Source organism: Canis lupus, chromosome 24 (genome assembly GCF_048164855.1).
Source record: "Canis lupus baileyi chromosome 24, mCanLup2.hap1, whole genome shotgun sequence".
NCBI classification, from domain to species: domain Eukaryota; kingdom Metazoa; phylum Chordata; class Mammalia; order Carnivora; family Canidae; genus Canis; species Canis lupus.
In genome coordinates, this window is record NC_132861.1 from 49,351,132 (window position 1) to 49,495,310 (window position 144,179).

The window sequence follows — 144,179 nt, forward strand, 5'->3', positions numbered from 1 at the left end:
CCAAGTGGCTGCACAGGGCTGGCAGGGCTGGGGCGGGATGCAGGCAGGCGTGGCTGGATGGGACCCTGGGTGGGCAGCATTGGCTTCGCTCACACCTAGGTTCTCTGCTACCACCTAATGTACAAGATGTCATGCAAAACCCATTTGCTTGCCTTGTGTGTCATGCGGTACAAATCAAATCCAGTCCTTGACTGGGTATGCGTTTCACATCTTTGAAACCATTATTCATAGTATCACGACCCGTATGTCGGTCGGAAAGGGATCAATACAAGATTTGGACACTGTTTTGTTTCCATGGACCCAGGAGTGCTCGATCCAGCTCCAGGTGACCGTGAAAGTCTCGAATTGTCATCCGTATGATAGTGACAGCTCTTCAAGAAGGCTCGCTCTGCGGGAAATAGAGAGGAACAGAGGGTGGAAGGACATTGCTTATTTTTACTTTTTTAATCTGCTGCAAAGTCGAGCATATTTGCCTGCTGAGAGTGAAGAGCATGGAGAGAGGGAAAGTGGAAGATGCAGGAACACGGGAGGAGGGCACAGAGCTCCAGGCACAAGCTTCTTGCTCAGAGGCTGTCAGGCTTCCTTGTTTTGTTCTAATGCTGACATTCAGAAGAACGAGACCTTTGTCGGAACAATGCCTTATTTCTCAGATTTACACATGGAAGTGTGTGGTTAACAGTGTAGCTGCAACCCTGATGAAAGATATTTTAACTCTGAATCCATCATTCATCAGTTTGATTGATTGACGAATAGATCTAATTCTTTCCACAAATGGTTTTAGGTGATTTTTCACAACATGGCTGTGCGAACCAGGAAAAAAATAATAATGCGTTAGGACGGGGGCACCAAGCTTGGGAGCGGAGCTCAGGATGGCAGAAGTGTGGGGGTCGAAGGCAGCGTGTAGGAAGACAGACAACTGACATGGGACCCCCGGTATTCCCCACACCAAAGCTGAGATGCAAATTTGGCTCTCACGGTCCTGATGGCCAGAGCACAAACAGAAACGTCTATCTGTTATCAGATTCCAGTGTTCACGAAGAGAAAACACACGAGTCCTTCCTCCAGGGAAGCAAATTTCTCCTGGTGTTTGTGAGAGTGTGTGCACACATGTGCATGGGTATCTGCATATGTGTGCCATGTGGGCATGTGTGCGCATGCATGGGCATATGTGTGTGTGAGCTGTGGGCATGCATGTGTGCATGGGCATGGGCATGCATGTGTGACCTTGCATGCATGGATGTATGCATGTGAGATATGTGCATGTGTGTGCATGTGTGTGCATGCATGGGCAAGTGTGTGTGTATGTGTGCGATGTGGGCATGCATGTGCACACATGTGTGACCCGTGCATGAATGGGTGTGTGCGTGTGAGATATGTGCACGTGTGTGTGTGTGCATGGACATGTGTGTGTGAGATATGGGCATGCATATGTGCATGGGCATGTGTGACCTGTGCATGCATGGGTGTGTGCATGTGAGGTATGTATACGTGTGTATGCATGTGTGTGCATGAATGGGCATGTGTGTGTGCATGCACGGGTGGGTGTGTATGTGTGTGAGATGTGGGTATGCATGTGCACACATGTGTGACCTGTGCATGCATGGATGTGTGTGTGAGATATGTGCACATGTGTGCATGTGTGTGCATGCATGGCATGTGTGTGTGAGATGTGGGCATGCATATGTGCATGGGCATGTGCAACCTATGCATGCATGGGTGTGTGCATGTGAGATATGTGCACGTGTGTATGTGTGTGTGCATGCATGGGTGCGTGTGTGTGATGTGGACATACATGTGCATGCATGTGTGACCTGTGCATGCATATGGGTGTGTGCGTGTGAGATATGTGCACGTGTATGTGTGCATGGGTGTGTGCGTATGTGTGCTGTGGCATGCATGTGTGAGTGCACATATGTGCATGCGTGCATGTGTGTGACACCATCTTTCATATGGACTTTGTAAGTCATATGGTGCACGATGTCTTCAGTCACTCAAGGCTCTTTCTTGGGTCATCAATACATGCATGTGAAGAGTCTAGCAAAGTGCCGCCCTGACGGAGAAGGAAGCAAGGTAATGCAGGCTGTACTTCATGTGGAACATTCTAGAACCTGTGGAGGACTGTGCCTCTCCAACATTTTTCAGTGGAAGCTTGGGTAAGAGTTGCTCCGGGGATGGATGGTTGCCTTTGAAAAAGGCACCAAAGTTCTTTGTGTTATTGACTGAGGTTGGACCCAGTTACCTCAGAGAGCTTATTAGATCGTCACATTGCACGTAAATTTTTGGCTCTGAGAACCCAAACCTAAATTCTCTCCTATGGGAGATTAGGAATACTTAAGGAACCAGTGGGTTTCCCAAAGTTTATCCCATACAGAACATTGGAGAAGTAACTTTAGCCGGAAATTTTTTGAGGTAGACTCCTCACCGTGACCAAGGGGCAAAAAAAATCCTCCATTGTATTCCCGTAGAACATCAGTTTTGATTCCATCTGATTTCTCAGTGAAATCAACAAGAAGAAATTATTTGCAATTTGTACCCTGAGAGAGCCACACGTGATGGCAATTTTTACAGAACATCTGCCGGAACGAGGATTTTAGTTTGAGACAAGCTGATATCACACTGTAATCTCTGGCAATAATTACCCAGCAGGACTGGTTTCATGACCGAGATTACTCCCAGCTCTTGCCCTGAGTTTCCGGGCAGGAGGATGGACAACCGGTGCCGCCAGAAGCATCCCAATTAGAAAGGGGGTGGGTGGGTCCAATGGTATTGCTCTATGCCATTTGGAATTACGGTTTGATTTGCCAAGAGACTCGGCGCCAGCAGTGGTGTTTAGATGCAGATCCCACATAAACATGAACCCTGGAATCCACGCTGCCTATCCTGCGGCCTGGCTGGGTCCTCCGTCGGAGGCCGGGGCAGGTCAATGGGAGCCATCAGCATTGTTTCGTTGATTAAGAATTCTTCAGGGGTGCCTGGGTGGCTCAGTTGGTTAAGCACCTGCCTTCGGCTCAGGTTGATCTCAGGATCCTGGGAGCGAGCCCCACATTGGGCCCCCACTCAATGGGGAGCTTGCTTCTCCCCCTCCCTCTGGCCCTCCCACCTGCTCGTTCTCTCTCTCTCTCTCTTTCAAGAAAATAACAAAAATCTTTAAAGCATAAAATAATTTTTCAAAAGGTGTTCAGGAGTGCAGCCAGGCTCAGAACCGCGGGAACTTTGCTGAAAACCTTGCCATCTTGACCAACCGTCTGAACGTGAGCTTCTTCGTCCCCGTGTCTTTGCGATGAACGAGCTTGCAGCCAATCTGTGCCAAAGAGCTCATTGCCTTGTGTAGCACTCACCCCAGAGCAAATTTTAGTAGTTACGCCTCATTCCTTCGTCTTCTCCCTTTCACATCGCCTTGAAAAACAGCGAACGATCTCAGTCTTTTCAGAGAGAATAATTGCCCATGATTTTGGAAGAAAGCAGGTTTTGTGCCAAATTTAGAAGCTCACATGACTGCCTTGTGCAGGGCAGCTGCGTACACTACCAGGCTTATCCAGAAGCTGGGCCCACGGTGATGCCTGCAGCTCACTTTCAATAGTGTTCCTACCTGTTACCAAGGTTGAGTCCTATCCAACCCCCCTCAACTACATTAGGTGAGACCTTGGCAAAGAAGCCACCCCTGACGTGCCTGTGCTTAGGGCCCCGGGGCCCAGGTTATTCACGTGTGGAGCACGGGGCTCGCCCTGCCTGCATGCACCATCCCTCATGCTGGCCATGACCCTCGTGCTAGGTTACGAGCCAATTGTGATGCCTCAAAAGGGTATGTCAGAGTCTCAACCCCAGGACCTGAGGATGTGATCTTATTTGGAAATCGGGTCTTTACAGAGGCTATCGATTTCCAATGAGGTCTTTAGGCTGGGCTCTGATCTGATCTAACTGGTGTCCTCATTAAAAAGGGACATTTGGACACAGAGACAGGACTGTGTGAAGAGCCACAGGGAGAAGGCCACGTGGAGATTGCAATGAGGCTGCCACAGGCCAGGAATGCCTGGGGCCGCCAGGGGCAGGAGGGTTCTTTCCCCTCCAGATCCCACAGGCAGCAGGGCCCTCCCTGAACCGTGACAGGATAACTTTCTGTCGCTCTGAGGCTTACAGTTGTGATATTTTGTTTTGGCAGCCGTAGGAAACGGATACACTAAGCAATAACATCATCCTCATGTTGCTGGAGGAGGAAGCTGAGAGTAAGGATCATCTCCGAGCTCACGTCACTGGGTGGTATGGAATGGGCTTGAGGATGATGTTTCCGTAGAGTTTCTTAGTTTCTCGCTGCCTCCCATCCCCTGCACGGGGATGTGGCCTCCTGACGACAGCCGCTGAGGGTACCCACAGCCCCGCTTTGGGAGGGCAGAGATGCAAACACAGCAGCCCACGTACCTTGCATTGCTGCGCAAAATCTACTTTCTTTGTGCTTCACCATTTATTCTGTGCACAGACTCAAAGGTTATGAACCATCAGAATGGGCACGACTATAAATGATGAAAGCCTTTCCTGGAGACTTTGGCCTCCGATTTCTGCCTATATATATAGCAATTAAAAGGATGCACTTAGCCCCCGCCTTTGGAGGATGTGGCCAGAGCCAGCAGGTGCTTCACTTTAGAGATGAGAGGAAGAGCCCCCTTGCAGAGCCGAGGGGATAACTCAGCCCGAGGGGCTCAGGAATCCGAGGGTGGCATCTCGACATTTAGCTTTGAGTAAAAGATTGCGAGAGCAAGGTAACTTGTCAGCATCTCTCCTGATTACAGCCCAGAATAGGCCGAGTTCAGGTGCTCAAGGAACCTGATTCCAGGCGGTGGGGCAGGGCTCCTCGCAGGAGATCAGCGTTGTATGAAGTGGCGGAGCACGCTCCAGCACTATCGTATTTCCGGCAGCTTCTTGATCACGGCAACCATCTGCATAATGCAGGCCCTCTTAATCCATATTTCAGTAATTGTAACCATAGATCACAGAAATTCATTCACATGGCACATGAGATAAGAGATGAAGGAACCGCTTTATGCATGCAAATCAAAACCGCTTGTATTCCTGAATATAATGACGGGGGGAAAAAAGTGAGTTTCCAGATGTGCTAGAGAGAGATTTTCAAGTCGTACAGTCACTCTGTAACAGTTTCTGATGAGTTTTTCAGAGATGAAATATGCCTTTGATTAGGGAAGGTTTTTTTCCCTTTTTGATAAGTCCTGTGTGCGTTGGGGTACTCATTTAGTCATGGTGTCCTATGCAAAATGAAAGGATAAAACCTTCACTTTGATTTATGATCATGGTTATTAATTTCTGATGCAGCTTTTTGGTTTGGATTATTTGGGGGTGGAGGGATTTGGCAACATATATGAGAAGCCTGGGAGATTTACTGGCATAAACATCACAGCAGAGGTCTAGCCGTAAATAACAGAACTTCTAAAAAGAAATATTAAATCTCACATTATTAGTAGGTATAGGAAGAAACTTTAAAATGCGAAAAATAAGTTGATACAGACTAGGCTTTCTGCACAGGTTGCTTCCGAAGGGAACCTCTGCAGCGGGACCAGACGTGCTTTTTGTCTGTTTGCTTTGCTTCTCCGAAGAACTATGATTCCAAACCACTCAGTGGGATGGGGGTGCCTCCCGAGTCCTGGTGCAATCAGCAGACTAAGACCGTACCTGTGGTTGATTTTGCTAATGACTGGGGGTCACAGGATATGACTCTGAGAGGTTATGTTCCGTTCCCTCACGCACGAATGCACAGTGATGAGCTGGCGATGCCAACATTCCAACTCTGGGAACATGCTGAATTCAGATAACCTTGAGTCTGGAGGCACCAGGTGATGTCTTGTTCTCAGCTTGGGCAAACAGCCTCGGGGGCGGGGGTGAGGGTGTCAAGCTGGCCTGCCAGGCCCTGCGCATGGGGAGTGAGGGGCGCCGGGAGCCTGGCGTAGCCCGGGCAGGGCCTGCTGCCCTCACAAGGCCTGCTCGTCGCAGGGGAGGCGGCTGCTGTCGGGGCCTGGGATGTGCTGGCCTGGGGTCTCTGGGCACAGCGGGGACTCCAAGGACGTTCCATGAGCGCCTGGAGAGCAGGTCTGGGCTCTAGGGGTGGGTTTGGTTGGCTGTACGTGGGCACGTGCTTGAGAGACAGGATCCAGAACCTTGAGTGAGGCCCGGGTAGACCTGGCATGGAGGCCGAGAAGCAAGACGTCAAGCAGGGGGCAAGAGGAGCCTTGGCAGGTGGTGGCGCCATGGGGCGGGAGGGAGAGAGGATTTGAGATTTTCTTCCAAACACCAAGAGTTGAAGGACGCAGAGAGCCAGAGCTGCAGAGGCCCGTGTCCCCTCTCCCTCGGGTGTTTGTGGAAAAGCAGTAGCGCTTCTGGAGAAATGGGACACGCTGCGGTAGAATTGTGCTGGGCGCCCGGAGCCTCTCCCTCAGCCTCCACTCTGCCCCCGGGGGGTGCCATGGTCCCCCCGCCGTCCCCCACCGCCTTGCTCTTGGGCCATGACAGGCTGCAGAGCCTTTGCCCCCTGCCCAGCCTGTCGCAAAAAGCGTGCCTGCCTGGGATCTCTCATCTGAGATTTTCTAGAAAGCTGGCAGGTGGGATCGTCTTCTATCAGCCATAACCCAGAATGGGGCCGGGAAGGGGGTGGAGGGGGGCCACGAGGTGTAGAAGCCTGAGATGCTCCTGAGAATCTGCCCGAGGTGCATCCGAGGAAGGAGGTCTGAGAACGCAGAGCAAAGGTGCAGAAGGACCTCCAGGGGAAAGCAAACCCGGGAGGCGGCCGGCTCCTCATTTTACCGTAGATCCTCTTCCGAGGCCATGGCCACGAGGGGGGCCCATCTCTGGTTTCCCTCTGCCAGGGTTTAAATCACCGCCCCCAGCCCACGGCCACCCCCGACGCTCGGTCAGCCCCCCGAGTGGGCAAGCCCTGGGCCACCACCCTCCCCGCAAAGCCGGCCAGCTCGGGCCCATGCAGGCCATTTCTGCCAAGCAGAGGAACAGACCTCTTTCTCCCCCTGAAGTGCTAGTTAGGAGTCGATCTTCCAGTGGGAAAGAAAAATTTAGGAGCAGGGAAATAAACGTTTAACCATCTCAAGCAATTAATCATAAAATTACCTCTTATTCCCTCCCAATTCCCACCTAAGTAAATTAAACTAAAAGAAACAACTGGCTCAAGTGACAACTAAAATTTAGACGAACCAGATTTTTAATGAGTTTCTCAAATGAGCAGAGGAGTGATAGCAATCATCATTCAGTCCAAATTGCTAGGCTGGGACCCAACTTCGAACCCCCGAGGCTGGTGCCTTTGAGCAGTCGCACATGCCCACATGAGAAAATACATATATTTAGACGATTCTTTTGGATTTTTTTTTTTTAAGTATGAGGCATATTCCATTTGGGATTCTTCGCAGTAATTAAGATTTGTGGAAGGGTGAATTTTAGAAATAGGAGCCCTTCAAATGTTTTGTTGGCAGTGTGGGGAAAGGATATTTGCAGATGACTGTGTGATGAAACAGAATTACGAGCTCCTGGAGGGGAGGCCGCTCCTTCGAGAGCCGTCTAATGCATTATCATAAAGCCCTGGGGAGAGTCTTCTGGATTGTTCCTTAACAGCAAGCACACACAAGCCAGACAAGTCGTTTGTGCAGAAAGGTCAAGGGTGTCAGGGAATCGTCTCCAGGCGAGCAAAGCTGCACGGGGTGGCCCCTGCTCTGGCCTCACGTGGTGCCTCTGGCCGCCTTCCCAGCCGCCTGCCAACGGGCTGACACCAGATTCAAGGAAGAGTTCCATTTTCTTAATTCCAGCACCTTGGCTTCCCATCTCCACGCTCATGGGTAACTGAGGGCGTAAGAGGAGCTCTCAGGTTCTCTGCCTTTCCCCCTCTCCTCGGATTCCATCCAACCAGGGTCGTGAAGCCCCCCTGGGACGCATGAAGTGCCGACGGCATCTCTGATAGAACCATCCAGCCCATCTGTGCTCGGACAGACTCCTGTCATCTCTCTGGAGCCCGGCGAGGCTTTACTGTCCACCCACTTGGTCTCCGCGAGCGCAAAGGCCTCCTGGTCCTCACCGTGGAATGGCCTCCCCGAGGCTGGGGTTCTCAGGAAGCCTGCTTTCATGGGGAAGGGGATTGCCTCCCCAGAATGCCCCCCCCACCCCAGGACCTGAGGCTCTGCTGCAGATGAAAGTCTGGCCTTGTTGGCACCTGTCAGGGGCGCGTGCACGGAGCATCTGAAGCAGATTCAACTTGGCACGCAGGTGCTTTGCTCCTAAGGATAGTTTGAATATACGGGGTTTGGGAAATTGTGCCAAAACCACAAAATGAATCAGCTCTCTCTGATGAAATCATCTGATCTTCTTCCTCAGGAACATGCCAGGAGGTGAGGGAAATGTGTAATGAAATCGGTGGCTTTTGAGGCACCTGATTTGACAATGGCGCTGTAGCAAACTGTGTGTCGAGGACGTTCGGAGATGCCCTCTCCAAGAATAGCTACCCGGCTCTGCCCTTTTTCTATGATATAACCATGACCTTCAAGTTATGACGGATCCTGTTGCATCTCAGGAATGTGATGTGGTATAATTAGAATGTGCGGTCTGGGCAGAGGTGCGCACAGAAGGGGTTGCGCCAGAAACGAGTCAGAGGTGCAGGGAAGTAGGTGCAGCAGATGCGGGGCTTGGGGAGGGCAGGGGCATGGTGCCTGCAGGGCACTGTGGCAAAGGGCCCTCCTTCGGGTTGAGTGAGTGTCAAGATGTGTGGACAAATCCCAAGACTGAGCCCTCATGGAAGCTCGGGTGTTCTGGATTGCCCACATCTGTCATCTGGGCTGGGACGGGTCCTGGGGGCAGGGGTGGCCATGGCTCGGGGGCCAGCCGAGGACTGCAGGCAAGAAGCAGGGTCTGGCATCCACTGGGAAGCCAAGACCTGTCTCTGGATCTGAGCCTGAGCGCTCGGCCAGGTCACAGGGCGGGAGGCCAGGTCACAGACACGTGTGCAAAGAGGTAGCCGCCATAGGCTCAAGGTGGAGACCTCCTCCCGGGTGAGAGCATTTAACTCCACTTCACTCTCGTGTCTCCTACTCCCCTGTTCTGTATTTTTGTAGAAAAAGACGCAGTGAGAGATTGTCAAGTGCTTTGATACAGACATTTAACTCGGACCCATTCCCATGGTCTAAGCTACTGATTCTCTTCTTTATTCTTTTTTTTTTTTTTTTTTTTTTTTAAGGAAGTTCTTGCAGAAGAACATCTTCTTAGCAGACTGACAGTGGTGTTGAACAACACTCATCCACTCCATCATCTGGTCTAAATGCTTCTGTTCCCATGTGACAGGACAAAACCAAGATGTGGAATCCTCCGCACAGAGAGAGCACGATTTCAAAAATTACACATCTAAACAAGCTGGTAGGAAATGTAGACGAATGCCAACAGTTAGTGGTCGGTGCCAGACCTCGTAGGTGATTTCCTTTCCTTTCCTTTCCTTTCCTTTCCTTTCCTTTCCTTTCCTTTCCTTTCCTTTCCTTTCCTTTCCTTTCCTTTCCTTTCCTTCCCTTTTTTTTTTCCCTTTGGTTTTGGTTTGTTGAAAATTTCCACACACAAAGGATTTGTTCTGCTTTTATAGTGAAAAAATAAATCACTATTAAAACCAAGCTAAACCAAACCAGCGATCATGAACATCACTGGGAGGTCAGGCCATGGCCTCCCTGGGCAGATGGGTACGTCGAGAGGAATTCCCTCAGTGGTGGGCTGCTGGCGGGCACTGTGCTTGGAAGAATTCTCCTTGGAAGAGTGGGGAGGCCAGTCCCGTGAGTGTGTGTCCTCGTCTGAAAGTCTCCACTTTTGAGTCTTGCCTCCGACACCTTCGCTTTCACACAGATGCTGGGAACAAGTGGTCGGATCAAAAGACCCTTCCTTCTGTAAGTAGCTGTTCTGTCCCATTCTCGCCTTACAAAATCGTAGAAACTCACCAAGCCATGGAGTGTGAGATTATCCATTTCAACCACTTCGTGTTACAAATGAGGCTGCACAAGGATATTAAGCAGCGTCCTTCAGATTACAAGAGGGTTTGGACTGGGAAAATGCATTTACTTCTGTTTACAGTTGGCTTCTCCACATCCATCACTTCCACGCTCATTCATTTTGCCATTTTTGCGGGACAGACGGTGGAATATTTCATCAGGAAATAGGACGTATCCACTCATGTACAGTCATTAGGAATTAAACCGCAAATGCCATTCCCCAAATTAATTTGGTTTATACTTAAATGGAGAAAGTGCCTGCCTGGGGCTTCATTTTTCACTGCAAGAAGAGATCTGGCTCCTTCCCTGTGCAGCCTGGGAGGCCTGGGGTGGGGAGCAGAGGACCAGGGAGAGGCTGCTGGGGAGGTGTCAGGGTGGGGGTGCCTGAGCTGGGGCCTGGGGATCCGATGGAGCACATGCTGGGGGTGAGGAACCCTCGTTAGGATTTGGGACATGAATACAGAGGAAGAGAGGCATCTGGCAGGGGTGCATGGGGTGAAGGGGAAGGGTCAGCAGAGCGCTGGGTGCAGGGATCACTGTCGGGGAAACACTTCAAGGACTTCCTGCCTTCAGCTTTCATACTTTTCTCCATTTGCCTCCATGACTCTGAGTCCCTGTCTCTTCTCCCCGCTTGTCTCATCCCTCTCCCATCCTCCTCATCCTCCTGCCTTCTCACAACTCAGGGGCTCTCCAAGGGCTCTTCCTTCCACAGGTTCAAGCCCAGCCCTTGGGGGCCGGGCTCTGAGTCATGTTCCCTGTCCAGTCTCTGATACCAACCATCACGTGTCACCTCCAAGTCCAGTGTGTTCCAATCCTGCTGGTGAAGCAAGCACCAGGGCGTGCACCATTGTCAGAGCTAGCTAGTTGGAAAGGGTGAGGAGGCCGAGGCGGATGTGGAGGAGGGAAGCTGGTCAGAGTTCCACAGAAAACAGAAGTGCTCTTGCAGTGAGATGAGTCCCAGAAGAGGCTCATTTGCAAGGGGCAGCCGAGAGTCATCAGAGCTAGTGGCAGCTGACCTGGTGCCTTCATTGGCCTGAGGGGAGGAGGGGTGGAGAGTAACCACAGCTTGGAGGGAGCACAGGTGTGGAGTCTCTGAGAGGTCCCCCTTGGAGCTGGATAGATGCCCCACTGGAAGGGCAGGAGCCACATTCCACACATGTCTCCAGGACCTTCAGACTGGAAGTGCTTTGAGCAGCCAGGGTGAAGACTCAGCTGTCTGGAGATGGTAGGGACCTTTGCTTGAGGAACAGGGATGGCTTGTGGGTGGTGACCTCACTGAGGACGAGGAGGGAGCCAAGGGGATAATGCTTAACTTCCCTTCCTCCTTTCCTCCCTCTCTCTGATGTCCAACTTTGGCCAAATCCAAGCAGAGCTCACACGTGGGCGTCCAGCTGGTGTGTATCCCAGGAACCACGAGGGAAGAAAACACCTTGGACCCAGTCACAAAGCTCAAGATGGTCCCCTAAGTACAGCTGGTGTTTTCTTCTCTGAAAACCCAGCTGGCATCAGCTCTGCTCCTGCCCCAGAGGCCAGCCTGCTTGTGCTACCTGCATCCTCTTGGCAGCATCACTGAGCAGCTTGTTTCAAACTTCTCCGGGGCCAGTGCAATTCTCCCAGAGACCTGCCTAGATGTGAGCCCAGATCTGGGAGCTGATTCAGAAGCTGAAGACTCGCTGCCTGTTTCTGAATCCTCCCAGAGCTCTGCCTCCAAGGGCACTAGGCTCATGGGAGAAAGTGTCTATCCTTTTGTTCACACAAGCTTGCTGTGGCCTTGCCATATGTGGGCAGTGTCTCTGCATTCACTGGTAGCAATGTTGACTGTGAAAATGGGCGAGAGAATTCCCTGACAGACACACCAAGTGGCCCTCCCAGTGCAGGGCTCCTTACTGATTGCTTACTGTGCACAAAATACTGAGGACCTATGACTTTCTAAGTAGCCCTCCACACCATCCCTCACCAAAAAAAAAAAAAAAAAGGCAATTTGGATAAAAGATATGTGGGCTCTGAGATATGACAGGAAAACTGAAAAAAAATTGAGATTAATAAATGTTTACAAATCTATAAAAATGCCTGGTCATGACTAATCAGCTCAAGTCATAGAATTTTGGTAACATATTTAAACTTTTTAATGATGTGCTATGGAGGGACCATCACAGTATAAGTGTCCTGAGCCCTCAAAGGTCTTACAGAGCTCAGTGCAAGCACTCGGCAGTTACAGAGCTTGAGCTGCAGACTGGCCGTATGTTTCATTACTGAGGCCTGGAAAACACGATGTGAATACAGCACATACACCTGTCATGGGAAATCAATGCTGATCAAGTCATTAGGAAGCTGAGAAGAGATATTTAGTTGCTATGAATGCCACACAACATTTGTAGCCTTTCAATCTCATGAAATCCTATTTTTTTGTTCTCTAAATATATGCCGGTTGGTGGTCTCAATTCCTGTTTCCCTGAAGTTGCTTTTCCTAGAGATTTGGCCAAATTTGTTTTCTTTAGATTCTGATTCAGCATGTCTGTGTCTAAGGGCTTGACAAGTCCTAAGCTGTGCAAGGAGCTGGAGCAAGTTGTGTTGGAGATGGAGGTAAGGCTGAAGAGTTTGTTGGGGGCAATGGCTGTGACAGCTAAGGGGAGAGAGCAGGATGGAGCAGTCAGGGGTGAGAGGGTGGGCACACCAGGCTGTGGCGCAGACCTGACTGTCTCTGCTCCCCACTCAGGATGAAGTGCTGGAGCAAACACCTAAGAGAGGAGCCCTGTGTTGGGTGGAAAAACCAAGCCCTTGCATGGCCTTGCTGGTCTTTGGCTGGAGGCCACCTAAAGAGTAACATGAGCTTGCCTTAAAGGTGAGGTAGACCCCAAAGGAGCTCACAGCTGGAAGTCTCAGACAAACACATGCCCCCACCCCCCAGCCTGGCAGCGAATCCTTTCTAGAAGTTTCGTCCTAGTGGCACTTCTCTATGTCAGCAACCACTTCCTCTGAACCTTGATGAAATCCTGCTTTGTTGGCCGCCATATTAATTGATGAGAAGCAGACGTTCACAGATGGAGGATCACATTCAGGAAGTTAAGACACCCACATCTGGAACCAGACTCTGGCCAGGGGATCTCCTGACCCTACTTACTACTTTTATTCTTGCTGGAGCTTCCTTGTGAGGGACTTTTCCACGCTGACCTTGTCCGAAAGCCACAGATCTCTTTCTGCTTGAGACCTGATAAGCCCCAAGGGTTCTTCAAGATAGGGTCTCACTTCCAGAAAGCAGCGGCCTCCGCAGGCAGGAGATGGTGGTGCGCCGCGGGGTGGGGCGCGGGGCTGGCGCCGTCCCTCCAGGAGGCTGGTGACTTGAAGAAGCCAGGCCTGCCAGCCGCACATGCGTAGTTTGATGGGTCCGGGCCAGGGTGACTGTCACAGAATGATTAGTATCCAGAACTATGCTCCCTGGGATCGGTGTTTATGCCATAATTTTCAACTCAGTGGATGGTCTTTGGTTCCCATAGTTGTGGAGAACTTTTCTGATTATGAATTATTATGAAGTGGTATTTTCAAAACTTCACTCTAAAAATAATGGATTTGGAATGGTTCAGAGCAAGCTTCTAAATATTTCAACACCGCCTTGCATCTTTGTTTCAACTTTTGCCTACTCAGGCTGAAATTGCTTAAGATTTATGAATCTGGTAAAAGAATGCGCTAGTGTTAAAATCTCTATAGAAAAAAAAAACCACCCTAAAAATAGCATTAATTTGCACAATTTGGTAATTATACCATGAAGCATTGCAGAAGATTAAAATGATCTCATCAAGGCAATCAAAGGATTTCATGACTGGAAGGGCATAGATTTTCCAGAGTGATTTCAGAAACACATGTCCTGATACGTCAAACTCCTTCTCTTTCTGCAACAGTCTCAACTGTTGAGGCCGGTGACCCGCAGCCCATTGTGAAGCTTACAACTTATGAAAAATTTAAAGCACATGAAGCAGGAAGGAAAATACAAAAGTCCGCTTTTCCTCGTGTCTTAACCACCACACATCGGTTGTGAAGTCGAGAAAAAAAGTCTTGTTTTGCTTTCTGACAAGTGACCCTATTTTATGGCATTTTATCTCCTTTCCAGGCAGGGATACTATGACCGGACCCTCCCTATCATATCTTTGAGTCTCAATCCCCCTCGAAGTCAGAGAGGTAACTATGGGGAAAAGACTCATGGCTGCAGCTTGTTCTGTCATCCTAGCAGGCAGGGGGAACGTCCGTGAGGCTACACGTTGATCCCCAGAAGTGCCACCGAAGTGTCGCTGCCCACTTCTGAGGGCTCAGACAGGAAAGCTGGTGTGAGAGGAACTTTTTCAGAGTTGATTTTGGCCAAGGGCAAACAAAAAGCTCATTTCTCTTTCCAGCACAGAAGGTAGTCTATCAAAAGAAAGTTATTTGTGTCAGAATCGTTCCATTGGAGATGAACTGTGTGTTATTAGGTTCCTTTAGTCAGTAAAAAAGTGAGTATTTATGGCATGTTGTAGTTCACAGCCCTAATAATCCCTTACTATTGAGTGTGTATTTGCGCGTGCACGTGCGTGTGTGTCTTTTTTACCTATACCACTTGCCACCTCTGACTCTAAATTTCTCCACACTGTAGGAAGGAATTGGCAGGAACAAAAGTGTATACTTTCCTGTGGTTGTGGAAACCGATGACCACAAATAGGCCATCACCAAGAGGGTGATATAAAATAAAATACATGTATTCTCTCATAGTTCTGGAAGCTGGAGGTCAGAAATCTAGGTGTTGAAAGGCCATGTCCTGTCCGAAGGCTCAGGGAAGCCTCCTTCGCTGTCTCTCCCAGCTTCGGGCCGTTCCTGGTGATCCCTGGGGTCCCTGGGCTCGTAGATGCGGCCCCCGCGCCACGTCTGCCTACATCGTCACGTGGCCTCCTTCTCTGCGAGCTGGGCTCCTCTGTGTCTCCGTCCAAAATTTCCCTTCCCGTAAGGACACCAGTTGCTGGGGCCCACCCTGATCCAGGATAACTTCATCTGAACTTGATTGTGTTGACAGAGACTCGATTGCCAAATAAGGTCACACTCGTAAGTACCCAGGGGTTAGCGCCTGAACAGACCTTTCTGGGGGATACAGTTCAACCACCCACAGCAAAAGGACAAGCATAGAATTAAAAGGTGGACAGATTGGGAGCCTCCGTAGCAGCTGGGGCTTCAGCTCGTGGCCCTTCCTGATTCACTGACGGGGCCGCCGCTTTGCTCTCACATGGGGTCGTGAGCCATGCGCAGACATGGTGGGGGACAGGTGTCCTGACCGGTTAGCAGTGTGTCCAGACGTGCTGTGGACATGGGAGAGGGGATGGCAGCCTGTGTGCAGCTGACCTGCCAACCTGGTGCATTGTTTCTTGGCTAAGCTATTCACTTACGAGTGTTACACACCGTATTCATGAAGTGAACCAGGATCTCAATCCCCACATTCCAAGCCAAGCTCTTGACTTAAATCTGATTTTACCCCAGCTCCCAACAAAGAGTCGTGATGTTGTGCAAACGATGACTCACCTAGCCAGTGCCCCCGGGATTCGTAGGGCCATGGAGAGGCATCCATAGAAAGAGCAATTTTCAAAACAAGATGTGTGCTTTCTGAAATCACATCATAAATCCTTGACCGGGATGCTAAGAAATTTAAAAGTTTCATGGAAGGGAAAACAGAATTGTCTTTCCTTTACTCTTACACATTACCTTATGCTCCATGGTTAATAAGAAGCCCTGACAAAGGAAGAAATGTTATGTCACTTGTCCCTTAATTTTGTGAGTCTTGTTCATAGATTTCACCTCTAATCATGCGAATATAAGATGAAACTTCTAGAATATCAGGGTCATTGTATTTGTCTGCTCAGCCTGTTGTCACAAGGTGCCACAGACGTGGGGGGTGACACCACAGAAATGTATTTGTGGCACTTCTGGGGGCTGGAAGCGCGAGGTCAGGCTGGGAGGATGGATTTCTTCTGTGGCCTTTCCCCTTGGTGGTCTTCTCGTTGCACCCTCGCGTGCTCTTTGCTGCGTGCGTGCGTCCACGAATGTCTCTTCCTCCTTATAAAGGATGCCAGGCCCATTGCATCCGGGCCCCAGCATTATGACTTCATGTGACCTTAATTATCTCTTTGAAGGCCCTGTCTCCAAAGAGCAGTGCATTCTGACGTCCTGAGCGTTAGAGCTTCTATCCAGGGATTTGAGGGGGACACAGTTCAGCTCATAACAGTTTCAGAGGACCTTGCAGACAAAACTAGGCAGCTACTCTTTTCTAGAAGACTGTGCATTTTGCAATTAGTTGAGTGAAGCAAGTCTCTGGTAGCAGATTGAAATTTTCTGTTTCAGGGGCTTAACAGATGGAGGTTGCTTTCTCCTTATGTCACCTGGTCAGTGAGGGTTAATGGGAGGTCACTTGAGACCCTGGCTGATGGAGTCTTCCAGAGTGGTGTCTGCACCTTAGGGAACGTGAGTCCCTGTGTGGCCGTGGCAAGGACAGCACGTAGACAAGTCATGCTCACATGTCCCTGGACGTGACACATGGCTCTTCTGGCCACTTAGCCCCAGGGCCTGGGAAATGTGGGGAGGTACGATCACTGAACACAGGCCCCTGTGCTACAGCCTGATAGGGCAGGAGAATCTAAACCTTTGCTCTAGGTCATGATGAACCCAAGTCATATTTTGCTCTCTATAATCTGTCTGTGGTGGGAGGGATAAAAAAAATGAATGAAACATAAAAAGAAAAATATTTGTGTGTTAAAAACTCCCAAAGTGTTGTCATAGTGCATTTTATTCTGTGATTTGTCTTCCCAACAGCACTGAATAAAAGGCTCCCTTGTGAGCTACCCAGGATATAGCAACAAGACTCAACTCCAGACTTCAAGGAGCTCTCAGTCTAGAGTTAAGAAAGCCAAGAATGTGGCCAGAACTATCCAGATGAATGTAGAAGTCACTCTAGGTAGAGGGAAGCTGCTGATGGCTTTCTGGGAAGACGTCTGGGTAGATGCCTAACACTTGTGGGCAGGTAAGGGCATGTGCTCTCAGCAAAGACGACAGGTGTATGTGTGAGCTGTGTGTGTGTCTATGTCCTATCACCCAATTCCAAGGTGGGGATAGGGGCTTCCCAGGGCACCAAAAAGGTCTCTGATGCCAGCTGGGTGTCCTGTGATTCAACTCAATCTGATACGATCTACTCAGAGACAGCATCAGATCCCAGAGGATAGGGCTCAGTCCTACAAACTGCCATTTGCATCAGATACTCATTGCAGGTCCAGGTCACCTGCGCCTCTGACCTACTCACTATAGGTCAGAACTTCCTACAACCCTCTCCTTGGGTTCAATTAATTTGCTAGAACAGCTCACAGGAGTCAAGAAGCCTATTTATTCACTAGATTGTCAGGTTATTATAAAGGATATTAAAGGAAACAGATCATCAAGATGAAGAGAAACCCAGGATGAGACCCCAGACAAAGAACTTTATGTCTCTGTGGAGTTTGGGGCCCAGCTCAGGGGTATGTGGAAGCATCTGGTTCCCCAGCCTGGAAGCTCTCCCCATCTTGACCTTTTGGGATTTTATGGAAGCCTTATTACATGCGGATGATTGAGTAAATCATTGACCATTGGTCATGAATTCAACCTCCAGATCCTCACCCCTCCCAGGGAAATCAGGGGTGAGAAGGGGACCTGAAAGTTCTAGCTCTCCATCCCTGGTTAGTTCCCCTGGCAAACATTCTCCCCCATAGTTACAGGATTTCCAAAAGTCACCTCATTAAAATAAATTCATTCCTGGTGGAAAGGGACTTGTTATGAATAATGAGACACCCATTCACCTTACGGCTCTGAATGGATTTCAGGAAGTGGGGACACAAGACCAAATATTATAGCAAAATATGTTCCCATTGCTCTCATTGTCCAGGAAATTCCAAGGGTTTGGGGAGCTGTGAGCCAGGAATCTGCGGGAAGACCAAGATATGTATTTATTATAAATCATAACAAGACAGTACGTGTGAGAGTGAGACCGAGTGTGTCTGCGTGTGCTGGTGTGGGCGTCCCCTACTCCGGGCCCTGTGGAGCTGGACCCCTCCTTCCACCCCTGCACGTCCATCCGCACCTGCATGGCCATCCTGGGCTCCTGGGCCATCTATGAAGGTGAGAGGAAACAAGAGGGCAAGTGCAGGGGGATCAGGATTCCAGACATGACTTCAGTAGAGTTGCAGCTGATTGGTTTCATCTCTGTCTCCACCCCACACCTCCCTCTCTCTTCCTCTAACTCCCTTAAAAACACCGTATTGAGGTAAATTGAAACAGAATTGTGTAATTGTTTTTTTGGGTTCCTTCTGAGGTTAAGCCAGATGTAGTAGTTGTTGGGACTCATCTTCCTAAATTAAAAGAGCATCTGAGGAAATAGAATCCTTATATGACTCTGTCCTACCTCGTAACAGCTACACAGAGAATAAACCCACTGTTGTTCATTTGTTCCTTCTAGCTCTAAAAACTGAATTCCAGATTTCGGAATAGCTAATACAATTATTTAAGTAATGAGGTAAAAACATATAAACACACAAAACCCCAGCTGGGCCCAGGATTCCTCTTAAGGAACTACTTTCCTTGAAGGGTTATATGAGGATTAAACGAATAGAGGATGTGAAACAATGCCCATATGGCCAGTCTGTATTCGGTGTGGGCTGTTGTTTGGGGAGCTTGCCCCACATGGCCAGAAGAGGAGGGGGGACGTGAGCAAGAGGAAAAGAATGAGTGAGGGGGGGAAGGCAGGTCTGGAAGGGAGGCAAGAGGACATCATGGGTTTGGGGTAACCCAGCAACATTCTAGAAAACCGGCGTAAGCAGTTCATCTGGACTTCGGTGTGTTGAAATCATTAAATTCTGTCCCCTGTTTCTCATTTTCCACCCAACTGTTGTGAACATTGGTAAAAACCAGGCTAGGCCTCCAGATACTTTGGGTGAATGGTTTTCTTGATTTGTGTCACCTGTTCAGTGATGTAGGAATCGGGGTACGTATTTATAAAGGAAGAGCTGATTATATTATGTATTATAAAGGAAGAACTGTGCAGTTTTGAGGAGGACTTTGAACTTCCACAGACCATGGCATTGGACGTCATCCATTATTCCTGGATCTCATGGCATCGTGTTTGGATTACACTTCTGTGCCCATGTGAGTATGTTGCTGAATTGAAAAGTTCTCAGGACAGAGACAATGCCCAATATATCTGACACTTCACCAAGTGCAGGCTGTGCGGATGGCTCTCAGGAACGACGGGATCATGTGCTGCCGTCGGGTGGCTGGGGCAAGCGCCAGTGGAACTGGTGGAGCTGTCCCGGGCTCTGTCTCCCCAGTTTACTTCCCCCATCAAAGGCTAGAGATTCATGTTCATGTAAAATGCTGGGAAAAATTAGTAACAATTTTGAGATTAACCTAAGGCATCCCACTTCACAATCACATCGAACCTATTAGAGCATTTGGTATCAATCATATACAAAGTATTTGCTATATTTTAAATGTGTGCCCATTTTAAAGAGCAAAGGGAAAAACCGTCTTGATTAAAATGATCTCAATGATTAATAACTAATAAACACATCCTTAATCATGTTCTTTAACAAGGAATGCCAAGGAGCAAAAGTCTAGGGCGAAAGACATGCACATTTTAAAACTCTGGATATTTATTGCTAATTTGTCTGCCATAAAAGTTGCACCAATTTATACTTTTGTATTGGGGTCAGGGAGGAGCGGGTATCTTCCTACTGTGCAAATTCACATGGTTCCCTCCTTACTGGGAAGTTAAAAATTTTTTTCATGTGACCGTTATTCTTTTGCGCTGATTTTATATGAATTTCCTCCTCAAGAGTTTAACAATTTTTCAGTTAGTGTGTTCATATGTTTAACTTTTTAAAAATTTGCCGTTTATGGTTTGTACTCCATCTTATTTTATTTTTTTTTCGAACTCTATCTTAAAGAGTTTCTGACATGGCTTATTTTTTTAAAGTTTAAAAAATAAAAATAAATTCACAAAATAAAAATAAGACCAAGCATCACGTAAAAGGAGAGAAAAACCAAAAAAGCAAATAGGCATAATATACCTAAAATGTTGACTATAATGGAGCATTTAGACCTGGCCTTCCTGATGGACAATGTAGACAGGGATTAGCAACATTTTCCTGGAAAAACATAGCAGTCCTTCAAACAGAGCAAGTGAATTATCCTATTTAAACCTAAAGGAAAAAAAAAAAAACTAAAGGAGTTTATCACAGGAATGTGTTAGGAGGTTTTGAAAATGTCTTCGGAAGAAGCTATTAGACCCTCGCAGTTATCGTCAAGTAATTCTGTGGTTGTACATATGAAAAGAGTTACTAAAAGCATTGAGCCCATTGCCTCCTGGGATTGGGGATCTGGAGACCATTTGAATACAGCAAGCAAAATAAAGGGTACTGGCAACAATAAAACCATCAACTTTTAGTCTTCTCGTGTAAAGACAGTAAATAAGATAAAATAATAGAAATAGTCATCACTTACCGTAATAATAATTTCAATACTGAGACCGTTTGATCACTCCTCCCTTATAAATTTGACTGGGAGACTCATAGGGGCATAAAGCAGAGACAGTTCCCAATCCCGCGCTCACACATACTCCGGTCCCTCGTGTTTTCATTCAGCTGTGCACTCAACAGCATCCCTTTTGCAGACTGGCGCCAATCTATGCGCCTGAGTGAGAAACCCTAGTACTTGGGAAGCTGAGGCCAAAAAAACCCCGAATCTGTTCCCCAGGATTACCCAGCTAATGAAGAGCAAAGCTGAGGTGAAGGTTCCAGACCCCTGACTTGGGGCCTCCAAAGCAGGAATCTTCAGATTGCTAAGGGAGATGCAAAGAATCAAAAGTATGAACTTTGGGACACAGTCGCTGAAAAGATGAGGAGGGTGGGTTCCAGAGTCCGGGGTGGAGGCTAGGAAGGACGGACGTGGGGAGCCCTGCAGGTATGGGGTGCAGCACTAGGCTGCAGTAACTGACGGGTCCTGGGGGGTGCCAGGAGCCTGCATAGCGACTGGAGGTCATGGGACAGCTGAAGAGCAGGACCTCGCAGGCCCAGGGGAGCTCCTCTCTGCAGTGACCCCTGAGCCCTGCAGCTCCCTCAGCTGCTGCAGCTGCTCTAGGAGCCCCAGAGAGAGATGACCTTGTGGTCTCCGCACTCTGCAGGGCTTCAGCATGGGGGAGGGACACTCGCCGTGGTCTCAGGCCCCACAGGTGGCTCTGCGGCCCCCCACGAAGGGACTGCCGGCCCGGGGGCAGCACCTGCTAGTAGGGCTGGGATCACCCTCCCACCTGCTCTCAGGCTGGGAGCAGCTGCCTGGGGGTGGCACTTCCTTCCCCCCTGAAGCCTTGTCCCTTCTATTTGATTTGAAAATCCATCCTACCACCTGCAGCAGCACGGTCACCCATCCCACCACCCTCATGTGGAGATCTGGGGATTTGAGTTCACCACAGCACATCAGGGGAGCCCCGAGCTCTGGGAGGCATAGCAGCGGTCAGCCTCTTCCAGGAAGGGGAAACACCACCCATGCTTTCTCCTTGAACCTAAGGTCCCATGGGTAACTGCTTAGTTGGCCATTCTACTCTATTAACACTTTCCCTGGAAACCGTGTGTCTTCTTAGGTGATCACTCAGGGGTTCAAGGAGGAGAAGCAGTTAATCCCTGGGTGGTGGTATACCTCGGAGGGGTCCCTGGGTGGAGGTGTCCCTCGGAGGGGTCACTGGGTGGAGGTATCCCTTGGAGGGGTCACTGGGGGGAGGTGACCCTCGGAGGGGTCATTGGGTGGAGGTGTCCCTCGGAGGGGTCACTGGGGGGAGGTATCCCTTGGAGGGGTCACACTTCAGAGCTGGCTGCAGGTCAACGGGCCTGGCTGCGTGATGGCACCTGCTCCACATGTGGGGCTGCAGAGGGTTGGGGTGGGGACCAGGATCACTGTGCTGGCAGCAAACTAAAAACCTCTGCCCCAAAGGACAAACAGGGAAAATGCATTCGTTTGAAATGGCCGTGGCGTCGTTCTGCAGAGGAAAGCAGAGCAAGAGCAGAGCAATGCAGGCCTCGGGCCGGGGTCTCCCCGGTGCTATGCAGAGGGGCTCAACAGATCAACCCCCCGACAGGAACAGCTCACGGCGGTGACTGAGGCAGAGAGTCTCGGGCCTGGGAAAGACCAGGTTAGAACATTCTAATACAGGAATGTTCCAGTTTCAAGTGCCGATGCCAAATACAGCCCCCAGTAGAAGTCTATGGTTCGCTACGCAGTGTAAGGATCATTTTTCTCAAAAAGTAAACGATCCTGGAGGATGCTTACCTTCTTCATCTGATTTTTCAGAAGAAGCGGCTGTGCAGGGAAGGTCGCAAGAGAATGTGAGTCGAGGCCGAATTCGTAGCCTAGAGAGGGCCTTACATGCGTGCCAGCCCCTCTTGCCCTGCTTCAAATCCTCTTTCTGCTCAGGGTGGAGCCAGGAAGACCCGGCTACCTGCAGCGTTCAGGGAGACGTGACAATGTTCGCACTGAGCTTCTGCACCTGCAAGCGCTGCTCCCTTAGCCAGGAGGATGGATTTGTCCTCCTGGGGCATCCGCCAGGATTGGCATCTGCTCAGTGTGCTTTGTAAGAGCTTTTCCTTAAAAAGTAGAGTTTATATCAGCCTATGCTCACCTGAATTCATCTGTCCTGAAACGTTTGCAACTAAATTAATAAAGATTTTTTTTTTTTTTTTTTACCTAGTCGCCCTGCTTCTTGGAGTTGATCAATAATTAGCAATCTGTGATTTGAGTCAGGAGGTGCTGTGAGTGAAGCAGTTCGCAGTCTCACAATTTCTATAAACCATCAGCTGGAAACAACCTGGATGTCCAACCGGGGACTCTCCTGGCTTGTGTGGTGTATCCAGGAAGATATGGGAAAAAGGTGTGGCCTCCCGGCAGCCAGTGTCCAGTCTCATGGCCTGACAAGCACCCCTTCTTCCACAAAGACACAGCCCCAGTCGGGACGCCTGGCTTGGCAAGTTCCAGGGAAGCAGAATTCCTCTCTCGTGTGCACCTTCACTGGGTGCTGTCGTGTAGTGAACAACCTGTATAACTGCGCCTGGAAATCCTGTCCAACAATAGAGACACAAGTATTAGGGTAAATTCCTGGGGCAGAATATTACATAGCTATGAAGAATCAGGTCATAGGTGGATGTTTATTGAGAAAAACAATGCTTTTAAGGTCAACACTGCAAAATAAAGCAGCAGACCACGAAGAGTGTAAAATGTAATTAGAAACACCACCACCACCTTGGAGAAAGACAGAAAAAGGCATAAACTAAAATTGTAATCCTAGGAGATGAATTTTTCCCTAGCAATCTCATATCTTAAAGTTTCTGCATGTATAACTTTGTAATTAAAACAAAAGTAGGCCCGTTCTCATGGCTCACAGTAGCTACGTCCTACAAAGCATCACAAACGCCGAATCAGAGGATCCGGAGCCCATGATCCCAGAGGACACACAGGGCTGGGCTCCCGGGAGGCTCCATCACAGCACTGGTACCAGCTGGTCAATATGTAACCTCGTTTTATGTGCCGTTTCTGGACAAAGACATTTTAATTTATATCTCTTATCCATAATAATTACATGCAGTCCTTATTGATAATAAAACACTGACCAAGAGGGTTTAAGCTCTTCACAACCGTGGGTAACGCAACCATAAATTTCTCTGGCTGGCTGCCTCACACAACGCTCTCGCAACCACATTTTCTCAGCTCAGTCAGCATCTCCCACATCCGAAAGTCTCGCAGCTCTTCCACCTTTCGCGGCTCTTCCACCTTCCACATGCATTTCCCCCTGAACACATCACAGCTTCCTGGCGTGTTAGGAACACGGACAGCACTTCGGAGCTACGCATGGGGACTGTTTTCAACAGTGAAATCACCAACGAGAGCACGAAAAAGCAAAAACGTGGCACTCGATAGACCACGAGAGGGACACTTGCCCACAGCTGAGGGCTGGGACCTGGGGTGGAGCATCCCTGGGTCCTCCTCAGCTGGGAACTGGGGCTTTCTGCAGTTCTAAGTTTCTGCCGCTCCGTGCACGTCCACAAATGACCGCAGAACACCGTGCATATTGATTTTGGAGTTACAAATAAATTCTATTGAGAAAGTGACTTTGCAAACAGGAAATCAGCGAGTGAAGAGGTTCAACAGAATTAAAAGCTAACAACTCATCATTGTAATCAAGTGAAGTCATTCCGATGACATTTCAGGTCTTCCAGATAAATCATGTGGATCTGAATTCGCTAAATTCCCGTTTTCTGAACACAGGGCTAGCCTGCCGTCCACTAGGGAATCATAACCCATAAAATTTAATGACATTTAATATGTTTTATGTTAGAGAGCAGTAATTTGCAATCAAAATCATTATGTCTAGGTTTTATTTTCCTGCGTGGAATTTTATGCATAAAGCAACGAATCGAAGCAAGATGTGCTGAAATCCATGTGCGGCCCTGGTGACAGAGGGGGGCCTCTGGCAAGAAGGGCAGGGTTGCTTTGGGGAGTTCCACACTTGGGAGGGATCCTATTTCACTTCTTGGCTGGAGCCCCACCCAGCACCTGGGAAAATAGACCCCCTCCACCCCACCAGGCAGCCCTGCCTGCCAGCGCTGCTTCAGAAAGAGATTTAATTGAATTAATAGAAAGCAACATCAATAAACATTAGCTCAGTGAGGCTCTCGTGGTGACTCCAGGGCCGCAGGCTCAAGCTGTTGCGGAACACACCCTCTGTCTTGGCAGAGGTCCCCGACTTGGTACCTCTCTTGTGTGGCCCTCTGGAAACCTCCACCACTGCCCGGGAGGCAGGGACCGGGGATACCTCCAGCCCACCCTCTGCTCTGTAGTCATCCCCTCCTTGTAAGGGAAAGCACTGCTCCCCGTGGCACTGGGCCCGGGCCTGGGTGGGACTGGGGTTGGGCCGGGGTACCCATCAGCGAGCACAGCCTTCCCCTCTTCAGCCTTCCTCCCCCGGGGTGCTTGCGTTGTCTGCATTTAGGAAGGGCTGACAAAATGGGGAGTCGTCAGCCACACCCCAGGTGGAGAGACGAAGGTAACAACAGTTGTGAGCAGAATGGCTCTTGCAGATCCTGCACTGGTCGTCACAAGAGGAGAGGCCACTGTAGTTGGGCAGGTTGGGTGATGAGAGAAAGAACAGGTTTCACCAGGTTATCTGCTCCCGAGGGGACAGCAGGGACGTGGTGGGGATTCTCCGCAGGACCAGTTGAGGGAGCGCGAGAACACTGTTCCTTATGGGAAGGTCCAGGTGACAGAGACCCTGCGATCAAGCAAGAAAAGGTCAAGAAGATGCTCTGAGAACAAAAAGGCATCACGTCCCTGCGAGGCTCCTTGTCGGCAAGTAGGATTCTGTGCAGGGAAGCCGGGAGCCAGTCTCCCAGGCTCGTTATTGCTTTTTAATAGTGATTGCAGTGTTATTCCCTTTAACAGTTGACATTGGCACACATGAATGATTGTAATATATAAGGAAAAACATTATAAGAAAAGCCTCAGAAGAGATTCAGCAACTGCATTTCTGTGCCTATTAAAACAGCCTTAATGTGTGATTCCTTCGGCTCTCGTAGACACCAGTGCAGATCGAAGGCCGCGTTCGGGGTTGCCAGCAGGAAAATGGGTTCCAGGGATAACAAGGTGAGTGGATGTGACACACTGATGCGCGCTGGAAATGGAACTGGGCGAGTTCACATGCGCGAGGAGGTGGACAGATGATCACCCTTCACTTTTCCGCTGAGCCAAGAAGAGCCAAGTCGTCCTAAGCAAACGCTAAGCAGGTTGCCCATGTGGTGAGACCTTGCCCGGAGGACCAGGCACTGCAGAGCCACTGCCCCATGCAAAAGGGTTGGGAGTTGGTTGGTGTAAGGGGAGGCTCACCTGTTCTAGAAGGAGGTTCCACCCAATTCTAGAACAGGGCTAACATGTCTACCCCCATGTCCCTCTCCTTTTAATTCCAAGTTTTACAAAGACACCAAAACAATTTCATGGTGACTGATTCACTAAGAAAGGGACTACACACACACACACACACACACACACACACACACATTTTTGCTTATATACATATATATGTATTTGCTTATGTGTTATACGTACTATATACACTCGCCTCTTGTTCTCTCAGACTGGACTTCCCATTGTTGTTCACTTGCCTGTTGTCTGCTTCCACCTTCAGGATATAATTGCTATTTCTAGAAGAGACCTTGTGTATTGTGTTCACTACTGAAGCTCCAGGGCATACGCTATAAACCGAATATTTGTGTCCCTCCAAAATTCACACCTGGAAATCTGGTATTTGAAGTTGGGAACTTCAGGAGACGATTTGGTCAGGAGGTCAGAGCCCTCAAGAATGGGACCAGAGGCCCTCATAAAAGGGACCCCAGAAAGCTCCCTTGCCCTTCCTCCCGTGTGAGGACACAGGGAGAAGGCAGCTGTCTGTGAACCAGGCAGTAGAACCTCACCACACACCTGATCAACTGGTGCCTTGATCTCGGACTTCCAGCCTCCTGAACCATGAGAAATAAATTTCTATTGTCTACGAGCCACCGGTTGATAGCACTTCTGTTAGAGCAGCCCCAGAACCAACTAAGACAACACAGAACAATGCCCGGCACCCAGCAGGGAATCAATATGTACTTGTTGACTAAGTAAATGGATGAAGGGATGACAGTTCTGGGGTTGACTTGGGTCCCACCACGACTGTGGTTACACATGGGGGCACTTTGTGGAGCATACTCCTCATCGGCCCTGCTCCTTGGACCCCTGCCAATGTAGGGGGAGTCCCCTGCCCCTGTCACAACTGGGGATCTTCCCACGACAGCTCCCCCCAGACCTCCTCCATGTCCAACTGGCTGCCTGATGTGAACCTTCTCTGGGCCATGCTACTGTCTCTTGGGCGATGCCTCAGTGCATCAGATCTTGCTGGATGTGTGTGTGTGTGTGTGTGTGTGTGTGTGTGTGTGTGGTTGCAGTGCCCGCTTAGGGCTGCCCTTCCCAGTCAAGCACTGCAAGGTCTCCTGGGCCTGGGACTGTGGGCTCCAGGGTGTGCGGGGACACTGCTGCTGCTCCTGCCCTCTCTTCCTGGAGCAGCCCACCTCTGCCAAGGCACTGGGCAATGATGCTTTCAACAAACTGCAGGAAATGCCCCTTCCAATGTGTCATGGTAAGCAGGGCAAGTGTTCAGTGGCTCTTTCGGCTTTTGTCCCTGTCCTCGCCTTCCCATGGGTCTCCAACACGAGTGCCTGGGGCTCAGGCCGTAAGCCACGGTGACACTGTAGTGCTGCGCTCAGGCCACCAGGTCGAAACAACAGACGTCTACTTCTCACAGTCCCAGAGGCTGGAAGTCTGAGATCAAGGCACCACCAATTCTGTTCCTGGTGATTCGTCCTTCCTGGCTGTCACATAGACACCTGCCTTCTTGCTGCGTCCTAACATGGAGGAGAGAGGGAGCTCTGGCGTCCCTTCCTGTTCTTATTAGGGCCCACCTCGACAACCTCATTTCACCTTTACCAGCTCCTCCCAGGCCCTGTCTCCAAATAAAGTCGTGGTGGGCTTTAGGACTCCAACATAAGAGTTGGGGGGCAGATATCATATCCAGTCCATCACATGCCCCTGTCGTCCCGAAGTTCATGTCCTTCTCATATGCAAGTATTTGCATATACTAGTTCCATCTGAACAGTCTCAAAACTAGTAACTTATCCAAAGTCTCCTCCGAATCTGGTCTAAGTCAGGGGCGGGAGAGACTCCAGATGGGAACCAGTGAAAGCAGACAAGTTGTGTGCTTCCAAACACAAGGATGGGATGGGCTATGGACAGATGGTCTCATTCTGAAGAGCAGAAAGAGGAAAGAAGGAAGGAAGGAAGGAAGGAAGGAAGGAAGGAAGGAAGGAAGGAAGGAAGGAAGGAAGGAAGAAAGGAAGGAAGGAAGGGAGTGACAGGTCCCAGGCAAGCCCACAACCCAGCAAGGTCTTATCTGCTGGTGAGCTCACATCGGAGGTGGCAGGTTAGAAGCCTGGCTCACACCCACACTCACCTCCTGTCACCTGCTTGTTCAGCCACACCCTTAGTCTTCTCGTTGTCTGCAACTGGGACAGACAGGATTTTCCAAATCTTCCAATTCTGGTGCTTTTTTGCTTCAGGATTAATTCCTCCACCCAAATCACCTCCCTTCTCGTGATTTACTGTTCACCGTCAGGAGGAACCAAGCTGCTCCTCCAACACTCAGCTTGGAAATCTCACCTGAGTATCCACGTTCAGTGCCCGCAGCTGATACCTTCCACAAACCTCTGGAACACAGTTCGCCCAGGTTCTTGGCCACTCGGCACAAAGGGTCAGCATTTCTGCTGGTTACAAAGACGTGTTCCTCATTCCTCTGAGATCCCCGCAGAAAGCCTTTCACATCCCCATTCCTGCCCACAGTCCCTCATGGTGACCCAGGCTTTGCTGAGCATGCACCCCGGCGCTCCCTCAGCCCCTGCCCGTGACCTACATCCACACGGCTGCTCCCACACTTCGGGCACCTGCTGCAGCACAGCCCCTTCTCAGTACCAAAATCTGCAGTAGTCTTCTCAGGGCCCTGCCCCTTCCTCGGTCCCCTCATCCCTGCCGATGGGTCAGCACCTCACCATCAGTGCCTGCTGCTTGAGCAGCCCAGACACGCACACAAGCGCCTGCCCACAGTCTTCCTTTCGTGCTCAGGATTCCTCAGCATGAGTGGATTGTTCCACTTGGTCCTCAGTCTTTGATTTTATGAAGGTGGAATCTGAAGCTTTGCCCTGGACAATATCTGCTTTCGAAGATCCTGAGTTGTATTCATTGCTTTTGCTGCTTTGTCCTGTGTCCCCTGGACGCCTGCACATGACATCCTGTGATTTGCTCTCCCCGCCTCCTTGGTGGTAGAGATGACCCTCATCCCTACCCAGTCAGGCCCGCTCTGGGTCTCAGAGACTCTTCAGGGTCCTTGGCTGCAGACAATGCTCTTCAGCCATGGGCACAGAATCACAGCCTTCCCGCTTCTCTTTGGCAAATTTAGTGGGAGTCAGTGGTGGAGAAGGCTTTGCGCACATTCGAATCACCATTTGGGTCTAGTGCCCAACATTTATACATAAAAAGTTCATTGAACTAGTTTAGGGTTTGTTTTACTAAATAAATACTTATTTGAGAAAACGATTTAGACTGTGGTCCAACATTTCTCTTTCTCTCACTCCTCCTCCCTTCTACTTTCCTTCCTCCCTCCTTCTTTCATCTCCTCCTCCCTCCCTTCTTTGTTTCATTTTTATCTGTCATGTCTGACAAAGCTTAATCGATGATGGCCTCTGCCACCCTCAGGCCTCCCCATCAGTGACTTTCCAGTATTTTCCACTGTGGAAACAACCAAGCACCGTCTTCAGTACAGGCTCCCAGCTTCACTTCCTCAATGGGCAGAAAGGCCTTCTAGGTCCTGAAGACCCCTGTTACCTCGACTTTGCTGCCAGAGATGACATGTGAGGAGGAACTTCTTCCTTGCATGGGAAGGGCCGCAGGGCAGTGGGGCCTCAGACCACACAGCAGCCCCCCACCTGCTGGGGGCATTATCTCAGAGGTTGATAATGGGAACTCCTGAGGAACCCCGAGCAAGACCCAAACGCTGTGTCCGGGACAGAAGCCAAGCGTGGAAAATCAGGTCCCGGTAGATGGGACAAGAAAGTGCCTTGGGAACAGCTGACCTCATCTCCTGACGGTGTCCTCCAGGTCATGCCTGGGTGTGGCTAGTAGGACAGAGAAGTTTTCTTCTCAGATGCCCCTGAGAGGGGAACCAGGCATCTTGGGAGGCTCCAGGCAGCGGCCCTCAGCTTTTAATGGCCATCTGTGTCACTGGAGGTGTGTATTAAGGAGGACAACAGCTCCAGTCCATGAGAGCTGCTGGCTCCAAGGTGGCCCTGACTCGGAGTTGACAGACTCTGTCTCAGTGCCTCCCCAGAGGCGTGCACAAGTGGGCGCAGTGTTTAGTGATGTTGCTCTGACTGTGGGTGGAAGGCAGCTCTGCTGGTGTCTGCAGGTGATGGCTCAGTCTTCTGGCACCAGCTCCTTCTCCTCCACTTCTCTCTCCTGCTGGCTCTTCCCATCGGCTGATCAGAGAGTGTCTGATCATAGCATTTACAAGGAGGAAGTGGCAATGGGAGGAAGAGGGACACCACAAGTCAAATAAGTTGACATCCTTGACACCAATAAGGCAAGAAATGACTTTTAGTGAAAATCGGCTCCCCCAAGAATGCCAGATTCTAGACGTAAGCAGAGCTGGAACCCAAACTTAGCACACCCACAGCCCAGAACCTAAGGCTCTCACTGCCCTGGCCACTCTGGAGGGCAGTGTCTGCTCACCCTGGAAGGATGGAGGCTTGGGCAGCAGAAATCAGGACTCATGCATGGTGGACGTCTGAGCAGCGTCCCAGCACCAGCCGCTGCTCAGATGATGTCGTGCTTCTCTTGGGGCCTGTGTGCAGAACCCATCAGGGAGGTCAATGCCCAGAAGACTTTTGGGAAAGGCATGACCTAATTTAAATACCTCATTAAGCTTATAAATTATTGCAATAATTGTAGATATGAGAGAGAAACTGAAGAATTTTAGGTCTAGGAAATGATGCCATCTTGGAAAAGTCTTTCTAAAGTAATTAAACAGCTGCATCTGGACTAGAACCTAGTCTTTTCTCATCCAAAGAACTCTATCTACCATATGGGGCCCCGAGGTTTAGATTCCAAGGGAGCGGGGACTCGGAGACCTGCCCCAACTCTTGTAGGAAGATGTCTGTGGTTTAGGGGCAGGAAGTTGTGGTGTCAGAATTGGCTGAACATTAAGAATGAAACAGAGACAGAGTGATGAGTGAATGTGAGCCTTCAGTGCGGCGGCCCTGCAGGGGGATGTCCAGGCAGCCATGGGCAGCGAAGGGGCTTGGGAGTTATCAACACACACATACATGGCGGGATAGCATGCGATTACCTGGGCTTGTCACATACAAACTTAAATCTGAGATTTCCCCCCAATTCAGGCTGGAAGTATTCATGTGGTATTGCCCCAAGTATGAAAAGGATTATGAACAGAGAAGCCACAGGTTGAATAGATCAAATTTTGACATCAAGTTAAAAAAAAATAGAGGGAACGGTTTGATTGTGGCCCAATTATTTGTCAAGGATTGCAGTTGCCTTTTCCCCTCCTCCTCACAGTATCCGAGTAAGGGCCTCCCACGGTGATGTGGAAGTGAGCTGGAGGAGGCACAAAGAGTCAAAGGCTCATTTTAGGGGCCCAGATTCCACTGGACAGCTTCTGGATGAGTTCCTGCAGGAATGACCTAGTTTTGGCCACATCAGTGGATCTTGAGCTAGAAGAATCCTATGCCTCTCTTCCCGAGGGATGCCAGGTAGACATTAGGCCTTGGAGAGAAGCCAGGTATGAGGCATAGCCCCAGAACAGCAGCCGAGTCTTTGGGATCTCCCAGAGGCCCATGGACACTATGGGGTTGTGGGTGGGTCCTCCAGTGGTCTGAAAGGGCATGGAGATCATCTGAGAAAGAGCCAGTGGTTAAATTTTGTTGTCTGGGATGAAGGATGAGGGTGCCTCCCTAAGAGCTGGATTGGCACGTGGTTACCTTGTAGGTAACTCTGTAGCTGATGCTTACTTTGAAGGGTGGTGATGGCCCAAGACCAGCCTGGAAGGCCATATTTCAGTGGGTGACCGCAGGTGATCATGGCTGAAGATAATGGGATGAGGGGAAGCCACATGGATAGATATTGGCCTAGAATCAAAAGTTAGTCCTTGACACTGTGATGATGGGCAGGTGTCCACTGAGCCCAAGTATGACCCTGGAAGAAGGGGAGAAAGGACCTGAATTTGGGTGAGTTTAATCCTGAAATTACCAAGAAACCACCAAATCTGGCCAAGTTTACTCAGAAGTGACTAGATTAAGTTTCAGGTAGAAACAGAGGCTCAATGTACAAAGTCCAGATATGGGGAATGTTTTGCACCAAAGTTAGTGCCTTATGAAATTAGAATCTGCTGCAAGTAACTGATGAACCCAGTGAACGAGGTTCCCCCAAGAACATCAGTACCACGTGTTGAACATTTGTCATGGGCATGAATTAGTGCATTTACTCCCCCAACCCCATGCTCTCCATTGTGCAGACAAGGACCTTGATGCATGGAGACTTCACTCAGCTGAGGCCACTCAGGTGACCCACATAGCATCTCAGCTCTAATCCTGGGCCTAGCAAGGGCAATGGCCAAAGGTTTATGAAAACACATCCTTGCAATCTGTGAGGAGAGCCACAGGGATGAGCCGGGTGCAGAGCCAGGATCAGCACAGGAGTCCTGGCCACTAACCTTACTTTTTCTGCCCCCGAGACTCAGATTTTCACTGTCAATAACCACAGACCCCAGTTACCCACTGCGTGTCATAAAAGAGATTTGTGTCTCCCTTTTCTCCTCCTAGAAAGTACAGAAAATACCTTTTATTAAACTTCCATGGAACAAAGGCATGAAGCACAATCTCTGTGTGCTATTAGCATTTGTGGGCTTCTTGCTTTCTTTAAAAAAAAAAAAATATATATATATATTTTTTTCAAGTTCTATTTGCCAACATGTAGTGTAACACCCAGTGCTCATCCCATCAAGTTGTGGGCTTCTTTCAAATGGGGGTGAATGCTCGGCTTTGTCGCAAGGGTCTGTACCCAGCTCATTTCTTAGATCATTACAAAATCCTTCTCTCCCTAAAGAGGGTCCCTTCTCACCAAATACTCCCTTCCGGTGGAATTTGTCCCCAGCCTACACCAGATCTCATTGGCAAGAAGCCCCTTCCATCAGCTCTGCAAACAGACTGTTGTGACTTAAAGTTAGATTAAAAGTGAGAACCTGTTACGAAGTCTGTAAATGAGATAGAGTTCAGGCCTGTGATCTTTCAGATCAGGGCTCCAGGAAATGCAGATCCTGTAGGGATCCCCGTTGCTTGCCTGGGACTGTGGTCTTGAATTTCACCATCAACGGACGTCAATGGCTTCATCTTGAAGCCAGGAATCATCATTGGGAAAAAATACCAAAAACCAAAAACCAAAAAACGCTTCTGCTCTTTTTTAATGGGAGAGTACGGAGTGTGTCTACACTGGGGAGGAACGCCACGTCCCCAGCTACCTGCACCCATCTTATCCAAGAAGACTCAAGAGCAAAACCAGGTCATAATTGCTAAAAAGGACATATTTTCTGATCTTTCTGTGTAATATGTTTCTGAAATTTCTAGTTTCTTTCTCAAAGATCAGGAAGCAAATGCTTTTAAAAAAGTGGACCTAGCACGGGCTGGTAAATTAGGCGCTCTCTTCTGGTTGCGGCCATTTTCCGATGCGTTTGTTTCCTGTTGAAAGTAGGTGAAGAAGAAACATACCAGTTCGCCTTTAATGATAAATTTAATAATTTCTTTGAAACACCATCCCGGGAGGGTATCAGGGAGCCTGGTGTGAATCAGCTGCCTCCGTGGGTATTAATCGTTACATTTTTTCCTTCCCCTGATGGGAGAGATCTATTTTTGAAGATCTCCTGCCTCTCCGGGTTACAATATGCAAAGAGCTGCTCTTCAGATGTGCTTGATGAAAGAGAAAATAATTAGAAAACCAACTCTGCACGTAAGCACTTAGACATAGCTGGGCTCGTTTTTCCCGAGGTGGAGGTGGTGATTCTCCTTAACAGAGTCAATATCCTAGATCAGGTGTTTAGATTAGACCCACTTGCCTGTGGAGAGGGTATCATTTGCTCGACTAATTAAATGTGTTTTCAAAGAGTCTGCAAATGTCAATGTTGACAGTCATAAGGAAATGGAGTCACGCAGGTGGTGTCCCTTGCCAGGTGGCCTTTGTTTACGCAGGACTTTTGTAACCTGATAAGGAAGCCAGGCCACCCCAAGGCTTGGCTGTCCCCTGGCCCAGCCTCATGCCGTCCTGGCCACCTGGACCTTCCTCCCCAAGCCACACCTGTCTAAATCTCCAGTGTTCAAGACCCGCTTCCGATTTTACCTCCACAGTCAGATGTGGTTTAGTTTACACAGCGGTAGATGCTGTCGGCCACTCCTTTCTGAAACGCCCCCATGAGGTCTCTGTAATGCATTCTTATGCTTTTGTTCCCATTTTTGTTGACCTTTAAAATACTTGGCATAAGTGACTTATTTGTTTGGAGGCCTTTCTTTACACATAATGTATCAACATTCATACATTTTGTTTTGTGTATACACTCGTTGATCGGCTTAACATTTATTTGGGTTTAATTTAAGGTGAAGATCAACCCTGAATTTTTTTTTTTTTTTTAACCACAGAGCCGATTTTCCCCCATACTTTTTGGTAAATGATCTCTCTGTAATCTCCTCTTGTGCCACCATTGGCTCTCTCTACTTGACCCAGTTCTACAGGAGTGTAATCACTTGGGATCCAGCGGGCTCGATACAGAGTGTTTGGTAGGACATCCTTCCAGAGTGTGGAAAGCTTCTAAATCCCAGTTCTCAAGCTTAGCTAATTTTGCAGCTTTGGGAATGAGATTCTGTGTGTATTCGGATGGGCTCTGAGGGGAGAGCAGAGGTGCTTCCTCCTGGAAACCTCCCTCCTGGGCCCTCTGGCTGGCTTTCCTCTCCTGCCCCAACCCCCATGGCTTCCTCCCCTTCCTTGACACCCTGTTGGGCTGCAGCTCTCTGTATCCCATTCTTCATTTTATTTGGCTCTCCTGGCTTGGTTTCACCCTGCCCCAAGGCTCTGGTAGGCACCAGTATATCTGCCTACACTTGATACCATATCCTGTGGGCTAAGTCAGTGTGTCACTCATGATGCACATTTCCCCTCCCCATCCTGCCCCTTTGCCTTCCTGTTATTTCTTCTATGGATTTTCCAGCTCATGCCCAGCCTCGTGTTCAGGCAGGTACCTATATCTGTCAATATAATTCCCAGACGTAGCTCTATTCTGGCCTTTTCTTCACAGTCTCCTGCTGTGCCCTAGCTGGTCATCGGTTATAGTGGTTGTTTCCTGACGGGTCACCTCTTCTTGTTTCTCACCTTACTGTCCCCTTTATGCATGCTGACAGTCACCAGATGCAGCTCAGAGCCCCAGCAGTGGGCATTTGTGACTTTTGATCCATGTATTTGTGGAGCACAGATGTTGTACAAATGCACACACACACACACCCACACACATGCACATGTCCCATAAACCTACACATTAAACCGAAACAAGCTTTATCAGACAATTACCCCTTGATGCATGTAATGAGCTCTGGTATTTCTATTCTATGAATCAGCCATACCTTACACAGTTTATCAAACACTCACCTAAAATTAGACCCCCTGGTTTGGCAAATGGGGATTATCCTAACCTGGTGCCAAATGACCTGCTCTTTAGAACCACCTCTTCCCCATACAGACTTAAACTCCAGCTACCAAGGAAGACACCACTTCTTCCAGAAACGCAATATACTTTCAAATGTCTATCCTCAACGTATACTTTCACCTCCCATCCACCCTCCCATCCACCCTCCTCCCTTTCAGGTTCCTCCTGAAAACCTGGATTACCATTGCAGACCTGGCTTGAAGCTCTCCATGTTAACTCATCCCTACTTCACTGTCCTCCAGTGACCCCAAATACCTTCCCCATTAATTACTTCTAAAAATTAAAATGATTCATATTCTAATATTTTTCAAGGCATGACTCTTGGACAGGGGCCACTGTGATGTAACAAAAAATAAACATCTGATCTTTGTCCCCATCCCTGGCACAGAGCTCCAAAGCCACTGGAATTCTCTAATAGAAGTGTCTATGTAGAAAGAACACATTTTGACCACATTCAAATTGATGCTAATGAGGTGGGACCTTAGGTAGTGAGGCCCCAGGGAGGAGCTGGCCATGCTGGGAAGATCAAGTATGGGATTGAGGGTTGGAAATTTTGAGCCGCACTCCCAGACCTCTGGGGAGGCGGATGGCTGGAGATTGAGTTCAATCATAAGGCCAATGGTTTAATCAATCGTGCCCAGGTAATAAAGCATCTGATAAAAGTTCTAAACACTGAAGTGTGAGGGAGCTTCCTGGTTGGTCCTGGGAGGGTGGTGTGCCTGGATTCCAGGAAAGGCCACGGCAGCTCCGTGCTGTCCTCCCCAAGACTTTGCCCTAGGCATCTCTTCATCCGACACTAGGCCGTACCCTTTAAAATAGAACTGTCACTGTAGGTATAGCACTTGTATGAGTTCTGTGAGTCCTTCTAGCAAATCGACAATTGTGAGGTGGGAGGTGGTGGGAACCCCCAAATTGGTAGCCTAGTCGGGTAGCAGTCCAGGTCGCGCGGAGATCCCATCCGTGTCTGGCATCTGAAGAAGGGCCGTCTTGAGGGGACCTTGCCTTTAACTTGCGAGGTCAGATGCTAACTCTGGGTAGTGTCAGAACTGAATATAGAATCATAGGACCCCACCCCCCACCCCACCCCCCATTGGTGTCCGAGAATGGATTTCAGAACGGCAGACTGTACATTTCCCTGAAATGCTCATAACAATATAGATTCCAGATCCTATAGATCAGGTCACCTGGGCCAGGGAGTCCTCATTTTTAAGGAGTACCTGAGGGATACTTTACGTGTCCAGAATTAGAGAGCCACCGACATAGGCACCAAAGCACATTTGTAAAACATAAACAAGCAGAACGAAACGAGGCACAGATCATGTCTAATCCCAGCATGAAAACGTCGCAGTATATCTCTTTTGACTTTCCATGTAAATCCTTTTTATTGTGGTCTGATCATGCTGTAGGTTCAGGTTTATGTTCTGCTTTTTCCATTTAACATTCGATCAGACATATTTTTCTTGTTATGACATAGTCTTTTAAAATACAAGCGCAGTAATTGCTTTTGCAAAAGAGTGTTTCCTTAACCATCGTGTCTCTTTGGGGGACATTTATGATATTATCAGTTTGTCATGATTATGAATTATGTTGTGATGACATTTTTTTCTTTCCGAAGCTTTCAGAGTACTTGTTTTCATTACCTCGGGATTCCTAGAAGTTAGATTATTTGGTCCCTCGCCGCAGATGGTTTTGGAGCTCTGGCTAAGTATTGTCCACTGGCAACCGAAGGGACTGTGTCTCTATACATTCTCTGGCAGTGATGTTTATTTTTATAAGCTTTGTTAACCTGGTAGGTCAAATGGTATGTAATTATTTTAATTATATTTATTCCATCCTTAATACTGCAGGAAATTTTCCCAAGTGTTTGTTTACTAATTGCATTTCCTTTGGTGGATCCTGGTTCATGACCCCAACTCTATTTTTCCACTGGTGTTTTGCTGTGAAATTAACCCTCTGTCTTCATATTTACTACAATTATGACGTCGTCATCCGTTCAGCCTGAAATCTTGGTTAGTGGTTCAATGTCTTGGCATTTAGATTTTTTATCTAGAGATAATGCAACCTGTTTCTCCTTGGCAATTTCTTCTGTTGCTTTAAAAAGCTCATCCTTCTCCTGAGATTTGATGATTGATGTTTATTTTCTTGTAGTTTTGCCATTTTAATAAAATAAGTGACTAAATATGTCCTTGAATCTCTCTAGGATGTATTTTGGTGTATGTTATGAAGGAATCTCAATAAATTATTTTTCTTTTTTTTTAAGATTTATTTATTTGAGAGAGAGAGAGAGCATGCAGGAATGAGGGGAAGGGCAAAGGAAGAGGGAAAGAGAATCCTCTAGCAGACTCCCCACTGACCACAGAGCCCAACACAGGTCATGCTCCCAGGACCCTGAAATCATGACTTGAGCTGAAATTAAGAGTCAGACGCCTAACTGACTGAGCCACTCAGGTGTCCCTAAATAAATCATCAGTCTAAATGTTATTGATCTAAAATCATGTGTTGAAGCATCTTTCCCTTCTTCTCTGATGTTCTGGGGCAAAATTGCTTTTATGGTCCTGGTCACTTTGCAGGACAACTATTTGGTTACATCATCATGACCCAAAGATAGATCTCGGTCATGCTCAGCTCCGCGATGCCCGAATAAAGCATTCTACGCAGGCTTTCCAGGAGCGTTTTTGAGTGAATGTTAAAAAGTTCATGAATGTAGGAGGTAGGTGGGCCTGTGAGGCAGTTATCCCAAAAGGCAGAGCTTCCCGGATCCTGAAGAGCCATCTCAATCTTAGATCTTCATGCCTTCCTACAATTAATCATATTTATTCATTTATTTATATTTTGGCACAGGAGACTTTTTTCCCAGGAAAATCTCAGTGCATTGGCATGACTTGTTTTTTAAGTTGTTATTTTTACATTGCTTATGTGAAATGGGTAAATATTTTTAGAAGCTCTCTTTTGCCACAAATGGAAGAACATGGTGAGGTCCTGGAGAATCCTTAGGATTTCATCGGGCTGCATAGGATGTTGGAGAGAAAAACACACTTCCAAGAGCACGGAGCCCCACACTGGACTTTCGGATGAGCCTCTAGAACTACGGGAGCACAGTGCTTCTTTTTCAATGTCTCACATCCTTTTCACCCTGTCCCCCAGCCCTGTCCCAGGCTCTTGCACCGACTCTTTCTTTCCCTTTGACTCTGGGATTCCCAAGCCTTCCTAGACAGAGAACAGGTGCAAATTTTCCATTTTCTGTCCCCTGTAAGACCTGAACTACAGTGAGATTCCCATATCTGTCCCAGAGTTTGCCCAGCTGTTTCATGGGGAACCCCTCAAAGGTTGGCATCCCCCGTGGACTCCAGGAGCTGCTGCCCCCAGCAAGTGGCACCCCCTCCTCTGCCCTGCCATTGCTGGCAGCTGACAACCCCGCCGCCCACCAGGGCAGGGCCTCCGCCTTCACTCTCAGGGTCTTCCCATATCAACAGGTGTACAGTCCCATAAAAACACACGGAGCTGTATTTGCTCTTCCTCTGATTTGGTCATAAAATCTGCTTCCTCACCTCTAGTTATACCTCTGGTGACTGAAGTCAGGTCATTGCTTCCTGTTGGGGTACCCTGAGCCCAACACCCCATGAGTTTTCAGAGCCTGGGTGTAGAGGAGTCCCCTCCCTCCTCACCCCAGGCAAGGAATTAGACTCCCAAAGCTGGGAAGCAGGTGTATTTTGAAAGAAAGTGTCCGTGCTGAATGTTTGGATAATGAAAAAAATTGCAAATCATTCGGGTAACACAGATTGTAGGAGCCAAGCCTGAGAAAACTCCCTAGCTGATGGAGAGCCACAGTGACTTGAATAGGTGCAGGCAGGAGAGCTGATGGTGTCCCGGGGTTTTGGGCCCTGGCAAGGAGGTGGCATGCGATGCTTGTTGGAAGAACACGGATTATAAAAGGCTGAGAAGCATCACCCAAGCCAGGCTCCTGTCTTCATCTGCTCATTCTGGTATCCACAGAGCCCCTGTTATTCCAGCCACCGCTGGGGCTGGGGACACGGAGGTGAGTGAGTCACGGCCCCTGCTCTTGAGGAGGCCCCATCAGGCTGGGATAGGCTGGGATTGGCTGCAGATATGGCACGAGGGGATGTGTGCTGGGTCTAGAGAGGCTGGACGGGGGCCTAGCCCAGCCAGGCAGGTCCAGAAGCTTCCTGGTGGGGGGTCTCCCAAGGCTGCCCCACTGGTGGGGGGTGTCAGCAGGTGGAAGGGCAAGTAGCATCTCAGGGAGTTTTAAAGACCCTTCCTTGAGGGAGAGGAAGGGCATGTAGTCAGGGAGGAGATGGCTGCGGGGGGACCACCTTCTACCCGCTCTGCCAAGGGGTCTGGAGTCCTGAAATCTCCAGTTGTGCTCTGGCCTGATGCGCCATGTCAAAGCACGTAAGAGAATGCCCGTCCTCTATCAGTCACACCTGAGCTAGAATCTTCTCGGCCACAGCAGTGGGACTTGGGGCTGCCTACCCATCGCTCTGAGCATCAGTGTCTGCATCTGTGAAAACCAGCGAAAGAATCACCAGTGTCAGAGTGGGTCCCTGTCCCAGTCGCCACTGAGGCGGTGAGGCCTGCGGTGCCATTATTATCATGAGCCATTATTTTCATCATCATTATTAGTGACTATGGCTGTTACTGGTATTGTTTCTACTTTAGTTTTTGGCATGCCTGCCTCTAGATAGGCTCCCGAGATACAGAGGAGGGCTGGGCCCCTGGGGGAGAAGCCTCAAAAAGAAACTTCTAGTCTTTCGATCGTAGGCTTGAATTTCATCTCTCCTGTTGGGAACCTGAGATGAAGTCAGAAGAGCAGGGAGCTACATTCTGTGCAAGACGTCCTGGGATTTCAGGGATAAAGGTAGCCAGCCAGGCACACACAGGGGACAGAGGCTATGGGCGCCTGCACGCCAGGGCTCCTTACCCGTACGTGTGTGGCCTATAATTGCCCTGGGACTTCCATTTATGATTTTATTGCCACGACTAGGCTGTGCATCAGCGGGCAGCCTATTCCCGGCTCCGGGCCAGCTGATGGGTGAGAACCCTGCCAATCCCCCAGCAGGAACCTCTGGGGTGGGGCAGGGGGGAGCATCCCTTCCTAAATAAAATCTTCTCTCCCCATCGGCCAGCATTGTGGGCCCATGAGCCAGGGGCTTGGCACATGCCCCCTCCTCCCCAGCACGTGTGTGCTTCCCTCCAGACACAGCGCCCCACACCCAAGGGCCCTGTGCTTCTAGGGTGAGGTCCTGCAGCTCCCCCTGGCCAGCACCCCGGCAGGCGCAGGCATTTCCCAGAGACGTCAAGCCCACGGTCGGAACCAGGCTTGCCGCCCCGTTCTCATCTAACAGGAATATTGGCCAAGGACAGTTGAGCGTGAATGAAGCCTTCCCATCGCCGTGCACCAGGTAAAAAGTGCATAGACTCGGCGGCAACGCACATCCTGCCCGGCTCCGGGGGAAATCGCTGGGCTTAGAGACAAGCTTCCAGCCCCGAATCTCTTCCAGGAAATGATGTCGCCCTTTCTGATCCTCTGGCTGTGAAGTGCTGTGGGGGTCCCACTGCAGGGAAGTCCCGCTGCCTTCTCGGAGCCGCACCTGAAGGCAACAGCACCAGCCCCGTCTACCTCGCAGACCCCACACCCCTCCGCAGAGAGGCACTGGAAACAATTAAGAGGGCTCAGAACTCAGTGGAATCCAAACGTTAGGAGATGCCAGGATCTGGAGTTCACTCTGTGCCACCAGATTTCCTTTGGGGAGGAGGAAAGCTTGGCAAGGGGCAGGCGCTCAAATGTTCCATGACGATCATTTTAAAAGTTAAGACGGGCCAGCTGCTTCTCTCTCTCTCTTTTTTCTTGTAGGTCACCCAGTTGTTTTTTGGTGGTGGTGGTAGGGTTCTTTTTCGTGGTTTTTTTTTTTTTTTTTGTGTGTGTGTGTGTGTGTGTGTGTGTGTTTTGTGTGTGTGTGTGTGTTTTTCTTTGTTTTTTTTTTTGTTGTTGTTTTGTTTTGTTTTGCTTTTGTCAATGTGAGCAATTCTCAGCAGACCAGGATTTCTGGCCAAGCATGAAACCTATGACTTTTGCTGTGTACATAGGTAACAACTACACAACAGAGCACCTGGTTTAACTGTTGCACGCATTTTATTTTAACAAAAAGTTTATTGAAGGGGCGCCTGGGTGGCTCCGTGGTTGAGCGTCTGCCTTCGGCTCAGGGCATGATCCCAAGGTCTGGAGATCAAGTCCCGCATCAAATTCCCTGCATGGAGCCTGCTTCTCCCTCTGCCTGTGTCTCTGCCCCTCTCTCTCTCTCTCTCTCTCTCTCTCTCTCTGTGTGTGTGTCTCATGAATAAATAAATAAAATCTTAAAAAAAAACATTTATTGAGCATTTTTGTAGACCTTTTCTTCTTCCCTTCGAATCAAAGAGGGTAAGAGGGATGGCAGCAGTCTACCTCTCTTCTGGCTGGTGATAGGGCTTGAGCGGCCTGAGAAAGTAGGACTTTCCTTCCTTCCTTCCTTCCTTCCTTCCTTCCTTCCTTCCTTCCTTCCTTCCTTCCTTCCTTCCTTCCTTCCCTCTTTCCAGCAGCATACATTTACATGCCATGTGCCAGACCCTGTATTTGCCATGTTTGTCTCCTCCCCTCATTGTCTCTGGCCTGAATTTGGTCTCCTGCCAGCATCTGAGCCACATCCACCTGCATACACTAGCCCTGAGCACTACATTCACAGCCCGAGGATAGGCAAATGCTTCTTGAATGAATGTATGAATGATGTCCTCATGACATCCACCTGGGGTCCTGTCCCAGCTCCATCCCATGTCCCACCCTGGGGCAGGACGACTGGCCAGGATACCTTCTGAGAGCTTGGATTCTGAAGCAGGCCCTTTTGCAGTGCATCCCAGGGAGGGCGGAGAGGGTACCTCCGGGTTGGAGGCTCCCTCTGAACACCCCATCTACAGACCTCTCCAGAGCTCTCGCCAGCGGGCTCGGTCTCAGACTTCAGGCTCTGCCCTAAGCGGCCCGCGGCCCTGGACACTGAGCCCCACTCTTGTACTGGTCCCCTGGGCAGAGCTTCCACAAAGATCCCATTTTATAGCCCATTCCTCCCCTGCTTGCTGCCTGACGTTGAAGCTCCCGGCTGTGCTTGAGCGTCTGGACCATTTCCCTGGGGCTCTAGGGCTCTTCTGTCCCGGCTGACTCCCTCCCCACCCAGGCTCAGGCCTCTGCCTCCAGAGCCCCCCGTCACCCCATCACCAGACCTGGCTCACATTCTGTCTGGTGAGGAGCTCAGTTTGACTTTCCCCCCGGAAGACACAGGACAAGTCTGCTGCCCTGAATTCTCGACATGAACTAACTTTCCCTTGTCAGGATGAATTCATTACGAGCTACAGGGAAGACTTTAGACAATAAGGATCCCTTTTCATTATACTTTTAATTAATTTGGAGACTTTGAGCAGCATTATTGCGCTATCATTGCCACGCAACAACTGCACAGATTGGAAGCGTACAATTTGATCAAAGTTGACATTTTTATGATGAAACCATCACCACAATCCACTTGGAGAACCTGCCCATCACCACCAAGGCTTCTTCGCAGTCCCTAGTCATCCCTCCCTTGCATTTTTGCTTGGCCCTCTCCCATCCCCAGGCAGCCACAAATCTCCTTTCTGTCACTAAGGTGACTTTGCAGTTTCTAGAACTTTCGGTAAATACAACACATAGCATGTGCTCGTTTTTACCCTGCATCATTCACCAGCCTCGTTATTTTGGGGCTCATCTATGTTCTTGCATGCATGGGTGGCTCTTTCCTCTGCGTCGCTGAGGAGCATCCCATCGCCTGGATGCATCACTCTTCTTTTTCATCCCTTCACTTGAGGATGAACACTGGGTTGCTTCTACCTTTTGGCCACGCATATAACCTGCTGTGGGCATGTGTGTCCACGTCTGCACATGGATAGTGCCTTTTTTTCTTTCTTGAGTCAATGCCTAGGAGTGGAATGGCCGAATCATACGACAGATGTGTGTTTAGCTTTTAAGGAAACTATCAAGCTGGGACAGTTGGGGACCATGGGAAGCAGCCCCAGGTGAAAAACAGTGTGTACCTGGGGCGCTTTCTGTTGATTGTTAGTCAAACTACATGTCTTAAGGAGCAGAGCCGGGATGTGCCCAGACAGGGTCCCATATTCAAGCTGGCCTTCAAACAGAACCCTGGCTCTGAAAAGCACTGGGAGTAGCCCCAGTGGTTGGCCGGTAGGACCATCTGATTCTGACCAATCAGAACAAGCCCTTCCAACCGATCAAGACAAGCATCCCCACCCCTTCCTTCATTAGCGTATTGGACCTGAGTGGAAGCAGAGGGAGCTTCTGTGCATAAGGAGGGCCACCCCTCCCTCCTCCGTGCTCTCTGCAGGTGCTGTGTCTCCTTCAGCCGGAGCGGGACCCCCCTTCAGGCCTTGTCTGTGCCTTTGACTTTTGGCCCCAGCCTCGTTTCTGTGGTCGTGGGGCCCAAGAACCTGGCTCAGGTAACAAAAGTGTTTTCCAAAGGGTTTGAGCCGTGTCTGTTCCCACCAGCAGTGTATTAGAGTTCCAGCCGCTCCGGGTTCGCACATGTTTCTGGCTCAGTACACATTGGTGGCATTTCGAAAGGCCGATGCTCAGGAAATTCCAAAGGGATTCGAAATTTCTCCAGGCTCCTGAAATGTCTGGGACTGGAGGTATGCGCACTGTTCCAGCTCTTACAGCCAACTTCTCAGGCCCGGCCAGGCTCTTGGCTGTTGGGGTGAGGTCCTCTCTGCAGCCCAGCACTCTCCATGGGGGGTCTCTGCTTGGCTCCCGGGCCAAATGCAGCCTTGTGGAGCGGGCCAGGAGATTTGAGGGCGTGAGAGGCACTGGGAGAGCCACCGTCTCTGCGTCAGATTGCACTGATTTCTCCCGCTTGCCCAATTGGCTGTATCCAGAGCTGAGACCGGCATGTGCCAGCCTGCCATCCAAGCGTGGTAAGGGGAGGGCAGCTCAGCTCAGTCTCTTGGACTAGAAAGAAGCAATGTTTGGGTTTCCATGGTGTTTTTCTAGCACTTAAAATGATGGTATTTTAACTTCTTAGTATATCCTACTTTCAAAAGACCCATGACAACTGGATCATGAAGAAGCTAAGGATTTGGAGGGGGAATAAGGGGGCTTCACCCTTGGAACACTAATGACAGATGGCACTTTGCTACTCAAACATTTCTTGAGAACCTGTGAGAACCTGCAGGTGCTGTGCTAAATGCTCCAGGGAAGCAAAGCCACACGGACAACAGACAGACAGAGAGGGACATGCGTGCAGACCCTGGACAGGCCCATAAATGGATTGAGGGGTTGAGGATTTCAAAAGAATGAGAGGCTTGTCAGATTTCCCAGATCTGGGGAGATGCTAGAGAGCTTTTTTTTTTTTTTTGGCTTGGGGGGGCGTTTAGAATTGCCAAGCTGAAGACTTATAGGATTTGTAGGGTTTCTCTGTGGGGGGAGTAGGAACGCCTGAGTTGGGGCAGAGTGGAGGGAATTATAAGTTGAGGGGAAAGTGCAAGCAATTTCCTGGAGGTAGAGAAGTGAGCAGCCACCTAATTTACTGGGAAGTAAGTTCCAGAAGGGATGTTGCCAAGGTTCTGTAATACCCAGGAGAGAGGTTTGTGTCTGCGAAGGCAGCAAGCAGCACGAATAACTGGTGAGGAGGGACCACTGGGCCAGAGCTGCACTTGAGGAGCCCTGCCCGCCTGGCGGGGAAGAGGGGAGGAGGGAAGCACTTCAGAGGCTCCAGGTGGAGACAGGTGGAGATGCCGAGAGTCTGCAGCAGGTGGCCCTCGTGGTGGGGATGTAAGAGGACTGCACTGACAGGAGACCCGGATGGGGACTGGGGGCCTTTGAAGGGGATTGCATTTTGGGGCAGAGAGTGAGGGGCCTTGAGGTTGCCTGCAGGGTGACGGTGGGGCCAGCGGGGTGTTCACTATAATGGGCAAGTAGAGGCAGGAGGGTGTTTGGGATGGGGAGGAGTAATGTACCTCCCATCCTGAGCTGACTGCAGGTGCCAGTGTGCCTCTGGCCCCCTAAAGCCCTTCTCAGGTGGGCACTGGGCCCTGGAACGCTGTACAGCTTTGACAGCTGAGGGCACATCGCTCTTGTCATTGTACTCAGATCAGAAATGAAGATAGGGAAGGATAAAATCTTTATCATATCTCAGGCTTAACACAATGTGTGAGCCCTCACGTAAGTGGCAGCTGACCCTGCTTGGTGGGTGAGGTCTAACCATGCAGGGACCCAGGCCAACTCCTGCTCTGCCATCTTCCACCTGTTTCCACAAAGAGCAAATCCTAACAGCTTCGGTGTATCCCCTCTGTCGCTCTTCTACTGAAGCCGTAGGAAGCTCCTTTGGCTGGTACTGGACACCCAGAACCCTCGTCTACAGCTCCTCAAGCCCATCAAATAAAATCGCTCTCATCTTCCCAAGTCTGAGTTCCCTTCTTTTCCTTTATTGCATGCATACAAACACACAGTTCTGAAATAATGGGTATTCTTGTGACTTCACAATAATTTTTCTTTTTTTTTTTAAAGATTTTATTTATTTATTCATGAGAGACAGAGAGAGAGAGAGAGGCAGAGACCCAGGCAGAGGGAGAAGCAGACTCCGTGCAGGGAGCCTGACATGGGACTTGATCCTGGGCCTCCAGGATCACTTTCTGGGCCGAAGGTGGCGCTAAACCGCTGAGCCCCGCCCCCCCCCCCCCTGGGCTCACAATAATTTTTCAAGACAAATAGAAAACTATGTTATTAAATTAAAAACATTAAATTAAAAACATTAATGATGGCAGGATAGTCCCCTTCATTTTTGTATCATGTACCCAGCTCCTTACCATAAAAGGACTCATTCCCACATGAATGTATCAAGCTGAATCCATACCTACAGCAGTTTTGTTCTTTACAATTTCCTCTAGAGGGATTTTGCTCAGTCAAAAGAAGTGAACCATTGTGTGGTTCTCAAAAAGTCATGCCATGTTGACCTCCAAAAACATCCCCAGCACCTTGAACATTTTTACAAACAATATAGGAGTGTGCTTGTTTCAGCACAGCCATGCCAGCAGTGGGTGTGTGAATTTTCCATTATTTTATTGATAAAACACACTTTAAAAAAAAAAAGAAATTATTTATTTGAGAGAGAGAGAGAATAAGAGAGAGCACGATGGAGAAGGAGAAGCAGACTCCCCGCTGAATAGGGAGCCCGATGCAGGACTCGATCCCAGGATCCCGAGTTTATGACCTGAGCTGAAGGCAGATGCTTAACCGACTGAGCCACCGGGCATCCCTGATAAAACATATCCTAAGTACTACCTCAGTTTTTTTAAGAGCATAATAAATACAACCTCATTTTAGAATAATTATAAAATGCAGATATGCAAGGAGAACAAAATGAAAGCTTTTCATTTGTAATTTTATCTTCTAGAGATAGCCCATGATACAGTCTTTCAAGAATTCTTTCTATGCACCTAGAGAGGATATAACACATCGTACTTATCTGAATGACTCTGCAAGGATTTGCACTGGATACCAGACTTCATTTCATGAATAAGCATTTGTCTTCAAAACAGCAGAAACTGTTTTTCTTGTAATTCCATATTTCAAGACATTCAGCTTAACAGTCTCAGCTCTTGTTTTAAAACCTGAATTATTCAGCTTTGTACCTAAGCCTTTTTTGCAGACTCTGTTAGTACTTTCCTGTGCATAAGCTGCTGTGGTGAGACTCCTGCGTGAACCTACTTTGGATGCACCTGGACACGGGTCCCCCCAGAACAATCACATCATTTCCCCAGCTCCCATCAGCAGGACCTGCATCGAGACAAGGCACGCCACGTGTCTTTCTTTCACCATTTCCAATCTAATAGGTGGGAAATACCATTTTTTAAGTTTAAATTTCTCTGTTGAATGACAGAAGTAAATATTTTCAGTTCTTAGTTCCTGTGTTTTTTCATGAAAATCTATTATTTTATGAGTAAATTTTCTGTGCCCCCTTTTAAAAACTGAGCAGATTCCTATCACATGAAGGATTCTAATTACTCATTGTATATCCTGCAGTTATTCCAATATGTTGTTTTATTTTTAACATGTGAATACTTATCATTTTAGGTCTGAAAAAAATCCAATGAGCATCTTCTTTTTGCATTCTGATTTTGGAATTATGCTTAGAGAGGCCAAGCTCAACTCCGGAGTTTTGCTCGTTTGTTGTATCGCTAACGTTTTCTTCTAGCTATTTAAGATTTTTTTCATTATTTTATGGTTTCATTTAAAAAGAAACTTTCTGTGTGACTATCATAAATTCATAAAAATTTAAGAAAATAAAAATAAAAAAAAATAAAAAGAATCTTTCTATCTCCAGTCCTGCTGATATCTATTTGGCTCATCAGTGGAGATAAGGATCTAAACACTCATCACTATGTTGGATAATTCATCCTTTCTGCAATTCTTTGAAATGCCATCCAGGTAAGAGGAGAAATTAGCACTTTGTTACATGGCTATCTGATAACTATCTTCAGATATCGTGCTGTCCGTGATGTGGGGGAAGCGCTAGCCATTACAGGCGGCCAGAGAGCAGAGGCGGGAGGGGTGGGTGGAAGGAGAAGAGCGGCTCACTTGCCACTATGCAGCAAGGAATTGCTTGGGATCCCAGGGGTCACCTTGGCAAGAGTCACCCCCATTCCAGAACTGACCTAGGCAGCTCCCCTGGCCATGTGGGGATGACAGTGCTATCAACACGTTCTGATTTCCCTTCTAGTCCTGATTCTATGGATTTGGGGCAAACCCAGGCCTCAGAACACCCCCTTTCGATAACTTGGCATGGGATACAGAGAAACCCAGGGCTGATGATGGCTTCAATGAATCAGAATAAGTGGACCTTGGTGACAGGCTCCCCCAGGGGCAGGGACTTCACCACCCTGGTGGTCTGTGCATCCGGTTCGCCATGGGCGTGGCCGACCCAACTTGGGCCAGTGTGAGAATGTGGCACAGACCAATGGCAGGCATGCACTCTGTGTCGTGGTAAGGGACTGCGGTGTCTGGGAAACTATTTGCTCTGTTTATTTTGGGCTAGAAACATTGCATCTTATTTGTATGTAGTTGTTTAGCGACAGAGAAAGATTAGAAAGTCTAAATTTAACACATGCTAAATATATCATTATTCCAATGAAAACTATGACAGTTATTTTCCCACCTGGTAGAGAGTGTAGGAAGTCATGCCCTCAGGATCCCACAGCAAAAGAACAACACAGAGTTTCCTCTTTGGGGTTATTTCTGGGACCCCGGCATTTGCTACATTAACGCAATCTGGTCAAATTATCCCATCTATTTAAAGGGCATGGCACTTGATCCCAAAAGTTCAAAAGATGAGGCAAAATGTCCTTAGTTGGTGTTCTCAGCAAAAACCAAGTGGGTCTGGCCAATATTTCTCTGAGAAAGGAAAGCAGCCCCAGCCCAGGGCTGTCCTTATGTCCCCTTGTAAGGGCATGGCTCATGGGCCTCCGTCCGGAGGAGAGTGAGATCACAGGGTGCTCTCAGCCTTCCAATGGCCTGTGCCCTGTTGAGCCATGTCTGTGTCCAGAATGAAAGCAGGAGAACAACAGCCTGGAATGCTATGGTGAGTCTTGCTACTCAGCACAGCCTAATTCACGCAGTTCACATGGGCCGGGGGTCCATGGCCACATGTAAGGCAGGAAGGGGGTGTAGGAGACAGGGACCCACCCTAGGGGTCTGTCCTAACATTGTGTCCCTTGTTGCATTGTCATCCATCAAGATAAATATTCCTTATGATCCGTCTCCGGATGTGGCCCCAGAACATCCCAGTTAAGAACACGGGCTGGGGAGGGTGAGTCTGAATCCTGGCTCCAGCACTCACACCCCGGGTGTGTGGCTTGGGCAGGCAGCGTAGCCTCTCTGGGCCTCCACCTCCAATTCCCTCATCTGTGAAATGGGATACTAGCACGGGTCTCAGAGCTGGAGGGAGTAAGTGACTCATTTCTCTCACCACACTCCCATGTATGTGTGTGTGTGTGCACGTGCGTGTGTGCATCTGTTAGTGTTTTTTCTCAGTTACATACCAGGTGCTGGACGAGGAGAGAAGGCCTTGACCCTGCTCTCGGGAACCTGGCATGTGTTTGGTCCTTAACCAGAGCACTTCCATCTAGAAGGGATAAGATATGCTACCTGCCCAGGGAGGAGAAGCAGACTTGCCTTTATTTATCGCCTTCCAGACTTCCTGAGATAGATTCCCAGTGACTCCAGAAATCAGGTTTCAATTTGTATAACGAAAGAAAGAAAGAAAGAAAGAAAGAAAGAAAGAAAGAAAGAAAGAAAGAAAGAAAGGAAGAAAGAAAGAAAGGAAGGAAGGAAGGAAGGAAGGAAGATGGACACCTGGGCGGCGCAGCGGTTGAGCATCTGACTTCGGCTCTGGTTGTGATCCCGGGGTCCTGGGATCAAGTCCTACATTGGGGTCCCCCCAGGGAGCCTGCTTCTCCCTCTGCCTGTGTCTCTGCCTCTCTCTGGGTCTCTCAGGAATAAATAAATAAAATTTAAAATAAAAGAAGAGAGACAAAGAGAGATGAAGGAAAAGAAGAAGGAAGGGAGGGAGAAAGAAAGGAGAGAAAGGCGTGTGTCAGACACACAAGAGCCTGCCTCAGTGGCCTGTAGCCGGCTGCCCTGTTCAGCGTGTTGTTCCAGACAGTTTGTCCTTACCCTCAGCTCTGTTGTTGCAGACACGTTCCCATTTGGATCCAATTCCCCTTCCATCTCTGCCTCCTTATCCCATTTGGCGCTCTCTGAACTTGGGTGTGTGGGTCCACTCCTGACCCGCTCATGACCACATAAACCCAGTAAAATGTGAATTTCAGACCCTTACACTACGAAGTTACTGGGATTAGCCAAAATTCCATTTTAGCTGGCATGCTCCATTTTTATTTGCTCGATCTGGTAGCTCCTTTCTTGTGTTGGGCTAATTTGGAGAATACACTAGCCCTAGCCAAGCTCCAGGACAAAGCCCCTAGCTACTGAGTGCCGAGGGCTGGGTGTCCCCCCGCCTGGGCCCCACGGCCCCTTTGTTCCATTCCTCTGTCCAGAGAAAGGCCTGACCTGGCCGTGTGTAGGCCTGCCTCCCCCTACCTGGTGGAAGGGAGAACAGCTTCGTTTCTAATGAACGCTGACTGTTCCCCGGGGTGTTCAACTTCCAACTCAGCATAAAATCAGCCGTGGCTCTTGTCCAGGTAGCTGACACATTTTTTATTACAAATGTGTGAGGTTTCAGGCCAACAGATGAGCTTGAGGTGTCTGCACGGCCCACAATTCCCAATGTCCTCCTTAAGAGCTGAGGCTTTCCGGATTTTTCTTTTTCAAATATAGGCCAGGTTTTCATCTCACAGACAGCAGTTCTGCACAAGATGCAGGATATCCCTGCAGCGCTGTGCGAGGTAGGAATCCAGCCCACAGAAGAGGAAAACCAACCTGTGGAGCCGCTTGACCCCCAGAACCTGCGAAGTCCAACAAAAGTAGAGAGAATAGGCAAGAAAAAGCATTGGCTCGGGGAGAGGCCTTCTCTTTGGGACCACAAATTAGTCATAGAGCAATGAAGGGACTGGAGGCCGAGCAGACACTGCTGCTGCACGTCCACCCCCGGGGCCGAGGTGCCGGTTAGCAGGAGGGAGCCCAAGAGACGTCGTGAATAACACAAGTCACAAATGGGGGGTGGACGCATCAGCTCAGCGACACCTGTTCTGACGGGCTCAGAATTAGCCTGGCGAGAGGGCTTTATGGATGCACGTTTCACCGGCATAATTTCATAATTTATGTTTGGACTGGTGGAGGAAATGCAGATCTGAGGCCAGACAGGCAAGCAGGCAAGATGGGGGGAGGACTGGGTATATCAGAGTCACATTAATTTTCTTGATATCCGCAGAGGGTATGCTCACACACCCCACCACCATGGGACTAATAACAAGTGGATTTATTCCCCCTGGAGGCAAGAAAAGTAGATTTGAGGACGTTTGTGTTTGTTCGGAGGTGATGGCTTCGGATTGATGCTGTCTTAGCACGTGGTTCCCAAGGATTGTTTAAAAAACGGAGGAAGGGAGGAGGCAAGGTCCTATCGATTAAGATAAATGAGGTCTTCATCCTTCAGGTTAATATCTCAGTTTTTGTAGGAAAAACCAAAGCTAGAAAAAGCACTTTTGTGCTTAGAGGTAGACCTGCCTGTTGGGCCAGGGGGTGGTTGAGCTGGAGTAGTGGGGCAGGCCATGCTGCCTTCACCCTGAAGGGACTGTCCTACAGAATGTCACAGGCACAGGCCCTGCCTTCTAGGGCAGTAGAGTCTACCTCGGTACTGCCCCCGGGACTTCGGAGTGTTCTAAGGCGTGTGTAAATTCATCAAGAGCCCATCAAAAGGCCAAGACACCAATGGCGGTAGAGAGGGACGGAATTTTCCTGGTGCTCGTTGCACTGTGACCTACCACAGAAACCCAAGGCTTAAAGGAGGCAGGTCTCCAAGGGACATCACCTCCATCTCACCCAGCTCTGTGACCTCAGGCGGAGGTGCACCAAAGGGGGATTTCCACAGGGGGTTGGGGCAGCTGTCTGAGAGCATCAGCCTCCCCTTCCACTCCTTAATCAAGAGTCAGGAACAGTCCTTCTCTGAAATAGGAAACTAGATTCCGAAATAATTCTCAGTTCATCAGAGCCACACTGTTTTTGTCTCACACCTTCAGAGCCACATGGCCCTGGAGCCATTGGCGAGACAGTGCAGGCCGGTGGGTGATGCTGGATGCAATCCCAGCATTGTACTCAGCGCAGAGGGATCCCCATCTCAACCGTCTGAAAGTGGGGCTATAACTCCTTCCTCTTGGGTTTGCTTCAGGCTTGAACAAGATCATCTGTGTCAAATGCCCAGCCCTGTACGCATTTGGCAAATGTACAACAGAACCCAAAGAGACAAAGCTCACTCCCTGTGGACGGGTGAGGTGGGCAGAAAGCCTGTGGACCGTAGACCTAATGCCTGCTGGGTAGGATGATTGCAGTTGGGAAAGAAGCAGAGGACAGGTGAGGGAGAAGCAGTCTTAGGACATGGGAGTGCCATCTTGGTAGCAACAGCACCCCTGAGGGCTGGTCTCCTTCCAAAGGCTGGGCCTCTACAATGGCTATCTCCTGGGCCTGGGATGCTCTTGACTCAGCTCTCTGCTGACAACCTTTGCTTTTCAGAGAACAAGTCCAAGTCACCTGTGCAGGGACTCCCAAGGGTACCTTCAGTCAGCTGTCTACTGGGCCCCCTGCTCCCTGTCCCTGCTTGGCTGTGTCTAAAGCCATATCCAGGATTTAATTGATCAGGTCCGGTAAAATGACTGACATGGAGACAAGTGCCTTGAGAGAGAAGTGTTTTACTCACAGTTGCAAGACAAGGGGCCAAAGCGGGAAGTGACGGGGTTGCCCCAGAAGAACAGGGAGTGGGTGGAAAGCAGGCGACAGAACTTGGATGTGGTTTTTGTGGGAAGGAATGGGGCAGGGAGGGCAGACAAGCTGAGTGGTTTAGGGTTGGATCTTTTGAATAATTTCAGCAGGCTCCGGGCTATAGGGGTGATTTGGGGCAGCAGGAGGGTTGGCTTGGTGTGACAGTTGGACAAAGGAGGTGATGGCGGGTCTGGACTAAGGACTGGTTGATTTGCACAGGGAAGATGTGCTCCCAGGGGAGTCCTATATTGCCTCTAGGAATTAGCTAATCCTGAGAGAGGCATTCTGTTCCCGGGTCTACAAAGCCTCAAGATGTTAAAATTCCATTAAATAGAGAAGATACAAAGCATGTTGAATAGAGGGTGCAAGCATGGGCTCTGTGCCCTCTGTCTTTTGCTGAGGAGCACTAGTGGGAGGAGCATTACAGGGGGCAGAGGGAGAGAGCACAATAAGGGTATTCACTCACCCGTCCCCTCCCTGGCAGGCTGTCACCTGCCTGATGTCACGCTGCTTCATCCAGGGAGTCCTCCTCTGCAGGACTTTCCCCTTGTCATCTGTTCACCACCCCACCCTTCTTTCCCCTGAGCTACTGCATCATTCCTTGTGAACCTCTAAACCCTTCTCAAACCTGCGGGGGGACAAATATTTTTAAGAATCTCTTTCAGCTATCGTGATTGGAGTGTGCCCTCTGTTTCCTGTTGGGATGCTTGCTAATACCGGAACCGCACCCACAAGCAACCCTCTGGCCCTCATACTAGATTCTGGGATTGGGGTTGCTTATATATTCAATGACCACAGGAGTAGCCTCCCTGCTGGCAGCATGATTAATGCATGGCACGTGGAGGGCTCACGACGATCATATTATCATCATATTATCATCAGTGGTAGCCTGGGATGAAGTGCAGGTGGAAGGCGAGCATTAGTAGATCAAGTGGCTGTGGCACTTAGTCACTATGGCAACAATAATGATTATAAAGATTGTGGAGTGATCTGGCTTCGTCTTACCACCCAGGGAGCATGCGAGAAAAAAAAGAAATTAGCGCCATGAATATGCAATTAAGAACGTGTGTGCAGAGCCAGCCTTCCAGAATCCTCTTCTGCGGTCTCAGGGTGGACATGAGGGAGGTCCTAGTCTAGGCGCCAGTTCTATAGATGGGTTGCGAGGTGAAGTACCAATGAGAAGCTCAATCAACGGGGTATAGATAATGTAAGGGCGATGGGAAGGGGAGTCATGGGTGCGGAACATGGACATTTAGGCAGGTCTCTACGGTTTCCCTGAACCCTACTCGTCAATGTGAATAGTCCTTCTGTTTAAAAAAAAAAGCTGTTTAATCATAGCGGCCTGATTATCCTAGCTGGGGTGTGCCATCTGTTTCCTGTTGCCTCGTGGGACTCGGCCTGCCACACCTTTCCGAGGGCGCCCTCCTCCCCACATGGCTGAAGCCAAGTCCTTGCTTCTCCCAGCATCTCCCCAGCACCCCGCTCTGTTACTTGATTAGTTAGTGTGCTCAGGCTGCCACGGCAGGATACCACAGGCGGGGCAGCTTAAAACAACAGAAATTAATTTTTTCCCCGGTTCTGGAGGCTGGAAGACCAGGGTCACGGTGCCGACAGGGTCGGTTTCTGGGGAGGCCCCGTCCTGGCTTGCAGACCCTCCAAAGCCTTCCAAAGGCTCTTGACATATTGGTCCAGCGTTGCTGGGTGTGGGCAGCCACGGTTCTGATCGTGGAGTGACCCGGTGGAAGTAACTTGGGCAATCAGTATGGCAGCAACGTGAGGACGGACGGGGTAGGGGGGATTATATGGGGTGGTCGAGTCCCTCGGGAGGTGGCTAAGCTAATCCAAATGGGCAGAGTTGAGTATCTAGACTTACAGTTGCTGTAGGGCAGGTGAGAAAGGGGGTGCCCAGGAGAGACAGCAGGGAAGAAGAAGGAAGCTTCCCTGGAAGGAGCGAGAGAGGAGGGCGGCAATGAGCAAGAGCTACAGACAACTCAGCCAATGGGCCTGACTGCCTAAGAGGACAGCAGCGCGGCAGGTGGACACGGAGCCGTAGGGAAGGGTGTGCGGTAGGTGCCACCTGTGCCCGGCTCTGCCCTCCTGGGGGTCCCGCCCCCGATCCCAGCCTTGATGTAGAGCCGTGTGCAGACTTCGTTGGGCCTTGCGCTGACAGCAGCTCACCTTGAGAGCCAGCCGCTCATCTCCTACTTCTCACGGGGGAAACCTGGCTGGCATTCGTGCGTGGGCACCTCTGAAGTTCAGGGGGGCTGGCATCTCGTGAGCCGACCCTCAGCCACAGGGAGGTGGGCACTGGTGGGTCGTGCGTCTCCATTTCATCCCGTGGTGGCCGATTCTAAGCTGCTCTCTGCACCGTGTCCCTTGGGGGTAGGCCAGGCCACTCCCACTCTGTACTCACGGGCCAGAGTACAGCAGGTCCACGGCGTTGGCTTTTCCTCCCTCCCCCTCTGCTCTTCCCAGAGCCAAGCTCCTCCGCCGGGTTGACTCCCCAACATACTCTACTGTTCACAACCCTCCTCTGACGCTATAGTTTTGCAGGCAAAGGTGTAACACCAAGGCAGGTCCCTCCCGTGAGAGGTCACGCGGCTGGCCCGGGACATGGGCGCCTGTGCGGGGGCTGGGCAGGCGGTGGCCGCGCGCAGTGGGGAACGTGGGCGAGAGGCCACAGCCAGAACCGAGAGCCGCTCCGGCAACAGGTGCGTTTCCTAACCGAGAGCCTAAAGGGGGGCAGGGGACAGAATGCCGGACACGAGGTCAGGGAGGTGACAATGACTCACCTCCACCTGCTTTTACTGCGCATCCACTGAGACCAGGTGGTGCCGGGAATAGCGGCGACCACGATGTGGCTTCTGACCTCCTGGCGCTTATGGGCTGGGGCAGGAGGCAGACAGGGGCGGGTGCCAGCCCTAGTGACGAGTGCCGTTAATCCAAGCCCACAAGGGACAGAAGGGAGTGTGGTGCCCACAGTCCCCAGAGACGAAAGTCTCCTAGCTGCTACCCCCTTGGACGCCACACGTCACCTTCCCCGTGTGTTTTGTGCGCTGCCTTCTGCTCCTTGCTTCCTTTCACTGGTGCTCGCCCACCTCGCCAGGCACACGAGAAGCCCCGAGTCCCCGGCCGGGCTTGGCCGTGTCGCGCTGCCCCGATTCTCCCTCTGCTCCCGCCACCTGGGCCTGCGGCCCGCACCAGCCGGAGGGTCTCCTGTATGGAAGCTTAGGCGACTTGGTCTATTTTATCGATAAACGGAGCGGACAAAGGGAAGAAGAAATGGGGGAAGGGATGCGCAGAGAGGAGGTGCTTGGAGATGGAGGGAGGAACACCAGGCCCAGAGGGCGGCAGGCGTACGGCCGGGGAGGGGACAGGACCCAGGGTCCAGCGGCGGTAACGTCAGGTGCTTCAGGTGGCCGAGGGGATGGAGGAAGGCCCAGGGATTCAGGAGACAGGAGATCACGCGGGCCCACGGAGAGGGAGATGGCAACAGAGTGAGGGCTCCATCTGGGGTTTCAGGGGGCTCACAGCATGCCAGGGGGGTCACCGCCCTCAGAGCCCGTTCCTGGACCTCCAGCTACGTGGACTGCCCCTTGGACACCCGAGCATTTTGCAGGAGCTTCAGAGTCCGCACGGTCAAGATGACACAGACTCACCTCCTCTGGGAGCCACCTATGGGGCCTCCTGCTCCGTAGAGCTATTGGTTCTTCCCTTATGCTGCACCCCCCACACTACCTGACCACCTACTTGCCAGGGACCTGTCTCCCCTACCCAGCCGTGAGCATCCCCAGGGCAAGAGCTTTGTTCCTGCCACTATGTGCTCCCACACCCAGCACTCCACCCCGTGCGCAGTCCAGATGCTCAAAAAAATGATGGCCTGGGTGGCTCAGCGGTTGAGCACCTGCCTTTGGCTCAGGTCAGGCCCCCTGGGGTCCTGGGATCGAGTCCCACATCGGGCTCCCTGCATGGAGCCTGCATCTCCCTCTGCCTGTGTCTCTGCCTCTCTCTCTCTCTCTGTGTCTCTCATAAATAAATAAATAAATAAATAAATAAATAAATAAATAAATAAATAAATAAAATCTTAAAAAAAAACACCAAAATGATGGACACATGAATATAAGAACATGAGGCTTTGCAGTGAGTGGGCAAAGAGAGACAGGATGTTCACTGGAGGGGTGGGCTAGACCAGCCGGGGGGGTTGGCGAGCGTGACCCTGTGCAGAGTGGCAAGGACACGCGGTCGCGGAGAGGCAGTGGCGCAGCCGCCCGGGCCCGCCGCTCCCCAGCATCCGGCAATTGGCAGGTGGCCTCGATGACCTTCGGCTCTACCTGGAAGTCGGGTGCAGCCGGCGCTAAGTAGTAAGCGTGAATCATTTTTACCCTTCCAGCATTGCGGGTCAGCTCCGCTCAAAAATCCTCAGCCGTGAAATACAATGCATCTGCTAAATGTGTCCTAAACAAATCTAAATGAGGGGCGCTCGTGGGAGTGTGCGTGTGTCTGGGGCAGATGCGAATGGCCCGGAAATCAGAACAGGAAAGTTCGTCTCCGGGGATGTCTCCGCGGTGACATCTCAAATGACCCTGGCGTCAGGGAAGATCCACTTAAGCCCAGCACCGCGGGCCTGCCAAGGGCGCTGGGAGGGGGTCGACGGGAGCCAAGGGCGCAGGACAACCAACCCGGGCACGGCCCAGGGAGGGAGCTGCAGCCAGAGAAGCCCAAGCCCCCTGACCTTTTTCCATTCTTTTCCATGGGAATCTGGGTTTGTTTGGGAATTTGCTTCCTCGTCTCTCTTAGCTCAGGCCTGCCTGCCAGGCAGATGCAGACGAGGCGCATCTCCACGATGCTCTGTTTGGAAGGGGCCTGGCAGTTCCAGCTGGCGGCGACCCCAGGATCTCGTGGCATCTGCTCCTGTCAAGTCCACTGCTGTGTTTGTCATGCGTGGGGCCCACAGTTGGGCCTCCCTGCCTGTCGACTGCACCGTGAGGAGCAGAGTGCTGAGCGCTTACGCTCCGGGAGGCACTCTTTACTCACCTGTGTTATTTTATTTAATATTCATAATGCAGTGGCTGTGGTGTTGTCAACGTGACTTATTAGATGGGGAAACTGAGGTCGGATAGTTAAGTGACTTGCCCAAAGTCCCCCAGGCTGTACATGGCAGAGGCAGGGTCAAAGGCAAAGCCTCTGCTGTGGGAGCCTGGGTGGCTCAGTGGTTGAGCATCTGTCTTTGGCTCAGGGTGTAACCCCAGGGTCCTGGGATCGAGTTCCTCATCAGGCTCCCCTCATGGAGCCTGCTTCTCCCTCTGCCTGTGTCTCTGCCTCTCTCTCTGCATCTCACATGAATAAATAAAATCTCAAAAAAAAAAAAAAAGCCTCTGCTGTATCCAGGGCAGGTGTCACTCTTCTTTCTTTCGTTATTATTTATTATTTATTTATTATTTAAGATAAATAATTTATAAGAATACTCCTATTCTTTCAAAAAGTAGCAGGTGGCTCCTCAGAGGGGCGGCGGCCTCTCATTCAGGCTTTCCCAGGACTTTGGGTATTTCTGATGTGGTCCAGAAGATTGGGACAACATGCTTACGAGATAACACAATGACTTGATTCTATCCACGTCACTATTAAAGGTATTTTAAAATGTCGGAAGGATAATTTGAGATGTACAGGTCACGGGTTGACTGGGCAGCCAGTGGATTTGTTTTCTTTCAAGGAAGTGATGGGTTTAAGAACTCTTTAATAGTCAGCGATGATAGTTAAGCCCGTGGTTGATGGATATGATCAAAGTATTTATTTCTAGACTGTGCTATTGAAAGGAAACACCATCTGTGTCAATGCAACCAGCTGCCTCACCTGTGGGTTCCTGAAAGGCGTGTGTGGACAGGCTCCCCACTCACTTCCTCAGCTTCACCCCTCCTCCTCCCTCCCTCCATCCCTGTGCTTTGTCGATGCAGAATTTTTTGTGGGGGAGGCGGGCAGGGGGCCTCATTTGCCTCACGGCCTTCATTGGATACCACTGTGCTTCTCCGCCTGTCTTCTGTCTGCTTGGAATGGTCTCGCTCTGGGCCTCTCCAACTCCTATTCACCCTTCAAAACTCAACATGGGCATCTTTCCCAGGAAGATTCCCTGAAACCTGAGCTAACGGTGCACCTCGGTGCTCCTCGCGCCAGGCACACAGCCGTGTCCACCTGTGCCGTTCATGTGAGTTTCCAACTGCTGCTCTAACAAATTACTAGCAGGTCAGTGGTACAGCACAAGTTTGTGATTTTGCAGTTCTGGAAGCCAGAGATCCAAAATGAGTCTCCTGTGGGCTAAAACCAATGCAACCAGGATCGCATCCCTTTCTGGAGGCTCTAGGAGAGAATCGACACCCCTCGGCTTCCAAGCATGTCCTCAGACTCTGACCTTGCTGCCTCCCTCCTAGGAGGACTCCTGTGGGCATATTGGCTTCAGCTGCATAATCCAGGATAATCTCCTCAACCCCAGGCCCTTAAGTTCATCGCCTTTGCTCTCAGCCATGTAGGGTGACATAGTCACAGGTGGGGGGGACTGAGACACGGACATCTTTGGGAGGAGGCATTCTACGACGTCCTACGAATCTGGATCTCCTTGTCCCTGTGCAGAGCGCTTTCCAGAACGCAAGCTCCTTGGGGCAGAGTCCCTGTCCTGCTCATCTCACATTTCTGTCCTCTACCACTAGATCTGGCACCTTGAATCGTGGGGGCTTCCTAAACGTGAGTTCCCATGTCTCCCCACCCCCTGAATCACATCCTGCCATGCCTGCTGAAGTACGAACTCTTAACAGTTCATCCTGCCCCGGGATCATGTACTCTTGAACCAGGAGCTCCTGGAGACCAGACCCTTTCAGCTCAGAGGAAGAAGAATCTAAAGGGGGAAGAGGAGGCTGTGAGACTGCAATTCTCAGGCACATTCCAGCCACCCACGAGCAGAGCCGTGCAGGGACTGGGCTAGCCTCCTCTCCTGAGAAGAACCGACCGACAATGCTATTTTCTAGTATTTATGCTGTCGCCCAGTTGCCTGATGGTCCATGCAATAGACAGACCAAACCATACCAGGATAAAGCAGAGCGTGGGGCTCTGAGGACAGATCCAGGGTGTCCATACAAACCTGCTCTTGCTGGAAGCGCCCTCCCCTAAACTGGTATCTGCTGTTGGATCCTTCATGGCTCTGGCCTCTTGGTACTACTCCAGCGTGTGCCTTGTATCCTACCTGCCTCACTTTTCTGCCTCCGCATGTGCAGGGTGAGCGTGGCTGTATCGTCTCCTTGCACTCTGTTCCTCTCTGCTGTGCTCCCTTTGGTCCGCCTCTGGGCTTGGGCCAGCCAGCCTGAACCCCATCAAAGGCAGGCTTTAAAAACATGCTCCAAGAAAGCGAGAGTTTAGACATAGCTATGGACACTGCTTAAGGGAAGAGAGTGCAGATGCCTAGGAGACAGTCTGTGCTGGTGTCTGGGCAGCCCGATCTGCCAAGAACCTTTTCCCCAAGGCACAGCCAGCAGCTCAGGTGCATTCCCTCTCCTTGAGGGTCTACCCCAGTGATGTCTCCTACCTGGAGATGCAGAGCCCACTTCTCCAGCACAGGCCGTATGCAGAGCATGAGCACACCAAGTCTCCCAAGGGCCTCCTGCCAGGCTACCGGGGGCATTGGTGTGTGCCTCCCTCTTCCCTCTGGCCTTCTTCAGATACACTGGGCACTTCTACAGACCTCGAATTGCAACTTCTCTGAGCTGCTCTGTGCTGGACCAGCGGTCACCCCATCTGAGCCTGTTCAGCAGCACTAGAGTTAGACTTTAAAGGGCTCTAAAGGCAGATCCAACCCCAGTTGCAATTGGCTGCACTACTCTTCTTGTTGGCTCCGAACAAGCACTGCTCAGCCTCCCAATATGGGGTCTACATCAACGGTCAACACACTTTCCTTGTTAAGGACCAGAGAGCAAAGGTTTTTGGCCATCAGGTCTTGATAGCAACTACTCAACTTGGCCACTGCAATGCAAAAGCAGCCATAGGCAGTATATAAAACAGAGAGTGTGGACACATTACCAAAAAACATTATTTACCAAAACAGGCAACCTCCAGATTTGGCCTATGGTTTTCTGACCCCTGTTGTAATTTGTAAAATGAGGATCATGAAAGTATTTATTACACAGGAATGTTGAGAAAATGTGCAATGTCCATAGGGCTCTTAGCACAGGACCTGGCAGGCACTAAGTGCTGATGAATGCCTATGATTAGCTCTGTGCTTCTGGAAGAGTGGTGTGGGCTTCAGGGCTGGCGTCTGCATTATTCTTCTGTACATCTTGGGACTCTCCTCTGACTTCTCTGGGCTGCACGTCTCTGACATTCAATGGTTACATGGATTAGTGTTGATCTACACTGAAGTCAGACTCATTCACGTGAGCACATGATTCCTTAACACTCCCCATACATGACCCTGGTGCATGAAGAGGTTGGAGGAAGAGGGTAGGTCCTGTGATCTCTACGTCTGAGCATTTCTAGACTCTGCCCTCACGGTCCCGCATCTTCTCATCTCATTCCCTTTCTCCTCCTGTTGACCCGGGCTGCCTCCTGTCTGACCCACTTTACTCTCTGCTTCTGCAAATACCGGATGATCTTTCTACAGTGCAAAGCCTAATCATGATCTCCCCTCTGTCTCAGGTACTCAGTGGCTTCTGCGAACTTCCACAGTCTTGTTTAGCTCATAAGCCCTTTACTGGAGGCAAAATGCACTGGAAGGGTGTATACCAGGCCACCAACTGGCTGTCTGGGGGGGGGGGGGGCGGGGGGAGGATGCAGGCGAAGACAAAGGAGGGGAGGTTACATTTCTTACTTCCTATGGATCTGTATTTCCTGAGTTTGTAAATCATGCTGTATTAGCTTCCAATGGCTCTGTACCAATTGTCCTGAAACTGAATTGCTTAACACACTTATTATCTTGCAGTTTCTGTGCATCAGGAATCCCAGAGCGACTGAGCAGGGATGTTGTTGCTTGAGTTTGTCATCAAGATGTTGGCTGGGGACGCAGTCATCTGAAGACTCAAACGGGGCTAGATGACTCACTTCCAAGCTTACTCACATGGCTAGTGCCTCAACTCCTTTGCACGCAGGTATTTCCACAGGTTGCTTATCTATCTTCATGACATGGCAGCTGGCTTCTCCCAGAGTGGATGACCTGAGAAAGCTGCACTGTCTTTTATGACCAAGCCTTGGAGGTCACACATTGTCACCTCTGTCATATTCTATTCCATAGAAGGACATGACAAAGCCCTGCCCATGTTGAAGGGACAGAGAGCTAAGCTCTACCTCTTAAAGGAAGGTGTGTCAAAGAATTCACAGATATACTTTAAAGCCACCACATATGCATGCATTAATTTTTCAACATGCATATCTATATATGACAGCTCATGGGCTGAGAAGCTAGACAGACCTGCTTTAGATCCCAAGTTCCCCCTTGTACTAATTATAGGACCTTAAACAAGACTATCATCTTTCTGAACTTCACATTTTATCTGTAAAAAGAGAATGAGGATACCCAATTCCTAGCAATGTCCAAGAGATTAAATGGAATGATGCGTGGGCTAGATGCTTACTAAAATGCGTCTCACTAAAATGCTTACTAAAATGCGTCTCATTGTGCAGGGCAGACGGGGTCCCCGCCAGGCTCTCCTCCCTCCCACTCCCGGGGCACCTTGGATTCCAGCCTCCCTGAATGGTTCATTGTCTTGCCTGCCCTGTGCGTCCCCAGACCTGGGCTCTACACACACAGTGCTTCTTCCACCTGCAGGGCCTGCCACTTTTATAATCATTCTTACTGCTGTTAATCAAGATCGCTACTCTGTATACTCTTGCAGAAGACTTTAAACACCAAAAGAGCTTATATTTTCAATAGCGCAAGCACAGAAAACCAAAACAGATGAGAGGAAACATCCTGTTGTCAGTGCCCCGCAGAGATAGTTTTCAATGGAGAAATGTTGGCACCGGGCCCACGTGCCAGCTCCGGACGAGGGGCTTCCCAGCTCTGAGATGCTGAGCCGCCGCTGATGCTCCCTTAGTTCCTCATCTGGAAAGGGATTGCTTTGAGGATCAGATCTATGAACTCATGGCAAATCTGCAAAAGATGCTGTGTCTTGTTTTCTGTCTCTGAGGCCAACCAAGTATAAAGGTGCGTAAGGAAATCCTCCCGGTAAAACCTGCTGGCTCCTGAGCCACAGGGGAAAGAAAGAGAAAAGGGTACTGATGCTTATAAATGCAAGTCTACCGAGCTCCTTTTATAACAAAGAACAGAGGGGCTGGGAGGCAGCGATTCTGACACCAGCTCCGGTGTGGGGTTTTCCAATGCCACCAAGCAATTCTGTGACACCATCTGGGTGTCCTGCAATTCAGCACAGCTCTGACACTGTCTACCTGGAGACAGCATCAGATCCCTCAGCTAAGTGCTCAATCCCACAAGACTGCCCCTTCTAGCCCACTTCAGAAGCCAGTAGCTGAGCCCCGGTTGTCTCCTGTGCTTCAGACCAACTGGCTATAGGTCAGGGGTTCCCAGGACCCCTCCTCAGGTTCAATGAATTGGCTAGAACGGCTCACAGAACTCAGAGAAAATTTTAGTTAGTAGATCACTGGTTTATTATAGGAGGATGGACTCTGGAATAGCCAGACAGAGGGGATACATAGAACAAAGCATGGGGAAGGGATGTGGAGCGCCCATGCTCTCTGGGTGGACCACTTCCCCTACGCCTCCATGAGTTCACCAACCTGGAAGCTCTCTGAACCCTGTCCTTCCAGGTTTTGTGGAGATTTCATTACATAAGCATGACTGATTCTATAACTGGTCATTGGCTATTGAACTCAATCCCAAAGCCTCTCCCCTCCCATCCTTAGGTGATCTAGGTGCTTTCCAAAAGTCATCTCATTAACATGACAAAGACACCTTCATCACCCTATTCACTTGGGAAATTCCATGGATTTTAGGAGCTCTGAGCTCAGATTCAGGATGAAGACCAAATATATATATATAGTACTTATCATGAATCACAATGTCACAGAGATTTATCTTTAAGGTGTCCAACAGAGAAACAAATATGAGAACCCTCACTTTCAACACACCCTATCTCACAGCCTTATAATTTCAATATGATTTAAACATTTCCATTAAGCCTTTCCCACCCAGACTAACAGTATAGGGTCAGGCATTAGGGACTTTTTAATTCGGATAATTTCTTTTATTTGTTTATAACAGGATTTCTATTATAGTTTCAACGCACGTTTCATTGTAAGGAATACATATTTTTGCGCACATACATATTTGTATGTATATAAATACTTGGTAATTTTCTTACTAATTCCTGCCTTCTCACGGTTTCTAGTGGTGACCATCTACCAGTAGTTGTACCACAAGGGAGCATCTCTTTCAGAAAGCTTCCTCTAGGTGCCTCTGTCCTGGTAGAGCACCCCACCTGTTTATATAAATAAGCAGGGACTCACATGGCCACAGGGCCTGTGGATAAGCACAGAGGCTGGTGGGCTTCTGCCTCTGGAGGTTGCCCCCTTCCTCATGGGGAGGATGATGAAGGTCATCTGAGCATCAGCAACACTGCCATTACAATGTGGTGTGCCCTTGACTGTGACTGTAGGACCTATAAACCAAGGGATTTGTGTGCTCTGCATGGGATCTTAGCCGTGTGTCCTACCCAATTTATTCTTATTTCTTTAGAGATCGGTCAGAGCCAAGGGAAATCCAATCATTGCATCATTACACAGCTGCCATTACAGCCAAAGTCCTGCATGATGAACACTCTTCATCCCCAGGCCCATCAAACGGGACAGGCCTGAATGCCATTTGGAGCCTATGTGCGGAGGCCCTTTGTGGGTGGATGAAGATGTGGAGGCTGCTTCAGGAAGATTGGAGGGCTAGTGTTTTGCCAGCTGCCAGAATATTAGAACGACTTTCCCTTTTCATTAAAGCACCAACCCTTAAGATCCAGTGCTCTTCTCTGTGGCACCCCTCAACCAGGACCCTAATCGGGAGCACAGATCCCTCTAGGGATCTTAGTTAGGGGCAATGACTCAAGTACACACAGCCCTGAGAGGTAGAAGTGTGGCTGGATGATAAGTCCCTCCCTCGCTGGACCTGGGCAATCTGGCTGGGACCTTCTGAAAACATGGCAAGGGGGTGTATAGAGGAATAAATCCCCTTCCACACCCGAGTAAGCTTCAAGCCAAGGCAAGAGTGAGACAATCTGCATGTATTGGATACTCTCAGTTCTTGCTGCATAGCCTCATAGCCCACAAAAAGCCTCATAGCCCCTTACTCTGTATTAACCTTTAGTTTTGTTGAAAACACCTATCATAACTATCATAACTGGCTGGACAAAGCCAGGACAGCAGAAAATGTACTCTATTGTCAGCTCCAACCTAATGGCAATGTGAGAGCACATTTATGCTCAGTGAGAAAGAGTTCTGGGATCAATTAGAAATGTTTTTCATGAGCAAAGGAGGAGGTGGTGGTGACCAGTTTGCTCTGTTTCCCAACCCTAGTCTGAATTCTTGAGGCCAATGTATATCCCACAGTTATGAGCTACAGTATCTCTCTTCTGACCATCCTAAGATAATAATAGAGGCTGCATATTCTCTTGATGTATCCAGAATGTATTTGATGTTCTGTAGTGTGGCTCTGGAGAAACCCTCTGGCTGTGGGCATCTAGTCACACCACATCTCTGACTCCAAGAAAGTGTGTCAGCATGGTATGCACAGGTGGACGGATAAGCAGTACTCAGATTAGGTATTAAACCTGAGAAGCAAGTCCATATAAAACTCAGATTAGGTATTAAACCTGAGAAGCAAGTCCATATAAAACATATAAACGGATAAGTGGTACTCAGGTTAGGTATTAAACCTGAGAAACAAGTCCATATAAAAAGATAGCTCTTTCTAGGAGTCTTGAACATAAGGCCAAATTTCTGACCACTCAGTAAACAGAAATGAAGCTAGAATGTGAGTCCCAATGTAGGACACAGACAGGGAGCAGAGCAGGAACATGGCAGGAGTACTCAGTCCAAGAGTCTGTAAAAGAAGAGAGCAGAGTCCCAGGGGCTACACTCAGAGAAATGTCAATGTGAGTGGGTTTTGAAGACCTTTTTCAACTGTCACGTCAGCTGTCATGTCATAGATTCTTAGGGTTTGAAAGAAGCTCTCAGGTGACCGAGCTCCCTCCCTGTCCAATACATTCTTCCTCACCTCCAATCTCAGGAGCTGGTGTAGACTGACAGCCAGGACACAGCTGAGGGATGTTTAACTACCCTTTTCAGGCACAGCCAGTTATTCTCTATCCCTGCTCTTCTTCATTCAGCCTTCGGTCCGTTAGCCAGCCAGTTATTCCAACATCTGCAGGCTGCTTTGGAGGATGATGCCATCAGCGGTCCAGGGCCCCTCTCTGGGAGATCTCCGAGGTCTGGCGCCCCATCCATCCTCAGGTTGGATCCACTCAAGCATTGGTTCACCAAAAATTGTCCCAGGGGTATTGTGGGTTGGCAAGGACTTTGTCCAAATATTCAGAACCCCAAGTTTCCAATCCACAAAGAGCTTCCTGTAGTCACGCATTCTTTGGAGAATTATTAAAGCCAGCAAACTATTTCCATTTTTTTTTCAGACTCATGCTGAAACAAATCATCATCTGATGTGGTAGCAATGGCGGCCCCCGAACAGCAGTATTTTCTGAGTTATCGCAGGGAGTGGGGAAGGGAATCCCAGAGCCTCAGGTACTAACTAAGCACATGGCATGGCTGTGAGCTACAGTGCAAGTATGAACAGCTAACACCCTCCTCCCCAGCAGAAGGCAAGTCGACAGTTGGTACCTCTCAGCATCTGGCAACTCTGAGCCAGGTTTATCTGTTTCTGCTTCCCTGGGTGCCTGTTTCCTGGCCTCTGGGCCCTCTCTCTCATTTCCTGTTTGGTTCTTTATGTCTGTGAAGCTGGTGGCTGGACTCTGCTACATGGAGGAGACTGTGGACACCTTAATAGTGCCAATCACTGTATCCTTCCAGTTCCCAGGCTCCTCAGACCTGCCCCAGGATCTTGGGCATCATATATGATGCCTTGGCCTGATCTCATGACTGTTTCCTCCTGTATCCTTGGGTTTTGCAGAAAGGAATCTGCACTTGGGCAGGAATCTGCCTGCATTTGAGAAGTTCCTTGAGGAACTGGTGGGATTATCTCACCTTGAAAAACAGATAAAATGACAATAAAAGGAAGCAACCGTGCAGCACTAGGTGTCTGGAGAGGACTCATTGCTGAACAACTGAAGAGGTTTGTGATACCCTTTCTGGTTTAATCCAGAACTGTCTCACTCTTTTGCATTATGGTTGTTGTATTTTAGCCATAAAAAAAAAAAAAAACATTTTAAGAGGATTTTTGTCTTTTTTTAAATAAGAGGATGAACTAGCTTCAGTTCTAGAAATTATTAAAATTTGGTTTATATAATTATCATATATATATCACATATTTTTATATAAAAGTCTATTTTTTTACTTAATTGCCTCATTGTAATGACATTAGTATATTTTCCCACCTTTCTTTAGCCTGACTTGAACTGTTATGAAATCATTCTCTCATTTAATAACTCCAGCATATACTAAGAAAAAGACCATTGGATACCAGAAATACAGGTTCCTTTCTTTTCTAGGATCCCCTTTATGTAGAGCAATTTATTAAAGTCAAGAGTTCTTAGTGGGGGCAAAAAAAAAAAAAGGTAAAATGAGGGTCATGCTAAATATGTTCAAAGTTTAAGGTTGAGCTGTTTTGTTTCTAAATTTACTGTTAGCAATAACTTGCTACTGGCCAAGAGGACTTGGCCCCACCCCAAAGTTTAAGTTCCAGCGTCAATCAGAGGTTGTTCCTTTAACAAATAAAGCAATGAAGTCCCTTAAAAGTTTCCCCAGGCAATCCTGAGGAGAGGGTCTGCTATAGTAGTCAAGGAGGAGGCCCCACCATGGTGCACAAACATGGACCCAGAGGGGTTCCAGAAAGAGACAGGGTCCCAGTCATAGGCAGAGTGTCACATGGGACACATTATGCCCCTGCTCTTCACATGAGCCCTGAGGCCGTGCTTAGCTTCTCTTTGATCTCTCCTTGGACTAAAACTTGGCAGACGCACAGGGCCTTGGTCAAACCATGACTGAGATGTGCCCTGAGCCCTGCATCTGGTCCAGCCACATTCATCATAGAAGAAGATGACGGATGGGCAGTCGGTCCTACTTTCTTCAACTGTCACCGTTCCCCATCAGACCCTGCCCTCTTCTCTTTTAAGTGCCTACCACCGCTTACTCAATTTGACCAGACTCTGACAGAATGCTAGGGAAAATTAAAGAGGATATCTGATTTCTCCAGCTAGAAAGAGGACACTTGCAGCAAGTTGAGGGTAATTGGACATGTATCTTTGACTTCCCTGGGCCTGTCAGCAGTTTCCATGACAACGCTGGCCCTGTGTGCTGCATCTGGGCTGTGGGGCTAGACTGACATCTCTCCTGGGGCTCTGTCCACATCAGAAGGCTGGGACACCTCCTGTCCTCTCCATGGGATCATGCTTGGATCTTCCTATGAGATGAGCTACCTGGCCTGCTAGGGCCGGGGCCACTGTATCTATACCACAGATACCAATCCCAGCAGGAACTGCCATTGTTAACGTTCCCTGTAGGATTTAGCATCCCAAGATGCACCATGACTTTGCACCCCTCAACTCCTTTAACCTCACAAATGCCTTTGAGGTAAGCCTTAAGTTTGTTTGCATTTGACAGGGAAGGGATGGTGAGAGCTAGTACTTATTACTCACCTCCGCTCTGCCAGCTACTTTACCTAGTGCATTACATACTCCAGCTCACTGTACCCTCATGTCAGCTTGGTGAGATGGGTGCTTCTTTCATAATGGGAACACTGAAAGCTCAGAAGACGATAAATAACCTGATTGACGCCACACACATATTGTATCAAAATTAGAGGTAGAGGATTCAACCCCAGGCAACTGTCTCCAAGCCCCCACCACAGGCACCCCAAAACCCAGGTGGACTGCTTTCTGCTAAAGGCACCCTAGATCCCCAGGCCAATCTCTGGTCCTGCTCCACTCTCCTCTCTGAGATGACCCTGGGGTCCTCTTTCAAGAAGGAGCTCAATCTCCTGGACTGTTAGGACACCTGGTGGCAATGCAGTAACCCCTTCTGAGCCCCCTCACATGGTGGAAAGCTGCGTGAAGGCTGGAATATGGAACTTGAAAGTAGATAAGCTCCCCACTTTTTGGGACGTGCTAGGCTGTTGCTTGTTCCAGAAAGCCTTGGAGAATGAGTGGATTCAAAACACAGTGGTTAAGCCCAATCCGTGGAGGTGGTGATGGTGGGGCTCGTCCCCGAATGGCACAAGAGAATTTTTACATAATAACAACCACATGTCTTAGAAGAATGGGAATGGTTTTCACTTTTTGCACAAGGACCCTGGAAATTGCTTCAGGAAATCGGCTCCAACCCCCTGATGAAGTTAAACTAACGTGTCAGAAAGGCAGATGAAGTGAAAATGTGCCTTCAAGCACCTTGTGGCTTCTGACATTCCCTGACCACTGCCCATATTACACTGACAGAGATACTGCCTGTAGACAAAGAAAACATTAGAGTGTCTTGGGTGAAACTAAATCCTTCAAAGATCACATTGTTCATTTTTCATATAGCTCTCTAGGTAGACTTGAAATCCAACCTCATACTGACTGAATTATTAGAAAGAGTTCGCATGGTGAAGAATGTGCATTGTTTGCTGGCATTTGGTCTTAATTTTCAATATTGTGGTAAATAGTATGAAAACACAGATCTGTGCACCTTAAGGAAGCACTGGATACAGACTTGATAGCTGGCCTCATTTCAACACTCACTAATAGGAACAGTAATTTGTGTCTTTTAAAATCCCCCATACTCATGAAAGGTTGACCCGGAAACGCCTAACAATGGCCATATTGACTCCAGTCCTCCCATCATGTGACGGGTCCATACACTTCCAATTTCCTCAGCATTTCTTTGTGAGTCGCATCAGATAATGGGCACTTGAAGGAGACGACTTCCTTTTCATTTTCTTACCTCATTATTCCGATTAGTGTGAAATGACACCACTCTTGAACTCTATTTTATGATCAGAGTCAGGGGAAAACTGGCTAGTTGCTGTGCCTTCTCTTTCCTCTCCTTCCAAACTGTAGACCCAGTGTTGAGAAATTCCCGGGGGTCTTTGTCACAGACAGGAAAAGGCTTTGTTAGTGAAGAAGGAGAAAGCCGTTCTGCGGAGCGAGAGCTGTGGTTCAGAAGCGCACTGTTGAGTGTCCACATCTCAACTCAGGTGTTCTGGGCACCTGGCAACAGAGAGTCATAACCTGCGGTGGCAAGGTACAGCTTGACAAGTTTTACTCTGAGGGGCTCCAAGAAAAATCTGTGCTCTCCTCTGTGGGCACCCTGTGTGTCATGGACCTTTACTGGGGCCCCATTAAGCTTTTTCTTTTCTTTCTTTTTTTTTTTTTTAGATTTTATTTATTTATTTGAATGAGAGAGAGTGAGAGAGAAAGAGCATGAGCAGAGGGAGGAGCAGAAGGAAAGGGAAACGCCCCACTGAGCAGGGAGCCTGACCCGGGACTCAATCCCAGAAACCCAAGATCCTGACCTGAGCTGAAGTCAGACACTTAACCGACTGAGCCACACAGGTGCCCTCATTAAGCCCTCATCAAAGAGACCTTTCTTAGAATGGCCAAGGGAAGCTTATGCCTTGGGATCTATCTTCTTTTTTTGTTGTTATTGTTGTTGTTGTTGTTTTGGCTTAGAGGTGTGAGATGCTGTTAGAACTGCTACTGCTCTTCCTCAGTAAGCAGCCTTGGAGATGTGCTCCCCGTGACGTGAGCACGCTGCAGTTCCACTTGCATTGACTCTCTCCTGGGTGCAGCTCCCTGTTCTCTGCACTCAGTGCCAGCTCCATGAGAGGGGACCCTCCCTCTTCTGCAGAAACAGCCACCCTGAAATCCAGGGACTCCCTCATCTGTCATTTTTAATTGTCTCTGGTTCTGAGTTGTTATGAGACACGTACCCTCTTGTGTGACATTTAACTTTGTGCTACCTATTGAACTTGTCCGCCATCTCCTTGGCATAAAGAGCGAGCTCTTACACGCGAGCCCTGGCACAGATTTACGCATGAGAGCTGAGTTATCAGAACAGCCGTGGCCAAAGAAAACAACCGTCATGCTTTCTCCAGGATAAATGATGGAAAAAGGCTCTCTGGCAAATCAAAACGTACTGCTTTCCAACTCATTCCAAGCTCATTCCATTTCCACTTAATAACGATTTGATTTGTGGAAGTAATGTCAACAGTGAGATGTTTCCCCTCTAGAAATGACTTCAAATTTAAAGATAGGTGATATGATCTGTTTTTGCACCAGTGTTTGGACTGATAGTTTAAGCATGAACGTCGCATTTCCTAACTGCCCTCTGCAATCCAAGTAACTTCTCGATTATAACATTCATGGTAGCACAGGTCTCCCCTTCTTCCGCTCCCTTTGTAATCTTTGATGCCGTGTTTCAGGCTCAAACAGTTGTATCTAAAATGGTATTAATTCTGAAGAGTCTGGACATTCTTTGGGTTGAGCAGAGATTTTGATTGGAGTGCAGTCATACCTTTGAAGGCCTCCCAGAGCCTGGCTGAGTGCTGAAGATGCTTAGTTGAGTGTCATTAAGGATTGTGTAGAAGTGTAAGAAGACAATGATCCTCTACATAAGAAAACCAGAGTCTTGTTAAATATCCCAAGCACTGGAGACTCCCAATGTTGGAGGAATCAAAAGAGAGAATTCTGAACTTCCAAAATCTCCCTGCTTTTACCATGACAAACAATTGTCAGAAAGATACCCGTGGATCCTCAGGCCTACCTTGAGTAAAAAAATACAAGCACCCTGAAGCCTGGCTGTTACAATTACTGTCCACAGCACAACCTAAGTCCTTGACATCTAAGAATATTTAAAAAAATTTCTGTTCCCTAAAGGATGAGGAAATGCTGAATTGATTATTGTCAAATTGCATTCTTTTTTTTCCAAACTGAGAAGCTCTAAGTCTTCAACTCTTTCAATAAGGACAAACACAATTACCCCATTTTTCTTGTTTCCCCAACATTTGACTATTTGGTTAGCCCCTCTGTGAGCTACTTGTACAGCGGTGGCCTTCCATTTTGAAGACTATAACTGGGCATGGTTTTTAAATGATGGCTTAATACATGCCACATATCATTTTAAATTGTCTTCATGGTCATACATAGGGACACTTTACTGCCTCTTTCCCTAACCCTCTTCCATTATTGACTTGCTCTTTATTACTGTCCAGGAACTAACTCTAAAACCTTCTCAGGATATGATATTGGATGTGGTCACCCCTTGATCCTTAATTACTCTTCAGTGATTCTCACTATGTCCATTCCCCTATTGCATTGCTTCCTGTTCACAGTAGAACAACTACAGGACACCCAGGACAAAACCATGTCCTTTGTCTTTTGGTATTTACTTATATGCTGCTCCAAGCACTATGTGTAATGAGTTACTGTGGCCAGTGTGGTGAGCCTGGCGTCCTGGGGAAACTGAGATCAGTTGTCAGGAGGGTTTAGGAAAATACCCTGGTGCTGGCCTCAGCGGCAGAGCGGGTAAAAGGGAAGTGGTGCAGCTCTGATCACGTCACTGACTCATCCTCTCTGTAGTTTGTCTTCTTTCTCAGGTTACTTCCTGTTACCATAGGAACTTCCAAGCAGCTCTGTGTAAATTTTGCTCTCCTAGACATGTACACGGTGAAGTCAGCAAACATTTCTTCCTTCTGATTGCTCTCAACTTACTGTAATTGTGAGCTGGCAAACTGAATGTCATGTACCTTGGGTGGTGGGAACAAACAAGCCTATCTGGCCGGAATAGAATCACTCCCGTTCGTGTTATGCTTCCCCATATTTGCTCATGTATGCATTCATGCGTTCACTCCTCCGACACATTTTGGAGCTCCTACTAAGTGTCAAGTGCTATGCAAGGCTCTAGGAATGCAAACAGCCCCACCTTGAGGAGCTCATGGTCAGTGGGTTCCCCAGAAAACTCTTTGTCAGGCCCTTCCATGCCCCCTAGCAGGGGAGGAAAGTGTACCTTGAGCAGACTGTCCCTTGGAATCCAATATCTGGTGCCATGCTGCCTAGAGGGAAATATAGGTCGCTTGTAAGAAGGCAGCAGGTTATAGCAGATCAAGCATGAACATAGGAGCCATCAGGTATTTAACTCTGCCACTTACTGACGAGGTCAATTTGGACAACTTTCTAATCTCTAAAACATTCCTAAAGCTAGAACCCCCTCCCATAGGGTTGTTAGAACAAATCACTATTCTCTGTGAAGAACTTAGCACATCCAGACGTAGGGAGACTTACTTGAGGTTTTATAACCTTTCCTCTTCACCCTACATCGCTTACCTCTATCTCTTATTACGGAAAACCAAATGAAACAAAAATAAATCTATTTAATCTGGATTCAATGCTGTGCACAGAGGGACACTTTGCAATCAGTTGCTATGATTATTGGGTGAAGCTCAAGATAAGAACTTGGTAGCTAGACAGCTATAATTCAGGTTATGTGTGCAGGTGGGCCAGTGTTGGCCCACGGATTCGAGCTGTCGAGGGAGCATGGGGTGGGGGTGAGGGGGCCTTTCGGAAAACACAAGGACTCCAGCGTTTTCCGCAGCTTGTTGAATCCAGATTAATCAGGTAGAGGGTTTGTGTTCTTGTGCTGTTGCTGATATTATTTCGGCTCTTAAAAGTAAAAGACCTGATGACCTAAGTGCATCGGGATTATCAAGGATCACCAGAATGTAGACAATTTCCTCCTGAAATGACATTTCCAAGTTAGCAGGCCTTGCTCAATGCTCATAAAGTTATGCTGAAAGCCACATGCAGGAAGGGGAATCATGAGAAAGGAGTATGTGGACACAGTTGTGAAACTTTTTTTTTTTTTTCCAAAATAGGGATCTGGGCATAAAAAAGAAAACATTGGACTAGTCACGCATCCTGAGATTAGTCAAGACACATGGGACCTTTCACCTCCTGTTAATGTTGGGTGGCTGGCCGTGGCCAGAGGTGGCCGTGAGCATTTGGCACTTGGCAGCTGTGGTGGACCGTGGTGAAATCAGATCCAAGGCCCAGGGCAGTTCTAGGGTAAACAGGTGCCCACACCACACGTGTTAGCTACATTTTGTGAGGGACGAGTAATCCCAGTGACTAGATGGTCTGCAGGATGAAATTGCTCCGGGGCCCTCTGCAATCAATTCATTAATGCATGTGGTCACTAATCTTTAAGCACCTACTCTACTTGTTGGGACATGAAGGGAAATTTTATATATTCCCTCTGGCTAGAATTGGGGAGCATATTACAGGACTCCAGAAAAGCCGTGCGCACGCGCGTGGGTGTGGGTGTGTGTAGATGTGCACACGTACACACAACAAGCAGGACATTAGAAATTAACTAGTTGGAGTAAGATACTGGAAAGGAAAAGACATCTTCAGCTTGGTCCCAAGCAAGGATAAAAGGTCTCAAGCCTTGAGGCTGGCAATATGCTGTTAAAGTCAACACGAAAGGGAAAATCCTCGACTACAGGCTAATTTCCGCATTCTTTGTAAAGTGAAATATTATACAGAGCACTGATTTTTATTCTTGGCTATTTATTTTTGCATCATAGGTTTACCTGTAGGGTCAGGAATTTTCTGTCTAATATTTATTCATAGGTAGATGCGTATGTAAAGTTTTCAAATAATTTGAGCCCTGTTCCCTGCTTTTCGTACGCATGCCTGTCACTGTGACAGAGGGTTGAAAGCAGACCTTACGAATAACTTCAAGGCATTCAGTATTTCTTGTGAATGCTCTGGAAAGTCTTGACCAAGATGTTGAGGCTTTATTGCAAATCTAGGGAGTCACATGCGCTGTTCTACATCAAGGACCAATTTGCAACAAAGAAGGAATGCTTTCAGGCATTTTTTTCCTCTTCTCTCCCAACCTCAGGTCATGGTCTCTCTGTATTTTTCATGACAACTGTACTTGCCTCTGAAATCTGTCAAATGGAGCTGGGACTGGCTGCATTGCTCTGCCGAGCCCCAGCTAAGGGATCTAAGCTCCACATCTCCACGCTCAGCCACTGGGGCCACATGTGGCCAGTTGGCAATTGAAGGGCCGGTTATACAAACAAGCTGAGCGGAGATTGGTGACTCCCCCTGGCGATGGACCCTTTAATTAGTGAAGTTCAATCCCGCCCCCATTTTTGGAGAATTTACTGGATACCTGGAGGAGTTGCCTCAGGAATGTATTTACAGCCAATAAAAGGTGACCCTTCCCACAAGTCTCCTGCCTCTTCAAACAAACAAGTCCTCCCCTGTGACCAACCCTCACCTCCCATTCTGTCCTTTGAACTGGTTACCATGCACTCTTGCCCCAGAGGATGTCAGGCCAGGTTTCAGATTTCCCTGGTATGCGAAGGCTTTTTCTTTTATGATGAAAAAAAAATCAAATATCACAACTCTTTGTGAGAAAGGCAAGAGAACCACAGAGCTGACTGTTCTTGAGTTGAGGGCATTTTTCAAGATGGGCCCCAAGGCCACATGGATGCCTGCTGGCTTTGGCGGCAGTGGATTTCCTCGTGGACTTCATGTGTATGTGCTTTTAAGGGGGAGACCAGGCAGGATGGGCTGTGCCCACCGCTGCTGTTTCCTTTCCTTTCCTAATCATTTGAAAGGAGAAGCTTTTTGGCAATACTGTATAAATCAGAGATTCATTAGGATAGTGAGATGCCACCACCCAACATTAGCAGGAGGTGAAAGGTCCCATGTGTCTTGACTAATCTCAGGATGTATGACTAGTCCAATATTGAATAATAATATATATTTTATAAAATATAAGCTATGGAAAAGGTCTAATAAGAGATCGTGTTGTCTTAGAGTTGCCATCCCACGAAAAAGCTGGGATTGTTAAGGCTTCAAGTATCTTCCATCACCCTCTGAGACAGAGCCAGGTGGAGAGGCAAGAGAAAGACCCCCGGAATCCTAGGGAAGGAGAAGAGGAACAAGGCCAGGGAGGGAGCCCCAGGACTCACCTGTCAGAAGACCCCACGAGAAAACTCAGAAGGTGTGTACGTGATCCATTACAAGTGAGACATTCCATCTGGTCGTGGAGATTCTCTACACGTCATCGCAGGCTCCAGGCCCCGCTGAAGGTTACATAAAGCTTCTTCCTACTATTGTATTTTAGGAATTATTTTGAGAAAGGAATATCGGCAGGATCTATAAAAAGGCATAACATTCCTATTTGTCCCTGAAAGCTCACAGGGTAGAAGGAACATTGCGTGGCTGTTTCAGAGCACAAAGCGGTGTTTTCCCTACCCGGCTAAAATGCTTCCAGATACAGAATAAGTGAGTAATCTCCTGCCCAGCGGCCCCAAAGGGCTGCAGGCAGTGGGTCCAGACAGCCTGTGGGGAGCAGCCGGACAGACACCTGCACTCCATCAAGGAGGCCAGGGGTGCCCAAGAGGAAACCGAGTCCGCCAGCCCTATCTCATCTTGTCTTCCAGTCACCTGGTGGGGAAGATGTCAACGGTGGACAGAGTAATGATGTGTCTTGAGCTGGGGCCTGGACCTGCTGTCCACAGGTTTGCAGTCTCCGGCTGGAAGAAGGCGGCTCCCTGTCTGGCTTCTTCGATGTGTCAGCGAGGAGCAGAACCCGGTGAGGTCACCGGGTGGTCGGAGCTGCATGAGGGGGCCTTGGACACAGCCCCCGAGTTTCCTGTCCCTCCCCCAGGAGCCCCTGGCCAGCAAGGGGTTGGGGGGCTCTCAGGGCCAGCTGACTTGCTGGGACCCACAGACCCCTGGCACCTCCCCCTGCAGGCCCCCAGCTCTACAGGGTGAAGAGTGCAGAGGGTTCTCTGCTGGTCTCTCGAGATAGCAAAACCAGACACCCAGCTAGTTCAGTGGAGGAGACATCCATCAACTCTGCCATTTTGCTTCATGGAGACCGACCACCCTACTCACCCTCTATGTTGGTAGAAATTCGCAGGCACAGTCATCGCGATACATGTTTCATAGGCAGAGTCTATCTGTTTTTCCATGAGGGGCTTTGAGATCATCAAGGTGGTGTTTGCAGAAGCTGACAAAGTGATAAATTTTGCTTATTTTAATCCTTTCCTTTTTTTCCACCAGAGGTTAATTGTTTGGTATTCTTTGTTAAACTAACACTTCTGATGGGTTAAGAACCACGAAGTCCGCTTAAATAAACAGACCCTTCAGGTAAGAACAGAAGAGCTAGTTTGGACACAAGCTATTAACCAGCTGCGTCGGGGCTGGAGTGTGAGTTGATTGACATTGAAGATGACATGAGAATTCACTCGCAGATTTTTTTAAATACCCATTCACTACCAACAAGGGTTAATTTTCTTTCTTTTTTTTTTTTAGGTAGGAGAAATGGGTTTAATATTGATATTTAATCTTCCTGAATTATTAAACTAATCCCTCTTATATAATGTAGTACCATCCTTCAAACACACTGCTTACCCTCAGTGATATTATTTTTCATTTAATGTTTCACCTAAGTGAGCTCAGTCGGTGGTGGTGTGTACATTGACCTTATCCCGTTTTTGTGCACAGATTTTAGAATCTAGATTATACAAGCTTCATAAAATGATTTGGGAACTATTCCATTTGATTCTATGATCCAGAAGAGTTATTATGCCATGGATTTGTTCCAGCAACAATTTTACAGTAAGAAAGCAGGAAAGTCATTTATGTCCAGAACAGCAGGTGTAGAAACCCTGGCTGATCCGACCTTCTCTTAGAAGTATCTATGTCCCCAAACTTCCTCCTTTTCTAAGCTCTTTTGCCTACTAGGAGACATCTGAAATTCTGAAGAAACTTCAAGATAAGCCATCGATTTGTACAAAACCAAGTCTCCTGATAATTTGATTTGAACTGTCTTAAGGCCAGCTCTGTCCAAGAGAACAGACATCTTAACCTTAGAGAGTCTTAGGAACACATTATCTTCTCCGTTTTATAATTTTCGTGGTACAACCCTTAACATGCATCTTGTTAAATTTATTCCTAAGTGTTTGAATTTTGGATGCTGTATCATAATCATTATTTTTTAAGTTTCCAATCTTTAGTTGTTTTGTTGCTGGTGTGCAGAAATACCGTTGACTGTTGTATGGCGATCTTAGACTGTTCCATCGGGCTGAAGTCATTCCTTAGGTCTGTCAGCTTTGTTATTTTTTTTCTGATAGATCCCTGAAAATAATTTTCTACAGACATTTTCTTCTTCTATTTTATTTTCAGTTTTTTTTTTTTTTTATCTTGCTATATCGCACTGGCTGGGGCTTCCGGTACAATGTTCCCTGGAAGTGGCGAGGGGGTATTTTGTATCATTTCCCACCTGAGAAAAAATGCATTCAAATTCACCATTCTCTATGAAGTGGGCTAGAGATGGATTATAGATGCTCTTCCTCAAGGTGCAGGTATTTCATTTTATCTCTAGTATGCTGACAGTTTTAAAGGACAAATGGGATTTAAGTAATGCCAAATGCTTTTTCTACAGTTACTGAGATTATTATGTGGTCCTTCTCTTTTGTTCTGTTAATATACAAAGTATGGTTGATTGATTTTCTTGTATTCCTGGAATAAACCCCACTTGGAAATGATATTTTTTGTATGTGTTGCTGGATATTATTTCCTAATATGCTCTGAAGGCTTTTGCGTGTATAATCATGAGGGGTGTGTCTATAGTTGTCTTTTCTTATAAGACTTTTGTTGGGTTTTGGCATTAGGTTGATGCTGGCCTAATAAAATGAGCCTGGAAGTTTTCCCTACCTTCTTTATTTTCTGAAATAGTTTGTGTAGGATTGGTATTCTTTCTTCCTTAAATATTTCATAGAATGCATGAACAGGATCACATGGGCCTGGTGTTTCCTTTGGGAGAAATTATGAACTTATGAATTTGGTTCCTTTATTGGATTTAGGGTTCCTGAGATTTTTCTATTTCTCCTTGCATCCATTTTGTGGATTTTGTTAATTTCTACCTTTCATAGAATTTTTCCTTTTTCATTGAAGTTACAGTGTTTGTTGTCATAAAATGATCAAATTATCCCTTATTGGTCTTTTAATGTCTGCTGGATCTAAGATGATGTCCTCTCTTTGCTTCCTGACATTGACACTTTATTTTTTTTTCTTTTTTTTTACTTGATCAGTCATACCAGGGATTATCGAATCTTTTCAATAAGCCAGATCTTAGTGTTATTAATTGTCTCTATTGTTCATCTGTTTTCTATTTCATGGATATCCATTCTTAGGTTTCTTCCCTTCCACTTACTTTAAGTTCAGATTGTTCTTTTTCCAGCTTCTACATTGGAATATTGGGTCATGGATTTTAATCCTTTCCATAAGCATTTAAGGGTAAAGAGTTTCCTCTGTAAGTACTTTAGCTGTATGCTAAAAATTTTGCTGTGTCTCATTTTCATTTTAATTTCGTTTGAAGTATAAGTTCTTCTTTGACCTATGTGTTCTTTAGAAGTGTTTTGTTTCATTGTCAATAGTCTGGAGATTCTCCAGATACGTCTCTGTTACTGATTTATCATTTAACTTCAATCGTGGTAAAAGGAAAATAAAGCACACAACCCCACTATGAATTCGATCCTTTAAAATTTATTGAGATTTATTTTATAACCAAGTATTTTGTCTATTTTGGTGAATGTTCCATGTGCATCTGAATAGTATATGTTTTCTACAGTTTTGGTGTTTAGTGTTTTAGAAAGCTCATTCAGGTCAACTTGGGGAATAGTGTTCTCCAAGTGTAGGGCATCCCGATTGATTTTCTATTTATTCTACCACTTATCGAGGGAAAAGTTATTAAATCTCCAAATGTAATTGTGAGTATGTCCATTTCTCCATAAGTTTTGCCTTATGTGTTTTGAAGTTCTGTTATTAGGTACGTGTCTGTTGGTATCACGTCATCATGTCATCATGTCATCATGATGAAGCAAGTCCTTTGTCATATGAAATGACCCCCTTCAGTCCTGGCAGAATCCCCTGCTGTCAGGTTGCCATTTCTAGCTCTTTTGTGATTTGTGGCCAATGAATGGCATTTCTATCTTCTTTCTTTTACTTCAACCTACCTATGTTTTTATGTTTATGGTGTTGCATTGTTGTTTTGTGTTTGAGATTTTGGAGAGAGCATACAGGTGGACCACGTAGTTTCACCCCATTTGAAAATCTGTGTCCCAGTCCATATGTTTAGATGAGCATTGTCAAATAGGACTATCAATGGTGATGAAAATACTCTCTATCTAGACTGCCCAAAATGGTGGCTACTAGTCACCTGTGTGGCTACTGACCCCTGGACATGTTTCTAGATCGAATGAGGATTGACATTTTTGTTTATTTTGTTGTTAATTAATTAAATTTGAGTTCAAATAGCCACAAGAGACTAGTGACTACCATATGAAAGAACGCAGATTTAGATAATTTACATTCAATGCACTTATAGCTGTGTGGGTTTAGGTGTGATAGATTTTGATTTGTTTTCTATTTAATAATCTGATATATTTCCTTTTTTTCCCTCCATCTCTCTTTTGAAAATTAATTTTGTATTTTTTGTGATTCCATTTTATATCTACAATTATTTATTAGTTTTATCACTTTCTTTTCTTGGGGGAGGGTTGATCTAGGATTTAAAATATATATTTTTAGTATTTCATACTTAATTTTCAAATAATATATTGCTAAAATATAATCTTTTTTAAAAAAGATTTTTATTTATTTATTTGAGAAAGAGAGCTCATTAGCTGGGGGAAACGGAGAAGCAGACTCCCCACTGAGCAGAGAGCCCAATGGGGGCTTGATCCTAGGACTCTGAGATCATGACCTGAGCTGAATACAGACACTTAACCAACTGAGCAACCCCGGTACCCCATAATCTTTTTGCTGTTGTCACGTATTTGGTATCTACATATGTTGTAAACTACACGAATCAATGTCATTAGTTTTTGCTTTAAATGGTCAATTGTTGGTGAAAGGAATTTAAAAACTAAAAAAAAAGTTTCATATTTTTATGCATATTTATAATTTCTCGTACTCTTCATATCTTCTATAGATTCAAGTTTCTATCTGAAATTATTTTCCTTTTGCCTAGAGAATTTCCTTTAACATTTCTTGAATGAATTTCTCAAGCCCCCCCCCCCCTTCTTTGGTGAAGATCTGCTGATGATAGATTCTCTGTTTTTGTTTATCTGATAAAGTTTTAAGATAAAGTCTATAAAATTCTAATTTGTTCTTCTCTCTCAGCCCTTTAAGCATGTAATCCAATTTTCTTCTGGGTTATAATACCACTGACGAAATGTCTTTGTTCCTTTTTTTGTAATGTGCCTTTTTTCTTTTAGAGACATTGAAGATTTTCTCTTTATCACTGGTTTTCAGCGATTTTAGCAAGATATGTTTTGGCGTGGTTTTCTTTGTGTTTGTTGGATGACTTGGATCTGTGCATTATAGTCTTCATCAAATTTGCAATATTCCCCCGTCATTTCCTCAAATATTATTTGTGACCACTCTTCTCTCTTTTTTTCTGATTCTAATCACACATTTGTTAGGTGGCTTTATCTCTAAAAGGTCATTCAAAGTCTGGCCATTCTTTTTCATGCTTTTTCCTCCATAGGCTTTGTTTTGGATACTTTCTGTTTTCATGTCTTAATGTGCACCAACTTTTTGCAGTGCTTAATATTCTTATTTTTTAAGAATGTATTTATTTGAGAGGGCGAGCGAGCACATGAGAAGTGGGGAGGGGTAGAGGGAGAGGGAGAAGCAGACTCCCCACTAAGCAGGGAGCCTGATGTGGGGCTAGATACCAGGACTCTGAGATCATGACATGAAATAAAAGCAGACACTTCACCAACTGAGCCACCCAGGTGCCCTTTAATATTATCTTAATCCAATCCAGTGAAAATCTCTATTTTTAGGAGATTCATCTTTAGAAATTCCACTTTTTTGGTATCTTTTCTTATCATATTCATGTTTTCCTTCAACCCTTGATCATATTAAATGTATATATATATTATATATATACTTATATACTTCCTCTTTCTGTATATTATATATATATATAATATAGTATTATATATAAGACTGTTAGACTTTGTTGGGACAGATAATTATTTGTGGATTAATTTACTATTTTTAGGTGTATTTTTAATCCTTTTCATAGTTTTCCTCTAGGGCTAGTTTTGTCCACTACTGCAGCATGACCTTCTATGGTCACTATTGAAGACATGTGTGTTCCACAAGGTCTCTCCTCTTTGGATATAGCAAGTCAAAAGCTTTCTGGCTCAGTCTAAATAATTCTGGGGATTGTTTGTACTATAGCTTCCTGGTAGCTTTTTTGCACACCTGGAAGCTCTTCTTCTTCCAGCTTCATAGAGTTGCATTATGCAGGTACAGAATCGTCCTCATTTAGAGGCTCAAGGGGATATTTATGAAGATTTCTGAAGCTCATTATTTTCACAGTTTCCTCCTCTCTGCAAGTGCCATGTAAGGTCCTCAGTTTCGCCAAACTTTGATTTCTATCCCCTTGATTTGGTGATTCTCCTCCCTGCTCCACAGTCTGGAATTTGCTTCCTGGAGGTAATCTGAGGAAATATTGTATCTACCTTATTTGTTTCCTTTTTCTCAAGAATCATAGTCTTGCACTTCCTCTTTTCCAGTTTCTGAAATGATTGTTTCATATAGCTTGTCAAGTGTTTTATTTGGTCAAAGTAGAAGAGTGAGTCTCAGTGTTTTTACTCCCTATTACCAGAAGCCATATTTTATTTTTAATATATAATTATAATCATCGTTCACATAGTTTTATGCTTTGTTTTTAAAATTTATCTAACTTCTTTATATTGTTTATATGCTATATGGGTTACATGACTGCATCTTGACTGGCATCATAATAGATTAGGTCATATTTGTCCAGAGGACATTAAGATTATTACCAATTTTTCCAGAATTATGATAACATTTTTCGGCTCAGCTATCCTCCTGATATCTTGTCCCCGATTTATCTAATTATTTACTTTATCTTTTCCCAACATGAATTCTGCAAAACTCTATTCAGATAGCCCATGAGGAAGAGGCACATGATTGAGTAAGTTTGGGAAATACTGGGTGCTAGACCCTCTTCTTGGTGAGTCATGATACATCTTGGCTTGTTATAGGCTTGAGAAATTTTGCACAAAGAAACCATATTTATCTTTTTTTGTTGCTATCTTAATTGTTTGGGAGGTTTTATATGATCTTTACTGTTATGTTGTTAAACAACACCCAAAACAGGACTAGTTTCTGTTTCAAACAATAGGGCCTTGGGGGTGCCCGGGTGGCTTGGTTGATTAAGTGACTGACTTGATTTCAGGTCAGATCATAATCCTCAGGTCATGGGATCAAGTACCACTTTGGACTCTGTGCTCAGTGCAGTCTGCTTGAGATTCTCTTTTTCCCTCTCCCTCTGTCCCTCATCCCATTCACACTTTAAATAAGTTAATAATTAATGAAATGAAATGAAATGAAATGAAATGAAATGAAATTAAAAGAAATTAAACAACAACAACAACAACAACAACAACAACAACAACAGTAGGGTCTTGGAAGCATATATCCTGCCAGGCCTCAGGCCTGCTCTTCCACTGAGGCCTAAGCTGGGGATCTGAATTCCAGCAGATGACTCCTGGCAGTTGTTGCACATTCCTCAAGTCCCCATATCCTAGAGGCCTGGAGGTGATCAGACTCCCACTCTCTGGGCAGGGACTCAGACTCCCTGGGGCATAGGAACTGGTGAGCTCCTGAGGAAAGGAAGCAGGGTTGGAGATCCACAGCCATATTGCCTCCTTGGAAACTCCAAGGGCTTGGAGAAATAGGTTTGCTAGAAACTGCAATGCCTTGAGACCTTCAAAGTCTTTGCATCCCACAGGCCGTAGGACAGGTGATGATAGGATCTGGGGATCATGAGGTTTGAGGCCCGGACTCACTAGAATTGTGGAATACAGGCTTGTAGGCTGCAGACTCTGCCCTCTGGGTCCCCTCTGTGGTTGTCCTGGTGTTCTAGATGCCTTTGTGTCTCCACTCGAAGGGATAAGCCAGCAGGTGGGCAGAGTGGTGAGGGGAAGGCCCACCCAGTCTTGGCTGTGGGTACAATGGCAGGTAGCATATTCCATCATGGGGAAGTGTAGTTCTTCTCCTGGGTGTTGTGTGCTATGAGGTGCTCCTAAAGAAGACGACTGTGTAGAGATCCGGTGGTTCTAATGGTTCACTGTGGAGACATCATTCATTCACTACTTATCTCATAGTTTCTGGCCCATTATAGGGCTGGGTGGGTAGCATAAAGATTGACTTACCTCAAAGACAGAGTTGCCTCATGGGATTTTGCATCTGCTTGTAAAGTGTAAATGTGTGTCTGGTGAGGAGGAATCACATCTACCACGGCCATATGCAGGATCTGCTTGTTCTGGTTTGCTGGGACAGCTGGGGTCACTGTCCCATCCTAGGGCCGCCCTCGACATTAGGCCCATAGGGAGCTACTCTTGTCCTATACAGAGTATATTTAGAGGATGGAGAGAACAGGGCAGGGATATGAGCTAGGCAGTCACAATTGTCCCGAAGAGATTTGATGATGACCAGAACTAAGTCAGTGCAGATGGAAAGAAAGCAAACAATTTGAGACTTTTTGATAGAAACTCAGCACCACATCCTGCCCTGCTGATGGTTCTGTTCCCCGCCAGGCCCCTATGCTTAGCCTCTCCTCATGGATCATCCGAAGCTCTGTGCTCTACTGACTTCCCGCCTCGCCTGCTGCCATTCTGCGTGCTTGGCATGCCGCCCGCCTTCGACCTCCTCCTCTGCCACCATGGCTTCCCTGAGGCTGAAACCTCACCCGGCACTTCCATTTCTTGCCCAATGAACATTTTCCAAATCCGTGCATAAAACCAAATGAGTAAATGGAATGTACCTGGCAATGAACAGCTGCCCTCTCTGCGTTGGCCATCTGGGATGTAGCCCTGGATTTCCACTAATGATATGACCTCCCCTTGCAGGAACCCGTTTTTTTCTTCCTTTCACCACCCTCACCAGTGTGTCCTGTCCCACAGCTGCTTGTGTAGATAAGCCTAATACAGAAAGCATGTAATAAATATTTGTTCAATGAATAAAGCGATGAACAAACCAACACCCGGTCAGCAGCTCAGAAGTCAATTGATTACAATTAACTGGAGATGAAGTGGCCTATGGCATAGTGTCTCTCCTGCATTGGGTGATGGGGGTGCTCTGTGGAGATGAGCCCCATCCTCACACACTCTCCCCATGCCCTAAATGGTAGCGATGCTATGGAGGAAAATCTGGGCATTTGGTGAGGAGACACAGAACTGAGGAGGCCCATGGCAGCTGCATGGTTGAGCTGTCCCAATGGACACCATGTACTCGGAGCTGCATTTTAAGAGATCTGTAATAAATATGTAAGACACATGGGTTGTATTTTATGCTACAGGGCTTAAGCTCTTTACTATGCATGTTCATTTTCTTAGCCAATAAGCATTGTCAAAATCAATGAGGAAAACTATATGAGGAAATGGACTCTACCTAGCGTGATGAACAGCCTCCTTCTTGCAGGGACCGCGCCTGGCGGTGTCCAGACATTTGCGGAGCAGAGCACTAGTGGTGAAAACACGGTTGCCTGCCCAACCCCAGCAGTGGCTTGGCCTCTGTAGTCAGACAGGCATTTTTACTGGCTTTTATTTTCTCCGTGGAATTTTTAAGTTGCTTGCTGGAATTGGCTGCATTAATCAAACAGTTGTTTCTCAGAGACATCGTTTATGTTTGCTGGAGCCAGAAAGGGATCTGTAGGCATTATTTTTATTTGCAGAAAGTAAACTCTGGGCCAGAAAGTAAAATGCCATTGGTTTTATTTCATCACAAAGCCCTGAGGACAAATTCTTGCCCCTTCTGGATTTATAGTTGGTCCTATGACAGAGTAGGAGGAAAGAGACCAGAGGGACTGCCAGGACAGGAGGAGGAAGAGGGAAGGGGCCAGATCTCTAAGGTGTAAGGAGCAAACCAGGGAACTGTTCCTGGGTGGCCCTATCCAGGCACTAGGGCACCTACCTTCTCCCAGAAGGGCAGGTTTGTCTTGCCTCATTGCCCCACCAAAGCTCAAAGCATTTTTACTCAGCCGAAGGACATGCGGACACCAGGTTCATAGGGCTCTGGTCGTTCATTGTTTACATTGCTCCCAAAACCACATTTAACAAAATCGTGTGGCTAATCCACCTCAGCCTATTACTCAAGGCTGTGTCCTACTTTAAGATGGTATAAAAACAAAAGTAATAAACGAATCCTGGTTGTTTTTTTTTTTAAGGGAAATAAATAAAATATAAAAATGGAAAAATTGTCTATAAGCATACAGTTCAGATATCACTTCTGGCAACATTTTGGCATTTTGTTATTGTCTTTTTTAAGACAAAAAAAGGCATGAACTTTACTATTCCAGGGGAATATGATTTTTATGGATTTGTAATAATCCATTTTATGGGTGTACTATCAATTATTTGGTGGTTCTTTTTTTTAAGATTTTATGAATTTATTCATGAGGGACACAGAGAGAGGAGCAGAGACACAGGCAGAGGGATAAGCAGGCTCCCTACGGGGAACCCCACATGGGACTCAATCCCAGGACCCCAAAATCACACCCTGAGCCAAAAAGGCAGACACTCCACCACCGAGCCAGCCAGGTGCCCCATTTGGCCATTCTTCTACCATTATTTAAACTGTTCTTATATTATTCATTGTTATAAAGAAGAAGGCACTGAACATCCCTGTACACAAACCTCAGGCCACTTTTTAAAAATTGTTTTTTTTCAGGGCACATTTCTATAGGTGAGACCAGGAATCAAAAAATTCTCTTTCGGGAATCTGGATACATCATGCGAAAAAGAGGTCCACACGGCACCCTACCAACGTGTTAATTTACCAAGAAAAACAATGGGCCTTACTGTGAAGGCCTCCGGACTCTGGTTGTTTGATTTATTTGTCTTTGGAACTTTCAACCAAATGTCTTAAAATAGACATGAACTGGAGAGTTTTGCCTCAGACATGGAAAAGACTCACTTGTTCTCACATTTCCATCTTACGAAACGACGCTTTTTAATCTGCTGCACTGCCTGGCGCTATGTCCCCTGCATAAAGGGGGTTGGAAAGAGCCCCCACTTGTGAGAACACAGGCCGGTCTCTTCTGAGGGTTCAGCAACGGAGCCCTCCAGGCAGCACACAGCTCCTGGTAAGCCTTTGCTGGGAATCAGCGTTGGCTTGGGTTGCGGGCATTGGGCACAGAAGGGTTAATGGCGATTGCAGTCAGTGAAACAGCCTGTGTGGTTTGTGTCATGTCAATCCCAGGCTGTCCCTGACTTTTTCCCTTTGGTCGGGGTCTTCCCGAGAAATCAGGCCTCACCATCAGCAGTGAGCTTGTTAGCTTCTCTGGAATAGGGTTTCCCTTTCAGTCTTGAAATTCCTACGCCCTTAGGTCACTTCCCTGCTAACTACGACAAAAATAAATAAATGCATTCCCCCAGCGAGGAAAGAAAGAAAGACAAGCAGAGAAAATGACGTCCATGCACTCCAAGAGAGCCTTTGATGGAGGACCAGAAGTCAAGAACAACCGTGTCCTTAAGATCTGGGGGCGCGCGGTTGGCCCCTCCACCTCCTTTCTTTGGAAGGAGGATTTGACTGAAACACTTGACAAATGTTTATATTCTGGTAACTATGTTAGAATGATAGCCACGGTCTGCATAACCTGAAGGGAGCCAGGAAATTTGGACTTTAGGCAGCAGGAGCACTGCAATCGGCCCTGCTGTTGGGCCCGGCGCCGTTGATGCGTGACTCACGGCTGCCCACCTCCTGTTGGGGGCCCCAACAGCACACTCAGCACAGAGACTACAGCACTGCCCCTGTCGGAGCAGAGGATCCCTTCAGGGATGGGGCCGTCAAGCCTTCTTTAAAGACATTCTTCCCCCACTTGTACCGCCAGCCCCCGTGTTTGTGTCTTGGCGAGGGAGTCGTTGGAAAAACACCACACCCCGAGAGGCCGCACTCGATGGGAACACGGTACCTATGGCTCCGACGGTGCCTGAAGGTTTGCTCTCTCTGCCCCTTTGTGATTCTAGGTGCTTGGAACACACGAGTGAGGGAATGAAGCCCGCTGGCCTCGTGGTGCTGACGTCCTACGGGGGAGGAAATAATAAACATGTTAGTAAATGAATGGAGGGTAAATCAGTTCTCATAAGCCGCAAGGTGATATGTGCTCTGGAAAAATAGAGTCAAGTGAGGAGGAGGAGTCAAAGCACAGCTGCTGGTGGCCTGCATGACAAGGTAAAGGACAAAACCCTGAAGGGGAGAGGGAAGCCCCTGCAGCTTCCCCTGGAGAAGAGGATTTTGCACAAAGGTTCTGACACAGGCCCTCAAGGGGGGAGAGAGGGTGGGCCCGTGGCCGGCCACAGGTGAGAGGGGATGGGCACGGAGTCACTATGTGGAAGGATGGGAGTTTGCTCTGAGAAATGAATGGCCACTGGGAGGTTTGGGAGCTTGAAGACCCACCAGGCCATGACCAGGGTCACTGCTGCCCCAGTCCCCGTGTGGGCTCTCAGATGCCCCTGTCCACCCGTTGCTGGAATTCTGCTCTCTGGAGTCAGGGGGGGCCCGGACTGGCAGCCTCATTAAGCCACCCAGAGAGAAGCTGAGGGTCGTTTCCCCAGGGCTGAGCTTGCTCCATCCCCACCTGTGATGGCCATGTGCAGGGGGCTTATGGGGATGGGGACCACGCCACTTGGTCACTTGTCTAGAGACGCACCGTGTGGTCCTTGCTTCCCTCTGAGCCTTGGCAAGGGCTGGGGGTGGGGGTAGCCAGACGTGGGCAATGTCCAGGCTCCACATTATGTTCCCAAAACATAAATTAAGCTTCCCATGAAAGGAAGAAATACCTTTTGCTTCATATTGCTTTATGCTTAAAAAAGTAAAATAAAATCAGGTCTTTTATCTCCAGTGTGACTAGAGATGAAATACCACTAGCTTCAAATTTCGAGATCATTCCGCTTCCAGCCAGCGTCCCCCCAGGAACAAAGACGTGGCAGGCGCACACTGCTGTGAGTGCATTTTCTTCCTTTGTGGTAAACACGCTCCTCTGGGCTGCCTCTGATCGCTGGGACGCAGCGTGTGCCGGTCACTGCTGACCCGAGAGGTCTGGCTTTTAGCTTCCTCGATCGGCCAGTGAGGTTAACAAGTTAATAAAATCCTATTTATCAGACTCCTGAGTCCATTTCCTCTTCCCTGTGGCTCATGGTTATAATTATTCTTTATGGACTCTCGGCGCTCCTTTAGATCTGGTTTCCCTGAAACCCTCCTGTTTCCTGAGAGTCACGCTGCAGAGAGGGAGCTCAGTTCCGTGGAAAGATGTCTGTTACTCATTTCCACCTGGTGGAACAAGGGTCAGTTGAAGGTGGAGCTTAGACCGTCCACATTTTAACGTGTGCGCCTCCCTCTCCTCTCGGGCCGGCGGGTGGAAAGCAGGTGGTTGCCGTGGCCTCGGCCCCGAGCCCCACGTTAGGAGGTCACGGCCAGCCTCTGAGCACTTTGCACCCCATAACTCTACCTGAAAACCAGGTGCACACGTGAAGATAAACCCCCGTAATGCATGTGGGGGTGCTTCCCGACGACCACAGTGATTGTACGGGGAACCAAGGCCTGGTCGGGGTTGCATCCTGCACTGGGCCGTGGAGACGGAGAATTGAAGCTGCATTGGCCGGACCCTGTCGTGTCGGTGAAGATGCATTTATGAGGTGCCCTGTCAGCCCGGGAGACCCTGCCTCTGCTGCTGAGACAGCTAAGTGCAGGAAAAACGAGGGCCCCTATTTCTGAGCAGGACAGGTCGTGTGTGCCCCGCTCTGGGGGACGGGTCAGGTGCAGAGCTCCCGGAGCGGGCTCTGGGGCTGCAGGGAAGGGCCCCCCACAACCCCCCGGGGACCAGCCTTGTCGCAAAAGTAGTGGCCGAGTCCAGCTCTCCATGCCCACAGGTGGCCTGCGCCTCACGTCGGTGACCTTTGACTCCTTCTCTGTCTCTCTGTTAACTTATCTGAATTTCAAACTTTGGCCGAGGAGGCATGGCGTATACACGTCCAGTGTACAGGTGCACGTGTGTACAGGTGCACACCTTTTACAACGCACAGAGAAGGAAGGCGGGAACACCCAAGGCACACAGGAGCTCTGGATTCCTTGGTTCCAGCTCTGTGGGCCTCAGCTCCCCACTCCCTGGCAGAGAAAAGCTGCAAGTTAAAAATTTCTCCCTTTCCTCTACCTTGAAAGGGCTGATCTGGGACGTAAATGCTCACTTCAGCATCCGTGTGCACCGCGATGCTGGGCGGGCACACACTTCCCTCTGCAAGGATTTGAGAACTAACAGCACATGAACCACAGCTAACCAGGCATGAAAATCCATTAATTAATTCAACATTCAACAGTCAAAAGAAGAACACTACACGATCAGTCCAACTTGCCTGATAAAATCGAATCTATCTTAATGAATTTTGCACGCGCACATGCTAAACCACAGCCCTTACGTGGAGGAATGTACTGTGGTTCTTGAACGTGGGCTTTAAAATCTCCCAAGAAAAATCATGGTCGTGCAGGATGGTGCCATGTAAAACCATTCGGATTAGAGCTGGGGCAGGGACAAGGATGCCCATGTCCATCATTCATATTTCATGTTGGTTTGCAAGCATCAACCAGTGGAACTGGATAAGACGTCATTTCATGCTACTACAGTCGCACACCTGAAACACAGAATAATCGAGTAAAGAAATTATTAGGACTGATAGAATTGAGGGAGCTGCTTTTTTTAAAAAAAAAAAAAATTTAATGACCAGAACTCACTCGCTTCCCCTTACCTGAAAAGCAAGCATTTAGAAAATGCAACAGGAGGAGCACTGTCTGTACAAGAGCAATAATGCTGGAGGAGCGAGGAAGGGATTTTACGAGGACTGCAGGACCTCTATGAGGAAAGTAGATTCTTCTGCGGAGACAGACTCTGCTGTGCATAAATGGATAACATAGCGTATCTTCGGAATGAGAGACTGGATGATGTGAAGGAATTAATAGCCCTAAATTAAACACCCTACCCCGTGTGACAGTAGGTAAGCCACAGCGGGATACTTTGGGGTTTCACAGCTGGGCACCTGGGAAATCGCACGCGAGAAAATAGTTTCCAATCATCTGGGGATTTGTGAGGAGGAAAGTGATGAGGGTTCTGTTTTCCAGAATCTACAATGTTGAGTTTTGCCAGAAAAATCAGAACACCCTGCACTGGACCACAGACAGACCAAGTCGTCGCACTGGGCCGATGGATGGAAACAGGCTGAAACACCACGCACCTGTCTGATTCACGGATTCGGGAGTATTTGCACCTCAAGTAAGTTTTTTGAGCATCTTTTTTCATAATGGTCTCCATTTTCTTTTTCTTTTTTTTAAAGATTTTATTTATTTATTCATGAGAGACCCAGAGAGAGGCAGAGACACAGGCAGAGGGAGAAGCAGACTCCATGCAGGGAGCCTGATGGGGGACTCGATCGCAGGACCCCAGGATCATGACCTGAGCCAAAGGCAGACCTCAAACACTGAGCCACCCAGACGTTCCGGTCCCTGTTCTCTTCTATTTTATTTTCTACTTCATGTTCTCAACGATATCTTCAGGATTGACTTTTATATCTCTTCTAGTGTGACTTTTTGTTAGTTTTACTTTTTTTAATTTCAAGAAATTATGTGCATTATAAATGTGCAAAATAAAACAAACTCAATTAATGCCCAAGTGTATACAGAAAAAGTCGTGTTTCTCTCTTAGTGTTAACTATCCAGACCCTCAGTCTGTCATTTCCGGATTTTTGTGTATCTTTCCAGAAATTTCTTCACAAATGGCAACATAATCTACAGAAGGAGTAGCATAGTATAATTTTTTTTAAATCATGTCATGTCAGCACATATAAATGTACTTCCTAATTATCCATGACTGCATAATATTCCTTTCGCTACAAACACCACACATTATTTCTGAATATTTACGTTTTTCTGCCTTTCCAGTTTGTATGTTTTACTTTAAAAATGCTGTATATTCAAACTTCTTAACACACATGTGCAAGCATATGTAGGATAAAATTCTGCATGTGGAATTGCTGCTTAAAATGCCATATGCTATAGTAGTGGGGACACTTGGCAATGTCTGGAGACTTGACATAACTAGGGAATGGGGTTCTACTGGCATCTAGTGAGTGGAGGCCAGACGTCATGCTAAACATCTGGCAATTCCTGACAAGATCCTTGTCAGCATGCAGATGGGCTCCTATCTCTGTGAGGGCAAACACCTGTCCAAGGTCAAAGAGAAAGTAAGTGCATAACCACAATTGAGCCCTAGTTTATTTGCTGTCAAAAAACCCCACACTTCTCATTTTTCACTGGGAAGCTGATACCCACACAGAATAAAGACACATAAAAGAGATGAATGAAATTGAAAATAATATCATCAAAGAAAGAGACAGGCAGTGGAGGTCCAAACGTCGTCAGTGGGCATCTCTGATGTAGAGCATGACCAAACAAAGCAGCGAAGCATGTTCAGAGATGTCCAAGCAGGAACCATTCCCCACATGGAAGGAGGCACTTGATCTACTGCTTGCAAGCCCACATCAACATTCCTGGAAAATGTGAATAGAGAAAATTCATCCTGAAATGTATCCCGGCAAAAGGATTTCACTCTAAGGATGGGGAAAGCTTGTGAAATCCCACAAGCTTTCAGGCAGAAGAAATACAGTCAGCCTCGGGGAGAAGAAAGATGCAGCACTCCTGTCTCCAGACTCCACACGACTGTCACAGAAGCAGACTTCATGGCGTTCAGAGGGGAAACCATGAGACCTCAGTGAGGTTGTTCTTCATGTAGAAGGTCAGCAAAAGGTCATTTTCAAAAATGCAGTGAACTCTTCCTGAAAAAAACAAAAAAACAAAACAAAAAAAAAACAGCAATCCATACTTTAGAATGATTAAAAACAAAGAGTTCATGCAAGGGGGAGGTAACCTGGAAGGTAGTGACCATTTAAATACAGGACCAACGGTAAACACGTTTAGTGATTACGTTTATGAAACTCTGTAACAATCAACATTTTGAGGAAAGAGACTCCAGAGTAAAATTTTAAAATAATCTATGAAAGACAGGCTATATTTCCTGTGCTAGTTAATAAAAAGAAGAGGTCAGAGTGGACTGAACCGTCCACATAACTGATGGTCATAGGAAAGACCTAAAATTTCCTTTCTGGGGTTGAGGAACAAATATTTAGTGCTATCTGCCTGTATTATTTAAAGCTATAAAGTTAATCACTGGAAGAACTCAGGACAAATTATATGGCTCTTAAATTATCACAAGATGAAAAACATATTGATCATAAAATGAGACATACAAAAAGAAGAGAGAGGATTTCATTCTGCCTGAAAAGCGTGGGGAGCACGGATAACTTAATATGTGAAAACCTATTAGCATAATTCCTTATGTTGCCAGATTTATGGAGAAACCATATGGTCATCTCAGTAGATGCAGAGAAAAAAACATTTAATTAAATTTAACACTCATACATGATCAAATGACAACTCCTAGCAAACTAATAAGAAATGGAAATGTTCTGAATTTAATAAAAGACATCAATGACACAGAAATCATCCTATTTGAGTGGTGAAACATTAGAAACATTTATTTTGAAGTGAAGAGCAAGAAAGTATTGTCTATGATCATTGTTTCTGATTAATATTGTACTGGAGCCCTGGCAAGTATAATAAGATAAGGGACAAAGACTCCCTCCCCCGCCTCCACAAAAGTCCCCAAGCTAAATAAAGTATGAAGAGATTGGAAAGAAAGAAACAAACACAGTTATTGTTTCCAGCAACCATGAATTAGAAAATGTAATTATAAAAGTTTCTGCCAACAACACAGCAAAGATCATAAGAATCTGGAAATAAATCTAACGAGATGAGAATGACTTTTATTGAGAAAATTATAACACAGATTACAAATAATTAAATTAGTGGAAATGCATTCTGTGTTCACAAGTGGGATGATAACTTTATGGTTATATCAGTTCCCTGTAAATTAACTTTTGAATTCCATACAGTTTCAGTCAAAATCCCATGGGGTTGTCGATGAAACTTGACATTAGCGTTATCATAAGCTCCATATGGGCTCCGAATAGAGAAGAATAGAAAAGGCATTCTGAAGAGGGATAACCATAAGGAGTAGGGTGGGCCAAGGAGAGAGACCCTTTCTCCCAACCCCATTACATTATAGTAATTAGGACAGGGTGGTGTGCTCACAGGGATGAGCAAAGAGACCAAGAAAACAGAGCAAAGGACTCAGAAGGCAATCCCATGTGTATTTTTCTCTAACTGGATTCTACCAAATTCTGGGACAAAACATTGACAGAAAAACCAGCTGGTGTAGTGTGCTACCCTTACAACCCTTACAACACACGGGGAAAACGGAGTGGAAGGTACCACCTGACACCAGAGCTCATGACAAATTCCAGGTAAGCTGAAGAGATAAGTTTGATGAGTAAAAAACAAGACCACAGCCAGTGAAGATGTAGAGGTAGAGAAGAGACATTTCTGTTTTGTGGATGTTTGGGGTGGGGGTGGGAATGTGAATAGGGCGATTTCTCTGGAAGATAGTTGATGGGTATGTGCTATATGCCTGCATTTCCCTCACTCAGAAAGCCTCGCATATGAAGATGTTCGTATAGCACATAGCACTACCATGTAGAAGGGAAGACTGGAAGACCCCTAAGGGCCCATACACAGGAAAATTGATAAATTATGCCCTAGTCATATGATAGAATCCTACACAGATCTGAACATGCCCATATGGAGTAGAACAGGATGGAAACAGACGTGTCAACGGTGTGAATAACATCACATCTTTGAAGAGAAATAACATCTGAAGCAAAAATAGAAAATGCAGTTGAATATATGAATTACTATGTTGACAACTGGCACCAGCATTCCTCCTGGGGAGAAATTTGTCTGTTTAGGGAAAATGGTCTTAATACACTCCTTTAGGTCCAAAAGGGAAAACTCAGACAGTAGATTTTGGGACAAAAAGAGGTCTGAAAGATGGTATGCCTTGCTATTAAACCATGATTAATTTAGGAGTGTGAGATCACAGAAAATGTTTACTTAAAAGTTGAGTATTCTATTCTGTGTTGCTAGAATGGTGAATACACGTCATTATGCATTTATCTGAACCCAGAGAACACCAAGAATGAACCCCAAGGTAGACTGTGGAGACTGGGTGATGATGACGTGTCCATGCAGGCTCATTCATTGTAACAAATGTACCTACTGATCGGGGATGTTGATCACAGGGGAGGCTGTGCGTGGAGGGGGTGGGGCAGGAAGCATATGGGAAATCTCTGCACCTTCCACTCAATTTTGTTGTGAACTTAAAAAATAAAGTCTATTACTCTAAAACATAAAGCCTATTTTTAAATACCCCCAAACCAAACTGGTGATGTAGTTTTTTTAAAAAGTGTTTTAGTTCAAAGGTCTTAATGTTTGCACATTTTACAGCATCACTTATTACTTTTGTATTTGAGAAAAACAGTTAAGAAGCTCCAACTATACAAGGAATTAAAGAAATGCAAATTACAACAAGGAAATACCATTTCACACAGACCAAATTGTCAAAAATGTAATTAAAATGACGTGACCCCCTATTGGCAAGAGTTCAGGAAACAGACACTCTCCTTACTGCCAGCGGAACGTAAATTAGTATAGATTATCTGGAGGGCATCTAAACCCTGGAAAACATTCAGACCCTTTAAATTGTAATTCCACTTTAAGTAAATTAACCTTAGCCAAGGTCAGAGATGTGCAAAAATATTTACATAAAAGGGAGTATGTTGTTTCTTAAGCGATAAAGGTAAAATATAGGAGACCTCTGTATGCCCAACAATAGACAAATTTATTTAAACAAAATATGCTACAACTAAATGATAGAATACTACCCAATCATTAAAGTAAATTTTTCAAAAACATATTCAATTCTATGGGAAAATGTTTGTGATATATTGGTGAGCTTAAAGAGTGAATTTCAAAACATTGTTACAGTTTGACTCCTCATTTGTGTGTCCAAAATAAAAATACATATAGAGGGAAAGAAAGGAGAGGAGGAAGAGAGAGAGAGAATAAATGAATAGAAAGAAATAGACGAAAAACTTAAATGGGCTAGTTTCTGGCAGATTTAACATAGTTTCTGTATTTGTCCATCTTTGTGCAATTTTAAAATACAAGAGAGGGGCACCTGGGTGTTTCAGTTGGTTGAGCGTCTGACTTGATTTCAGCTCAGGTCATGATCTCAGAGTTGTGAGATCCAGCTCTGAGTCTGGCTCCATGCCCAACAGGCTTGAAATTCTCTCTCTCCCTCTCCTCCTCCCCTCCCACCGCCACCCCAGGTGGTGCTCTCTTTCTCCCTAAAATGAATGAATGAATGAATGAATCAATCAATCAATCAATAAGCTGCAGGAGAAAATACTTCCAGCTTGTGGAGTCAGAGCAGCCCAGCGCCTTGCTCACATGACCTGTGGCTGGTGGAATCAGATGCCTTCTGGTCCAGTGGCAAACGTAATTTAGAATTCACTCCTGAATCCAGCCTTTGTACTGCAAAGCAATTTAGAAGTACAGAGGGAAGGGAAATGTTATTGTAGGGTACATGCAAGCAAGTCAAGCAATCGGAAACATTTGGTAACACAAATGTGAAATTCTTCATCTCCATGAACGGCATGTGGCGCAGATAAATAAGGACAAATGCATCACGTGGTACTCAAGTTCTAATTGTAAGGAGTGAATTAGAATCCCACCAGGGCTTGAACTGAAAGTGAACTACTGGGGAGGAATACCATTTTTGTTGTGAAAATAAAGGTACTAATTTGATGAGAAGATTAAGGGAGTGGACTTCAGGGAAGGGAGGTTTCCTTGTTAAAAATTTACCATTGCTAATGGAATTCATTAATCACTCCCATCTGCTATGTCTGGTTATAAAAATAGCAAACCAAGGAGGAAAATTATGGACATCTTACACCTCTGGAATGTTCTTAGACTTTTTAAGGAATTGGACATTCAGCTTTTATATTTGGCAAAGGGTAAAGATTTATGAAAATATAAAATTCAGTGTATATTTGCATAAATATTTATGCAGGTGTCTAACCCAATAACCAAAGAGAGCGCACACAAAATGTTTTGGGAAATGAAGTGAGCCCAGTGTAAGTGACATCTAATCCACCCATGGGGCAGTAGCGTTCTTGTTCACCTGTTGAGTGTATTCTCACTCTCCTGCAATTAGAAAGCTGACAGCATGTTTGCTGATGCTAATATTTCATTGTCCTACTCTTTTGATCATCTATCCAGGCACATGTGATCATTTCCTTAGCTATTCTGGGTTCCAGGAGTCCTAATGATTTGAGAAATGATGCCTATTCCTTCTGGAGATTCAGGAAAAGAAGGACTAATTTATTTGAGGCCATGGAGTATATTGTAAAAACATCAGATAAGGAAAAATTTTAATGGTTTAGAAAAAAAACCTTTAATTTTCCAATGCATTGAGCACCTGCTCTGTTCTGACCTATGTTCTGGAATCTACAGTTAGAGACATGGTTAATGTTCCATCCCAGCCCTTAAGGAGTTCAGCGTCTAGGGGGACCTCCAAAACTACAATTCAATACAACACGTGTGTACAGCGGTGATGGCACAAAGTACTCTTATAGCATCTAATTCTGCCCTAAGATGGTGGGGACAAGACAGCCTTCAGTGCTATTCATGGATGTTCTCATTCTCCCAAACACATAGTAGGATTATACTTGCTACTCTCATTTCGCTGGGTGTGGGCATGCGCTTTACTTTACCCTGATAATCATGGAAGCTAGAACTTCAGCTAGATTCCTCTGTGGTTAAGATAGGAATCTCATTATTGACCACACTAGACCCATGGCATGAATGAGAAACAAGCCTTTGTTGTGTTAAGCCCCTGATTTGGGTGCTATTCATTTCTGCAGCACATCTCAGCCCTGCTGACTAATACAAACATGGTGTGTGGGTAGGATTTGGAGGGTGCCCACGTACAGAAGATCAAAGAAAATGGAAATAGAGACAGCAAGGCCCACAGACACAAAGCCATTGTCCTTGTCTTGACCGTTCTCCCTCATGTCCTTGTTTACTAGGTGAATTTCCCCTCATCTCTTTCCAGACTGCTGGCTAAACATGGGGTATTGACCACAGCCCTCTGTCTCCTTTTCTGCCCAAACTACACCTGTCAGCAAAGGAAAAATAAAGGTGTGACTCTCCAATAAAAACAGCAGAGGACAAACAACCTCAACAGAGAACAGATATCAACACAATTCTGGAAGCAGATGGAGGAGACACCATCTGAAGGAACTCCGAGGGGACAACACTTGATAGCAACCCAGCTCAGCCCCCGGAAATGGTACCGTGGAGTTGCAGGAATGACATCAGGGGGTGTAGAAAGACTAGGTGAATGGATGGGCAGGTCTCCAAACCCTTTTACCTACTGAGTCCAGACCCATACTTACTTCCTCCAGAGGAAGATGGAGATGCCTGGTCTTGGGTGTACCAAACACACAGGAAGTCTTAGGTGAGAATTGAAATTTAAACACAACTTTTATTTCTTAACACTGAAACCCCTACTTCTCTTCCTTAGTATGGCTTCCAGAAAGTTGGCAGCCATGTGTATGCTCCCCAAATGAAGATCTCTAGATACGGACACTGAGGAACCCTTCAATAAAAGAAATCAGTTTGCTTCTTTCTGCCCACAGGGAATCCTACCAGTCAGTGAGCTCCACTCATGCATTTAGAACCTTCAATTAGTTTGTCAGTGTCCCACATTAAATATGAATGACAAAAAGACCACCAACATTTGAGTGATTCCAACATGGAAGCATGAAAGTCAATCTAACAAAGGCATGAATGGAAGGGGGCTGGAGGAAACAGATGGTGCAGGGACCAGAAAAAAAAAAATCTAAACAAACAAATGGAAAGTATTTTTGAGAAATAAAGAAAATATTGCATCCATAACACAAGAACTGAATGTTTTTATAAGACGAAAAATCAGAGGAGTACCTGGGTGGCTCAGTCAGTTAAGCATCTGCCCTCGGCTCAGGTCATGATCTCAGGGTCCTGGGATGCAGCCCCTCCCCGCCAGCATCAGGTTCCCTGCTCAGCAGGGAGCCTGCTTCTCCCTCTCCCTCTGCACCCCCCCCCAACTTGTGCTCTCTCTCACGTGTGCTCTCTCTCTCTCTCCAATACATAAAGTTTTTTAAAATGATGAAAACTTAGAGAAATGGAAGAGCTCTAAGAAATTGAACACTTGAGCCAAAATTTAATACATTGAGGACTCTGATAGAGAATGAAGACTGGGAGGTAGAAAATGTTAGGAAAAAAATAAGACTTGGAGGACTAACTCAGGAATTTCAACATCTTACTAGTGGGAGTCTGAGATGGAACAGATTGGGCAGTGCAATTACCAAGGAAGCAGGATGACAAAATGGCCTAGGGAGACCCATCAGGGCCCATTAGGATGAAGAGGGCAGCCACGCAAAGGGGCAGCCTGGCTGGGGGTGTCAGAGCTCAAGTGTGATAAAGAAGGTATCTGGGAGGGGGAGTGCCAAAATGGGGAGTCAGGCCCAAGCAGGGAAAGGAGGCCATCAGTGAGGAGGCGTATGAGGTGCTGGTGGAGTTGGGAGATTGGTTACATCAGGAGGAGTCAATTGAAAAAAAAACATATACATGTATCAAGGATAATGGGAGTCAGGTCCTGACTGTCAGAGAAAGGAGTTACAATAGAGGAAAAGAAGACACTACAACGAACTCTGGCTATTGGTTTGGAATTAGAGGTATTATGTGAATTTACAGCCTTCAACCTACAGAAAAATAGATGTTAGATGATGGAGATAGATGGGCAGGTAGAGAGAAGGAGAGAGGGAGAGAGGTATGGAGAGAGAGAAAGAGAGAGGAATGAGTGGATGCATAGACAGAGCAATGGGTGGAGAGAGAGCGATCGATAGACCAATTTGTGACTCTATCCACTAGGAAGGTCTGAGCACAGTGATGTCTACCACCAGGATCTTGGTTTCTAAATATCATTTTTTCACTAAAGAACCAGGAGAAATGGCTAATTCCAGGACTGGGGAAGGGAATGGGCAACATGAACCTAGAGCAACTTATGCTGGGAAGCAAAGAACGAAAAGGACATGTCAAAGCTGTACAGAAATCAGCTTGCCTGGTCTCCTACCGGCCAATTTGAGCATCAATATAAGTGATAACAGCAATGGATTATAACCCGTTGAGTGAATAAATTAAATAGTAAATCCATGAGTCCATGCTGATATAAATAAAATAATTTAAAAATTGTCATTTTAATTAGAAAGGAGATATTTACATAATTACAAACACAGATTCCCAGGAGGAAGGATGACAGTGGACAAGAGGCCAACGCCGTCTTCATCAAAGGCTCCTGGTGACCATCATGCGGAATGGGACAGAAGGAAGCCATGATCGGACTCAGTAAGAAGAATGGGGCATCTGGTCTAGGACAGTCCTACCGAAGATGCAGAATCTGAAACACGAGACCAATGGGAAAAGGATGATATTCTACAAAATAACAGGTCTGTAAATAACAGGTCTTTAAAAAACTGATCATAAAGGTCAGGGACGGAGCCCGTCAGATCAAGGAGACTAAGAAGGTGGGACAACGCGGTGCAGTGAGTGGTTGCCCTGGACCCTCTCCCTGGGGAGGACGGGCCACTCCGGAGCAGGTGTGAGGACCGGTCTGTCCCGCAGTAACAATGGCACCTTCCCACTCATGGTGGTGGAGTGTTGTGTGCGGCTTCCTCACTTGCGGGACTCACGCATGAATGAGTTCTTCATGCACGAACCTTATCCAACAAGATAAGGTTTCAGTGGAGCAACTTCTCAGCTGGATCAAAAGGGGGAAAAGATTATTTGGACTTTACTACCCATTTCTCCATAAGATTGTGCCTGTTAGAAAAAATACCTTACAAAAATGTACCTTCTCTCCTCCTCGGTCAGGCTTTCAAACCCCTTTGACTATTTCTTCCAGTGGTTACCTCCTTCAATCTAAACAGTATGCTTTTGCTGTTATGGGACGGGGGGGGAGGGGAAGGTGATATTTCCATTAACTGAACAGTTTTGCTTCTAGCTTACGGTAGATTAGGGAAGAGTCACATGGATGCTGGTTGTCCTTTGTTGTTTATTTTATATTTGAACATTCCAGAACCATAGGTAGAATGGTAAGTTTTTCTACTAGGGGTTGTTTGTTTCTGTAGGTTTTGACCCATTTGCCTTTTTTCTTTCTTTTCACCACTAAGCCTCTGGGGGATGCTTCTCCCTTGGAGCTACTTCCCCTTCCCCCCAAAATAGTCCCTGCCTGAGGCTGCCCTGAGCCCCCTTCAAGCTGCTTGCTTTAGATTCTCCAGTAGCCGGGGCTCCCACCCATGAGGTCCCAGACTTGCCTTAGAACCTCCTCCACCAGGGATGGGAGACTCCTTCTGGGAAATGCCATCTGTGGTCAGTCATCACCAGTCCGTGACGGCCTGCTCTAGCAGAAGCTTCCAGAACTGGCCTCATTCATTAGGAACTTTATCTTTCTACTTACTTATAAATTCAAGTCTGCAAGATTCTCTGGTCTCCAGGTTACACTGCGAGCATGGGTTGCATAGGCTGTTGTCTGCTGTCTTTGTTGATCTGTGTGGTTCTGGAGGGCACGTGGGGAATGTTGGACTTGGGTGGTCACTGCTCTCCTACGGGCCATGGAGCTCCAGGGACCAACATGGAGCGATATCTCCACGTCCTTCAGGTGCGCAAAGGCTTCCTCAGCAGGAGGACAGCTGAAATGAACAGATGGGAAGAACCGAGTGTGGGCAAGCACGCATTGCTGCTTGCACGGGCACATGCTTCCAGAGGGAGTAAAAGTTGACACAATTATTTTGGAAAACCGGCAGTTTCTACAAATGCGGAGCATAGATGCTCTGTATGCTCCAACGTGGATTTCCACTCCTCCTTATACGCTCAATGAAATGTGAACCCGTGTGCTCCAACACACACAAGTGATCCCATAGGAGTCAAAGACTAGAAACCCAAATGCCCACCATCAGAGGCACGGATAAATTTATTTCAATACTCACACACGCCATGGGATACCAGAGAGCGGTGGAAAAGATACCACAAACTGAGTGAAAGAAGTCAGGCGCAAAAAGAATACTGCAGGTTCCATTTACATAAAGTTTACAAAAGGCGAACAAAACAAAACACCAGTGCTGTAGGAATCCTGGAGAGTGGCCTCCTCTGGGGAGGAAGGGAGTAGAGAGAGGGAGAGGGGCGTTTGTGAGGCTGCTTTGTTCTATTTCTTGGTTTGGGAGTGGGGCTGGGTGTGGGTAAAGTGTGTGTTCACTTTGCAAAAATTCGAGTTGTACGTTCCAGTTTGTTGCTCTTCCAGATAAATACTTATTGCAATTAAGAAGTTTATTGAGAGTAATCTCTTAAAAGGATCTTCAACTTGTAACAAGAAATTTATTGCAATTAAACATGATCTAAAACTATTAAGCTTTTCCCTTTTTTTTTTTTAGATTTAGAATTTATTTATTTATTTGACAGAGAGAGAGCGCAAGCAGGGGGAGCAGTAGGCAGAGCGAGAGGGAGAAGCAGGCTCCCCACTGAGCAGGGGAGCTGGGTTGCGGGGCTCCATCCCAGGACCCGGGGATCATGACCTGAGCCAAGGCAGATGCTTAAGGCTGAGCCACCCAGGTGTCCCTACTCTTAAGCTTTTCTTTAGCTGTAGATTATCTTTTACTTTTCATTAGCTGTATGAATTTTGCCCCCTCCAGTGGGGGTCCCCTCAACAGGGATGCGGCGTCTGGACACTGAGGCATGGCCGCTGGAGCTGCGTCCCTTGCTGTGCCCCAGCAGAGATGCTTCTTCAGCCGGGCGTGCAAGAAGGGGCAGCCACTGGGACCCAGAAGCCAGGGTTCGCAGCCCCAGCTCCCCTCTCAGTGTTTCTGAAGCCCGGTGTCCTCTACAAACCTGAGTTACCATGCACAGGCTGAGTCGGACACCTGCGCACACATCTGCACAGCGGGGCGTGTTCACAAACAGGCTCCACGGACAGGTCTCGCTTGTGATCTCTGCCTTTGCTCCTTCGATGGCGTCTGACCTTTTGACATCTGCCTCTTTTCTTTAACAAGAGTATTTCCAGGCCTGAACACAGTCCACCTGATGAGCCGGGCTGGAGCCCTGGAAGGAGGTGAAGGAGGTGGGTGCGGCATGGGGGGCGGGGGCTGCGCTGGTTGCTACGGCGACATTTACTTTATCCCATCACCGACTTTCTGCCAGTTGTACCAAATCTGGGTGCTGTTTCTATTTCCCGAATGTACTGGATAGAATTCTTGGACTTTTTTAGGGAAAGAGAATGAGGCGAGTGCTTGGTACACGGCGCTGGGATAGAGCTCTTGCAGATGTATCCGCCAACCGACTGACCTGTGGATTCTCCTTATTTACTTAGACCCTTTCCAAGCTGTACGGAAAGAAAAATGTGAGAACAAATTTCTCTGAAAGGCCAGTGTGAGCCCTGCGTTCCCACAGCCTCATGAACTCCTACGTATGTGTTGTCATGCGGCCTCCGGGCTTTTCCACCCTTGTGCAGATTTCACGCTAGTGACCATCTCGCTCACGGGATTCCATGTCTGGCTTTTCACATACAACACTGTATCATATATCATTCCATCATGGTCACGTGGAATTCATAATTATTCTAATTGCATTGAGAGGACAGCTTTGCAAACATTTTGAAGAAATGTTTTAAGATCACACATAATTCACCCAAAGCCATGTTGGAGCATCTTACCCGTCAACCTAAAAATCCTTCGGTGGCTTCGCTTTGCTCTGGAACAAGACCAGGCCTCAAGGCCCGGTTGAGGCTCCAGCCACATTCCCACCTGGAGTCCATCCCTCTGCGTCGGCCAGGACCCCGTGGGCTCTCAGCTCCTATCTCCCTGCCCTAAGGGGGCATCGTTGACCCCCACCCAGGCAAAGTTGGGGACCACCAGTCCCCTGTGGCCTGTTGGGAGCCTGGACCTTACTATATATCACAGCAAGGATTTGCATCATTGTCTATGGGGTTATCACCGTAATACTGTCTCTCCTCGTTGCTGGTAAACCACTCCACTCTCGTCCCCACACCTTGCCGGATTCTGGAAGTCAGGACAAGTTTGCTGATGGCAGACTCAGCTTGCTGCCCCAACATGAGAACATTTATATTTTGTGTATGTGTTTCCCTCTGATCTTTGTTTATATGCCTATATAACTTTTACAAACCTGCAATTAGTGTGTATTCATCATTTTATGTTAAAAGATCTTTTTAAAGTGAAAACACCCATGAACATACCCAGATTACCATCTAGACTTTGCCCCACCGACGGCCGGAACGTTTCCTGAGGTACGGCTCTTGCACAATCGCAAGGCCCGCTGTGAGCAGGGCGGCGGTGGCCGCGGATGGGAAGTGGGGAGGGTTGCACATGCGCCCAGAGCAGACCGTCCGCGCAGCACACTCTGCACCTGCTCTGCCCGCCAGTGGGGTCCTGGGAGGCTGAGCTGCTTTCGCAGGCACCTCTGAGGCTACTGGCACCGTGTCTGCGGCGGAACTGAGTTCACTTAATATTATGCACGCAAAGAAAAAGCCGCAGTACTGTTTCAGGTTGAAAATGATAACGAATCGTTAACTGGACCTACCCCCTCCCACACCAAAACTGGCCGTTTCACACCCGTTGGGCGATCCTGCATTTCAGGGTGGGCTTCCTCCTGGAGGTGGTGGTGCAGAAAATAAGGCTTCTTCAAGTGTCTAGAGTCTTGGAAAATGTGAACTTTTGGATCTTCTGTTTAGAACCTGGAGTTATGATCCTCGTTTTAAAGGTAAGCAGGCCCTATTCTTAAGCCAGCATTCCTTGGGGCCGCTCTGCCTCTCTCAGCACTTCACACCAGACACAGAGAGATGTTAGTGAGAGGTGCAGTGTAGCATTTATCTGTCATCTGTCATCAGTGACCTTGGACTGACCTGGAAACCCTGGGGAGCCACTCAAGGGGCCCTTGTGAAGCGTGTGTGGTCTCCCCAATAAACTTGGAAACAAAAGAAAAACAAAGCCCTGACATATTCAAGAGGGCAGCTGAAAAGGTAGTGGACATTGACGTGAGCAACGTCTAAAGGGAAATCCGCTTGGCATCTATCCGGAGCACTCGCAGGGAGTGAGGACTGTTGGTTTGGGGATCTCGAAACTGCCTGCTTCCACCCTCCCACTCTCCGCATTTTCTCCACACGCTGCGTCATTGTAGCGGGATGACTGTTCCCTGCTCATAAAGTGCACTTGTCTTCATTCCCACAGGAAAGAGCATCATAAACAGAAATCAAGTCCTTTGTGCAGAAGACAGGCCATAGTAGTAAGTCTGCCCCAGATATTCGGACTCGAAGCCACCCCGTGACTCTGAGAATGAAGAGTCTAGATGGAAACGAAAAGCAGAAACAATAGTGCAAGCGCAGAGCCAGATTTGAGCACTCAACACCAGAGAATGGGTTTAATGAATTTTTTCCCAGGACGTGGCGGACTGTTGGACTCGGATAAATTGACTGGCTGTGTTGCCGTTATACAGACGGCCTTGAATATCAGATTCAGTTTGTGTAATCAAGCAGATGACCATTCTACCTCTCCTTCCACGTCCACAATGCCCTCCTTCTCCCAATTCTTCACCCCATTCAGTGTGGGAGGGGTGTCACGGCCAGAACACGAGCGTTGCGTCAGAAGGCCTTGTGTGATACCAGCTGGGCCATTTACCATGGGCATGACCCCAGGTAACGCCTGACCTTCCTCTGCAAAGTGGAGACCGTGTCTACTCTGATGACTGCACAGAGTTGGCCCAAGAATCAGAGTGCGTGAGTGTGCAGCAACCAGAGGAGCCTAAATCACTATCCATACGACATTGAAAAATAATTCTTGAATTTCTATTTCCTCCCCATACTCTATACCTTACATGGATTAGAACTCACTTAGCTAAGAGGCTGAGTCCTGTTCATCTTTTTCCCTGGAATATAATAGATATTCTGAGTACATTTGCTGAACTTAGTCATAATCTCTGTCAACTCATTGAAAATAATCATTTGCTTGGCAGGAAATAAGCATCCCCAGGTTCACTTATCCCAGGCTTACCACTATCAGGTGTTTCTTCCTGGTTTATGTGTGTTTTCCTGCTTTCTCCCCAACTGGAAAAGTGTGGAGAACATGGTAGGCACCCAACAAATACTACTCGATTAGCTGGCAACGTCTTTCGTTTTCAATCCGTAATTGTAGAAGCAGACAAGTGCCTTTGCAAATGCTCCATGAAAACTGCTTCCACTGTTGGCTTGTTCATCTAAGCTCATTGCTGGTTTAAGTTTGGGGAATACAGCACAGGACCCATAATGTGGGCTCCTAACTTAATGAAAGAATAGCTGCCACTTTTACTTGCATTGTTATTCAGAACCTTTCTTCTTCTTTTCTTTTCTTTTCTTTTCTTTTCTTTTCTTTTCTTTTCTTTTCTTTTTTTTAAGATTTAAGCCATCTATTCATGGGACAGGCAGAGACACAGAGGGAGAAGCAGGCTCCATGCAAGAAGTCCGATGCAGGACTTGATCCTGAGGCTCTGGGATCACGCCCTGAGCCAAAGGCACCACTGAGCCACCCCACCCAGGCGTTCCAATCAAACCCCTTCTTCACCCAGGTCCATCTCAGGAAAATATTCTCTGGACATAAGCTGGAAGTTGACAAAAAAAAATTTAAGAAAATGGAACAGTGAGCTAATTAGTTGTTGTATCTGTCTGGCAAAGTCTGTGAAGGAAGACACTCCTGAGTGTTAGTCAAGGTGCAAGAAAACCAGGACACTTGCGGCTGATAGGGGTGTGAAGTGGTGTAAGATTCTGCGAGGTGATTTGAGAATTTGTGGTAAAGTTGTATACATTTTCACCCTGAACTTCTGTTTTTAGACATTATTCCCAGGAATCCACAAATATGCGCAGAAATGTTCATGAAAAGAGGATTGTGATTTGCGGTCAAGTGAGGAATCTATTTACTAAATGTTACACGTATTTTATCATTGGTGAAAACTGAATTCCGGACCCATTGTCTTCTGTTGACTAGTTTCCAGAGTTCTTGTAACAGTGGTTCACACTAAGCTGGTGAGATCGTGGGTAGATGATTTTTTTTTTTTCTGTCTATCTAGTTCTTGTATTTTCTACAATAAACAGCTATTATGGGCAAAATAAAAATTAGTGCATAAAAGGAACCAGATCTTCCAAGACCCAAAATTGGCCTTTGGCACAGGCATTATTGACAAATTATGCCTTATCAACAACACAACGAGCGGCTGCGGAGTACACAGGGGTAGATTCTAACTCAGGAATATTAAATATTTACATGATGCAGAGGCCAGTGGGGAAAGCACACACAGGAAGAGGTCATCAGAGGAACGTTATGTTTACACAGAATGTGGTCGAAGGAAATTAGTTAGGAAGTCAGGGCGGGTGAAGAGGAAGAAATACTTGAGAAGGGGGTTGTATTTGAAGATGTGGAATGGAGCCGGTTTACTGTGAGGATGCCCAAGGCTTACCAGAACCCTACTGTTGCCTCCTTAGAACGGAGATGTCCATGGCCATACCTCCCTGATTTCCTTCTCAATATCCGCCAAGATCTGAAATGAGCAGGAGGAGGGAGTTACTTCATGGCAAACTGGGAAAGGTGAAGCCTACATAGTACCATGTTCTATGCTACCGGGTAGACCTCGCCCACTGGTCACAGCCCTTTGGCCAACCCAAGAGAATAGCCAGAGGTTACTGAGAAATCAAGAAACAGAGAAAAGTGGTTGAAAATATCCAACTACTTAAAAAACAAAGCAAAACATCAAAACAACTATCTTAGTATTTCTGTTCAGTTGAAAATTCTCTTATCGAAAATATCTTGCATATGGAATGAAGAAGTGAAGGAGTATGGGAAGGAACACAGTTAGAAAGACCCATTGACGTTTTGCGTATTGTTCCCTCCCATCCATGAAAGTGATATGGCCGGTCATTACACAGCGGCCTCTGGAAATTGGACCCACATTTTTTGAACTTCTACACGGTCTGAGGCCCTGTCTGTGGCTCCTTCCTCCGAGGAAATAAGAACACATATGCAGGATACCTGGGGATGGAGATGTGGTGTGTTGTAGGATTAATATTAAAGTGACATGAACGGCAAAGCCGTTAGGCACGAGGGCAGTCAGTGTGGGCTGGAAGGTGCAGAGATTTTATAAAAGAGGCAGCCTTAGGGTGAATCTCAAAGGATTGGCAGGATTGGGGAAGCCACAGGGATGAAGGAGAGTGTCCGCTAGATGGGAGGCAGGGGCAGGTGCAAGGACGCAGAGATGGGGTCAGACAGCTCGGGGAGCAGGTGACCACAGACATTTTGTTAAGAGGAGTAGAGCCAAGTCAGAATCTGATCCACGACATGGGAGTAAGGAATGTCACATTTCATTATTTTTATAACTTAGATAAATCTCAGAGCCCTGGGAGTGGCCACAATTTAAAATTTGGTCATTTATCCTTATGCTGCTCCCCATCGCTAGGGCTGGCTCACCATCCTTGGGGGCCCCTGTGCCTATGTCTTGGTGGCCCAGGTAAGAATAGTGGCCACTCACTCTCCTTTCAGGCCCTGCCCAGGTTCCCCTCTCGGGCATGACGTGGGTTAGTCTGCCTCCATGGGCCTCAGGGTCGTGCTCTTTCCACCCTCCAGACATGCTGGAGCTGTCAAAGGGCCTCTAGACACAGAGGTGTCCTCTCCTTCCCAGTCTTCTTGCTCATCAGCTTTTCTACTCTGCCTTTGTAGTCCCTTGAGGATGGACTCTCCTGATCTATCTTCTGCTCCAGGTCCTCTGCTCCTCCTCCTAGAAAGGTCTTGTCTTGGCCTGGCCAATGCTCACTCGTGCTTTAAGTCTCAGTGGATCACTACCCCCTCAGAAGCTCTCTCTGGACTCACCTCCCTGAATTGATGGTGCCCTGTGCTTCCCTCTGTCTCCCTCATTAGAGTGCAGATCCATTCACTTCATCTCTGCCTCCTTTGCCTGGTGGACCTCCAAAGGCTAGAACGGTTATGATTCAGTCCCCTGGATCATTCAAGAATATCCCTAGAACTTAGTCCAGAATCAAGCAGATAGCCATTACCCCGTGGTATTAAGTCAGAGAATCAGTGGAACCTACTCCATAGGGTTATAAAGAACATTAAATAAAAAACAATCAGAGAGGGATGCCTGGGTGGCTCAGCGGTTGAGCATCTGCCTTCAGCCCAGGGCATGATCCCAGGGTCCTGGAATCGAGTCCCAAGTCAGGTTCCCTGCATGGAGCCTGCTTCTCCCTCTGCCTGTGTCTCTGCCTCTCTCTCTCTCTCTCTCTCTCTGGGTCTCTCATAAATAAAATAAAATAATAAAATAAAATAAAATAAAATAAAATAAAATAATCAGAGAGACTTAGGGGAGCAAAGCAGAACCCCAAGAGGCTTGTTGGGAGGACACCGTGCTGATGGTCGCCGGGGCTCATTGTGTATTTACCACAGCCAGGCGCCCTTCCAGATACTCGGCATGCTGTGTCTTATTCAACAATCACATCACTCGCTCCAGGAGGAGGAGGTTCCCCTATGACCCCACTTTACAGTTTGGGAAGCAGGCACAGAGGTTAAGTCACGGTCTTGGAAGTGGTGGACCCTTCTCTGGGCCCCGTGACCTCCTGCCTCCCACGTCCTGGGGGTGACCCAGTGACCCGACAGGGTGAGTGTAGTGGGAGGGAGCAGAGCAGGGTCTCAGGAGGGGGAGAAACCCCTGCCATGGGGCCGCAGGGAAGGCAGGCCAGCCACACGCAGACCGGGAGAGGGGAGGATGGCCTCCGGGGCGGTGGCTTCTCTTCGCCCTGTGAAGTCAGAGCCGATGTTGCTCAGCGTGTGGAGGGATGGAAGTGGCCGGGAGGTTTGAGGAGACGGTGATGAGGATAAGAATCCCCGTGGTGATAAGACTTAATGCTTAGGGCCAGAGTGACCCATGTCCTGTTTGCTCAAGACCATCCCATTCGTACCCGTAACCTCAGAGTAATTACCGGCGTGTCCCCGTTGCTTCTCATCCTGTCCTGGCCCGTCCCCTGTCTTTGGGGCACCTGCCACTTGTCATGTCTTTGCTTTCTGAGTTTCCCAGTTTTCCACACTCCACTGCATCTGCACATCGACCATGGACAGCGGGTACGATGTGGGGAGTGAGATGGTCCCTGCGCCGCGGTGAGGACCGTCTTGAGGTTGGAGACAGTGGCCTGTGGTGGCCCCAGGCTGGTCTGTGGTCGGTCCCAGTCTATGGGGTGGACTGAGGTGAGGGCAAGGGGGCCCTGCAGCAGGTAGCGAGGCCCCCAGTGCTGAGGACCTGGCAAGCTAGAGCAAAGGGGACCTTTGGAGACCGGGCGAGCCCTCCTGCCCAGCCCTGGCTCCGTGACACCTGGCCCAACGGCCCGCGAGCGGATCAGCAGACAGGGCCACCGTTTGCAGCCCCTGCCGGTCTCTGTCCCCCGCCGCCCCCATAGAAGGAGCAGGGTGTGCGAGCCCCGCAGGTCTGACCTCCTGTCCCCCGTGAGCTCTGGCGAAGGCCGATCCTCTCCCGCACCATACGGATCGTTTTGTTGAACCCACAGTGGAGACAGTTTGTATCATTTTTCCTAAAGAACGGCTCTGACAGGGACGAGGTTGAACAAACATTTATTTGTCTCCTGTTTTCACAGGACAGCTGGAGAAGTCGTTTCATGCTCGGGCACAAGCAGTGATTTTAAAGGGCCGGGTGGGGGGATAGTGTTCCCAGTTGCTGCGGGTGCTGCCTTATGGAACAGGCGGCAGGTGTCGTGTTTCGGTTCCCCGGTGGGAGCCAGCTCTGGAGCCCTGTCCCCGCGTGAGTCCGCAGCGGAGGCTCCCCCCGCCAGGTGGCCCCCCGCCCGGGGGTCCCTGCACACCCCGAGTTGGGAGGCTTGATGGGCGTCTGCACAGCGGCCGGTGACCAGGCTAACCATGGATTTCCTGGGCCCTCACGTTGGGAGAAAATGCGTCCTGTAAACACGGCTTATTGACATTGCTCAAGGCCATTGAATTGCAGATGGGCCACGCTGTCAAAGGGCGTGGGACCCTTCATCACGGCCACCCTTGAAAGGGGGCATCTCTAAGGCTGGGCACGGGAGGTCCAGGGACAGGCAGGGGTCTAACCTTGTTCTTTCAACTTTCCCACGTGACTTTCTGTAAGATATAAATAGCTGATCACCCAATTTAAAACCTAAAAGAGACACCGGATTCATGGAGATGGAGGCCTTGTTAGCTGCTGAAAGAGGAATGGAAATAGGAATGTTCCCCTTTACCCAGTTCTCCTGCTCAAGGAGTCTGCGTGGCACCGTCACTCTGGGGGCTGGGGCCTGAGCCCCTGGTTTCCTGCTTGTTCATTTTGGAACCAACCTGTGCATTTTTTTTTTTGATGATTTTATTTATCCATTCATGAGAGACGCAGAGAGAGAGAGAGAGGCAGAGACACAGGCAGAGGGAGAAGCAGGCTCCCTGCAGGGACCCCGATGCGGAACTCGATCCCAGGACCCCAGGATGATGCCCTGAGCTGAAGGCAGATGCTCAACCGCTGAGCCACCTAGGAGCCCCCTGACCTGTTCATTTTGTACTGAAGCTTTTATTTTCCATTTCCCTCCAGATGCAAATGTGTCCCCTGACAGCCAGAGAAGCTGCAGAAACAAGGTCCGATAGATCTGAGAACCCCCCAGACACAAGCTCAGCTCGATACGTGCCCCCTCCCCCGCCCCCCCCCCCCCCCCGCCCCGGGAGAGGCCCTGCACACGAATGTTCTCTGCGAGGAAAAACACTCCTTTCCACTTTCCTCCCCGGGCCCTGATTTCCGTTCCTAGGAGGAGCTGCAGAAGGAGATGGACTTGCTCTTTTTTTTTTTTTTCGGGTCTGATCTGAACATTTGAATCCTTCCTTTCCAGGGTCCGTTCTCACCCTGTGTCTTGATGAGAACTTTTATTGTATTTATTGTATTTTATTTCACCGTGGTGAGAGCCCTTTTTTAAAAAATTTTTTAATGTTTTTTTTGTTTTGTTTGTTTTTTGTTTTGTTTTGTTTTTGGTTTTTTTTTTTTTTTTTTGGTGAGAGCCCTTTTAACCTGAGATCTACTGAAATAGCTATTTCAGGGTCAACACAGCGTGTGTCTCCATAGGTGCAACGCTCTCGACAGCCAGTCTCCGAGCGTACTGGTCTTGCATAACCGAAGTGCTGAGTGCAGCGGATCCCCACTCAGCCCCTGGCAACCACCGGCCCATCCTTTCCCTCCGCGAGTTTGACCATCTCTGATTCCCCAGTAAGTGGAATCATGCAGGATTCGTCCTTCTGTGACTGGCTTCTCTCGCTCTGCCTGACGTCCTCGAGGGCCATCCACATTCTGGCATATGACACGATTTCCTTCCTTTGTAAAGCTGAATAATGGTCCCTTGTGCATATATAACACATCAAAAAATTCATTCATTCGTCAAGGGATGACAAAGAGGTATATAAAAGATGCACCGTGTCACTAATCACCAGGAAGCGCAGTGCACCCCCCCTCCCCGCCCCGGGCACCAGCAGCACACCCGGCAGGTGCCCAAGGATGTGGATGTGGAGCCAAAGCACTGACCCAGGGGTCGCAGACCCGGGAGTCTCTGCCCAAAGGGCACCGAGGTGCCTGGACCTAAGTTAAAATACAACAGCCCTGTGATCTGGGGAGCGCACCTCCTGGGATTTACCCAAAAGGACCGCAGTCAGGATCTCAAAGTGATACTGCCCTGCTGTGATTTTTTGTAGCACTGTTCCCAGTGGCCCAGGCCAGCCCTGTCCTGCTGAGCTTTTAAGTCCAGAGCACTCCTCCTCCTCTCCCTCCGCCCCTCCCTCCTCCTCTCCCTCTTCCTCTCTCTCCTCTTCTTCCTCCTCCTCATCCTTCTCCTCTCCTCTCCCTCCTCCTCCTCCTCATCCACCTCCTCATTTTCCTCTTCCTCTTCTTCCTTCTCCTTATCCTTCCTTCATCCTCCTCTTCCTTCTCCTCTTCCCCCTCCTTCTCTTCCTCCTCATTCTCCTCTTCCTCATCCACCTCCTCATTCTCCTCTTCCTCTTCTTCCTTCTCCTCATCCTTCTCATCCTCCTCATCCTCCTCCTCCTCCTGACCCTTCTCTCCCCTCTCTCCCCCTCCCCTCCTCCCCCTGGCCCACCTGACCCCTTCCCTGGCGCACACTGGGATGAGGCATCTGCCCCCCAGCCGGCCCGTCCTTCTCTGCTGGGCCTCAGCCTCAGACACGGCCTGTGTGCTGCTGCCAAACACAATCCTGTAAGGACTGCTTTATCCTGCGAAGCTGGTGCTTAATGATGCAGAACTCCCCACTTCCTACCCTTGATTTGTCACCGTGCTCCTTAATAGCCCCTGAACCCCACTGACACTGACCTGGGCTCTACCCCAGAGCCTCAAAATCCACCTCTGCCATCACGCTTCCTCTCCTTTGTCCCCCGAGGCTGAGCCTGCGCTTATCCTGTGCACCTGATGCCCCTATGGGAAACCCCACTGGTCCCTCCTCCAACCCCTCTCTCCCGACACCCTTCCCTCCCCCCCCCACACCCCGCTGTCTTTGAACTTTTACAGAATTGGGATCTGTAACACATTACTTGCTATTTAATTCCATTCTGTCCCGTTACCCGTGTTGATCTTGGCTGTGATCTGCGCACCCCTTGAGGGTGGAAACTGTCCTCGTTCTGTGGTGTAGACCCAGAGAACAGATTTGCAGAAGGGGGCTTCCAAACTGAGCTCATCTGAGCTCCATCAGGCTTGCACACGCTTTCATTTCTATGTTTTTCCAAACCAGTCATTTCTTTAAACTTAGATGGCTTCCTGGTTAAAGGGACTTTCTATCACCTCGGGAAATGGAAAACTGGTTTCAGCCATCCTCAGAAGCTGGCTGTAAAACAGATTCCCTGTGTGCAGAGAAGCGCCATCAGCGTCCACCCACCACGTCTGAGACCTGCACTCTCTCAAGGGCTGGGGATGTGAGGAAGACGGACTCAGACTTGTTGTATCACAATTGCTGAATCCAAGTGCATCACTCTCAGGTTCTAGTAATTACCATTGGTTGTACGATTTTCAGGTAGCAGGTCCTAAGTATCATCTCATCCAAGCCTCTGTGAACCTGGTGCTACTATCACCCTTTTTCCAGATGAGAAGACTGAGGCACAGCAGGACACACTTGCTGTACAGCTTGCCTGAGGTCACACGGTGGCAAGTGGCCGAGTCGGGATCCCAGCAGCAGGACAGCAGCTCCCCTAAACTGCACAACAGGGAGAAGTTAATGCAGGAACGTCGCAGGATGGAAGTTAGAATCCCAGGGGTCTAGGTCACGGGAGCTGGCACACAGCTCGTGGGCGACACGGGAGCCTAGGAACACGGTCTGAGGGAGAAGCAACAGTTACAAGAGACTCGGTTCTCTCCAGGCTGGTGGGTCAGACACATGGTGTCAGATGCAGATTAATTTGAAGAAATGAAGACGAGCCATTTCTTGCGTGCCTGAGCGTGCGGATGAAAACTCTCGGCTGCCGTGCGATGTGGAAAATAAGAGGGTGGCATGAGGTCAGCGCCCCAGTCTCTGCCAGTCTGGGTGGGTGGAGGGGGCCTGTTTAATCCCTGTGGGCAGGAGTTGATGGGCAGGTGTTAAAGGTGGGCGCACTCTCTGAGACCCTGGGCAAAGAACAGACCACCTCCTTGGCCAGGTGTGGGCCTAACACAGAACTGGAAAGAAAGATCCTGCCTGACTCCTTTTATCCAAGAGAGGACCACAGTGTTGGGGAAAGTGGTTTCCCACCGCGGCACAGAGAGGCAGTCGCGAGGGACTTGCCCCTGGTCCCAGGACGGCCCCCCTCATGGGTCCTGGGTGAAGACACAAGTAGTAGTGAGATTTCTGGCCTGCCCCCACTGGGGAGGGGCAGGACATTTGGGGTCTCTTGGATCATTAAAAATCAAAAAAGCATTTTCTTTCCAATCATTTCCTTTCACGACCACCTGAAAGCCATAGGCAGTTTCCCATCGTGGTGTTTTATTGAGTTTTAATGGAAGTTCAGCAAACCAAAGACACTATTCATGTTTCTTACACGAAAAACCCCAAGTTGTACTGTTTCCAAAGAGGCAGTCATCAGAAAATAATAGGGTCTCTTGAGAATTTACTTCCTGCTTCCAGAGAAAAGAATTGTGTTTTCGGCTTGTATCTTGTGGAGTCAATGGCTTTTAGGTCACAGGCTGCTGTTCCACTGAAGCCAATTTCCTTCCAAATTTCCTGGAAGGGTCTTGGCCGTGAAGGTGAACAGTATGTAGTGCAGAAGGTGACCCCAGAGCAGGGGGTCAAAGATTCGTGCAGGGCCCCCACAGTCCCTGAAGAAGGTCCCCACCCGGCACAGCAGCCCCCTGGCCCTGGCCAGCAGTCCCAGCTCCTGCTCTAGAGTGTCACGGTGACCTGACATGCCAGGCTTGGCCAGCCCCAGACTATCCAGCCTCACAGAAATAGGAGGGCCTTGGGGCTTGACTCCTGGACTCGGCCCTTGGGGCGAGGACCACGGACATTACACCCCCTGGAGTGAAGTTCTTAGACCCCTCAGAGTAGAAGTCGCATGCTCAGAAATTAGCAGATACCAGCAAAGCTGGGGTTCTTAAATGGTCAGCCAACAGTTGACACCATTCCTCTGACCTATTGAGTGGTGTCTTGGAAATATCCAAATTCTTGGAACACTGGTCACCGGACTCACAAAGCTGAAACAAAGAGATTAATGGGAACCTCTGAGTCGGGGAGAGTGTGAGCTAAAACCGCAGCTGCAGCCTCTCCTAAGGCCCGTGGGGTGGGTGGGGCTCCCTGGGACACCCCTTGTGCCGCTGGTTAACCTTAACCTTCGTTAAGGGCCTTGAACAAAACCTGAGCTTTGCTCTTTAAACCCGACGTGGGCTTTTGTGGTGGGAAGAGGAAAGCCAATTTGTCCGGGGAGGAATTACTTACAGCTGTCTCCCGGGCCTTGAGGAACAAAAGGGGGGCATTTGCAATGGGAACAGAAGCCTCTGACAGGATGTCTTTTAGACTCAGAGATGTGAGGCTTTGAGGCTCGGGTCTGTCCCCCCATTTGCATTTTAACTGCGGTTTTCAGGCGAGGCCATTGTGAACAGGACAGGCACCGCCCCTGGACACAGTGTCTGGGCAGCTGGACACTCTGCCTATTGTTGGCAGGTGTTCTGGGGGACATGGGGCGGCTCAATGCTCTTCTTTCAGTTTCTCTTGGTATGTAAACGTCTCCTTGTCGTTCCAACGAATTTTGTCTCTTATTTCACCCATGCAAATAGAGAAATAGAATTCCAAACTACTCTCCTCTTTATATAAATGACTGGAATAAGAGTAACTGTAGATATCTAAGGCAGACAGATAAACCAAGGCACGTCCAAGCCTCTGTAAACCATAGGATGTTGTACAAAGGCTATAGGTTGATGTTAGGTAGTGATAGCACGTCCTCCACAGGGAGGGCCATTGACCTAAGTCCCCACAGGCCCTGAGTTGTCCTGAGTCACCTAACAGAATTCCATTTGGAAGACCAGGAGCTGTAAAAAAAAATAAACAAATAAAATAAAAATTTAAAAAAATTAAAAAAATAAATATTTTTTCAAAAAAGAGGTTTCAGGGAAATACTGGGATTTACCATCTAACAAATCTCATCTCAATGATTTCCTTGCATAGATATCACAGAAGAGAATTGCTAAGAAAAATAAGAAATCAGGGGGAAGAAAAATCACTGCGTGCCCCTTCGATGTCATCGTAGAACAACATCTAACAATTGAACAAGCCCATTCGAGGAGCATCTGAAGCTCTAGAAAAACACTTTTTTAAAAAATGTAATACTTATCACTGATGTGTGGTAAGGAGCAAATTTTTATGTCATAGAAAAGAGGATCAAGCCCAAATGTTTTGGTGGTGGTGGTGGTTTGTTTTCCTGTTTTGTTTTGCTTTTTGCTTTGCTTTCCCTGGAAGCCCCCAATTTTGTTTCTGCTTTGCGAGCTTATTCAACATTCTTTCCCTGTCGATCACAAACGCTCGTATCTTCTTTTGAACTAGCTTTTATCCTTCGGGTTCCCTCATTAATGAGTGAAGTGAATCTTCAAAACATGCTCACTGTGTATTTGTATGAGCTATGTTTTACGAACTTCGGGAAATACTACTCTGACTCTATGGTTAAGTTTCTAGAAAACACTGATGGTCTTTATGCTAGATTTACAGCAACAGAGCCTAACGAGAGGAGGAGCTTTCATTTCACATGTATGCCTAAATAAAGGCCAAAATGCAGAAAAATTGCCTGAGGGAGTTGTGAAAAGCCACCATCGACTTGGGAGAAATCTCCTCATGGTAGAGCATCCATGACAGCATAAATGTTATCTACTCATCAAAAAATATTTTATAGGTAGCAGCTGAAAGAGATATTATTTCCACTTCTTTGTATGAGAGTGGAATCATAGCTGGTCTTTTTTCATTGTTCATGGAGTAATTATTTTAGTCATGGTTTTCACTGTCCTTCCCTCACAAAGTCATGTTATTCTAAGAAGAAAAAGTGAACAGAAAAAAAAAAAAAAGAAGATAACACAGTAAGAAACTCTACATCAGATCTTTTCTATATGGAACATTCAACATTTTTTTTCCAAGAAAACTCAACTTGTTTGTAGAGGCAAATATCAACAGATGAGCTCCGGGAGTGTAATTGCTTTAGGAAAAGAAATTCAGCTGCTCCGTGTCCTTTCCAGGCTTCAGATGAAGACCTTGACTGCTTTCCCAGGGCTATTTTGCTTATCTGCTGCAGCTGTATTATTTATAGGGTCAGAGAAAGTCAAAGTCTCACCAGTGCTCATGGATCAAGCGGACCCTCCCAAACGCTAACTTCCTAACGTTCATCTGGAGAGTTCCTGGACGTTTTCTATACGAAGTTTGGTTACTTACAAGTTTGGGGGTCATGTGATAGAGAAGATATATTTTTCCCCTCTGAATTATCCTGTAAGGCAGTAAGAAGGGTGGTGAGCTAGCCTGTTTCTGGAGATGCGCAGGACAGTGGCCCGGACAGCAATTCGACAGTGAATTGCAAAGCCTGAATGATCAGACTGACCGAAATGTTCCTCAAACCGAAGTGCCACCCTTCAGGAAGCATCTGTGAGTCAAGTTACATCTTTGGAGTAAGGCATATGTCTCCAGAAAAAAAAACAAAAAAAAAAGCCCTCTTAAAGTAGAAAATGCTATTTGGGAAGAATAGCTTATTAGCTAACTGGGCCTTAGGAATTTCTGATCAGGAAAAAGGGCACAGAGGTGAGAGGCAGAGGTGGGCAGGGAGTTCAAGAGAGCTCCATGTGGGGAAGGGCTGCCCGGGTGTGGGGGGGGTGTCTTCTTCTGTTTTGTTTTCAGGCCGAGTGTGAGAAGCCGAGCGAGGGCTGGAGGGACAACGGGAGCCAAAGAGGGAAGAGAGCATCTGTTTCCCAGTTGTACCAAAGACCTCATATCTCACACAAAATTTTGTTACTTCTGTAATCTCTGCTGGGTCACACAGACACACTTCCTCTCCCTGAAGCCCATGTGGGGGACTGTGAAGTCAAAAGCCCAGTTTCAACCTCTTCATCACTCTGTGACCACAGATAATTTGCCAGACTTCCTGAGTCCGTTTCTTCACCTGCCAAATGGGGACAATATCCCTTATGCATGTGCCTGGCTTGTGACAGGTGCTCAGGAAATGTTGGCAATAGGCATTCCATCGAGGTAGCCTATTGAGGAAACATTCAATTTCTTGGGAGATGCAACCTGGCATTTCGGGTGGGCTGGAGTCTTGTGTTATTAGGGTTCGTATACAAAGAAACTTAGACTACATGATGCTTGCACTGGGAAGAGTACGTTCGTTCTTACCATTGACGCTGGACAATGCTAGGCTCCGCATACAAGTCAGGCGCCCAGAGCAGAGGCACAGGAAATGTTTGCTCCAACCTTCAACACTATATTTTGTGCCCTCAACCATAACCCTGGTTGCTGGATGCTGAACAACGCTTGGAAGGTATTAATTATCTGGAATGTGGACAAAAATCCATGAGATGTTCCATCAAGCTGATGGCCCCATGCAGTTTAGGGTCATAGCTCCTAAGAGGTTCCTGGGCAAGTCAGGTAACATCTTCCTAAGGAAAAGCTTGAAACATGGAATCTGGACACTTGGTTGAATGAACTGGTGCAGCAGAGGAGGGAAAATGTTTCTCCAATGCCAGGTTGACAATAGACCCTCCTGTTGATAAATTGGATAGATTGTCTTTTTGCTTCTGCTTGAGCAAAATTCTCCCCAGATGACATGAAACTTTATAAGAGTGTGTAAAGATGAGCATTCAATAGAATCACAGATCATAATTGTATTTATTTAAATCCTCACGTAGTTGGCCTTTGTTTAAGATTTTTATAGAGTGGATAAGAGAAGCAGCAAGTGTGTATTTCACACAAATTGCTAGCACAGCCCTCACTTCCTCAGGTGCCAGCAGCACCTTCATTTTCCCAGGGTCTTTTGATGCCTCAGGAGACCTGCTAGGGTCCAGAAGTTGCCCCGCTGGCCTTGGATCCCATATCTCCCATGCCCCATCGTGCCACTTCCCTCAAGGGGCCTTCCTTTGGAGGTTCTCCCTCTTTTCTCTCCAACAGTTAATGTCTCCAAGCCCTTGCCACCAGCACTGCCGTCACCTTGGCCCCATTGGTGGCCCTCAAGGGCAGTTTTGGCATTCTACGTCCCTAAGGCCACTCTTTGCCTGTGGGATGGGGAGGGAGTTTGGAGAGATGTTCTCCCTCTACTGGCATTACCTGCTGCCCAAATCTTCGTGTTATGGGAGTCCCTAGGTAAAGAAACTTGGTCACAGAACATTTGAACGGTATCAGGCATTGAAACTCTTTCTTCAGCTTTGATTCTTCCAGCAGCTCAACTGTCCCTCCGCCCACAGGGAACTGCCTGGAACTGGGGCTGTCTGAAGAGGACCCTGGAGAACTCAGTGATTCACCAATGGGTCTAATTTTGGGAAAAAATGTCATTATTCAGAACTTACTGAAGAGGCAAAGAAAAGCAACGTCTTTCATGAATAAAGCTTGAACTTCAGATAAAACCACAATGGTTGGCTGCCTCCCTGCAAAGAGGGCAAAATCCCATCAAAAAGAGAGCACTCACTTTGCACTTTCCTCAAAAGTGTGGAGAAAAAACCTTCAGAAAAGCTTAGTTCATTCAAACTTACAAAACAGCCATAAGGTCACTAGAGATTTAACTTCAGTGTGAACATTTGGGATAAAATTAAAGAAAGGTTTATGAACTTCTGAGGAAAAGTCCAAGGGCAGTTTTCTTTTTCCAATATAACTGTCTTCTTCTCTTCCTTTTCTTTTCAAAGTATATTCTCAGCAGCACCACCACCATCATCATCATCACATCATCACCACCATCCTACTGGGAAGACAATTTAGGATCCAAATTAAATGGAAACCAACATAACTTTATCAATGGTTCCTGATTTAATATGTATTTACTATTATTACTATTTACTGTACTATATTTTTTCTTTCATTTTAGTGCTGATTTTTTTAAGTTTACTTATTTTTAGTAACCCAATATGAGGCTCAAACTCACAGCGCTGAGATTAAGAGTTACACGCTTTACCAGCTGAGCAGGCTGGATATCCTAGTGATCATAATTTTTAAAAATCATATTTATAGAGATTTCTAGTGATTCAGTGGTAATATGGTTCTTTTAATTTTCTGCAAGACTCTACTACTTCACCATCAGTGATTCTCCAATGAGCAGCACTTAGAGGAACTTAACTCTCACATCTTGGAAAGAACAGTTATATATACGAATGCTGGCATAAGATGCTTTCAGGACATTTACGGCCTATCCCTATGAACACATTTGGATATTTTGTTGAGAAACTGTTTAAGAAATGCATTTTAGAGAAATGTTAGAAAATTAGGGGGAAATGTTCAAATTCTAAAAATAATATATTTAGCAGTCATATGTTGTTAATTGGTAATATATGGCGATATTGCCTGGAGACATTTTGATAGTTAATAAATAAGATTAACAAGAGCAGAGATTGCTTTCATTTCTAAAATTTTAAAATTTGTGTTAAGCTCTCACACGGTAGAAAGACAGATCAATTATTCCAAGATCAATAACCACTTCTTTTGTAAAATATACACTAGATTTGAACCATAAGTTTGGATTTGGGATAAAAGGGCATAAACTGAACCACAGTTTTGTACTTACTGTAGTAAAACGTAAATTATGTATAAAATAGTTTCAACACAATGATTTTGTTATACTTGGTTTTGAGGTGTGAAAGACATGGATTTACATGGACTTAGGATTTGGATAAATCACAAGTTTTCATTTTAATGGTGCTTGTGTAAATTAGATAGAAGGTAGGGCAGTGCAAAGATGCTTCCTAATCAGTGTAAGGAAGGGAGTAACTCTTGACCATCTGTGCTGACAGGTGATTTCCACTTAAAAAAATAACACACTTTAAACCCATATTAATATCTGGACATATTCTGATACTAAGAACCACAGGGAGTTATATAGAATGTGCATCGAGCTCTATGTTGAGTAGACCTGTATTACCTTGTGTGATGCTCCCATCAACTTGACAAAGTAGGTATCGTCACCATCACCATCATGGTCGTTGTCTTCATCTTCATTATGTTACAGGCAAGGAGACTCATGCTTATGGGACGCGAACTGTCTGCTCAAGATTGGCCACCATGCATGAAGGAGCTTGACATAAAGCCAGGCCCTCTTCATGGCTGCTGTGCTCAACCTTTTGTGGGTGGAGCACACTGGTGTGAGCATCTTCACTTCCCAGTAGGTCTCCAGTGTTGCTGCACACTTAACAGTGCTGTGTGTAGACACCATGGTGATGGCCTCGAGCATTTTATGTCCTAAGAAAGACAACACCATCAATCATACAAAGAGGCATTTGAGTTTTGTTTTTTTTTTTTTTTATTTAACTTTGCCCCAAAATGTTAGATGATTATTTAGGGTCATCTGTCCTAACGGCTTTCTGTCAAATGAGACACTCGCTCACTGGTGAGTGTTTGTTTCCATTTTTATTTTCAAATTACAGGGTTTCGTGTAGCTGAGACCATACTCTACTGTACAGTTGAGTTTTAAATTAAACCTACTAAAAATGGAGACTAGAGTTGGATTGGCCACAAGTATTTCAAAAGTATTTTTTTCTTCTCATTTGTTTTTAGTTTATTTTAGGACAGGAACACAGAAAAGTGAATGACAGACCAAAGTATCATTTCTCTCTAAATATCACTTCTTTTTCTTTTGTTTTCTCCCCTATCCTTCCTTCCTCCCTCCCTTCCTCCTTCCTTTATCTTTCTTTCTTTCTTTCTTTCTTTCTTTCTTTCTTTCTTTCTTTCCTTTCTTTCTTTCTTTTCTTTCTCTTTCTTTCTTTCTTTCTTTCTTTCTTTCTTTCTCTTTCTTTCTTTTCTTTCTTTTTTCTTTCTTTCTTTCTTTCTTTCTTTCTTTCTTTCTTTCTTTCTTTCTTTTCTTTCTTTTTTCTTTCTTTCTTTCTTTCTTTCTTTCTTTTTTAATTACATTAGTAATTTATTTTCATTTAGCCAAACATTATATTATGTATTCACTTATTCTTGTTTTTATTTAAGAGAATATTCTCTGGGACATCTGTATGGCTCAGAGGTTGAGTGCCTGCCTTTGGCCCAGGATTTGATCCTGGAATCCCAGGATCGAGTCCCACATCAGGCTCTCTGCATGGAGCCTGCTTCTCTCTCTGCCTATGTCACTGCCTGTCTCTCTCTGTGTCTCTCATGAATAAATAAATAAAATATTTTAAAAGAGAGAGAGAGAGAGAATAGGGATTGCATTGAACATGTAAATGCAATCCCTATCAAAATACCATGGACTTTCTTCAGAGAGTTGGAACAAATCATCTTAAGATTCGTGTGGAATCAGAAAAGACCCCAAATAGCCAGGGGAATACTGAAAAAGAAAGCCAGAGCCAGGGGCATCACAATGCTTGATTTCAAGTTGTACTACAAAGCTGTGATCATCAAGACAGTGTGGTACTGGCACAAAAACAGACACATAGATCAGTGAAACAGAATAGAGAACTCAGAAATGGGCCTTCAACTCTATGGTCAACTAATATTCAACAAAGCAGGAAAGACCATACACAAAGATAAACTCAAAATGGATGAAAGATCTAAATGTGAGGCAAGATTCCATCAAAATCCTAGAGGAGAACACAGGCAACACCCTTTTTGAACTTGGCCACAGCAACTTCTTGCAAGATACACCACTTGCCATCAGGGCAATACAAATCAAAACCACAATGAGATTCCACCTTACCCCAGTGAGAATGGTGAAAATTAACAAGACAGGAAACAACAGATGTTGGAGAAGATGTGGTGGGAATGCGCTGTTGGTGGGAATGTGAACTGGTACAACCAATCTGGAAAACTGTGTGGAGGCTCCTCAAAGAGTTAAAAATAGACCTGCCCTACCATCCAGCCACTGCACTACTGGGGATTTACCCCAAAGATAGATTGCAGTGAAACGCCAGGACACCTGCACCCCAATGTTTATAGCAGTAATGTCCACAATAGCCAAACTGTGGAAGGAGCCTCGGTGTCCATCAGAAGATGAATGGATGAAGAAGATGTGGCCTATGTATACAATGGAATATTACTCAGCCATTAGAAATGACAAATACCCACCATTTGCTTTGACGTGGATGGAACTGGCGGGTATTATGCTGAGTGAAGTAAGTCAATCCAAGAAAGATAATTGTTATATGGTTTCATTCATTTGGGGAATATAAAAAAAATAGTGAAAGGGATTAAAGGGAAAAGGAGAGAAAATGAGTGGGAAATATCAGAGAGGGAGACAGAAAATGAGACACTCCTAACGCTAGAAAATGAACAAGGGGTAGTGGAAGGGGAGGTGGGCAGGGGGTTGGGGTGACTGGGTGACGGGCACTGAGGGGGGCATTTGATGGGATGAGCACTGGGTGTTACACTACATGTTGGCAAATCGAACTCCAATAAAAATAAACAAAAATAAATAATTTTTAAAAAAGAGAGAATATGCTCTGATGCTCACATCATTCTGATCTTCCAGTCATATCCTATTCCTTTGGTCTTTAAAGGCAAACAATTCTCAGTCCAAAATTCTTTGTCACACTTTAAAGTATGAGTTATATGGTTTATCATAAAATGTACCTTACTGAGAATAGTTTAAAAGATATTAGAGCTATGAAAGGAATTTTCCAAAGATTGTCTATTGTTTTTAAGCCAGGAACATATTTGCACACATGTATTTCCCATTTGCAGATCTCTAGCCCATAGCATGTCTGATTCAGACTGCCTCTCAAATTTATATTCTTGAAATAACAGGAACTACAGGAGTCCCTTACTATGTCAAGTACTGTTCTAAGCATATAACAACTATTAACTCGTTTAACCTCACAACCTGCCGCAAGCAATGGCTATGTCCAGAAGGTGAGAGGGGTTAAGTGGCTTGCTCGGTTGCACTGCTGATAATGAGATATCACACAGTGATAAAATATGTTTTATCATCATCATTTTGATCATAACGCTCTTTGTTGAGTGAGTACCTTCTACGACTATCCCAACTGTCCTGGTTTCACTCCTATGTGGAATTTAAGAAACAAAATAGATGAACATGGGGGAAAGGAAGGGAAAATAAAATAAGATAGAAACAAGAGGGAGGCAAACCATAAAACACGCTTAAGTATAAGAAACAAACTGAGGGTCGCTGGAAGTGAGGAGAGTGGGTGGAAGGGATAACTGGGTGATGGGCATTAAGGAGGGCACAGGATGTGATGAGCACTGGGTGTTATGTGCAACTGCTGAATCACAGAACTCTACCCCTAAAACTAATAATACGGTAAATGTTAACTAAATTGAATTTAAACAAAATGTTTTTTTTAAAAGAATAAGAGATATGAGATCCATCCATGTTGTTAAAAAAAACAAACAAACAAAGAAATGTTTGAAATAGGGGCACCTAGATGGCTCAGTTGGTTAAGTGGTTGACTCTTGATTTCAGCTCAGGTCATGATCTCAGGTTCTTGGGATCAAGCCCTGGTCATGTTCAGCAGGGAGTCTGCTTGGGATTCTCTGCTTCTCTCTGCCCTACCGCTCCCTAAATAAATAAATAAATAAATACATACATACATAAATAAATAAATAAATTTAAAAAAACGTATGAAGCATGCCACTCAGCATGCTTGTACAGTCAGTAGTAGTAACTAAGACAAGGAAGATTAAAGACCTTAGGCAAGTTATTCAAAACCAAGTTTGGACATCTCTAGCCGCGCAAGTCCACGCTTCTTTACATCCGAGGGGCCTCAGTGTTCTCAGGTGAAAATGAAAACAAGGTCCTTCTGATCATGATAATACCTGACTGCAAAGGAGAGACAATTATTATGGCCCCGAGTCTGAACACTAAAGAGTCATCTCTTAAACAAAAGGCAAACATTTTTGAGGGTGAGATAGAACATTCTTGATAGAAAAAAAAAAAAATCCACACAGGTCCAGTCTGATACACATGACACAGATTTTCTGTGGTCTTAAATAATCCAAGAAAAAGCCAGAAGATTTAAAACCTATGGCTGCTTAATGTATTCTTGGGACTGTCCATACTTCTTTTACATTATTTGTCTTGGTTGGATATTTGGTGAGATTTATAAAGAACATATATCAACCTTGAGGACTTGTTTTTCAGGCATTCTTGGCTCTTTTCTTCCTTTTTTACCATTCCTGGAACTTATTTTTATTTTATGTAGATCCAAGTTTCTATTGGGTATCACCTGCCTTGTGCTTGAAGAAATTTCTTTAGCATTCTGCATCGGGCAAATATGCTGGCAATAAATTTTCAAGCTTTGGCTTTCCTGAAAAAGTCCTCATTTCACCTTTACTTTTGAAAAAGTATTTTCACTGGATATAGAACTCTGAGTTCACATTTTTCTTTCTTTTAGTACGTTAAGGGCATCACCACACTGGCTTCTGGCTTGCATGGTTTTTACTGACAAGTCTTTTATAATCACTATCTTTACTTTTCTGTGTGTTATGTCCTTTTTCTCTGAATGCCTCCAAGATTTCTTATTTGTTTTTCAGAAGTATGATTGTGATATGTATATAGGTGTATTAATTAAATAATTAAAAATTATCTTGATGGGATGAGCACTGGGTGTTATTCTATATGTTGGCAAATTGAACACCAATAAAAAATAATTTAAAAACCGTTTAAAAAAACAAATAAAATATTAAACAAAACAAAACAAAAAATTATCATGCTTGGGACTCCCTGAGATTCTCCTAGTTGTGTTTTGAAGTATTATATTAGTTTTGGAAAATCTTGATGATTATCTTTTCAAATACTTCTCTCTTTATCTCATTTCTTTCTGAGAATCCAGCTATACTTAACTTTTTTTTTTTTAATGTTATTCTGTCCCTGAGATCTTGAGTGCTCTTTTCCCCCCATTATCTGTTTTTCTCACTTTGCATGTTAATTTGGGTAATTTCTATGGACCGATATTCAAGTCCACTGATTCTTTCCTTAGTTGTTTCAAATCTCCTGATGAGCCTGTCAAAGAGATTCTTTGTCTTTGAAATGTCTTAGACATGTCTAACATTGTGCTGTTGTTTTAATCTGCAGCATCTCCATGACACCTTTCTTATAGTTTCCATCTCTCTGATACAATTCCTTGTTTGTTCATGCACATTGTCTGCTCTTTCTGCTTAGATTATCAAACACATTAACCAATTATTCAAAAGTCCCTATTACATATTCCTAACATCTAACTCATCTATGAGTTTAGTTTTGTTAATCAGTTTGTCAGTAATGCATTGGTTTTCTCACTGTGTGTGTGTGTGTGTGTGTGTGTGTTAATCATTTATTGCAAGTTTTGTGTGTCGAGTCCATTTCTACTCCAATAACCAAGGAAATTTTAGAAACCATACCTATAAGAGCAAAGCAACAGTCATTTATTTTACAGCTCCAGATGGGATTTTAAGGCATATTTGATCCATAACACGTGGAGGTGTGATTGCTCTGAGTCCAAAAGGTGGTTGCTGGTCTGCCCAGCCTTACTACAGACAGGAATCCCATAGCACTTGCACAGCAAGAATGAGAATTAAATGTAGTCCATCCAACTGTTCCATTCCTGGTCCAGCTCTGCATGGAGAGGAGCCAGGCAGGTCTGGTCATCTTGTTTTCATTGTTCTCTGAATGAGTAAACAAGTGAATACTCTTTGAGCAGGCTGCTAGGGAGGGTTTTTAAAGTGGCCCCTCAAACCTTATCTGCTACAAAGATAAAAATAAAAATAAAGAATGGGTTACAGAGAAAATATAATCTAAATAAAGCAGGATGGATGCAAAAGTTCTCTCACATCAAAAATAAAAACAAAAGTATACTGGAGGAGAGATGCCACTAAAAATGGAAGAGCAAACCAGATTTATTAAATATCTATTTGTTAACTAAGTGAATGATGCGTGGACCATTGGCTAGTTATGTAGGAGAAAGCTGAAAAAATTCATGAATTCAGAATCCTCTCGATGTTGCATCCCAGGGGCCCACTATCAATGAACTGGAGTTAGCATTTAATTGAAACGAATTGATCATCCCTTATCTAGTATATTATTTCTAAAAGACTAGAAAAAAATAACAATCTCAAGGACTTCCATGTACAGAGATAGATGATAATTTTGACATCTGATCTTTGGACAGCCAGATTTTCCTTTCTAAAATTTAATTAATTAATTATTTTTTTTGAGGGATAGCTGACATATAACATTATATTTGTTTCAAGTGTAACAATGTAATGATTCAATTTGTGTATATTTTACAAAACAAGCACTGCAATAAGTCTAGGTAATGACCATCACTATATGTGACTACAATTTCTTTTTCTTGTGATGAGAACTTTTAAGGTCTTTTTAAGATCTCTTAGCAGCTCTCAAATATGTAATACAGTACTATTAACTGTAGTCACCATGCTGTGCACTACATCCTAGGATTTATTTATTTTATAACTGGAAGTTTGTATACCCTGGCAACCACCAATCTGACCTCTATACCTATCAGCTCCATTTTTTCTTTTTTTTTTTAGACCTCACATAGAGAGATCAAATAGCATTTGTCTTTGTCTGACTTACTTCACTTAGAATAATGCACTCAAGTTTCACTGATATTGTTACATATGTCAACATTCTATTCTTTTTTATGACTTTAAAATATTCTGTTGTGTATATGTACCACATTTTCTTTAACCCTTTATTCTAAGAGCTACAATTACTAAACAAACTACAAAGGACCACAGCAGTAAGTGTGAGTACATGAAAGTTTTAAATGTCTCCATAACAAAAACCTCTAATTAACAGTAAGAAAATACATATATCTCTATATAATATTTTTGAACAAATATGACATCAGAGAATGAGATATACAGAATAGTGACCGGAGCCCAACTCTTGCATCTCAGAACAACTTGGGGCAAATTCCATTGTCACTGTGAACAGTGAAGACAAGACCTCAGTGTCTTCATCTCTAAAATGAAGACATTAATAATTCTTACTCCATAAGATTATGATTTTAAGTGACTTCCTCCTGCTATGCATCATTCTTCTATTTATTATTATTATTATTATTATTATTATTATTATTATTATTTTCTTTCAGAGAGAGAGAGAGAAAGTGTGAGTGGGGAGGACCAAAGGGAGAAGGAGAGAACATTAGATTTTTGTGCTATTTATCCATTTCCTTTAAGGACATTTTGCCAGTTTGTTTATTTTCACTATAATAAATCTGCAAAGAACATTATTGTATAAATGCATCTCTGCTTATTCCAAAAATAGTAGATACTTAAAACATATTTGCTCGAGTGGAGAGATGGGTGAACGGATGAACAAAGAGAAGGATCAACGTGTGAATATTAAGCACTGAAATGTAAAGATTTGAATAAGAAAACATTCCAAGTATATCTACTGACAAGTGAGATGGAAAGTCAGGTGTTCATTTTTTTTTTTTTTCATGAAAAGGTCTTGAGAATATTTATGTGTAGAATAAAGAGTCAGTAGTTGAGATCCTAAGCCTAAGAAGGAAGGAGTGACTGAGGGACGCAGACCCCCAGGGAGTTGAGGGACTCAGATATGGAGCACAGGCAGAGGGCCACTGTCTCCAGAGCCACCTCGTCCTTTGTGCATAGAAAGAAGGAGGTAAGGACACAAGATTGCAAGCTGAGGTAGACTTGATCTGTAGAAGCAGAAAGACAGTTGAGAGTATTCTCAGGCTCCAACAGGGCCTCTAGTTTGAGTCAGGATGGTCTTTTCAAAGTGAAGAGGCAAAGGAGGTGGGATTACAGTGTGGGTAGATGGCAAAGCTCTGTAGGAGCCTAGTTACTATAGAATATGAGAAGGGACTGGTGAGGGCCACCCAGAGGGCTGACCAGGTCAGCTCTGAAATGCTGCTGGATCCTGGAGGCCTCATGATGCCAGATAGAGAAAGGGGAAATTACAATTGGGCTTTGCTAGAAGAAAGGAATAGAAGGACAAGGATATTAAAGGAACCACCTGAGGGTCTGGCAAGAAAATGAATGTTGTCACAGCCCAAGATCAGGGCTGGATATCAGTACAGTGGAGATCAGGCCTGGGGGAGCTGGTAGATTGGGTGAATCCAAAGGATCAACTGCTCTGGGTTTCACTCCATTTCACATGGGTGAAAAGCGTGTTAGCATAAGACAGAGCAGTAGTGATGGGAAACTGTGGTCAGGGAGTTCTTGGGGTAGAGGAATTTAAGATTTCAGAAGTCAATAAATTCTTGGGACAAGTCTAAGATATGGCCCTGAGATTGAGTGCCTGAAGGAGATGACATTGGGTTGAGAACCTGAAAGAATGATGACCATCTGGTCAAACCCAATGGATGTTTAAGTCATGCAGAATAGAGATGAGTCTTGGAGTACAAAAGGAGACAAGCATCCCGTGGGAACATTTTCTATGAACATGAGCCATGGACTCAAACTGGATAACTGACCAAGAAAAGGAAAGCCAGAAAGTGGTAGACAAGAGGGCAGAGTCTTCATCTACACAAGAGCACCTGGCTTGGGAAGGGAGTGTAAGGGGAGAAATAGGACTGCCATAAACAAAGGAAGGGAGAAGGGCCTGTTAAGGAAAGGGTGTACCATGAGTGGAGTCAGAGTTCCTATATCGTGGGGAACAAGAGAAGAATGGAGAGCCATGAGTCCATGTGACCAAGGTGTAGTCAAGCCTGAGGCATTTAAAGTGGGGACTTTTGTACCAGTGAGGCTTAGAGTCGTGAGTAATGGAAAGTGTGTTTCAGTTGTCAAAGTAAGTGAATAAAATGCATTTTATGGGGTGTTATTTTTAGTTTTATAAGGCCAGATGTTCCAGCTGTGCATTGCCTTATGTGCCTGCCCTTCCTGGAAGTGCCAGAGTCTCCATTCTCCTTACGGTCTGGAAATACCAACTTTTGGCCTCTGTTATCCGGAGTCAACCATCATATAACCTCAATTACGTGAATGTTGGAAAAGAAAACAGAAGGGACACAATAGGCTTCAGAGCAGCCAAAACAGATGTCACAAAGCCATTGAGCATCAGTCACAGGCCATTGGGTTTTAAGGCAAAACTTTAATGAAGAACAGTCTTCTGGGTCTCTAACCCAGAGCAGCATTGTAGGTTCTGCTGCTAAACACTAAGAGAGGAGAGGGAATAATAAATCAAAGAGATCAGCTCTCAGAGAGGCCAAGCAGAAGAAACACGAGAGGCTGCCACATTCTGGGGCCATCAGGAACAGCTGAGGAAAGACACAGGAAAAGCTAGGAAATGAAGCAACATGTGGTTTGTGGCCATGACTCTGTTATTACTATAAAACTCTGTTATAATAAACAGTCTACTTCACCTGAATTTGGGGCCTCCAAGATATGGCCCACTCCTCCCTCCTTGGCTGTCAGCTTCCTTGAGCACCTCCTGGATCCGTTCCCTGAGGTCCAGGAGCTGGGCCATCACATCACAGCTGCCACCTTGCAGTCTTCCCATCTCCTGAGCCCACTGCAAACTCAGAGTCCCTTTTCTCTTTAAGAGTTCTGTACCAGGGTTTAGAGCCAGAAAAAAAGAGAGGGAGGGTGACAAAATAAATATATGGGAAAGTTTCAAAGAACAAGAAGGTCTCCAAGCAGTCATGTTCCAGTCAATAAATATTTGTTGGGTAAATGAATGATCTGTTCAGGATGAGCTCAGACCTCAGCCCAGCTCTCACAGCCCTTTCCCCAAAGCCAGTGGTCTCAGCTGTCCCCTGAAAGTCAGAGTGTTTTATTTCTATCAGATGCTTTGGATATCTAGGATGGAGGGACAGATTCCCAGCTGGAGCACAGAATCCTGAAATAAAGCTGAGGCCCTGGGGCATTTCCACATTTGTACCTTCCACCATGCCTCTCCCCTTGGCTCTTCCCTTGGGTGGCCTTTCTCACAGCCCATTCTTCTAAAAATTCCTCTGTAGTGGCAGATCAATAGATCTCTGGACTGCCTCCTACAGTGAAAGAGTCATTTACTGACCCAGATAATTCCTGGTGAGTCTTCTGACATGATCCATTCTCGTTATTCCCTGGTACTAAGAAATCAAATAATTATTAGATATATTTTGAAAAAAATGTATAAAACCATTAACATTTTGCAAGTAGTGGTGGTTAACATCATATCATGGCCTTCAGTTGTGAAAAGTGGACCTTTGGGGCCCCTGTGTCCCAGCACCACATGGACTCAGGCTTGATAAACAATGACGCTCCCCGCAGTAGCTCTCTCCTTCCATCTCAGCCCACTCAGGGCTCCACGTCCCCTGCCATCTTCTTTCTTCAGTGGGCACAGAGCTGTAGGTGTGGCTAGTGGTGACAAAGGGATTTCATGGGGCATGAGAATGAGTTCCTGGCTTGAAATAACTTAAAATCTGGGTAGAGACACAGGGTAGAGTCTTCTGAGGGTCAGTGGAATGGAACAGAGTCAATTGAATGATACATACTCTCTAGTACAGAACTTGATTGCTGAAATGACAACATTTTCACTTTGGTTCAACTTCCCAGTCACAGAGAGCACAAAACAGGAGCCAGATGTAGAGATGTACTGGAGATACAGAGAAAAAAAAAAAAACAGTCCTTACTTTTGCAAACCCCACAGTCCAGGAGGTGAGACAAAAATTGAAAACAGATGCAGTGAATAAGAGATCTAGGATGAGGATCTCTGGTTTGGACAACTTAGTGGGTAGTGGTGCCTTGTCTGAACCAGCAAACAGAAGAGAAGTGGATTGGAGGAGAAGATACCAGGTCCAGAGGGGGCATGTTCAGTGAGATGTGCCCTAAGTAGAGACTTATTAGGATTCTTCTCTGAGCCAGAACTGAGTTAGCATTAGGGGGGCATCATAGAATCCAGCCAAGTGGAGCACAGAGGGTCTTGTGCAACAAAATATGGCAGCACGATTGCAACTTGGACCTGCAGTCATTCATCATCATGTGACCAGGAGGACATACAATTGGGGCAGACAGATCCTGTAGTGACCAAGAAAGATGCAATAAATCTGCTGGAAAAGGGGTCTTGGGAGGTGGCTAGGGATGAAGAGAAAAGTTGTTTTGCACATAGGTTGGTGGGTGGAAGCATGGGGCAAAGAAAGATGCCCTTTTCATAGTGATGCCCTGGCCTATACAGGAAGGGCAGGGAGAGGCTTCCCAGCCCTTGGGCCTAGTTCCTCCTCTCCATGAGTTTTTGGAAATAATTCTAGAAAGATGGAGGACAACATATTTAACTGCCTGATACACCTTGACCTCCTCTCAAGGGCACTTAGGGAAACACCTGCACTTCTTCCCTTTGGGCCACTGGAGCATCCACCAAACAGCCAGCCAGTGCAGGACAGAGCTGCTAGCCACCCCGGGATGTGTGGCTTGTCCTCCTCCCAGGATGGATCCCAGAATACTTTCTTGTCTGGTGAGAGATGATGCTTTTCTAGGAAGGCTCCTTCCTGTACTCTCCCAACAATCCACAGAATCAGAATCCAAGCTATTAGCTCCCTAACACCCCCCCAATAAAAAGCCTGTATTTCTCAACATCTTAATGTATTTTAGAGCTAAAATCTTGCCTACCTAAAACTGGTCTAGCTAACCAGGTGGGGGGTTTCTATGTCATAGTTGATGTCACAGTTTCCAAAGTGACACTATAGACTGCATAATGGGACAATAGAGTTCATTTTGAACCATAATGGCACATGAGGATTCTTTAAAACTGATTGTCATGTAGAATCAGAACAGACTCAAATAATTTTTTGCTGACATTTATAGATCTGATGCTTAAAACCTGTTCTTTAAAAATGTTTTGATCATATTATCTCCTTCAAATTATTCTCACTTGTTGCCTTTAATTTTTTCACATTGTATTATATCTCTTTCATTATGACAACCACGTAACAGTAGCCTGGCAGCTAGTCTACCCCATGTTTGTAGTATATGGAGTTTTTATTTGATTTTAGACTTTTGGATAACAAATATGAGGGTTGCTTGCAATGAATGAAAAGCAATGTCTATTCTCCTATTAGAATAGGATTCTAATTCTATTCTCCTATAGAATAGAATTCTCCTAATTCTTTCTATTCTCCCTATTTCTCCATGTGCCACCAGTGTGAATTTTGATCACATGATGATTTCAAGTTTGATAACTCCTAATAGTCAGTGACCACCTCCTGCACAGGGGCAGACAAGTGCTGAGCATTCTGATCTAGAGTGGTACAAAGCAGCATGGAGAGTGAGTATTGTCCTCACTGGCCATATGAGGGGAGCCTGTGGTATGTGACTCACACATAACATACAAAAGTTGATGGCTGTCAAGTGTAAGGTTGACTAATTAATACCCTTATCCTTTTAGATCAGCAAATTTGCCTTGAGTAGCTACTATGTGTACTTGAGCAACATGTTGAGTGGTTAATGATGAGTAGCACACACCTTCTTCAGGGGTCTTAACATCTTACTGGAAAGACAGATAATAAGCCCAATTATTAAACACAATAGCAAGTGCAATGAAACATATAGATGAGGTGCTGGTAGAGAAGAATACGAGAGTATGTACATGTGTGCATATGTGTATGTGTGTGTATGGTAGGATGTCAAGTGTTGTGAGGACACCACTTTAGCTAGGGGGTCTTTGGGGAATATGTCTCTGAAGAGTTGAGATTTCAGCTGAGGCCTGATGTGGGAAAGAGAACTAGGCACGTGAAGAGCATTTCAGGTAGAGGTGATGGACACAGAAAGTCCTGGAAGTACAGGTGTGATAAAGATGGGTGGAACAGAAAAGAGGCCAATGTGACTGGAGCAAAATGATCAAGGGAATGAGGATGTGGAAGGGGTATAGAGCAAAGGAAAGAGTTAAGAACATTGGGGTATCCTTAAATGATTTTTAAAATATTTTTTTAATTTTATAATAATTTTAGATTTGCAGACAAGTTTCAAAGATAGTAAGAAATTTCTCATATATTCTGAACCCATTTTCTTCTGTTGTTAATCTCCTACATTAGTAAGATGGATTTGTCACAACTAATTAACCAATAACAATATATTACTATTCATCATTCACAATTGGTCTTTTGAGCACTTCCATTCTTTCTAGCACTATAAGTTGCTCCAGATCCACCTGATATGTTTCCTGCCCCAGCCCTACAACCAGTCATTTCTCTAAGGATCCGCACTCCTTTTATTGGAGAATTATGGTAGAAACCAAGATCTGGGTGCCAGGTGTGCTCATTGCGGCTGGGGTGCCACTGCTCTGGACTCTCAGCAGAAAGGGGTTTGAAATGTCGGTGTGTGTGCTAACCCGCATGTATACACATATCTGCAATGGCTTTTGTATTTTTCCATATGCAGCTGTGTTAGGACAGATAGAAGCAAATGCTGGCTTCCAACCCTGACTCGTATTGTGCGAGTCATTCTATTCCCCTAGCATTGCTTACCTCTAACCTCTCACTCAATAGAGAGAAACCCAGTTACAACCATTTGCTTCCCATTTATGTAACTGTCCCATCTAGGGACATTTAGAGTGGTTTCAGAGTTGTTAGCTCATCCCTCCCTGAGGAACAACTTCACCGACCAGAGCACAGTGCCCATATGCAGTTCTTTTTGCCTTTAGCCTTACGGAAGCCATTCATTTCCAAAGTTTCTCAGGTCAGCTCCTCTTTTTCCCCTCCACCCTCAGTGAGTTTCTTTCATGCACTTGTACTGGAGTTATATTCTTTGGTCACAGTCTGCATTGCCTTCTGGAATCCCCTGGCCTCCTTCAAGGTTTCTGTCTTATTTACCTCTCTCAAGCCCCTTCTGTCTTCTGCGTGGGACTGGGCTGCAGGGAGTTGAGTTGGGGAGGACAGACATGGGATAACACAGCACGCAGGTGAAGGAGGACAGGGTGTGGACTTGGGTGACTTCCATGGAGATGAAAACGTGTAAATGAGATCAATTGTGGACATAGGTGTACGGCTTTGAGTTAAATTTTTGCAGCAAGTATAAAGATGTCCAAGAGGGAATTTATCTCCTCATTCCATTTTGTTCTGAAAGTGGCCGAGGAAGCTTTGAGTGTGACATCACCATATCCCAGAGAATCCTGCTCACTAGCAAAAGCACTTTATTATTCATGTGGGTAACATCTTTCAATGCTGTTGAGTCATGCAGTCTAATCATCCTGGGTGCTGATAATAAACATAGTTGCTGGGCTGTTTTAAAGAGTTATGAGTGTGAGGGAGATGTCACTCACCTCGACCATCTGCTCAGCACCAGGAACAGCTGAACTGGGTCTGGCAAAGGGAACAGTATATACATTTTCTACTCCTTTGATAGATTTGTTTGGGGAAAATGTTCTAATGATTAATGAGCCATTTCCTTACTGATACACCACACGTGTCCCCAGTAATAAATAAATGATTCCAGGGCAGCCTTGGCAAAACCTTGCCTTGACCATATCTCAGGATACAGCTGGAGGGGACAGGCCAGGAGAGGCTGGTGTCTGGGAGGAGGTCATGACCTCAGATGGACAGTCCTAGGGAAATACCTTCCTTTGCAAGCTGGTGGAGGAGGTAAGCATGGTGCAGGACCCAGCACAGAGGGGCAGAGTGGGGCACCCAGGCTGCAGGATGCAAGGTTCCCTCCCAATCCTTCCAATATCATTCCTCTTGATGGTCCCTGCAAGCTGAGTTCCTCCCTGGAGGATGAGTCACTATTCCTCTGATTTGTGATAGCATATCTCATGACTCACCTGCTCACTGGCTTTACCAGGGCTGTGATGAGTCCCCTGTAATGCAGGGGACTTTGTCCTAGGACTTGGGACAAGACAGGGAACTGACAACCCAGAGTATACTTGTCACTCAACCCCCCACCCCCAGAAGGATTCCTTTAGAGTGCTCATTGTGAGGGCCAGTATCCTATGGGGACAATCTCCAAAGAGGCCTCTGTCATGTGGGGCTTCTGGCTCAGAGTGATCCACCAGGGCTCGCTCTCCAGGACAAAGACTCAGTGAGCCATGTTGGGGTCCCACTCAACTCAGGTTTCATAACTTTGGGGTCTGCAGAGTCTCAAGGGCCACCTCACAGCCCCACATCTAAAGCAGATTTCCAAGCCTGAGAGAGAGGGAGCCCCCTCCCTTCTGAAAGGAGGAACATTTGAAGGTACCAGAGACCCAAGCAGCTTTTTGATGCCCACTCCCGAGTGTGCTTTCTCCAATCCCATCTCTGCTCCCATTTCTACCTGGCTCTTCCCTTTCCTCTGCCTGGTGCTCCTACGCATTCTGCAGGTCTCAGCTCAGATGTTACCTTCTTCAGGAAGATATGCTGACCTCCTAGTTAGCAGAGATACCCTTCCCTCAGTTCCTATAATGTTCTGTGCTTGTCCTAAACACAGGATTACCATATTGTCACAGGAGTGGCATTTTTAGTGATGTCCTCATTCTCTAGAGTGTGAGATTCGTAAGTCACAATTGAGGTCTTCACATCCCTGGAGCCTCCAAAACATACATACTTAACAAGTGCCTGCGAATGGAAGCTATGATGAAGGAATGAGCCTGACCACTCCTGTGGGATGCCGATTAGCCATAAAGCCTTTTTTTTCTTCTGGGTGGAAAGACTCCCACCCCATAGCTAATGAAGAATTAGGATCAATTATGAAATGATTCTTTCCTGGGGATACTTTAAAGCACAAAGGAAGGGAACCAGGATTTAGGAAGTACTTTCCAATGTTTTTCGAACTGTGGATTGTGAAATCAATTTAGAAGGGGGTGGCCAGCATTTGCTGAATGGAATGGAATGGAACCCAGTATAGGATAAAGTACAATGGTAAGGAAAATAATGTACATATGGTAAGGATAAGCATTGTTCCACACAACTTCCATTTCAGTTATAGTATTAACAACATAGCCACATACAGGCAGGAACGCCCTGAAGTTCATCTTTAGTGCAGAATCTAGTTTCAATTGTGGCTTCACTCTAGTTTCAACCAGACTCCTTCTGAAGTCCAGTTAGCTGTTGTGCCTATTTCACATCAGTTAGGGCTTCCCCCAACTTGTGTGGATCAAGGACTGGATGATCCTATAGGTTATTATGCTATCTAATCCGTTTAACAAAATAATAACATGGACAAAGAGATGACCTTCAGATTCATTATTAATATATGAATATTCACTTCTAAACCTAGGTAACCATTCTAGATATAACCAGGAATAAAGATCGCTTTGTCTACTTCATGTTTTAAAGTCCTATGAGTCCATGGGAATATTCATGAGCAGAAAGCTACAATAAATAATAATGTGAAATCTACTAATTTTATATCAAACATCATTAACATTTCTCACATAGTTAAATAAGAACATAGGTTGGATACTGGTTAGAAAGTGGATACGTGTTAGTGTTAGGAATAGCATTGATTTCCTTTGGGCCAAAAATATCCATAAAAATTTAAATAGTACTGCGGGCAGAACAGAGATTAGTTGTAATCTTTGTAGGATTATTTGGGTGCCAGTATTTATAACAGTAAACACAATAAATAACCATATTTTTGTTTTTGTTATTTAATTTTATTTAGTCCATAAATCCTTCAAGAAAAAAATTACACTTGAGCATCTTTCACACCTTATGTGGAAGAATTAAAAGCAGAATGTCAACATTTGTCATTTTGAAATATTATAAAAAGGCAAAAATCCAAAATCATGGTCTTCAGCAAATATAATAAAACACACAATAAACAGTATAAGAATATAAAGGAAATCGGGATCCCCGAGTGGCTCCATGGTTTAGCACCTGTCTTTGGCCCAGGGAGTGATCCTGGAGTCCAAGGATTGAGTCCCACATCAGGCTCCTTGCATAGAGTCTGCTTCTCCCTCTGCCTGTGTCTCTGTCTCTCTGTCTCTGTCTCTCATGAATGAATGAATAAATAAAATCTTCAAAAAAAAAAGAATATAAAGGAAATAAGTCTTAGACACCCACTTGATGTCAGAAGAGAAACAAAGTAATTGGGGACCATCCCCAAAACTTTCTCTGTTTCATAGTGCAAATGTGCAGTATGGTGGCAGGAATAGGACCTGCCAGTACCAAAGAAACCATAGCTCTTGCACCACACTGCCAAACTTCAACATTTTGGTCTCTAAATTTTATTTTATTTTTTTAAAGATTTTATTTATTTATTTATTCATGAGAGACAGAGACAGAGAGAGAGAGGGAGAGAGAGAGGCCAAACACAGGCAGAGGGAGAAGCAGGCTCCATGCAGGGAGCCCGATGCGACACTCGATCCCGGGACTCCAGGATCACATCCTGGGCTGAAGGCAGTGCTAAATTGCTGAGCCACCCGGGCTGCCCTCTAAATTTTAATAAAAGTATAATAATAAATAGACTTTTAGATAGAAGCTGAAATAAATTTGAATTTTATTCTTTTTATTATTAAACTCAAGATGCTTTGACCTTAGTGTAAGTCAACTATTGATTTTAATATTTGGTTACTTAGCATTTGGCCAATATATGTATTCAGTGCATCTCTACTGTGTTTGTGTGTGCATGGGTGTTTCTCATTCTGAGATTAATATGAGCCCCTGTCCCAGCCCGCATCTGGGCTATGTACCCAGAGCAGGCTTGTAAGGCTCCTCCTCCTCTGGTCATCATGGGCTGAGACTGACATGGGTTGGATGTGAGGTTCTTCTTGTAGATGAGAGGCTTAGGGGTAGTGACCCCCTAGTCCTCTCCAATGATTATCTAAGTGACATATAGGGATTTCCTCTTGATCCTATGCTCCTTCATTGATTCACAGATGCAGGGGTAGCCTCTGGAGTCTAGCATGTGGATCAACACAGTGGCTATTTCCTGCAAGACAGTCTGAGTAAATGTGGGGATGGGGTATGAGAAGTCCATGGGCATGAAGATAGCTCTCTGTACCCTAGATGCAGTTCAATAGATACATTTATTTTTTTTCAATAGATACATTTAAGAGTAATTTAAGAGTAATGTGAGAGGCCTCACAAACAACCAAAAACTGAGGGCAGAATTTTGTGTGGTGTGTTTTTAAGAGTGCTCATAGCTTTCATCTGACTTTCTTTTTTAAAAAAAGATTTCATTTCTTTGAGAGAGAGAGAGTGAAAAAGAGAAACAGAGAGAGCAGGGTGAGAGGCAGAGGAAGAATCAGACTCCCTGTTGAGCAGGGAACCCTTGGGGCTTCATCCCAGGACCTCAGGATCATGACCGGAGCTAAAGGCAGGTGCTCAACTGACTGAGCCACCCAGATGCCCCTTCATCTTATTTTCAAAGGGGCCAGTAATTCAGAAATGGTTAGAAGCCCACTTCTTGAGAGTTTAACCAAATCTCTGAGTCACCAGCATTAATCTGGAACTGCTCTTAATGTAATGGTAGGAAAATCTTATTCCCCACTCTGCAGCTGGTAGCAATCCAAGATAAAGCAATGCAGGGGCAGAGCTCCAGGCTGAAGGTCAGACCATGGGTCAGTTGCTAGAAGGGGATTAGGCAGGGCAAGCAGAGCCTGCCCAGAGTGTTCAAGGGTCCCTGAACTGCTTCTGACCTAGTTATAGGAAGAGTACACATAGCCAAGAACAGGGCAAAGGAAGAATGGTGTTTGAATTCAGAACTTTGGACACTTTCCCAGAAGGCAAGGATGAAAATGGTCCTGGTCTCATGGCAAAATTGAAATAGGAAGAAATAGAAAATTTGAAAAGACCAATAATAACCAGCAAAGAAATTGAGTCAGTAATCAAAAAAATAATAATAATAATCCCCAACAAACAAAAGTCCAGGACCAGATGGCTTTACAGGTGAACTCTACCAAACATTTATAGAAGAGTTAATACCTTTTCTCCTCAAATTATTTAAAAAAAAATAGAAAAGGAAGGTAAACTTCCAAATTCATCCTATAATGCCAGAATTATCCTAAAACTAAAACCAAATAAAGACATCACTAAAAAAGAAAACTACAGGCCAATATTCCTGATGAACATGGATATAAAAATCCTCTGTAAAATACTAGCAAATGAAAAGCAACAATATTTTAAAAAATCATTCACTATAATCATGTTGGATTTATTCCTGGGTTGCCAGAGTGGTTCAATATTCACAAACCCATCAACGTGATACATCACATCAATAAAAGAAAGTATAAGAACAAAAAAAAAAAAAGAAAGTATAAGAACCATATGATCCTGTCAATAGATACAGAAAAGGCATTTGACAAAGTACAACATCCATTCATGATAAAAACCCTCAACAAAGTAGATTTAGAGGGAACATACCTCAACATAAAAAAGTCCCTCTATGAAAAACCAATGGCTAGCATCATCCTTAATGGGGGAAAACTGAGAGCTTTTCCCCTAAGGTCAGGAAGAAGACAAGGATGTTCACTCTCGCTACTTTTATTTGACATAGAACTAGAAGTGCTAGCCACAGCAATCAGACAACAAAAAGAAATAAAAGTCAGAGCACCTGGGTGGTTCAGTGGGTAAGATCTGACTTGATTTGGGCCTTGGTCATGATCTCAGGTTGTGAAATCAAGCCCGTGTTGTGCCCTGGCTCAACAGGGAATCTGCTTGAGTTTCTCTTCCTTTGCACCCTGCCCTACTCCTGCTCACACTCTCTCTAAAATATATAAGTAAATCTTAAAAAAAAAAGAAAGAAAGAAAAGGCAACCACATTGGTAAAGAAGAAGTAAAACTTACACTCTATGCAGAAGACATGATACTGCGTATAGAAAATCCTAAAGACAAGGACACCTGAGTGGCTCAGTGGTTGGGTGTCTGCCTTCAGCTCAGGCTGTGATCCCGGAGTCCTGCGACCAAGTCCCACATCAGGCTCCCTGCGAGGAGCCTGCTTCTCCCTCTGCCTGTGTCTCTGCCTCTCTCTCTCTCTATGTCTCTCATGAATAAATAAATAAATTCTTTTTTAAAAAAGTCCTTAAGACAAAATAAAACAAAAGAGAAAATTCTAAGGACTCCACCAAAAAAACTGCTAAAATGGATAAATGAATTCACTAAAGTAACATGATACAAAATCAATATTCAGAAATCTGTTGCATTTCTATACACCAATAATGAAGCAGCAGAAAGAGAAATTAAGAAAATAATCCTACCTATAATTGTACCCAAAGTAATAAAATACCTAGGAATAAATCTATTCAAAGAGGTGCAAGACTATACTCTGAAAAATCACAAAACATCGATGAAAAAAACTGAAGATGACACAAAGAAATGGAAAGACATCCCATACCTATGGACTGGGAGAACAAATATTGTTAATATGTCTATACTATTCAAAGCAATCTACATTTTTAATGCAATCTCTATCCCAATACTAACAGCATTTTTCACAGAACTAGAACAAACAATCCTAAAATTTGTATGGAACAATGAAAGATCCCAAATAGCCAAAGCAATCTTGAAAAAGAAAAAGTTGGAGGCATCATTATTCAAGTTATTTTACAAAGTTGTAGTAATCAAAACAACATGGGACTAGCACAAAAAGAGACACATAGATCAATGGAACAGAATAGAAAATCCAGAAATAAACTCATAATTATATTACCAATTAATCTTCAATAAAGCAGGAAAGAATATCCAATGGGAAAAAGAATGTCTCTCCAACAAATGGGGTTGGGAAAACCGGACAGCCAGATGCAAAAGAATGAAATTAGACCACTTTCTTACACCATACACAAAAATAAATTCAAAATGGATTAAAGACCTAAATGTGAAACCTGAAACCATAAAAATGCTAGAGGAAAACACAGGAAGTAACCTCTTAGAGACTGGCTGTAGCGACTTCTTTCTGGATATGTCTGTCCCCTGAGGCAAGGGCACAAAAGCAAAAATGAACTATTGGGACTTCTCCAAAAAAAAGTTTCTGCGCAGCAAAGGAAACAATCAACAAAATTAAAAGGGATCTACAAAATGGTAGAAAAATTTACAAATGACATATCAGATAGATACAGGGTTAGTATCCAAAATAATAAAGAATGTATGAAACTCAACATCCAAAAAACAAATAACCCAATATAAAAAAATAGGCAGAAAGCATGAAAAAACATTTCTCCAAAGAAGACATCCAGATGGCCAACAGACACATGAACAGATGCTCATCATCAGGGAAATACAAATCAAAACTGTGATGAGATGTCACCTCACACCTGCCAAAATGGCTAAAATCAACAACACAAGAAACAACAGGTGTTGCCAAAAATGGGGAGAAAAAGGAGCCATCGTGTACTGTTAGTATAAATGCAAACTGGTATAGTCACTGTGGAAAATAGTATGGAGAATCCTCAAAAGGTTAAAAATAGGACTATCTTATGATCCAGCATTAGTACTAATTGCATTAGTACGTGTTTACCCAAGAATACAAAAATGCTAATCCAAAAGGATATATGCACCCCTATGTTTATTGCAGCATTATTTACAAGAGCCAAGATATGGGAGCAGTCCAATTGTCCATTGATTGATGGATTGATAAAGAAGATATATATATATATGACGGAATATTATTCAGCTGTAAAAGAGAATAAAATCTTGCCATTTGCCACAATGTGGATGGAGCTAGAGAATATAATGCCAAGGGAAATAAGTCAGTAAGAGAAAGACAAATACCATATGATTTCACTCATGTGTGGAATTTAAGACACACACACAAAAACAAGCAAAAAGAAAAAAAAATGAGAGAGACGCGCACACACACACACACACACACACACACACACAAAGGGAGAAACAGACTCTTAACTGTAGAGAAATTGATGGTTACCAGAGCAGAAATGGGGAGGGTAACGGGTGAAATAGGTGATGGGGATTAAGGAGTGCACCTGTCGTGATGAGCGCAGGGTGCTGTATCACTATATTGCACACCTGAAACTAATATCACACTTGTTAGCATACAGGGTTGACTAACTGGAATTAAAATTAAAAAAAAAAAACTTAAAAAATAAAAGCCCTGGTCACTTGGGATATGAACTTCATTCATTTTAAGTCAAACTGCCTTGTAAACAACTATTGCTGAGCCGCAGAAGGAAAGCTCCTCTGTCAAGACTTGGCATGTGCCTACCGCATCTGCCTCACCCTTGGGAAGGGTATAGGAGGTCATAAGGAGCTCTGAGCCAAACATATCCTCATGGTTGGACCATGCGTTTGTCCTTTGGCACTCAGGGCTGTGTCAAGTCCCAGATGGACAC

At 46.4% G+C, this 144,179-nt stretch overlaps 3 long non-coding RNA genes across 9 annotated transcripts; 2 read left to right on the forward strand and 1 right to left on the reverse strand.

The window, feature by feature from the left end:
• Window positions 1-7,143: 7,143 nt before the first annotated feature.
• Window positions 7,144-29,162, forward strand: LOC140616255 (uncharacterized). 5 transcript variants are annotated; one of them, XR_012016802.1, is made up of 6 exons: window positions 7,144-8,387; window positions 9,230-15,083; window positions 16,839-17,046; window positions 19,079-19,193; window positions 25,664-25,730; window positions 26,269-29,162. It is a non-coding gene; the product is annotated as an uncharacterized lncRNA (long non-coding RNA). The 5 variants fall into 5 exon arrangements; XR_012016805.1 differs by having other exon boundaries at window positions 9,230-9,917; window positions 11,390-15,083; window positions 25,664-29,162; XR_012016803.1 differs by having other exon boundaries at window positions 17,938-19,193; window positions 25,664-29,162.
• Window positions 29,163-49,010: 19,848 nt separating this feature from the next.
• LOC140616256 (uncharacterized) lies at window positions 49,011-101,277 on the forward strand. Its single transcript, XR_012016806.1, has 5 exons — window positions 49,011-49,139; window positions 86,968-87,382; window positions 88,266-91,283; window positions 91,408-91,558; window positions 100,638-101,277. It is a non-coding gene; the product is annotated as an uncharacterized lncRNA (long non-coding RNA).
• Window positions 101,278-127,436: 26,159 nt separating this feature from the next.
• Window positions 127,437-133,649, reverse strand: LOC140616257 (uncharacterized). 3 transcript variants are annotated; one of them, XR_012016809.1, is made up of 4 exons: window positions 133,595-133,649; window positions 132,484-132,584; window positions 131,371-131,554; window positions 127,437-127,681 (listed from the first exon to the last, which is right to left on the reverse strand). It is a non-coding gene; the product is annotated as an uncharacterized lncRNA (long non-coding RNA). The 3 variants fall into 3 exon arrangements; XR_012016808.1 differs by lacking the exon at window positions 133,595-133,649 and adding an exon at window positions 133,308-133,588 and having other exon boundaries at window positions 131,889-132,584; XR_012016807.1 differs by lacking the exon at window positions 133,595-133,649 and adding an exon at window positions 133,308-133,586.
• Between the last annotated feature and the right edge of the window lie 10,530 nt (window positions 133,650-144,179).